At 47.6% G+C, this 128,049-nt stretch overlaps 2 protein-coding genes across 7 annotated transcripts in view; both read right to left on the bottom strand.

The window, feature by feature from the left end:
• Nucleotides 1-17,535: 17,535 nt before the first annotated feature.
• Nucleotides 17,536-95,542, bottom strand: bnipl (BCL2 interacting protein like). Of its 6 annotated transcripts, none has more exons than XM_043683961.2 (10): nucleotides 95,364-95,542; nucleotides 48,970-49,065; nucleotides 45,942-46,012; nucleotides 41,019-41,225; nucleotides 33,145-33,318; nucleotides 30,529-30,631; nucleotides 27,910-28,041; nucleotides 27,077-27,163; nucleotides 24,130-24,228; nucleotides 17,536-20,376 (listed from the first exon to the last, which is right to left on the bottom strand). In XM_043683961.2, exons 1-10 carry the CDS (start codon nucleotides 95,420-95,422, stop codon nucleotides 20,337-20,339), a joined length of 1,068 nt encoding a protein of 355 aa, XP_043539896.1. In that variant the 5' UTR covers nucleotides 95,423-95,542; the 3' UTR covers nucleotides 17,536-20,336. The 6 variants fall into 6 exon arrangements, with proteins under 6 accessions (XP_043539896.1, XP_043539895.1, XP_043539897.1 ...); XM_043683960.2 differs by having other exon boundaries at nucleotides 40,998-41,225; nucleotides 95,364-95,541; XM_043683962.2 differs by lacking the exon at nucleotides 95,364-95,542 and adding an exon at nucleotides 59,815-59,909 and having other exon boundaries at nucleotides 40,998-41,225.
• Nucleotides 95,543-119,084: 23,542 nt separating this feature from the next.
• prune1 (prune exopolyphosphatase 1) overlaps nucleotides 119,085-128,049 on the bottom strand; it is an 18,029-nt gene continuing 9,064 nt past the window's right edge. Inside the window, exons 4-7 of the mRNA XM_087985197.1 lie at nucleotides 127,792-127,950; nucleotides 125,613-125,707; nucleotides 122,710-122,868; nucleotides 119,085-120,115 (exon numbers count right to left, since the gene is read on the bottom strand). Of these exons, the coding sequence (XP_087841323.1) occupies nucleotides 119,678-120,115; nucleotides 122,710-122,868; nucleotides 125,613-125,707; nucleotides 127,792-127,950 (851 nt within the window). The 3' untranslated portion in view covers nucleotides 119,085-119,677. The remainder of the gene's footprint in view (nucleotides 120,116-122,709; nucleotides 122,869-125,612; nucleotides 125,708-127,791; nucleotides 127,951-128,049) is intronic.

Raw genomic sequence — 128,049 nt, 5'->3', positions numbered from 1 at the left:
CAACATTAGCTCCTACTCTGACCATGTGCTTCAGAATTACATCTTTATTCTTTAGTGGGATGTGGACATTAAAACAGGCTGCATTTGTTGCCTGTCCTTAAATGCCTTCATTGTTAGGGCAATGGGTAATTAAGTAACTTGTAGATTAGACTGGATAATCATGGCAGATTTCCCTCCCTAAAGGGCATGGGTGAACTATTTGGGGTTTTACGGAAATTTCTCTCTGAAAGATGTCATAAAATCTCCACATTGTGGAAGCAGGCCATCGAGTACACACCAACCCTCTGAGGAGCAACCCACTCCATCCCTGTAACTGCATTTTCCATGACCTAACCACCTAATCTGCACAGCCCTGGACACCGTGGGCAATTTAGCATAGCCGTCCTAACTTGCACATACTTGGACTGTGGGAGGAAACTGGAGCACCCAGAGGAAACCCACACAGACATGGAGAGAACGTGCACACTCCACACTGTCACCTGGGGTGGAATCAAACCCAGGTCCCTGGCACTGTGAGACAACAGTGCTAACCACTGAACCATTATGCTGCCCAGATCACACTGTTTTGAGGGAAAGTAGGTAGTTCTGGGCCTACGTTCCACCCTGCTGTAGTGGAGATGAAGAATGTTTATTTAGTCATGGGATCTTTGCAAAGTGCAAAATAACTACCACATTTGTGTACATGATAAATGTAGTTGAAAGTAGTTTGTTGATGTGTATATGTGGTAAGGGACTGGTGAAATGCAAGTATTATAACATGTTTTAATGTGGTTTCTTCCTTTAATGAATTGCCACATTCCTAATGACATGACTAACAGTAAGAATTCAATTTGTGAGGAATCACCACACATAGAAGTGCCTCCTTTCTCTTTTCCCCATCTCCCCTGCTCCAGGATAATTTCCAGTATAGCACCAGAGTGAACAGTGTCCTGGTTTCAAATAATTTGCATCAAATGAATTTTCAAAGTACCTTGCAAGCATATTGGGAAATATTCATATTTTTTGGTAAATTAAAGTATGGTTCTCAGTCATAGCGATGATTTCATTTGATTCCTGTTTTGGTGATCTCAACCATAATCAGTAGGTTGGCTTCGGTGATTGAACAAGTTGTTCCTGTTCTTGATTATGTCCAGTGATTAGTCTTTTAAAAAACAGATTTTTTTAATATTCACTCATAGGACTCACATCCTTAGCACTGATGCCTGGCCAGCATTTATTGCTCATCCTTAGTTGCCCTTGAGAAGGTGGTAGTGAGCTGTCTTCTTAAACCACTACAAGTCTTAGAAGTAAAGCACCACTTCCATTTCCTACATGTTTTGACTTGCAAAATGTTGACAAAAAGAAATGAAGGTCACAAAATGAAAGTTAATTGATATTCTATTTAATTCATACAGTGCAGAGAATCTCTCTGTGATACACAGGAGTTAAAAGTCTGCAGGATAATTGTGGTAGCCCAACAAATTTTCCAGTTGATGATGCTGAGGTTAGTGGCCTACTGATCCTGTTGGGAAAATTGAGATAAAGGAAAATCAAGCAGTGAATCATTTAGTGTTCCAGTCAGAGAGAACAGACGCACAGTTTGCACAGCATCACATAAACCAGAACCATTTGAACAAGAGTGCATGATTCTTACGTGTCTTGAGAATACTCCCCTGCATTAGAATTTGTGACTCACTTTGTACCATTGGGGGAAATAAAGGGATTACTGTTTGATTTACTGTACACCTTCTTCCTTGTCTGTACACCTTGTCTGGTCAGCCTCACTATTTTCCTCTGGTGCATTTCTCCCCAGTAAGTTGTTTGTCACAAGAAATTGTCCTAATTTGCATGTATTTTAAAAATCTTCCACTTTGTGCAAAGTCATAGCTCATTAGCCCCTTGGTAACCAAGTAACTGTAACAATGAAGTCCCTGCAATGACTTAAACCTACACTCTGCATTAAAGAACTTTATAAAAATGTTACCAGGATCAGGGAATTGGGAATCGTCTTGACGTCTGTTGCAAAAGTGACTTATTATAAAGTATGTTAAAAATATACAGCACAAAAAAACGGCCATTCAGCCCTATCTGCCTGTGGTGGTGTCAAAGCTTTTAATGAGCTGCTTCCTCTAATTTTCCATTCCTGTCCCATACTGCCCTTGCAGACAGATATCTAATAAAGCTTCATGAGAATTACACAAGGAAAGAATGACAGGCTTGTCCCAAAGCATTTGACAGTTAACGAAGTACTTTTGAAATGTTGAATGTAGGAAACAGCCAATTTTCTCACAGCAAGTACCTGCAAATTACATGATAATCTATGGTGGTTTGAGGGAAAAATATTAGCTCCAGGTCACGACTGAGTATGTCAGTCTTCCTGGTCATACGTGGGATCTTTTACATCCACCTGAGAGAGCAGATGGTATTTGATTTATCTGAAAAATGGCATATCCAACAATGCAGTATCCCTCTGTACTAGCACTGGGAAGTGAGTCTTAAATATAACCTAAAGGTCTGGGTTGGGAACTGATCCCACAGCATAGCTAGAGATCTGTGTAGTACAATACAGAGCAAATTTTTTTTTAAAAATTCCATAAACAATTCTGCAGCTTATTCTTTGAGAAAGCAGCAGACTTGAAGATCATCCAACAGAAATTTTAAGTTATTACAGAAGTTGATTCAGTTACTGAGTCATTGTAGTTAAAAGTACAGACCGGGAAATAAATTTAAAATGCTGAAATTAGCAACAAGGAGGGAAATCAGGTAAACCATATCACCAAGTGGTTACTTGAATAAGTCATTGGCGAGAAGATCTGCCAGAAGTCCTTCCTGTGACCATCCCGCTTATTGTGATGATTTCATTTGATCCCTGGTTTTGGTGACCTTGACCATGATCAGTGGGTTGGCTTCAGTGATTCAACAAGTTCTTCCTGTTCCTGATTTACTGTGCAATGATCTACTTGTCAGGAAAACAATATGAACAGTTTCTGACTGGAACATGTATAAAGCCATTCTGCATTGGATTTGTCCAGATTACAGTAGACTGCATTGTGAGTGGGGAATACTTACAGGTACCTCTCTCTTTCAGACATCATTGAAGAGAATTGCACCAAAACCACGGGTCATAGAATCCCTACAGAATAGAAGCAGGCCATTTGGCCCATCAAGTCAACACCAACCCTCCAAACCCTTATACCAGCCTTCCCCCCCCCCCAAAGATTCTGCTGTAACCTAACTGTCCCTGCAGCCATCCTATATTTGTTTGTTTGGTTCATTATTGCCCAAATATTGCCTTTACACCTTCAAGAATTTTGCTATTGAATTGTTCCTGCTCTCCTAGCAGTCACAGAGGTCACTGTTGTACTGTCCCTGGCTCAACAGTTTTCCATCTTCAATTCTGAGGCAAATCAGTATCTTCTGTCTTGCTCTCTCTCTCGTTCTCTCTAGCTAAATTTCAATTTTAATTTCTAATTCAGACTTCTGTGGGGCTAACTAAAATCAAGGAAATGGCATTTCTTAAACCCTTGAGCAAGATGACCTGCTATTCAGCTGCCCCCGTTTCTGCAAAATGCCTTATACGCTTTTCCAGTTTATTGTACAGGCTGGACTGAAAAGAAGAGTCTTTAATTCACAGGAAGATTATGATGCAGCAGGAAGCCATCCAGCCAGATTTATACAGCATGGAAACAGATCCTTCGATCCAACCAGTCCATTCCATTCTCCCCTCAACCGCCTACACTCCAGGGAAAAAAGTCCCAACCTATCCAGCCATACTTCTACATAACTCAAATGCTCCATTCATAGCAACATCCTGGTAAATCTCTTCCGAACTCTCTCCAGCTTAATAATATCCTCCCTAGTTCAGGTGACCAGAACCCACACAGTACTCTAGAAGTGGCCTCACCAACATCCTGTACAACCTCAACATCACATTCCAACTCTTAAAAGGTCTGAGCAATGATGACAAGCGTGCTAAACGCCTTCTTAGCCACCCTGTCTATATGTGATGCAAACTTCCAAAAACACGTACCTGAACCCTTGGGTCTCTCTGTTCTACAACACTACCCACTTTTAATCAAAAACGTTCTGCCCTTGTTTGTTTTACCAAAATGCAATACCTTGGCCCATCAAGTCCACACCAACCCTCCAAACCCTTATACCACCCCCCCCCTTGCATTTACCCAAATTAAACTACATCTGCCACTCCTCAGCCCATTGACCTAATTAAATGAATATTTTTCATCAGCTTTTACTGTGGAGAAAGAAAGGAAGGCTAGAGAACTCAGAGAAATAAATACTGAAGTTTTGAAAATAGTTCATATTACAGTAAAGGAAGTGCTAGAGGTGTTAGAAAACATAAAGGTGGCTAAATCTCCTGGACTTGATCTAGTCTATCCCAGGACTTTGTGGGAAGTTAGAGAGGAAAGCGCGGGCCGCCTTGGTAGAAATATTTGTATCATCTACAACATCACGACATTTAAACTGCCTGAAATTATGAGTTGATTTGTAGAATGTGATGGTTGTATGTGGCATGCTGGAGAAATAACTGGCAGACAGTACTTTCAAAAGATAAATGACAGGAGGCAAACCAGTGGAATCGCCCCCAAAATTTCTCTGAAAGGCAGAAATTCACCATCTTGCCCTCTCCAACGAAACAAGGGGTTTCTTCCAGCAATGTTTCAAAGAAAATAATTTCAACTGAAGAAGACAACTTCAATGCCAATGGAGTGCGTTTAAAACAAGCCTATCCCAGAGCCTCCACATCTGTGCTGTAACTGCCAGGTAATTTGTTTTCATGCACAAATGATTTGCTACAGGGCAAGCCACTGAAGAAAAGGCCAAGAATATCGAAAACCATTTCATTTTATGATGGTCACACAGTGGTTATGATTACTAACAGTACAAGGAGATTCCAGAGATATGAATTCAAATACTACACAAAAAGATAGAGACAAGCTAGTGGGCGGGATGCACAGGTGGCAGATGGAATCTAATACAGAGAAGTGAGAGAGAATTCATTCTGCTAACATGGTGAGGTCAGTGCAGGAGAGAGAGAGAGAAAGAAACCCACACTGCTAACTGAGACAGGAGTAAACCTGCGCGGTTACTGCCTTTGTTTGAATTTATGTATTGCTGGACATCGAAATGCATCTGGGAAAAGTAACAAACAGTGAAACTCACAACTGACAGAGGTCACAGCAGAGACAGATAAATGAATAGATTTAAGTGGAGTCTGCAGTAGTGAAGAGAGTGGGTTCTTTCTTGATTATATGTTTTATTGAGATATGTCTCTTGATTGATCTTTAAAATATTAGCCATAAGAATTAAGTTAGCGTGGAGCAGTATTTTGTAGAGGAATAAGACGGGGCTATTTTCTGGGTATGCAGATTAGAAGAAGCAAAAATGGCCCTCAGTAGGGTGATTTGCTCTTCTTGTCGGATGTGGGAGTTTAGGGACAGTTTACAAGTTACTGAGGATTATATCTGCAATAAATGCCGTTAGTTGTGAATAGAATGGAATGGTTGGAGTGACAGAGGCAATGAGGAATTTACAAGAGCAAGGGGGTGTGATGGATAGCAGTTATAGGAAGGGAGAAAAGTTGCAGATACAGTCACAAAGATGAGTTAACTTTAGGAAAGTTAAGAGAGGTAAGCAGATAGTGGAGGTCTCTTCTGTGGCTATCCCCATTTCAAACAAGTGTGCTGTTTTGGAAAATGTAGGGGGTGATGGATTCTCAGAGGAATGTAGCACAAACAGCCAAGTTTCTGGTATTGAGACTGGCTCTAATGCAACGAGGGGTACGTCGGGTTCCAAGAGATCGATTGTGTTCGGGGACTCTTCAGTCCAAGGCACAGACAGACTGTGGCCAGCAGTGAAAAATCAGAATGATGTGTTGCTTCCCTGGTGCCAGGATCATGGATGTCTCAGCAAGGGTGCAGAATGTTCTCAAGAGGGAGAGGGCCCAGCAGGAGGTCACTGTACACATTGGAACCAACGACATAGGAAGGGAAAAGGTTGAGATTCTGAAGAGAGAATACAGAGAGGCAGGAATTTAAAGAGGATGTCCTCGAAAGTAGTAATATCTGGATTACTCCTGGTGCTACGAGCTAGTGAGGGTAGGAATAGGAGGACAGGTCAGATGAATGCATGACTGAGGAGCTGGTATATGGGAGAAGGATTCACATTTTTGGATCATTGGAATCTCTTCTGGGGTAAAAGTGACCTGTACCAGAAGGACAGATTGCATCTAAATTGAAAGGGGACTAATATACTGGCAGGGAGATTTGCTAGAGCTGCTCGGGAGGATTTAAGCTAGTAAGGTGGGGGGGAGGAGGAGACAGTGAGGAAAGAGATCAATCTGAGACTGGTAAGCCGAGAAAAAGAAACAAGCCAAACAGTGCAGGCAGGGACAAAGCAGAGAACAAGGTAGGACTGATAAATTAAACTGCATTTATTTCAATGCAAGGAGTTTAACAAGGAAGGCAGATGAACTCAGAGCATGGTTAGGAACATGGGACTGGGTATCATAGCAATTACAGAAATATGGCTCAGGGATGGGCAGGACTGCCAGCTTAATGTTCCAGGATACAAATGCTACAGGAAGGATAAAAAGGGAGGCGAGAGAGGAGGGGGAGTGGCGTTTGTTGAGGGATAGCATTACAGCTGTGCTGAGGGAGGATATTCCTGGAAATACATCCAGGGAACTGAGAAATAAGAAATGGATGATCACCTTATTGGGATTGTATTGTAAATCCCCTAATAGTCAGAGGGATATTGAGAAACAATTTTGTAAGGCAATCTCAGCTATCTGTAAGAATAATAGGGTGGTTATGGTAGGGGACTTTAACTTTCCAAACAAAGACTAGAACTGCCATAGTGTTAAGGTGGTGAGGAATTTGTTAAACATGTACAAGAAAATTTTCTGATTCAGTGTGTAGATGTACCTCCTAGACAAGGTGTAAAACTTGACCTACTCTTGGGAAATAAAGCAGGGCATGTGACTCAGGTATCAGTGGGGGAGCACTGAGGGGCCAGCGACCATAATTCTATTAGTTTTAAAATAGTGATGGAAAAAGATAGACCAGATCTAAAAGTTGACTTTCTAAATTGGAGAAAGGCCAATTTGGACAGTATTAGGCAAGAACTTTCAAAAGTTCTTGCCTAATTCTATCTCAGGCGACCGAATCAACACGGACATCTACTACAAACCTACCGACTCCCACAGCTACCTGGACTACACCTCCTCCCATCCTGCCCCCTGTAAAAACGCCATCCCATTCTCCCAATTCCTTCGTCTCCGCCGCATCTGCTCCCAGGAGGACCAGTTCAAAATACGTACAACACAGATGGCCTCCTTCTTCAAGGACCGCAATTTCCCCCCCGACGTGGTCGACGGTGCCCTCCACCGCATCTCCTCCACTTCCCGCTCCTCCGCCCTTGAGCCCCGCCCCTCCAACCGCCACCAGGACAGAACCCCACTGGTCCTCACCTACCACCCCACCAATCTCCATGTACAGCGCATCATCCACCGTCACTTCCGCCACCTCCAAACAGACCCCAGCACCAAGGATATATTTCCCTCCCCTCCCCTATCAGCTTTCCGTAGAGACCACTCCCTCCGCGACTCCCTTGTCAGATCCACACCCCCCACCGACCCAACCACCACTCCCGGCACCTTCCCTTGCAACCGCAGGAGGTGCAACACTTGCGCCCACACCTCCCCCCTCACTTCTCTCCAAGGCCCCAAGGGAAACTTCCATATCCGCCACAGATTCACCTGCACCTCCACCCACATCATCTACTGCATCCGCTGCAGCCGGTGTGGCCTCCTCTATATTGGGGAGACAGGCCGCCTACTTGCGGAGCGATTCAGAGAGCACCTCTGGGCCACCCGGACGAACCAACCCAACCAACCTGTGGCACAGCATTTCAACTCCCCCTCCCACTCCACCGAGGATATGCAGGTCATTGGACTCATCCACCGCCAAACCACAACAACCCGACGGTCGGAGGAGGAGCGTCTTATCTTCCGACTGGGAACCCTCCAACCGCAGGGGATGAACTTGGACTTCACCAGTTTCTTCATCCCCCCTCCCCCCACCTTGTCTCAGCCGGATCCCTCCAGCCCGGCACCGCCTTCCTGACCTGCAGTCTTCTTCTTGACCTCTCCGCCTCCATCCTACTCCGACCTATCACCCTCACCTTGACCTCTTTCCACCTATCACATTTCCAACTCCCCTCCTCCAAGTCCCTCCTCCCTACCTTTTATCTTCTCCTGCTGAACACTCTCTGCTCATTCCTGAAGAAGGGCCTGTGCCCGAAACGTCGAATCTCCTGTTCCCTGGATGCTGCCTGACCTGCTGTGCTGTTCCAGCAATAAAGTTTCAACTTTGATCTCCAGCATCTGCAGACCTCACTTTCTCCTCGACTTTCAAAAGCTGATTGGGGGCAGATGTTCACAGGTAAAGGGACGGCTGGAAATTGGAAGCCTTCAGAAATGAGATAATGAGAATCCAGAGAAAGTATATTCCTATTAGGGTAAAAGGAAAGGCTGGTAGGTATAGAGAAAGCTGGATGACTAAAGAAATTGAGGGTTTGGTTAAGAAAAAGGAAGCATATGTCAGGTACAGTCAGGATAGATCAAGTGAATCCTTAGAAGTGTATAAAGGCAGTAAGAGTATACTTAAGAGGGAAATCAGGAGGGCAAAAAGGGGACTTGTGATAGCTTTGGCAAATACAGTTAAGGAGAATCCAAAGAGATTAAGAACAGAAGGGTAACTAGGAAGAGAATAGGCCCCCTCAAAGATCAGCAAGGCAGCCGAAGAATATAAGGGAGATACTAAATGAGTATTTTGCATCAGTGTTTACTGTGGAAAAGGACATGGAAGATATAGAATGTAAGGAAATAGATGGAGACATCTTGAAAAATGTCCATATTACAGAGGAGGAAGTGCTGAAGTGCTGGATGTCTTGAAAAGCATAAAGGTGAATAAATCCCCAGTACCTGATCAGAACTCTGTGGGATGCTAGGGAAGTGATTGCTGGGCCTCTTGCTGAGATATTTGTAACATCGATAATCACAGGTGAGGTGCCAGAAGACTGGAGGTTGGTTAACGTGGTGCCACTATTTAAGAAAGGTGGTAAGGACAAGCCAGGGAACTATACACCAGTGAGCCTGACATCGGTGTGGGCAAGTTGTTGGAGGGAATCCTGAGGGACAGGAGGTACATGTATTTGGAAAGGCAAGGACTGATTCAGGATAGTCAACATGGCTTTGTGTGTGGGAAATCATGTCTCTCAAACTTGATTGAGTTTTTTGAAGAAGTAACAAAGAGGACTGATGAGGGTAGAGCAGTAGACGTGATCTATATGGACTTCAGTAAGGTGTTCGATAAAGTTTCCCATTGGGAGACTGGTTAGGAAGGTTAGATCTACAAGGAGAACTAGCCATTTGGATACAGAACTTGCTCAAAGGTAGAAGACAGAGGGTACTGGTGGAAAGTTGTTTTTCAGCCACGACACCTGTGACCAGTGGAGTGCCACAAGAATCGGTGCTGAGTCCACTACTTTTCGTCATTTACATTAATGATTTGAATGGGAGCTTAAGAGGTATAGTTAGTAAGTTTGCAGATAATGCCAAAATTGGAGGTGTAGTGCACACTGAAGAAGGTTACCTTGGATTACAAAGGGATCTTGATCAGATGATCCAATGGGCTGAGGGAAATGGAGTTTAATTTAGATAAATGCGAGGTGCTCCATTTTGGGAAAGCAAATCTTAGTAGGACTTATATACTTAATGGTAAGGCCCTACGGAGTGTTGCTGAACAAAGAGACCTTGGAGTGCAGGTTCATAGTTCCTTGAAAGTAGAGTCGCAGGTAGATAGGACAATGAAGAATGCATTTCCTTAATTGGTCAGAGTATTGAGTACAGGAGTTGGGAGGTCATGCTGCGGCTGTACAGGACATTGGTTAGGACACTTTTGGAATATTGCGTGCAATTCTGGTCTCCTTCCTATCTGAAGGATGTTGTGAAACTTGAAAGGGTTCAGGAAAGATTTACAAGAATGTTGCCAGGGTTGGTGGATTTGAGCTATAGGGAGAGGTTGAATAGGCTGGATCTTCAGAGGTTGAGGGATGACCTTATAGAAGTTTATAAAATCATGAGAGGCATGGATAGGGTAAATAGACAATGTCTTTTCCCTGGGGAGGGGGAGTCCAGAACTAGAGGGCATAGGTTTAGGGTGAGAGGGGAAAGATATAAAAGAGACCTAAGGGGCAATTTTTTCATACAGAAGATAGTCCGTGTGTGGAATGGGCTGCCAGAGGAAGTGGTGGAGGCTAGTACAATTGCAAAGTTTAAAAGACATCTGGTTGGGTATATGAATAGAAAGGGTTTGGAGGGATATGGGCCAGCTGGCTAGATTGGATTGAGATATCTGGTCGGCATGGACAAGTTGGACTGAAGGGTCTGTTTCCGTGCTGTACATCTCTATGATTCCAAGAGCAAGCAGAGGCAATATAAGGTAAAGGATACTATTCTTAGAGGGCTGTAGGAGCTGAAGGACCCAGGGTATTGTGTAGAAATCATTAAAAATGGCAGGACAGATGAAAGATGCAGTCAATAAAAGCACACAAGTTTTAGCAATAGGGGAATAGAGTACAAAAGCAATAAGTAATAAACGCTGTATAAAGCACTGGTTCATCTTCCACTGCAGTATTAGGTCTGGCACTGCTCTTTAGGTAGGATGTGAAGGCTCGAAATAAGGTGCAGAAGAGATTTAAAAGAATGGTTCCTGGGAAAATGGACTCCAGTGATGAAGACAGATCAGAAAAGCTGCATTTCTACTTCAAGAAGAGAAAGCGGAGAGGAGGTTCAAAATCATGAGTGATCTAGACAGAGAGGGAGAAACTGTTTCCATTGTTGGAAGGCTTGAAAACCAGAGGGATATAAGTTTAAGGTGATGAACAAAGAAGCAGCATTGTGAGAAAATATTTTCAGGCAGTCAGTGGTTAAGAAGCAGCAGCATTGTGCAAAATATTTTCAGGCAGCCAGTGGTTAAAAAAGCAACAGCATTGTCGGAAAATACTTTCAGGCAGCAATTGGTTAAGAAGTTGCAGCGTTGTGGGAAAATATTTTCAGGCAGCCAGTGGTTAAGCTGTAGCATTGTGGGAAAATATTCTCAGGCAGCCAGTGGTTAAGAAGCTGCAGCATTGTGGGAGAATATTTTCAGGCAACGCATGCTGAAGATCTGGAATTCACTATGTACAAGTATAGTGGAGGCAGAGGCAATCACAGCTTTCAAAAAATGAATTGGAGCATTATGTGAAAAGAAAAATTTGCAAAAAGACAAGAGAGTGGGACTGAGTTGTTGCTTTACCAGAGAGAAAGCTGGCATAAACATTCCAGCCCAAACAGGCTGTGCTATAACCATTTGTTGACTCGAGAAAAAATGGCTGGACAAACTACTTGGTTTCAAGAAAGTGGCTCAATGCCAACTTCTCAAGGGGCAAATGTCAGGGTGGAGAGGGTAGAGAAGGGGCTATTGAGTTAACAGCAAAGCCCACATCCCTGTGAATGAATTAAAAACCAAATGCCAATGACCAAGGGCGACAATCTGTTCAAGTGTGAGATCAAACTGACTCTTGTATAAAACTGAACTCCACCTCAAAGCAGGATGTGCTGGCTTCAATGGCCTGCCTCCTTCCAATGGGAACCTGGCAAGTTTCTTACCTTGTTGACTATGTCTTCTCCTTTGCGTTTTTCCTCAAGAACATTTTAATTTTCTGATAAAGGGCCTGGACTCCCTTCTGCAACTTACTCCAGTAATGCTTGGAGTTCAAAACGCTCTGATAGGCGATGTCATCAAGCACGCAGTCGTACAGGTTGGACTCTAAGCAGGTGACATTGGTGGAAGCACACTGTCTGTCCTCCTGGCTGCACTGGCAGACCTTATAGTCACAAGGTTCTCTTTGGAAATAGCTAGGCTGGTAGTTCTTGGTATGGAGGATGGCACCCGTCTCCTTGTCCATAATGCCCCGGATTCGCGACATGCTACTATTAAGGCAGTTGCAGTACCAGTCACTCCACTGGGCCCATGTATAAGAAGAGGTGTCTAGCGAGATGACAACAGGCATGTCCATGTGAGGCGTAGTTGTGGTCTCTTGCACTGTAGGACTTTTGCCTGGGACCTTCATGATGGCTTTGCTTCTGGTAAGAATAATGGGAACTGAAGTCTCCGGAATGACAGACATGCGTACCTGCTTGGGCTCAGTCTTTTCCATTTCTGAATAATGTTTGGTTATTATTTCTAAACCATTGTCTAAAACAATCGGGGGTTTGCTGTCTTTTATGCTGGCAATTTTGATTTTGGTTTTGTTGCCGAGTAAAATTGAAGTAGCAGTTTCAGTCCAAGCACCGTTAGCACTGGCGACCACGATCTCGTCCCCACTGCTGAGGACAATGGAAGCAGACGTTGCATTTTCTGAACCCTCAGCATCAGAGATGATGATTTCCGTCTGGCTGCTGCTGTCTGTAGGAGAGCTACTGTTGTTCCCAGTGCTGTCCAAACTAGTGACTATGATCTCATCCCCAGCTACCAAGATGATGGGAACAGCGCTCTCTTTTGCTGTGCTGTCTGAGTTGGCAACAATGATCTCTGCCCCCTTGCCGATGGTGACCGGGGCGGCTGTGGTCTGCCCAGAGTGGCTGGAATCACTGATGGAGATCTGCGAGGAGCCCATCAGGATGATGGGGGAGGAGGAGGTGGAGGTGTGCGCCTGTTTTGCCTGGGTCCTGCTGGCAGATGGGGATGAGCTGGGGCCAGTGAAGGGCCGGAGGCTGGAATGGCTGTCAGATGGGGCAGCAAATGGGACGGCAGTTTGGGCTTTGTTAGCAGACTTGGCAATGTACTGGGCTGCAGACTGTGTGCCATACTGGGTACCAGCTTTGGTTGTATGCTGGGTGGCATGCTGGGCAGCTGGCTGGGTACCAGACTGGGTGATGTGCTGGGCAGCAGGCTGGGTACCAGATTGGTTGCTATGGTGGGCTCTGGACCGGGTGCCTGCCTTGGTGGCGTGCTGGGTTGCAGGCTGGGTGCCAGACCTGGAGGCATGCTGGGCAACAGACTGGGTGCCAGACAAGGTGGCGTGCTGGGCAGTAGGTTGGGTGGCATGCTGGGCAGCAGGTTGGGTTCCAGACTGGGCAGCATGCCGAGTGCCAGACTGAGTGGCATGCTGTGTAGTAGCTTGAATGCCAGACGTGGTGATGGGCTGGGCAGTAGGTTGGGTTGCATGTTGGGTTCCAGACTGGGTGGCGTGCCGGCGGCCAGACTGAGTGGCGTGCTGGGTGGCAGGTTGGGTTCCAGAGGGGGTGGCGCGCTGGGCAGCAGGTTGGGTTCCAGACTGGGTGGCGCGCTGGGCGGCAGATTGGGTTCCAGAGGGGGTGGCGCGCTGGGCGGCAGGTTGGGTTCCAGACTGGGTGGCGTGCTGGGCGGCAGGTTGGGTTCCAGAGGGGGTGGCGGGCTGGGCGGCAGGTTGGGTTCCAGACGGGGTGGCGTGCTGGGTGGCAGGTTGGGTTCCAGACGGGGTGGTGTGCTGGGCGGCAGGTTGGGTTCCAGACTGGGTGGCGTGCTGAGCGGCAGGTTGGGTTCCAGACTGGGTGACGTGCTGGGCGGCAGGTTGGGTTCCAGACTGGGTGGCGTGCTGGGCGGCAGGTTGGGTTCCAGACTGGGTGACGTGCTGGGCGGCAGGTTGGGTTCCAGACTGGGTGGCGTGCTGGGCGGCAGGTTGGGTTCCAGACTGGGTGACGTGCTGGGCGGCAGGTTGGGTTCCAGACTGGGTGGCGTGCTGGGCGGCAGGTTGGGTTCCAGACTGGGTGGCGTGCTGGGCGGCAGGTTGGGTTCCAGACTGGGTGGCGTGCTGGGCGGCAGGTTGGGTTCCAGACTGGGTGGCGTGCTGGGCGGCAGGTTGGGTTCCAGACTGGGTGACGTGCTGGGCGGCAGGTTGGGTTCCAGACTGGGTGGCGTGCTGGGCGGCAGGTTGGGTTCCAGACTGGGTGGCGTGCCGGGTGGCAGGTTGGGTTCCAGACTGGGTGGCGTGCTGGGTGGCAGGTTGGGTGCCAGGCTGAGTGGCCGCTAGAACAATAGACCTGGTACCAGAGTGGGTGGTAGGCTGCTTGCTGGGCCGGTTGTCAATCTGGGCGTTTACAATCTGGGTGGATGGCAAGGCGAGGCGGTTGAGGGCATTCCCCTCACTGGGCACTACTATCAAAATAACACCTCCGGCGACAGCCGGTGCCTTCCCCGGTGCGGCCAAGTGGGCAAGTAGGAAGGTGAGCGCAACAAAGTCCATGGCCACCGCTGTGCTCCCTGGAAAGTGAGATCCAGGAGGACTCTTGACTTCCAGCAACCATCATGGCCGCCATTAGATGGTGGCGCGGTAGAATCCGTTAAAGAGCACGCGAGGAAGGTGGCATTCAAAATGCCCGGGAGCGAGCACATGCGCATCTCCATGGCGACGGCACTATTATGACGTTAGACGGGAGACATTTGACCAATCACAAGCCGTCCCGCCAAAACGCGGGTGGGTGGAACTTGACGCGTGGCTGGGGGCGGCAGCGGCCCCTCGGCGTGGCTCGTTCCATTTTCATCCGGGAGGGGGGATGTGAACAATTTTAAACTTTATCAAAGCGTCGACTTCAGATTAAATCCAAAGGCTTTAGCGCCTTCGAGCGATTTCAGATCGCAAACGGGGCATACGCGTGGATGGGGCTGGTGAAAGTGGAGGTTTTCGTTTCCACTTGCCCACCCGATCACCTCCTTCGCCGATTTGTGGTACTTACCGTGGTTCTTCGTGTTAAATTTGTGATTTATGACCGAGTTATCCTTAATAAATCCAGCAACAAAGGACTGGCGACCAAGTGAAGCATTTTAAATGCAAAAAAAAATCCTCCTTGTATGCAACATAATGACTCGCAGATGTTTCCACTCACCAAAGGGCACCAGGTGAATAACAAATATGGCGCCGGGTGACCAAGGTAAAAAGATTCATGTTTGAATGTTCATTATCACATGGATGACAGTTTTTTGCTCGTTTTTGTTTAAGCTTTTGATTCAAAAATGGATATTGGATCACTGCAGAAATGAGCCCATCTCTTTCCAATCGATGCCATCATTGCAGGCAGAACAAAAGCAGAATGATCCTGAGAGCAGTAAAAAGGTTGATGGGAATTCAATGGAGAAGTCAAGAAGGGTATTGATTGAGTAAATAGTACACGTAATGGACATAACAGTACACAAGGAGGAGCATTCTTCCAAAAAAACACCAGGGCATTGCCATCCTTCAGCATCTCAACGTCTCTGCTAATTAAAGCAGTTACTTGATGGCAACTTGACAAAAATAAGGACATCTATTTACGCACTGCATTTCACAACTCCACCAACTGCGAAACACTTTGCAACTTCCTGAGTTACTTGCAAACCAGAGCCGTGTAGGGAAAGCAACAAGTTCCCACAAACGGCCATTGCATCAGAACCAGCTGATTTTCGTTTTTAAAAGTTGGCTGACAGATAAATATTGGACCCCTGAAAAGAATTTTCCTACTGTTCTTCGGAACAGGATCTTTGGCATCCACTAAATGGGCAGACACAGCTGCAATTTAATGTCTCATGCTGCTGTGGCACTGGGCATGTCAGCCTGGATTACGGGCTCAAGAGTGCCTGCAAAGTTATAGCACTGAACTGTTAGAAATCTAAGTGTGCCCACCTTGAACTGTAAAAACTCAGATGTATGAGATTCTTCCATTCCAAATGTATGTTGCGTCCAGAGATCCCATTTTGTGCTGCTTTAGCTTTACACTAGGCTGATGTGGTTGGAGTGGTACTGATTTTAAGTAATGTATTCCCTCACAGCAATCCTTTTGACTTCAATACAGCTGTAACAGAACTCTTTACAAACAAATGCTCAGAGGTACAAGACACAGTTAAGCCAGCCCCAAATCATATAATAGACTAAACCTGCCGTTTTTAAAATGTATTCCTGGGATATGGGAAATATTGAATGTGCCAACATTCATTACCCATCCCTAAATGCTTGATCAGGTGGTGATGAACTACCTTCTTGAACTATGGAAGTCTCTGTGGTGTAGGGATACCCACAGTACCAGCAGGGACGGAGTTCTAGCATCTTCACCAGTGATAGTGAAAGAAATAGCAAGTTAGGATGATGTGTGGCCTTGTGAGGAACTAGATTTTTCAATGCGTCTGCTGCTGTTGACCTTCTAGGTGGCAGAAGTCAAGATAATTTGGAATGTGCTGTTGGAGGAGGCTTGGTGAGCCACTATGTGCACCGTCATCTACAAGATGCCACTGCACAATGTAAGCATTGTGTATGGGGGGTGGACAGGGGTAACAATGAAGCAGGATGCCTTGTCTCGATGGTGTTCAGCTTCTCAAGGGATTCCTGAGCTATAGCCTTGTAATCAATTGCAGAGTATTCCGTTTCACTCCTGACTTGTGCATGATAACTGACAGACAAACGTGGGGAGTCCGGAGGTGATTACTCACTGCAAAATTCCTAGCCTCGAATCAGGTCATGTAACCAGAGTATTGACAATACTTCTTCAAACATTGTGGCCATCTTCAATGTTGTCAGAACAATGAAAAAAAAATAGTCATTGCTGGAAACATTTGTGTACCAGCTTGCATGCACTTAAGAGTCATAGAGCTTGGAAACAGGCCCTTCCGTCCAATTCATCCATGCTAACCAGATATCCTAAAATAGCCAGCATTTGGCCCAGATCCCTCTAAATCCTTCCGATTCACATACCCATCCAGGTGTGATTTAAATGCTTCCATACACGCACCTGTGTCCTAAGTCCCTTTTAAAGTTTTCCCGTCTCACTTTAAACATATAGCCACTAGTTTTGTACTCCCCCGCCCCAAGGAAAAGACCTTGACTATTTACCCTAACCATGCCCCTCATGGTTTTATAAACCTCTATAAGGTCACCTCTCAGCCTCTGATGCTCCAGGGAAAATAGCCCCAGCCTGTTCAGCTTCTCCCTATAGCTCAAACCCTCCAACCCTGGCAATATCCTTGTAAATCTTTTCTGAATCATTTCAAGTTTCACAACATCCTTCTTATGGCAGGGAGACCAGAATTGCACTCAGTATGTCAAAAGTGCACTGACCAGTAAAAGCAAGCATACCAAACGCCTTCTTTACTGCCCTGTCCACCTGGGTCTTCACTTTCAAAGAACTATTAACCTAGACTTGGCTGTTTGCGGAGCATGCACTTTGACTGTACAATGCTTGAGTGAAAGTTAAAGCACTGAACCTTTGGACTTCTAAGTGTGCCCACCTTGAACTGTAAAAGCCCAGATTTACGAGATTCTCCCATTCCAAATGTAAGTTGCAACCAGGGATCCCATTTGCAATACCTGGTCGGACCATTTTGCTGAATTTAGAATGGATAGGGTGAATAGTCACATACAGGTAGGGAAGACATCTTGCCAATATCATAGGATATTGTCTGAATATCTATGTGACAACACTCTCGATGAAAGATTAATAATTGTGATGTTTATTACTCCAAGTATATTGAAAATCTTTAATTCTGTTGACAGAGAATTTCTAACTCACTAAGACAGTTTTAGAGCAATATAATATTGACATGCAGCTCTTTCTGATCCAGTGCATTCTTAAAATGTGAGAAATACTCTCAATAACAAAATAATGTTTATGTAAAGAAAAGCACAACATACTTTAATGTTCTTAAATATACTTGCTGGTAATGAAGGAAGAACTACACCCAGGAAATACATACATGTAACTCACAAATTGAGTACTAAAAGCTGAGAGAGAATTTCTCACTCAAAATAATCTCCCGCTGCTTGTTTAAAAGAGACTTGGTTTTCAGGTCCATCTATTGGCTTTTCCTGGGTCTTTGGCAGCTTGAGACACTGGACTTGAATGGAGCCAGTGGTAACAGCGATCATCAGGTTGGCCTAGGAGGCTACGAGGCACTGGAATGGTCTCCTGAAAATAAATTTCTCCATCTAAACCGGTCAAAAAGGTATCTTCCAGGTCGCCCCATCTGCAGTACCCCTTGCCCCCTCAAGGGTATGAGACTCAGGATGAGGAAGTGGATGTCTAAGAACTCAGAATTTATGTGGAACAGGCTAATTGGATCAGGAGGTCTCTCATTTTCATTTTTCTTTAAGAGACTCAGGTGCCATTTTCAAAATCAACAAGATAAACAAGTAGTAAAATAAAAATGACAGTGGGGGGGTTACTCAACATAAAACATTCTCCAGATTTTCTAAAAGTATATATTATTTTTACATATAAAATATTAATGGCTTTTTTCCTCCCCCCAAGCCTATCATCTTGTCATAAGCTCTTTTAATAAAGATTTGGGGGTGGGGCCAAGACAGGGCTCAGACTCTCTGCAGATTCTGTTAATGCTACTGCCATAATTAGCAAATGGTGATGGAGCCCTCTGGGATGAGCTAACAACACCACGTCTTCTCTCCCTGCTTCTACCCAGGGACAGAATATCTCCTAAATAAAGACTAACTGAAGATTTGGCAGCAGTTGAGAGAGAGAAAAACAGAGTTAACATTTTGCGTCCAATAGGTCTCTTTGTCAGAGCTGAAGGTGCTGGAAAGTGATGGCTTTTAGGCTAATCAGCTATTTATTATGTTAAATCATTACCTCAAGGTCACAACTTCAGAACTTGAAGACGGTTCTCCATTTTGATTTCATTCTCCACCCATCCCAAGTGTCTTGTTTGGATGAGTTTGTTCTAGGCAGAGCTGACCCATTCTCTGCTATTAACACCTATTCTGCATCTATATCACTTCTCTACCATCGTGAGCAGTCCCTTTGCCTTTTCCTCTGCACACCCCCGTCATCTGTTCTAATTGCTTATCATCCTTTGTAAGTAGCATAAGTACCATCATTTCCCAGCCCCTTCTCCAAACACTTGAAACATTAACTCTGTTTCTTTCTCCACTGAGGCCATCACAGTTGCATTTCTCTAGCGCTTCCTTTTCATTTCATATCACCAGCATCCGCAGCACTTTGCTTGATATTAAGAAAACACTCCCTTCTACTGGCCTGATGCACCCTGTGCTATATGATAGGTAGCTTGCACTCAGACGCCTGGCCCAGGTTGACCGGGTAATAGTGCTGTGTTAAGCATTAGGTGATTGAGTCTCATTAAAATTGGAATGATTAGTGGTTCAACCCCAAAAGAAAGGGAAATATAAATTCTCACAACAAAATATAAAACATATTATTTTGGATATTAATTTAACTTTTTTAATAGAAAGAAAAACCCATATCGCAACTAGTCTCTTGACTCGGGAACAGACTTAATGTAAACCCTCTCCCGCCTCCAACATACAAGTTTCCAATTCAGCGAAACATTAATAGAGTTAACAAATCTTGAACTCGCAACCATCTGGTTTTAGTTCAAATTAGATTGTTTTCCCTTGGCCCAGCACTCCTCAAAACCACTTGAAAGACCGTGAGACAAACACAGAGGAAGGGCATTCACCCTTCACAAGGTAGTACAGCAAAAATAAAAAGCCCTCCACACTCACTCTATCATACTCTGACCCCATCATCCCCAAAGCAGATCCCAGACATTGATCCTAACATCACTTGTAAATGGACCCTTGATAACACTCCCTGGCAACGTCAAGGCTGGTTGACACCACCTATTGCCATTGCTGGTTAGTCAACAATTGGGAAACGGCAGAGAGGGGACACCAAAGGTTGCTGATAAAACTCTCTCTCCTGGACCCTAACTCCCTGCTCTACACATTCTAATTGTCGCTGCCAACATCTTCCTCCAACCATCCCTGGTGACCCACTTTGCACAGATTTGCAGCATGAGTACCACTGCAGGAGTTTTAATTCCCTCCTCATCCACCCTCTGCAAACGAGCTCTTAGCTGGAATCTCGAGCTGGTGATTGCAAACAGAAACCTAGGCCAGTTTTTCATTCTCCTAAACCCCCCTTTCCTGTCCCCCAAAACCCAATGGATCAAACAAACTCAGCACCTGCTGGGAATTGAACCCATCACCCCCCAGTCCTGTATGGTTGAGTCATTAAAGTTCATGTGTCCATTCAGAAGTTTTTCTTTTAAAGGTCCGCCGTTATGAATGTGTCGGAGGGAAATTTACTTCAAAGTTGAATGTCGTCTGCAACACTGGTCTTGAACATCTCTCTGCTGTTCTTATATTTTGTGCACCATGGTCAACTTGCGTTGGCCACTCAAAGAATGTCTCTTCCACATTAGATAGAAAGCAATCCAGCAGAATTCCCCACGCTCACAAAAATAAGAAGATTTCTAGGAGCTTTCTGAATTTCCATTTAACTCTGCATCCAGCCTGTTTTGGGAGAAAGGAAAAGGGTTGTAAGAAAATTCAAGGCCATTGTAACTTGTTTCCCTGATTACAGAACTCCTTAAATCACTTATAAAATTCCTCAATTCACTCAGCAGAATATTCATTGCTTTTGACTAAACATTATTCAGAATACTTGCCACCTGTTGGATAGAATTTGAAAAGTCAATATCTAATTGACATCTGTTCCAAGTATACATAAGTAAATATTAGGGACAGATGACAAAAGCTCAGTCAATGAGGTTGATTTTTAAGGAGCGTTTAAGCAGGGGAGAAAGAAACCCTGAGCTGAGGGTTCCAGGCAGTTGTCATGGGGAGGAGTAAGGGTGGTGTCTCTGATGGTTCAAAGAGCTACGGGAAATTACACAGATAGGGGAGAGGTGTAGGGACTGGAGGTTGAGATTGGGAGGGGACTGAAAGAGGTTACAGAGATAAGGAGTTTCATAGGACTCGGAGGAGAGTAGAGACAGGGAGAGGGGATGAGGAGGAATTTGAAAACAAAGATATGAATTTAAGAAATTGAATCCTTGCTGGAGTCAGGGTCCATTTCAAGCAACAAGGACATGAGACCATGATAATTGGGACTTAGTGTGAAGTTTTAGGTGAGCTTGAATTTTTATAGGAGTGAAAATTGGAGACTGGCCAAAGGAGCTTTGAAAGAGTCAAGTCCCAAGGTAAGAAAGGCATAGATGAAGAGCTGTTGTATCACATTATCTTCATGCATTTATTATTCTGATAATACTTTATTTATACTTCCTTTCTCCCTGTAGATTGTAGAAGTCAATTAGCTGTTATATTTAGTCATTGCCCTTTATACTTGGGATTGGTCTCATCACTTCAACCTTCACCCTCTCTAGTGTACTGACAGTCATAGAAAATTATTATGCAGAAGTACGCCATTTGGTCCATGCTGTGCTGCCCAAGAAAGAGCTATCAGCTTAATCCCACCTTTGGTCTGTCACCCTGTAGTCTGGGTGGGTGATGGCCTATTGGTATTACCGCTGGACTATTAATTCAGAGATCCAGGTAATGTTCTGGGGACTTGAGTTTGAATCTCACCATGGCAGATGGTGGAATTTGAATTCAATAATAATCTGGAAATAAGAGTCAAATGCTGACCATGAAACAATTATCAGGAAAAATCCATCTGGTTCACTAATATCCTTCAGGGAATGAAATCTGCCATCCTTACCTGGTCTGGCCTACATGCGACTCCAGACCCACAGCAATGTGGTTGACTCTTAATTGCAATTGGGCAATAAACATTTGTCCAGCCAGTGACGCCCACATCCATTGAATAAATGCAAAAAAAGGTTACGTCACTGCAAACGCAATTCTGAGTACAGCATGTTTTAAGTTTGAAGAGGGGCTCTGATTCAACCATCTCTTCAGGGAACAAGTTTCAACCTCACCTCCCCACCATTGGGTAAGAAAAATTCTCAACTCACTGAATACTTCCATTAGTTACCTGAAGTCTGTGCCTCTTTCTAGTTTTGACCTTTTCTATCCACTTTAAAGGAACCATAGAGGTTTATTTCCATTATTTAAATCTCTCCTCAGTTCCGAAGGAAGGGACTCCAGCCTATCCAATCCTTCCTCATCACCAAAATTCAGTAATCCTTATAGATCTCAACCCCTTATAAATCTCCACCTTTTCTACTGATATCTCATGCTTGGCAAAAGTGTGGTAACTGGAACTGTACACAATATTGTACTCATGAGTCTATCCTGTGAAGAACATATAACTTATTTATTTTCTTTAGTGGAAGCTATATTTGCATTTTGTATGGAAGGCAGATTTTCCTCCACTGGTGATCATTTTCTTTGACAGATTCTCACTTTGGCCTGTCCTATCTTTGTGCTCCAAATCAATGCTGGTGTCCAGTTTGCTGCCTGTCCTCTCTGAAGGCCTGCAAGGTCGTGCCAGACCCTGTTTGCTCTCTGGCCTGCTGCTGGAGTCACCTGTTGAACCGTAACAGCAAGCAATGTCAGGCCATTTGGCTGTGGTGTGCCTCACAGCTATTCTACGTGCTATCCTCACACCTTGTAAGCATAGATGCAGTAGTTGGGAAGAGGAAACTCTTCTCATCAGTAACCCATTTACACAGAAGACAAACGTATGGGCTGTATCGCTGCTTTGACCAGGAGGGCCATGATTGTACCTTCAACCTTCTCACTGCCTCAGCATAGGGGTGCCAACCCAGTTCTCTTCTCTTGCCATAAGATGCTAGTATGGAAGTCTGGTGAATATGGAATTAGACTGGCAACCTAGAGGTCATGAACACAAATCCTGCCATGACACATTGTGCAACTGAACTGTAAAAAAAAATCTACACTAGCACCAGAAAGCCTAGCAAAATTGATAGAAAACCCTCAGGGTCCCTCACACCCCTAACGCTGCATGACTGATGTGTGACTGCAGTTCCACATTGTATACTTTCATTGCACTGGGAGAGCTGGGTCCTCTCCCAGTCATTCACACATATCAAGAACAAATACAAAAGCTCTTGCAAAGTCAAGTTCTGCCAGTCACAATCCAGTGGTTCACCCACTGAGGAGGTGTGAGGAGAGTCAAGTGGATGCCAGGCTGTTCCACCTTTGGGAATGGAGGCTAATTGAGTCTGTGTGCAAGGATTAGCAGAAAGTCACACTTATTGCAATCCCTGAGGGATGTTAAACGTGCAGAAAACTGGCTAAATCCAAGCAACCCGATGACTGGAGGAAGAACGCCTCATCTTCTGCGTTGGGACCCTTCAACTACACAGCATCAACGTTGACTTCCCATTTTCCTTGTCTCCTCTCCCCCCATCTCATCCCAGATCGAACTCTTCAACTTGGCACCATCCTCTTGAACTGTCCTACCTGTCCATCTTCCTTCCCACCTATCTGCTCCCCCTCCCCCCAACCTATCACCATTACCCCCCACTTGCATCTACCTATCACCTTCCCAGCTACCATCCCCCATCCCCATCCCCCTACCTATCTCTCAGCCCTGTTTCCCCATTCCCCACATTCCTGATGAAGGGCTGATGCTCAAAACATTGAGACTCCTTCTCCTCGGATGCCTGACCTGCTGCGCTTTTCCAGCGCCACACTTTTCAACTCTGGTCTCCAGCATCTGCAGTCTAGACTTTCTTCCAGAGAACTAGTATCAAGGCAAAATGCCTGGATTAGCTTAGTTTTTCAGCATGGATGGGGATCATACCTGGGACCTCCTACAGTCTGCATGATGAGTACAACCAGGACCTCCTGGAGGATATCTCTGCCTGAATCCTAAGATATTCTGTACAAAGATTCTGTTAAAAATGTAGGTACATAAAACAGTACAGCACAAGGACAGGCCCTTCAGACCCTATGTCCATGCCATTCTAAACTAATCCAATCTGCCTAACATAGTCCATGTCGTACTACTCCCTGCCTGTTTATGTGTCTGTCTAAATGCCTGTTAAACTTCACTAACATATACACACATGATTCGGGTGATTACAAAAATTTAAAACGATGGGCCTTTGAGATTTGTGTTTGTGAACTTGTACAAATCACGCAATACAAACTTTCTTCTGATAAACTAATGTTGAAACAACACATTCACCAATTGAAATGTTTTGGTTTTGTCCTGTGCAGTCAGAGATAAACCAACATGATCAAAGCAACAATGCTTTCAGTGTAAATATTAAAAATGCATAAGGAACATAATTGTAAATAAATGGAATGCAATTTCAGCTATACAGTACTTACGTTTTAATGCATTCTGGAATATGTACATGTTGCATGGGAATTAACTGTGAGAGCTCCTGAAGACTATTTACAAACCGAACTTTCCTACTGAATTTTGAACTGCAGAAGAGAAAAAGAGCATTGCATTAGCACCAGCATCAGTCAGTTCAAGAACTAAAGTATGGAACTGGCATAATTGTGGTCCCTCAGTTTAAAATATTAGTCTGGAAATCAATTCCCAACAAATAGAAAACAGAAAGGGAAGATGGAGGGAATGTGAAAGAGAAGGGGGAAGAGGAGACGGGGAGGAATGGAGAGAAAGGTGGAGAGGGGAGGAAACTGGAAAGAAAAAGTACTGAAAAAAGATAGAAGGAGGAAGATAAAAGAGAAATGAAACAATTTGAATTTTTATAGCACCGTTCACAATCTCAGGAGATTGTGTTTCATCACCAATAAAGTCACTGTCGTAAAATTTTTTTTTAATTTCAAAAATATACTTTATTCATATATATTTAATCTATACAATTGGACATGTCATCATTCTGTAAACATTCCATTTCTTTACGTATCGAAACAGGGTAATCATTCATATTCACAGGTTAGTGCGATTACATTGAGCTCAGACGCCAGCGGAGCCCAAATGACTGCGTGGGCCCCCTGTTCTTCGTTAGGCAGGCAGATGTTAGACGGTGGTCTTTCCCCACCGCGCCTTGGCGGCAGCTGCCCCAAGCTTCAGCGCGTCCCTCAACACGTAGTCCTGGACCATGGAATGTGCCAGTCTGCAACACTCAGTCGGGGTCAACTCCTTCAGCTGGAAGATCAACAGGTTTCGGACCACCCAGAGAGCGTCCTTCACCGAGTTGATGATCCTCCAGGCGCAGTTGATGTTCGTCTCGGTGTGCGTCCCGGGGAACAGGCCGTAGAGCACGGAGTCCTGCGTCACGGCGCTGCTCGGGACGAACCTCGACAGACACCACTGCATTCCTCTCCAGACTTCCTCTGCATAGGCACATTCCAGAAGGAGGTGTGTGACAGTCTCGTCCCCCCCGCAGCCGCTTCGAGGGCAGCGTGCGGTGCGGCAGAGAGTCCGGGCGTGCATAAATGATCTCACAGGCAGAGCCCTTCTCACCACCAGCCAAGCCATGTCTTGGTGCTTGTTGGAAAGTTCTGGCGATGAGGCATTCTGCCAAATGGCTTTGACAGTCTGCTCAGGGAACCGCTCGACAGGATCTGCCCTCTCCTTTTCCCGAAGGGTCTCAAGGACACTACGTGCTGACCACTTCCTGATGGACTTGTGGTCAAAGGTGTTTTTCTTGATAAATTTCTCCACGAAGGACAGGTGGTACGGAACGGTCCAACTACTCGGAGCGTTCCGCGGCAGCGAGGCCAGGCCCATCCTTCGCAACACCGGGGACAGGTAGAACCTCAGTACGTAGTGACACTTGGTGTTTGCGTACCGGGGATCCACGCACAGCTTGATGCAGCCACACACAAAGGTGGCCATCAGGGTGAGGGTGGCATTGGGTGTGTTTTTTCCCCCATTGCACCGGTCTTTGTACATTACATCTCTTCGGACCCGGTCCATCTTTGATCTCCACACGAAGTGGAAGATGGCCCGGGTGACTGCGGCGGCACAGGTTCTGGGGATAGGCCAGACCTGTGCCACGTATAACAATACTGAGAGTACCTCACACCTGATGACCAGGTTCTTACCCGCGATGGAGAGCGACCGTTGCTCCCATCTGCCCAGTTTCTGTCTCACCTTCCTGATCCGCTCCTCCCAGGTCTTGGTGCACGCCCCAGCCCCCCCGAACCAAATACCCAGCACCTTCAGGTGGTCAGTCCTGACGGTGAAGGGGATCGAGGATTGGTCGGCCCAGTTCCCGAAGAGCATGGCCTCGCTCTTGCCTCGGTTTACCTTGGCCCCCGAGACCCGTTCGAACTGGTCACAGATGCACATGAGTCTGTGCACGGACAGCGGATCCGAGCAGAAAACGGCGACGTCATCCATGTACAGGGAGGCCTTAACCTGCAGGCCCCCGCTGCCAGGAATAGTCACCCCTTTCAGGCTCGCATCCTTCCTGATGGACTCGGCAAATGGCTCTATGCAACACACAAACAAGGCAGGAGAGAGAGGGCAGCCCTGCCTGACTCCAGATCTGACTGGGAAGCTATCTGATTCCCACCCATTGATTGAGACTGCACTGACAATGTTGGTGTAGAGCAGTCTGATCCAATTAGCGATTCCCTCCCCGAAACCCATTTTGGAGAGGACATCCCTCATATATGTATGCGATATCCTGTCAAAGGCTTTCTCCTGGTCCAGGCTGATGAGGCAGGTGTCCACCCTCCTGTCCTGCACGTAGGCGATCGTATCCCTGAGGAGTGCGAGACTCTCAGCGATCTTCCTGCCCGGTACCGCACAGGTTTGGTCAGGGTGAATCACCGATCCCAGAGCAGACCTGACCCGGTTGGCGATGACCTTTGACAAGATTTTGTAGTCTGTGTTTAACAGTGAGATCGGTCTCCAATTTCTAATTTCTTCCCTCTCCCCCTTCTGCTTGTAGATGAGGGTGATGATGCCCTGTCGTAAAATATGGGACAGCAGCCAACAGTGTATACTCCCATCAAACTCCCTGGAACAGCAAAGGGTTAGAGACTGTTGGAATTTGTCCCATCATCTCACTCAAAAGATGGTGCTTCCAGCAATGCAGCATTCCTTTTGGGATCATTGACTGAGATTTTGGAATGTGTTCCTCAAATTACAAGCAGTTATCAATCTCTAGTTGGCAGGTTCACCAAAGATATTAAAGGGACAGGTGGCAAATGTAGAATTAAGTTACAGATTAGCCACACTTCCATCAAATGACAGACAGGCTTGAGAAGCTCATTAAACCTCCCCCGTGTTTCTGTGGAATAATTAGGAGATGAGCAAGAAAAGATGGGTGGGGTAAAAGGAAGGTTGTACCTTATAAAAGGCCGGGTAATAGCTAATATCACTTTAATGAACCACGATGGATGCACGACAATCAGAGATTTCAAGTTTTTCCGTAACCTGTAGCAACAAAACAAAATAGTAATCAGAACACTGAACTCGACAAGTGTTTATGTTGAGAAATAACGCTTGCTCCCTGTGTTTTTTTCATTTAGAATCCCTGCAATGTGGAAACAGGCCATTTGGTCCAACAAGTCCACACTGACCGTCTGAGCAGCATTCCTTGTAACCCTGCATTTCCAATGAGAAATTTCACCTAACCTACACATCTCTGAACAGTATGGTAAATTTAGCATGGCCAATCCACCCTAACTTGCACATCTTTGGACTGTGGGAGGAAACCGGAGCACCCGATGGAAATCCACACAGTCACGGGGGAGAATGTGCAAATTCCACACAGACAGTCGCCCAAGGGGGGGGGGGGGGGGGGGGGGGGGATCGAACCCAGGTCCCTGGCACTGTGAGGCAGCGGTGCTAACCACTGAGCCACCGTGCCGCCCCGATCCACGGAATGGTGGAGCAGGCTTGAGGGGCCAGTTATTCCTGCTCTTATTTCTTTTGTCCTTAAATGGGACTAGTTCAGTTTAGGATACCTGGTTGGCATGGACAAGTTGGACTGAAGAGTGTTTACATGCTGTATGATTCCATGACTACATGGCCCAAATCCATACCCACCAGCATAGCAATGATTCAGGCAGTCAACCTTCCTTACCATGAATTTCCCTTTCCTAGCAATTTAAAAATAAACTTAATGTTGACTTTCAATTGTTAATTCGTCCTAACAACAGACAGCAGCAGCATCTTACCTCCGGTCAATGGTCTGATAACACTGTTTCAACCAGCTGATTGATGGCACTCTATTGCGAGTTGTGGCACCGTTTAAATACACAATAACATAGTTTTCAGCCACCAGCAATTCCAGAGTTCCAATAACATACCTGTGGGGACAGAACACGACAGTCACATTTCTGTGAAATGGGGTCGATTCATTTTTTGGCACTCAGCTTTTAAGTCACTTACTTAAAAGTCACTACACCAGGTTAACAGTTTTAAATCAATGACAGAAACTGATGCCGCCTGTAAAAGGATCAAGAATGAAAGGGTGCAGATATTTTGCCAATGAAGCAAGTGCGATGCGAGGGAAAAAACTGAGTCGATTTTGACTCAAAACTATTTAGCTGTTCCTTCACAGTCACTGGGTCAACATCCTGGAACTATATTCCTATAAGCTCTGCAGATGTCCTTACATCAGGTGAAGGCAGGTCACCACCACCTTCTCAGGGGCAGTTAGGTATGAGCAATAAATGCTGGCTCAACTATCATAGTGGGACACGGGATTTTAAGCGAGCACATGTTCGAGCTTGAAGAATATTTCTTACATCGGGTGCCAGTTATGCCTCAGTGGGTAGCATCACATCAGAAGGTCTTGCAAACTCACAACCACTTCCATCTAGAAGGGCCAAGGTAGCAGATATGTGTGCCACTCACTGTACTGATTTGAAAATACATCACCGCTCCTTCACTGTTGCTGGGTCAAAATTGCTAGAATCACCTCCCCATTGACATTGCTAGAATTCCCTCCCTAGTGGCACCATAGACTACAGTCAATCAAAAAACCAGCTGACAACCATCTTCGCAAGGGCAATAAATGCTGGTCAGCTAGCAACACCATGTCCCATTAGGGAATAACAAAAAGACATATGCAGTGAAGCATGTGGAGTAAATTGTCCAGCATTAGGTGGTAAAACTTGTAGAATAATCTTTCCACAATACCATAGAAAAATTAAAGCCTGGTATATCTATGAATGCCATGTATTGTATTATTTAGTCTTAATATATAATAAAGTATTTATAAAGAAGCCCAAATTTGAAGACAGTTGTTAATGTTGCCTTCTCCTCAACCAGTCTGTCCTGAGGCTAAACTCCAAGATGTGGGCATAAACATTATTCAGCAATTTTTGATTTGATTTATTATTGTCATATGTATCTAGGTACAGTGCAAAGTTTTGTTTTACATGCAGTACAGCGGATCATAACATACAAAGTGCATAAGGGTAATAGAACAGGGCGAGGAATACAATGTTAAAGCTGGAGAGAAGCTGTAAAAAGCAAGGTCAACATTAAATTTGAAATGTGAGGGGTCTATTCAGAAGTCTGATAACAGTGGCAAAGAAGCTGTTCTTGAACCTGTTGGTACGTGTGTTTAAGCCTTTGTATCTACAGCCCGACAGAAGAGGCTGGAAGAGATTATAGCCAGGATGGGATGGGTCTTTGATGATGTTGGCTGCCTTCCTGAGGCAGTGAGAAATATAGATAGATTCAATGGATGGAAGGTTGGACTGCGTGATGGAATGGGCTATGTTCACAACTCTCTGTAGTTTCTTACAGTCCTGGGCAGAGCAATTGCATACCAAGCCGTGATCCATCCTGATACAATGCTTTCTATGGTGCATCCAGAAAAATTGGTAAGTGTCTTTACGGACGTGCCAAATTTCCTTAGCCTCCTGAGGAAGTAGAGTGGGTTCTAGTCTTTAGGGATTGGAGTCTAAACTCTAGGCCAGCGCTCCTAGTGTGGAACTAAAGGAGTGCTGCACGTCTGAGGTGCTGTCTCTCAGTGGTGTTAAACAAAGGATCCTGGTGTCCTGGCTAATGTTTATTCTCAAATTGACATCACACGTGAATACAAAAGGAGATACGGTTGCTGTCTGGGAACTTTCCGTGTGCAAATTGATTGCCATGTTCCCTACATGGCAGCACGGTGGCTCAGTTGTCGGGGCGGCATGGGTTCAGTGGTTAGCATCGCTGCCTCACAGCGCCAGGGACCCCAGTTTGATTCCAGCCTCGGGTGACTGTCCATGTGGAGTTTGCACAGTCTCCCCTGTTCTGCGTGGGTTTCCTCCAGGTGCTCTGGTTTCCTCCCACTATCCAATGATGTGCAGTTTAGGTAAATTGGCCATGCTAAATTGCCCATTGTGTTCAGGGATGTGTAGGTTGGGTGCATTAGTCAGGAGTAAATGTAGAGTAATAGGGTAGGGAAATGTGTTTGGGTGGGATACTCTTTGGAGGGGTCGGTGTGAACTAACTGGGCCAAAGGTCCTGTTTCCACACTGTAGGGATTCTATGATTCTATAATACGCTACAGTAGTGAGAGCTTTCCAAAAACAAATGCTTCAACAGCTGTGAAACGTTTTGGGACGTCCTGAAACGTCCTTTGTAAAAATCTGTTGTTGAATAAATTGCTTCATAACAGATGGCAACCAAGTGGCAGCCATGAAAGTCTGACCAGCACAACTTGGAATCTAAAATCTTTCTCCTAAGGAATAATGTTCCTCAATTTCCCAAAATAGTGCAGTTAGCCAAACATCACATCAAAGGCACGAAATAGAAGGCTTTTAAAGATCAGGATATACAAAGTAGTTCATTACCTAAAGAGATTTTCCATCACGCTTTCATAATCAGGTAGACTGCTTTCCGGCAAATAGCATGAGGAAAACACAATGATTGCAGTTAAACTCTCCCCAAAGCAACCTGGTAGAAAGAGAGCAAGCATTATTGATCAGGTCAGAGTTTTCATCTTTCCCACCTCTCCACATCTGAGAGATCTTTATAAATTACCAGGTTGGTTGAATTGAAGGTTGCTCTGGATACCAGGGAAGATTTACAAGAACCATCCCGGGATGAAGGGCTTGTTACATGAGGAGCAGTTAGGGATTCTGGGTCTGCACTTGATAGGAGTTTAGAAGCAGTGGGGTGCGTTCTGATTGAATGTTACAGAACACTAAGTGGCCTGTATAGAGTAGACGTGGAGAAGATGTTTTCACTAGAAGGAGACTAGGACCCGTTCACTTTATTACCTATTGTCTCTCCTGCACTTCATCCTATAAGACTTCAAGTTAGAGGCTTTTAAAAATAAAACATGCCATTGCCATGCAGGCAAACATTGCTACACATCCTGGATTGACCTTGACAACTGAAGGGCTTCCTAGGCCCATTTCAAAGGGCAGAAAATGTGTTGCTGGAAAAGCGCAGCAGGTCAGGCAGCATCCAAGGAACAGGAGTATCGACGTTTCGGGCATAAGCCCTTCTTCAGGAAGAAGGGCTTATGCCCGAAACGTCGATTCTCCTGTTCCTTGGATGCTGCCTGACCTGCTGCGCTTTTCCAGCAACACATTTTCAGCTCTGATCTCCAGCATCTGCCGTCCTCACTTTCTCCATTTCAAAGGGCAGTTAAGAATTAACCTCTCTGAGAATCTGCAGTCCCATTCCTGTCCAGATCAGTTCAAGATGGATGATTTTCAAAGGTCGTTAATGAATCAGATGGGTTTCTTTTTTTTTCACAGCAATGATAGATTCATGGTTATCTTCACTGAAACTTGCTTCACATCCAAGATTTATTAACACTTTAAATTCCACCGGTTTCCATGGTGGGATTTGAACTCTTGTCCTCACTCCATTAGCCTAGACTTCACAATTATACTGGTCACAGGCCTCCAATCTGAAAAACAACTCTCCACCACCACCCTCTGTCTTCTACCTTTGAGCCAGTTTTGTATCCAAATGTCTAGATCTCCCTGTATTCTGTGAGATCTAACCTTGCTAATCAGTCTCCAAGGGGAACCTTGTCGAACGCCTTACTGAAGTCCATATAGATCACATCTACCGCTATGCCCTCATCAATCCTCTTTGTTACTTCCTCAAAAACCTCAATCAAGTTTGTGAGACATGATTTCCCACGCACAAAGCCATGTTGACTATCCCTAATCAGTCCTTGCCTTTCCAAATACATGTACATCCTGTCCCTCAGGATTCCCTCCAACAACCTCCCCACCTTCGACGTCAGGCTCACTCGTCCGTACTTCCCTGGCTTGTCCTTACCACCCTTCTTAAACAGTTAGCCAACCTCCAGTCTTCCGGCACCTCACCTGTGACTATCGATGATACAAATATCTTAGCAAGAGGCCCAGCAATCATTTCTATTGCTTCCCATAGAGTTCTAGGGTACACCTGATCAGGTCCTGGGGATTTATCCACCTTTACCCGTTTCAAGACATCCAGCACTTCCTCCTCTGTAATCTGGACATTTTGCAAGATGTCATCATCTATTTCCCTACAGTCTATATCTTCCATATCCTTTTCCACAGCAAATACTGATTTGGTACAATTGCAACATTTAAGAGGCATTTGGATGGGTATATGAATAGAAAGGGTTTGGAGGGATATGGGCTGGGTGCTGTCAGGTGGGTCTAGATTGGGTTGGGATATCTGGTCGGCCTGGACGGGTTGGACCGAAGGGTCTGTTTTCATGCTGTACATCTCTATGACTCCATTCCTCATCCTGCTCTATCCATGTCTCCGAAATGGCCACAACATATTTCGGGAAGGATGTGGAAGCATTGGAAAAGGTGCAGAGGAGATTTACCAGGATGTTGCCTGGTCTGGAGGGAAGGTCTTACGAGGAAAGGCTGAGAACTTGGGTCTGTTCTCATTGGCAAGAAGGTGGCTAAGGGGGGATTTGGTAGAGACGTACAAGATGATCAGAGGATTAGATAGGATAGACAGTGAAAGTCTTTTTCCTAGGATGATGACGTCAGCTTGTACAAGGGAGCATAACTACAAATTGAGGGGTGATAGATTTAAGACAGATGTCGGAGGCAGTTTCTTTACTCAGAGAATGGTGAGGGCGTGGAATGCCCTAACTGCCAATGTAGTCAACTTAGCCACATTAGGGAGATTTAAACAATCCTTAGATAAGCACATGGATGATTTTGGGATAGTGTAGGGGGATGAGCTGAGAATAGTTCACAGGTCAGTGCAACATTGAGGGCCGAAGGGCCTGTTCTGCGTTTTATTGTTCTATGTTCTACTAATCTACTGAAATTATCACTATGTCACCACTTCTCCTCAATCATGCAGCCGCGGTGGTAGGAGCTGAACTCGTGTCTTGGGAACATTACCAAATTAATAGTCAGCCAACACATCGACACATCGGTTTAGACCGGTCAAGAAAATAAACTAACCCACACTCAAACCAGGAGCCTCACCTCCGTGAGAAATGACTGCCTTGTACGGATCTACAACAGCCATGTCCACCCGATATTCCTGCTCTCCGATGTGGAAGACCCGCCATAGCTTTCCGTCTTCCGTCTCCTCGTCCGTCACGTGTCCCTGGAAACTCTCAGTGTCTGACAACGAGCGATACACCCGGGGCAGATCATCTGGCCAGGTTGCGGAAGGGTGGAGAGAAAGTAGCATTTAGGCAGAGAGCATAACAGAACTGGAGTGGTTGTCAACTCCGTTCTGAAAATGGTATGAATGAGCTATTTGGGCTTTTCTTGGCTTGAACCATTCCAAATATATTTTTGACAACTGACAAGAAAAATCATTTACTCCCCCCCTCCCCACTTTTCATGCAACTCCTCCATTAACTAGGACCATTTTAAAAAATGTTGGTGTGGCCAGGAAATTCTGCCTCTGTCTCACTGGGTGGAACTGGAACTGGTTCTTCAAGTTCGAGCTCCTAATCTAAGTTTGTAGTCAATATCTAATCTTCTCTCGGTTTGCTGCTCTCCAAAAGCTAAAAAACAAACCCCACCCCACAAATCCCAGATGAATAAGCTAAAGGGCATTTTCTTTATAATTAATGTTAGTGGAGGAGTGGAAGTGAGGAGTTAGCAAACCGGAGTTTGGAATGAATTGTTTTATCCCCTAGACGAATACAGAATCGTTTTTAAAAATCACAAACTGGTCAATTAAATCTCAAAATGGAGAGAATCAAAGCTAATTTCCAAGTGTGACAAATTTCAGTTAAGATGGAATAGGAAATCATCAGGGGGTTAGATGTTGCTTCTTAGTCAGTAATGGGTGCAAGAATGCTTTTGATTGGTTTGTGCGGCATATAGAACACCAAAATATGTTCATGATTGGCTGTGCATGCAGGGAATCACAGCAGGCACAACGGAAATTGACAACGCAAATCAAGTCACAATCAACAAATCTGCATGAAAGATACGCAGTCAGAGGCTTACCCGTGGCTCATAAAATGGTGTGGCCCCAGAACACTCACTCACTCTGGTGTGCGCGAATGATCATGCATCCATCTCACCAAATCTGTTTCCCCACTCAAACGTCATCCCTTCCCGCACCATCTCTGCTTTGTGTCCAACACTCACGGGCATTTTTTAAAAAAAGAGTCGAGCTTCAATGCTGCTAAAAGGTCAGCAATGAAACCAAATCTCTGCACATGCTCTCTATTTACCAGTTTAATATGGATTGGAATTTGAAACACAGCCCTACATGCCCTCAGCACATCTCAGGTGGAGACAAAAAAACTGCAGATGCTGGAATCCAAGCAGGAGGCTGGAATTATACAGCAAACTAGGCAGCATCAGATAGTGGAGAAGTCAGCATTTCGGCTGTAACCCTTCTTTAGGACTGGGCATAGGTGTAAGGGGAGCTGCAGATAAAGGGGGTGGGGGGTTCATGATGGTGAGATGGGGTTAAGTGAAGACAGGTTGAGTTTGTTTCACTGTGTGGCCAAAGAACTGGAGGGCTAAAGAGGTCAAGGCACTGTGGCAGTGAGAAAGGACTCACTGAGTGCACATCTGAGGGAGGCAAAGAACGTCTTCAAAGGAGGCATCCTTTAAAGAGACTTCACAGTGGTACAAACTTAGTTAGAGAATAAAAAACTGCAGATGCTGGGATCCAAGCAGGCCGCATCAGGAGGTGGAGAAGTCAACGTTTCGAGTGTCACCCTTCTTCAAGACTAGGGGTGGCTGTGAGGGGGAGCTGCAGATACCAGAGCACTTTATAGCCAATGGAGTGCTCCAGTTTGGAGATCCACATATCGTAATACAGGAAACATAGCAATTGATCTTTGCACAGCAAACTCCCACAAGGCAACTCATCAATTTTACTGATAATGGATGGAAGGGATCAATTTTGCTTAGACTCCAGTTAGAACGATGGACATTGTTTGGATACTACCAATTGTTGGGTTGACTCAGAAGAACAGAATTTGGAATCATTTTTCTCGGTTTACGGGATGTGGGCTTCACTGGCTAAAACAGCATCAGCTGCCCTTTGGGAAGGTTGTGAGGCTGCTTTCTTGAATTCTTGCAGCCTAAATGGTATAGAGACTCTCCAAGTTCCATTAGGAAGGGAGGGAGGAGGTCTGAGGATTTTGACCCAGTGACAGTGAAGGAATGACCAATATAGTTCCAAGACAGGATGGTTAGTGTCTCGGAGGGGAACTTGCAGTTACCAGTCTCCACTCTCCTCTTATTTAGCTGCGTTAGTAAGTCACATGTTTTGCAGCTAAAGTTTTTTTGAAATAGATAAAAGCTCACCTCATGTACAGGTAGAGCACACACTGAGCAGGAGCGGACATGGGACTGCTGGGTAAGTGAGGCTTGATATTTGGACGGTTGCTTTATCCAAAACGCTACTCGGGTAGTGTCTCCCACCTGTCCTTCTCTAATCAAATAAAAAGGTTATGTGCACTGGATTGGTAAGGTGACTAGTTCCTTTATTTTTTGTTAGTTTTTCAGTAGTCTCGTTGGGAATTTAGAATAATGGGATGGACGTTAGGGCAGTTGAATGTTCCTCCTGCAGAATGTGGGAGGTAAGGGTCACCAGTAGTGTCCCTGCTGACTGCATCTGTGGGAAGTGCACCCAACTCCAGCTCCTCAAAAACCGCGTTAGAGAACTGGAGCTGGAGCTGGATGAACTTCGGATCATTTGGGAGGTGGAGGAGTTTACTGAGAGGAGTTACAGGGAGGTAGTCACACCTCAGGTAAAAGAAGGTTACCATCAGGGGATGGAAAGGGAACCAGCAAGCAGTGCAGGGAACCCCTGTGGCCGTTCCCCTCAATAACAAGTATACAGTTTTGGATACTACTGGGGGAGGGAAATGACTTACCAGGAGAAAGCAAATGGGCCCAGGTCTCTGGCACAGAGTCAGTCCCTGTTGCTCAGAAGGGAAGGGGAAAGAGGAGCAGAGTCATTGGGGCTTCATTGTTAGAGGGACAGATAGGAGGTTCTGTGGGAACAAAAGAGACTCACAGTTAGTGTGACGCCTCCCAGGGCCAGGGTTCGCGATGTCTCAGTATGTGTTTTCGGGATCCTTTAGGGAGAGGGGAAGCAGCCCCAGGTCGTGCTCCACAACGACATAGGTAGGAAGAGAGATGGGGATTTAAGGCAGAAAGTCAGGGAGCAAGGGTGGAAGCTTAGAGCTAGAAAAAACAGAGTTGTAATCTCTGGTTTGTTGCCCGTGCCACGTGCTAGCGAGGCGAGGAATAGGGAGAGAGAGGAGTTGAACACGTGGTTGCAGGGATGGTGCAGAAGGGAGGGTTTTGGATTCCTGGATAATTGGGGCTCTTTCTGGGTTAGGTGGGATCTCTACAAACAGGACGGTCTTCACCTGAACCAGAGAGGTTCCAATATCCTGGAGTGGAAATTTGCTACTGCTCTTCGGGTGGGTTTAAACTAATACAGCAGGGGGATGGGAACCTAAACTGTAGTTTGAGTATACAGGAGGTTGAGAGTAGTGAGGTCAGAACTAAGGTTTCAAGGTCACAAGAAGGCACTGGCAAGCCAGAAGTTGGTTTGAAGTGTGTCTAATTCAATGCCAGGAGCATCTGGAATAAGGTAGGTGATCTTGCAGCATGGGTTGGTAACTGGGATTTCAATGATGTGGCCATTACGGAGACATGGATAGAGCAGGGACAGGAATGGTTATTGCAGGTTCTGGGATTTAGATGATTCAGTAAGAATAGAGAAAATTGTAAGGGGGGGGGGGGGGGGTACACTCAGTCAAGGACAGTATTACGGTTGCAGAAAGTACATTTGAGGACTCATCTACTGAGGTAGTCTGGGCTGAGATTAGAAACCAAAAAGGAGAGGTCACCCTGTAGGGAGTTTTCTATAAGCCTCTGAATAGTTCCAGAGATGTAGAGGATAGGATAGCAAAGATAATTCTGAGTAGGAGCGAGAGTAACCATGTAATTGTTATAGGGGTCTTTAACTTTCCAAATATTGACTGGGAATACTGTAGTTCAAGTACTTTAGATGGGTCAGTTTTTATCCAATGTGTGCAGGAGGGTTTTCTGAAACAGTACGTAGACAGGCCAACACCGCATTAGATTTGTTACTGGGTAATGAACCTGGACACGTGTTGGATTTGGAGGTAGGTGAGCACTTTGGTGATAGTGTCCACAATTTGGTTATGTTTACTTTAACGATGGAAAAGGACAGGTATATACTGCAGGACAAGAGTTATAGCTGTGGGGAAAGGCAATTATGATGCCATTTGACAAGATTTAGAATGCAAAGGATGGGGAAGGAAACTACAGGGGATGGGCACAATTGAAATGTGGAGCTTATTCAAAGAACAGCCACTGCGGATCCTTGATAAGTATGTACCGGTCAGGCAGGGAGGAAGTTGAGCGCGGGGGCCGTGGTTTACTAAGGAAGTTGAAACTCTTGTCAAGAGGAAGAAGGTGGCTTATGTTAGGATGAGATGTGATGGCTCAGTTAGGGTGCTTAAGAGTTACAAGTTAGCCAGGAAAGACCTAAAGAGAGAGCTCAGAAGAGCCAGGAGGGGACATGAGAAGTCGTTGGCAGATAGGATCAAGGAAAACCCTAAAGCCTTCTATAGGTATATCAGGAATAAAAGAATGCCTAGAGTAAGATTAGGGCCAATCAAGGATAGTAGTGGGATTTATGTGTGGAGTCAGAGGAGATAGGGAAAGCACTAAATGAATACTCTTTGTCAGTATTCACACTAGAAAAAGACAATAATGTCTAGGAGAATACTGAGATATAGGCTGCTAGACTAGGTGGGATTGAGGTTCATGAGGAGGTGTTAGCAATTCTGGAAAGTGTAAAAATAGATAAGACCCCTGGGCAGAATGGGATTTATTCAAGGATTCTCTGGGATGCCAGGGAGGAGATTGGCGAGCCTTTAGCTTTGGTCTTTTTGTCGTCATTGTCTACAGGAATAGTGCCAGAAGACTGAAGGATAGCAAATGTTGTTCCCTTGTTCAAGAAGGGGAGTAGAGACAACACTGGGAATTATAGACCAGTGAGCCTTATTTCGGTTATGGGTAAAGTGTTGGAAAGGGTTATAAGAGATAGGATTTATAATCATCTAGAGAGGAATAAGCTGATAAGGGATAGTCAACCTGGTTTTGTGAAGGGTAGGTCATGGCTCACAAAGGGTTTAGATCAGAGTGGTGCTGGAAAAGCACAGCAAGTCAGGCAGCATCGGAGGAGCAGGAGAATCGACGTTTTGGGCAAAAGCCCTTCATCAGGAATAGCATCTGCAGTTCTCACTTTTGCCCATGCCTCACAAACCTCATAGAGCTCTTTAAGAAGGTGACCAAACAGGTCGATAAGGGTAAAGCGGTTGATTTGGTGTGTATGTTTTTCAGTAAGGCATTTAATAAGGTTCCCCACGGGTAGGCTATTGCACAAAGTACGGAGGCATGGGATTGAGGGTGATTTAACAGTTTGGATCAGAAATTGGCTTGCTGAAAGAAGACAGGCTGACATTGATGGGAAATATCTTGGAGTTCAGTTACTAGTGGTGTACCGCAAGGATCTGTTTTGTGTCCACTGCTGATTGTCATTTTTATAAATGACCTGGATGAAGGCATAGAAGGATGGGTTAGTAAATTTGCGGATGACACTAAGGTCGGTAAAGTAGTGGATGGGGATGAAGGATGTTGTAGGTTACAGAGGGACATAGATAAGCTGCAGAGCTTGGCTGAGAGGTGGCAAATGGAGTTTAATGTAGAAAAGTGTGAGATGATTCACTTTGAAAGGAATGCAGAGTACTGGGCTTATGGTAAAATTCTTGGTAGTGTAGATGAGCAGAGAGCTCTCGGTGTCCATGTACATGGATCCTTGAGAGTTGCCACCCAGGTTGATAAAGTTGTTAAGAAGGCATATGGTGTATTAGCTTTTGTTAGTAGAGGGATTGAGTTTTGGAACCATGAGGTCATGCTGCAGCTGTACAAAACTCTGGTGTGGCCGCACTTGGTGTATTGCGTACTGTTCTGGTCACTGCATTATGGGAAGGACGTGGAAGCTTTGGAAAGGGTTCAGAGGAGATTTACCAGGATATTGCCTGGTATGGAGGGAAGGTCTTTCATGGGAAGGCTGAGGGAACTGAGGCTGTTTTCAGAGAGAAGGTTGAGAGATGACTTAATTGAGACATATAAGATAATCAGAGGGTTAGATAGGTTGGACAGTGAGAGCCTTTTTCCTTGGATGGCGATGGCTAGCACAAGGGGACATAGCTTTAAGTTGAGGGGTGATAGATATAGGACAGATGTCAGAGATAATTTCTTTACTCAGAGAGTTGTAGGGGCATGGAACACCCTGCCAGCAACAGTAGTAGACTTGCCAACTTTAAGGGCATTTAAATGGTGATTGGATAGGCATATGGATGAGAGTGGAATAGTATAGATTAGATGGGCTTCAGATTGGTTTCACACGTAAGGGCAACATCAAGGGCCAAAGGGCCTGTACTGCGCTGTAATATTGTATGTTCTAAAGAGCAGGAGCTGTCGTAGTGTGGGAAATGCAGCAGCCAATTTGTGCACAGCAAGTTCTCATAAACAGCAAGGCGGCAATGGCCCAGATCATCTGTGATTTGGTGTTGTTGAAGATAAATATTGACCAAACAGGGAGAACCTCCACCTCCCGCATCTGATGATCTTCGAGTAGCAGTTGTGGGATGTTTTAAATCTGCCCAAAAGGGGCAAAACCAAGCCTTAGATTCTCATTCTAAAAGATGGCATCATCAGATAATGCTGTGAGGGGAATATTGGCTTATGGGCCTCAGTTTCTTCAGTTAGACTGGAACCTTTTTGACTCTGAGGTGACAGAGCACTGCTTGCTGACCTACAACTAATACGATGGAATACCATAATGCACACAGGAAAGGAGATAGACATGAGGTTTCACAGATATGGCCATATGGAAATGGCCACATACTGTAAGGAGGGTGGGAACGAGAGAGTAAACAGCCCGAAAGGATACGGGTCCAGTCACTTTTATCTTTGCTCATAAGACAATACCGCCATCACTGGTATCAGTCTGGTAAACCTTCAGTGCACTTGCTCTATGGGAGGCATATCCTTCCTTTGGTAAAGAGACAAAACCTGTATATGTGTGATCGCACTGAAGCTCTATCTGATGGCAGTAAAATTTCTTTACACCAGTACTCAAATCCTCTAGTGCTAAAGGCCAGTGCAGGAAGTAGAGTAGATTAACCTACGTCCACCACCAACCTAATTCAATAATGGGTGAACGACATTAGATTTGATTCCCTACCGTATGGAAACAGGTCTGGGTGGGTTACTCTTCAGAGGGTCAGTGTGGACTTGCTGAGCCAAATGGCCTGTTTTCACACTGTAGGGAATCGAATCTAATGCACCTAACACTATGGACACCTTAGCATGACTAATTCACCTGACCTGCACATCTTTGGATTGTGGGAGGAAACCCACACAGACACAGGGAGAATGTGCAAACTCCACACAGACAGTCGCCCGAACCCAGGTCCCTGGCGCCATGAGGCAGCAGCGCTAACCACTAAGCCACCGTGCCGCCAATGTGCGCCAGAGGAAGTAGGGGAGAGGTGAACACTCCGAGGAGCAATGCTGTGCTCCCCTCTGGCAGCCTATGCGCAGGAAAGAGGGGCATTGCTGAGAGTGGAGGGGAAAACCAACCTTCGACCATGAGAGAAATGGGGCTGCCGCAGCTACCAGAGTCACTATCAAGCTAACATGGAGCTAACTCAATGGAGAAAGAGACAGGAAATGAACGGAGACAGTTGTTCAGAGGAGATGATTAAGAGTATTGATTAGAAGTTGATTGGTTTGTTTACCTTCCCACTCAAATTCATTACCATTCTCCGGCAACTCAAATGATTCACTATCTGAAGGAGTATCTAATTCATCTAAATTTAGATCAGAGGAATCCCCTTCTGGTTCATCTGGAGTCCTTTCCTCGGAGCGTGTGGTCTCCCCATCGCCTTCCAGGGTCAAACTGATTGCTGGCGCAAGGAGTCGCTTTTTATGCTTGTTCCCACACAGTTGTAAAGTGTTGGGCGGCACTGAAGGAGAAAGAAAGAGAAATAACTCAGAATCATAGAGATGTACAGCATGGAAACAGACCCTTCGATCCAACTCGTCCATGCTGACCAGATATCCCAACCTAATCTAGTCCCATTTGCAGGCACTTGGCCAATATCCCTCTCAACCCTTCCTATTCACGTCACCATCCAGATGCCTTTTAAATTTGCCACTGTATCAGCCTCCACTACTTCCTCTGGCAGCTCATTCCATATATGCACCACCCTCTACGTGAAAAGGTTGCCTCTTAGGTCCCTTTTACATCTTTTCCCCTCTCACTCAAACCTATGCCCTCTAGTACTGGATGATTTGTCTATTCATCTTATCCATGACCCTCATGATTTTATAAACCTTGAAAAGGTCACCCCTCAGCCTCCGACACTCTAGGGAAAGCAGCCCCAGCCTATTCAACCTCTCCCTGTAGCTCAAATCCTTCAATAGTTTTTTTTTAGTAAAAATTATTGTCTGCTAAGTTGAGAGGAAAGATGATCTCCAGTCAGGCCAGGCTTGTTTTCACTGGGAGCAGACACACCCAAGGGGAGATGTGACTGAGGACTTTAAAAAATCATGACACTTTTAGATCTGGGCTTCCCACACTGCGGGTCCAAGAAGCATGGCAAACTGAAAATTCGGGGGTTGCAAGATCAGAACTCTGCTGTTCTTCCTCTTCTGATTCTTCCTTCTACTCTTCAATAACATAAGAACTCAAGAACTAGGAGCAGGAATAGACAATTATAGTGTCATAGAGTTGTCCAGCACAGAGACAGGCCCTTCGGTTCAACTCGTCCATGCTGACCAGATATCCTAAATTAATCTCATCCCATTTTCCAGGAGGAAACTCAAGAGACCTGGGGATTCAAGGTACATAATTGTTTCAAGTTTGCATCACATATAGGTGGGGTGGTTAAGAAGGCGTTTAGCACATTTGCCTTCATTGATCAGACCTTTGAGTATAAGAGCTGGGACATTATGTTGAGGTTGTACAGGACATTAGTGAGGCCTCTTCTGGAGTACTGTGTCCAGTTCTGGTCTCCCTGTAAATAGGCAGGATACTATTAAGCTGGAGAGCGTTCAGAAGAGATTTACCAGGATGTTGCCACATATGGAGTGTTTGAGTTATAAGGAGAAGGTGGTTAGGTTGGGACCTTTTTCACTGGAGCGCAGAGGGGTGATCCTGTAGAGGTTTTAAAAATCATCAGAAGGTTAGATAAGATAAACGGTAGGTGTCTTTTCTCTCGAGTGGAAGATTTCAAGATTAGGGGACATATTTTTAAGAAGAGAGTTTACAAAGACAGGAGGGGAATTTTTTTTTAAACACAGAGCAGTTCGCCTGTGGAATGAACTGAGGAAGTGGTGAATGTGGTTATAGTTACAATGTTTAAAAGACATTTTGAGTTATAAGGAGACATTTTGATAAGCAATGAATAAGACAGTATTTGGAGGGATATGGGCGAGGAGCAGGCAGGTGGGACTAATTTCATTTGGGATTACGTTTGATTAGATTGGAGTGTGGAACCAATCCACACTGACCCTCTGAAGAGTAACTCACCCAGACTCATTTCCCCTCTGACTAATGCACCTAACACTACAGGCAATTTAGCACGGCTAATTCACCTGACCTGCACATCTTTGGACTGGGGAGGAAACCAGAGCACCCGGAGGAAATCCACACAGACACGGGGAGAATGTGCAAACTCCACACAGTCACCCAAGGTGGGAATTGAACCTGGGACCCTGGTGCTGTGAGGCAGCAGTGCTAACCACTGAGCCACTGTGCTGCCCTATGTGGACTGGTTGGACCGAAGGGTCTGTTCCGTGATTGATGACTCGTTGACTCTAGAAGCAGTTATTATGGGAACATAGAACTTAGGCTGAAGAGATTAAACAGAGCAATCCTGTCTGCCATTCAATAAAATCTGGTTGTGGCTTCATCTCCACTTTCCTCTCTGTCCCTGTCCCATAACTTCCTGGCTGATGTTTGAATCAAGAATATCTCAACCTTGAATATATTCAATGACAGAGCCTTCACTGCTCTCTAGGTAAGAGAATTCCGCAGAGAGAGAACCTCTCCCGCTCACCTTAAAAGCAGGAATTAGGAAACAGGAGTAGATCACTTGGATCCTCAAGCCTGTTCCACCAATCACTAAGATCGTGGCTGATCTGATTACTCCAGGTTCCCACCATTCCTGATAGCATTTCATCCCCTTGCTTATCAACCACTTATCCACTTCTGCCTTCAAAAACATTGTGCTCCCTCTTCAGGAAGAGTTCCAAAAACTCAGAGGGAAAAACTAATTCTCACCTGGTTCTTAGCTTATTCTGAAACTTTTAGATCTGAGCTTCCCACACTGCGGGTCCAAGAAGCATGGCAAACTGAAAATTCAGGGGTTGCAAGATCAGAGATGCATTATCTAATCCTTATCTTAAATGGTCAATCCCTTCCTGTGACATCTGTTTCGAGACTGTCCCACAACGTCTCCTCGTCAAGACTTCTCGGGACCTTAGAATGTTTCACTAACGCCACCTCTCATTCCTGCAAACTACAATGGGTAGTAAAGGATATGGTTTGGAAAGGTACTGCCTGATGCAGAGGTGCACAGAGCTTCAATGGTCACCTCTTAAAAGCAAATTCGATAAGTACTTGAAAGAGGGGGTTAGAATAATGCAATGCTGTAGGGGACAGAAGGGTGTAACGGGACTGTCTGAAATGCTGCACAGTTTCCGTCTCCTTACTTGAGAAAGGATGTACTGGCACTGCAGAGGGTGTAGAGGAGGTTCACTAGGTCGATTCTGGAGTCGAGGGTTGGCTTATGGAGGAGAAGTTGAATAGATTGGGAGTATATTCATTGGAATTTAGAAAAATGTGAAAAAAATCCTTTAGAAGTCTATACAACAATGAAGGGAATAGATAAGATCTAAACAGGGAGGCTGTTTCCCACTGGGGGGTGAAACTAGAATGAGGGGACTTGGCCTCAAAATAAGGAGGGAACAGATTAGCTGAGCTTCTTCACCCAGAGGGTTGGGAATCTGTGGGATTCCCTGCCCAGTGAGGCAGTTGAGGCTACCTCATTGAATATTTTTAAGGCATCGATAGATGGATTTTTGGGGTTATGGTGTATGTGGAGCTGAGTCCACAAAACGATCAGCCATAGTTTTATTGAATGGTGAAGCAGACATGACAGACCAATGGCATATTCCTGCTCCTGTTTATTATGTTCAACTTACTCTTCTAAAAGTATCAACTACATAGCTGAATAGCCTCCTATGTTGTACGATTCTGCCTGTGTCTGCACTGGGAAGTGGGACATTTTTGAGTGGGTTTAAAAATGTCAAGAATTCTTCGCTTCGGAGGGAAAGCTTGATGCAGACTACAGGAGGCCAGTCAAGAGTGAAAAAGGAGCTCAGAATTTCAAGGTATTCAGGTGTTTTCCTGGAACATCAGCAGGAGTTAGTTAGACTGAACGGGCTGTGTAGCGTAAAGCCATGAGCCTTCATTTATCCATGCCTGGAGATCGCACTGCTGATTGATCTCACGTTCTGTTTCTGTCCTCACCTCGTGACATTTTGCTAAATACTCTGTTTTCAAATCACAGTACTTAGCTGTAATTTCGGTCAGACTCTGAGCAGCTGAAAAGGGAAGTGCACAGAGGCACACTGTTACTTCGAAAGGATGAACATTACTGGGCTTCTCCATCATTCCTCAGCGCATTCCTTGCTTGTATTACAGCTGCATCTCATTCGAGTTTCTAGGCCTTACAAAGGAACGACAGAAACCCAGTGGTACAGTGGTCATGTCACTGGACTAGTAATATAACATTCCGACAGGCCATTCGGTCCATCGAGTCTACAAGACCCTCTGAAGAGCATTCCACCACGATCCCACCACCCACCCCATCCTGTCCCTGTATCCTGCATTTTCCATTGCTAACCCTCCCTCACCTGCACATCATTGGACACGATGGGCAATTTAGCATGGCCAACCCACCCTAATCTGCACATCTTCTGGCTGTGGGAGGAAAACAAAGCATCCAGAGAAAACCCACACAGACACAGGGGGATAACGTGCAAACTCCACACAGACAGTCGCCCACGGCTGGAATCGAACTCAGGTCACTTTGTTGCTGCGAGACAGTAGTGCTTACCACTGTGCTGCCCAATAGAGAATCCCAAGTTGATGATCTGGGTAAATGGGTTAGAATCCTGCCATGGCAGATGGTAAAATTTGAATTCAGTACAAATATGGAATTTTTAAAAAAAGCTGATCAATTATCTTTAAAATGAGGGAATCTGCCATCTTTACATGGTCTGGCCTATGTCCTGAACCTATTTTACCTTCTCACAAGGTGCAGTTGAGTCTCAACTGCTCTGTGCCCAATGAGGGATGGACAGTAAATGCCTTCCTAGATCGTGACAATCACATCCCATAAACGAATGAAAGAACAGTTTCTTTAGGTGGGTGTGAAGGGAGGAAATTAGTCTGGTAGCAATGGTCATTGAAGAAGCAGGAGGAGCTAACCATCAGTGGTAGATCCTTGCTGAATAATAAGGCGCTCTCTCTCTCTCTCTCTCTCTCCACACACACACACAGACAGGGACAGAGACACGCATGCACGTACACACACGCATATACAGAGATAGACACAGACAGACACTTATACTGATATTCACACTTTTCCATATACACCCTGTATCATTACCCGGTCTGTTGCCATCTGTATTGGCATTCAGCTCATCCTCTGTCACAGCCTCATTGTCTTCTGGAAGAGGTCTGTAGGTTGGAAAAAAGAATATGCACGGTGGTTACGGTGCATGGAAGGAGTCCATTTGGCCCATTGTGTTTGCGCCAGTTCTTTGACTCAGCATTTCACTCGGTGCTGTTTTCCCACGTTAACCCAGTAACCCTGCACATTCATTCCTTATAAATTCAGACAGTCTATTCCCAATGCTATGATCTATCTATGAAGCTATATTCATACCTGTGACATCCTGCCAGCATTACATTAAATATTTAACCCAGGGGAACACAGCAACAATTACAATCAGTGCACAAAAGTTTGTAGCAGGACAGTGCATGTTTCAATGGAAAGAAGTCTATTTGACTTCACACTAACTGCACAGCAACCCAGAATTTTACTGGAAGCGTCGATTTGTAATTTGACTGATCATAGTCTGATCACAAGACTGATCATAATTCTTGCTATGTATTTTACAACCAGTTTAAAGTTTAACGTTGATAATAGTTAAAAGTTTGATTAGTTGTTTGGGCATGCCAGGCACAGTTACTGGTACCACATTCATCAAGTTTAACTCTTGCCTCTTTGTCCTCAGACTGTAGTACCCCAACTATTGATTGCGTCTCCTGTCAATGCAGCTTCTCGGATAACAGTCTAATTCTCTCTTGGAAAGCTCAATTGAACCTGCCTCCACCACAATCTCTGGCTGTACATTAGAGTCACAGAGATGTACAGCATGGAAACAGACCCTTCGGTTCAATCCATCCATACCAACCAGATATCCCAAGCCAATCTAGTCCCACCTGCCAGCACCCGGCCCATATCCCTCCAAACCCTTCCTATTCATATACCCATCCAAATGCCTTTTAAATGTTGCAATTGTACCAGCCTCCACCACTTCCTCTGGCAGCTCATTCCATACACGTATCACCCTCTGTGTGAAAAGGTTGCCCCTTAGGTCTCTTTTATACCTTTCTCCTCTCACCCTAAACCTATGCCCTCTAGTTCTGGACTCCCACACTCCAGGAAAAAGACTTTGCCTATTTATCCTATCCATGCCCCTCATGCTTTTGTAAACCTCTGTAAGGTCACCCCTCAGGAGAAAGTGAGGACTGCAGATGCTGGAGATCAGAGCTGAAAATGTGTTGCTGGAAAAGCGCAGCAGGTCAGGCAGCATCCAAGGAGCAGGAGAATCGACGTTTCGGGCATGAGCCCTTCTTCAGGAAGACCCCTCAGCCTCCGACGCTCCAGGGAAAACAGCCCCAGCCTGTTCAGCCTCTCCGTGTAGCTCAAATCCTCCAACCCCGGCAACATCCTTGTAAATCTTTTCTGAACCTTTTCAAGTTCCACAACATCTTTCCGATAGGAAGGAGACCGGAATTCTGGACCTTACCAAAAAAGGCACTGTATAAATGCAATCTCTGACTGCATGGAATGGACAAAATACCAGGCATCTGCTTCTTCGCTTGCCCTTTGACCCAGATCATTGAAACTCACTATCTTGGCATTTGACCGTGCAAGAGGATATCTTGTTACATGAATATAGTTCACTGGCCAGCATGGCTTTATCAGTTTGGAGGGTGACTATTTAAAACCAAGAAAGGAAGAGAGCAATTTTATAATTGCTGCTTAAAATCAGGAATCTGCTACTCTCATTCTCCAGTTTCATCTCTACTTAGGAAGAAGGTGAACAAAGTGAAGGGGGTGGAACGGTGGCTCAGTGGTTAGCACTGCTACCTCACAGTGCCAGGGATCCGGGTTTGATTCCCCCCCTTCAGGGGACTGTCTGAGTGGAGTTTGCACATTCTCCCTCCATGTCTGTGTGGGTTTCCTCCGGGTGCTCCCGTTTCCTCCCACAGTCCAAAAATACCCAGGTAAGGGTGGATTGGCCATGCTAAATTGTCCCGTAGTGCCCAGGGATGTGCACGTTAGGGTGGATTGGCCATGCTAAATTGTCCTGTAGTGCCCAGGGATGTGCAGGTTAAGGTGGATTGGCCGTGCTAAATTGTCCCGTAGTGCCCAGGGATGTGCAGGTTAGGGTGGATTGGCCATGCTAAATTGTCCCATAGTGCCCAGGGATGTGCAGGTTAGGGTGGATTGGCCATGCTAAATTGTCCCATAGTGCCCAGGGATGTGCAGGTTAGGGTGGATTGGCCATGCTAAATTCGTCTCATAGTGCCCAGGGATGTGCAGGTTAGGGTGGATTGGCCATGCTAAATTCGTCTCATAGTGCCCAGGGATGTGCAGGTTAGGGTGGATTAGCCATGGGAAATTGTCCCATAGTGCCCAGGGATGTGCAGGTTAGGGTGGATTGGCCATGCTAAATTGTCCCATAGTGCCCAGGGATGTGCAGGTTAGGGTGGATTGGCCATGCTAAATTGTCCCATAGTGTCCAGGGATGTACAGGTTAGGGTGGATTGGCCATGCTAAATTGTCCCGTAGAGTCGGGATGTGGGGGTTAGGTGCATTAGTCAGAGGTAAATATAGGATAATAGGGTAGGGGAATGGGTCTCAGTGGGGTTACTCTTCGGAAGGTCGCTGTGAACCTGTTTCCACACTGTAGGGATTCTATGGAATGACTGCATTAAAAACAAAAATCAAAATTGCTGGAAAAGCTCAGCAGGTCTGGTAGCATCTGTGGACAGAAAAGCAGAGTTAATGTTTTGGATCGAGTGACCTTTCCTCAGAACTGCAGACACACGCCGACTTTATAGAGTCGCAGAGCACGGAAACAGACCCTTCGGTCCAACCAATCCATGCCGACCATATTCCCAAACTAAAAACTGGATGCTGAGCTTTTCTAGCAATCTCTAATTTTGTTCCTGATTTACAGTATCCACAGCTCTCTTGGTTTTTATTTTGATCGTATTAAAGGGATCCGCAACAAGTTAAAACTAAATGCAGAGAAACGAGTCATTCCCTTTGAGAAGAAACTGCATGCCCACCCCCCCACCCCAATCATTGTAGAAACATACAGAAGACATGCTCTTACTTTGGAAATTCCTCATCCTGCCACTCTTCCCGGAGTTCCATATCCTCGATCCTAACGCCTGGAGAGCTTGGATTCTCCAAATGTTCCTTTGGTACGCTGAAACAGTAAAGATGGTCATGAGCCCTGGGTCTGCCAACTATTGGGATAGAGATCGAGACTTTGCAAACTCTGGCGGGGGGAGGGGGGGTGGGGGGGAGTTTATAAAATCGTGAGGGGTATAGATAAGGTGAATGGCAGGTGTCTTTTCCCTAGAGTGGGGGATTTCAATACCACAGGGCATATTTTTAAGGGGAGATTAGATTCCCTACAGTGTGGAAACAGGCCCTTTGGCCCACCAAGTCCACACCGACCCTCCGAAGATTAACCCACCCAGACCCGTTTCCCTCTGACTAATGCACCTAACACAATTTACCACAGCCAATTCATCTGACCTGCACCTGTGGGAGGAAACCAGAGCACCCCGAGGAAACCCACGCAGACACAGGGAGAACATGCAAACTCCACACAGACAGTCGCCCGAGGCTGGAATCAAACCTGGAACCCTGCTGCTGTGAGGCAGCTATGCTAACCACTGAGCCACCGTGCCACCCAGTGTCCAGAGTGGGAAGAAGAGAACGATTTCCAAAAAAGACATGGCGGGCGGGCAACCTCTTTGAAAACAGAAGGTGGTTCGCGTGGAATGAACTTCCTGAGGGAGTGGTTGGTGTGGGTACGCTGACAATAATTAAAAAAACATTTGGATAAGTACATGAATAAAACATATTTGGAAGGATTTGAGTCAATCACAGGCAGGTGGGACCACTTTAGTTTGGGATTACATACGGCATGGACTGGTTGGACCGAAGGGTTTGTTTCCGTGCTGTACGACCCTGGAAGGGTCAGAATGTGTCCATGTGCTCGTGGTGTGTGGTGGTCAGAGGGCATCAGGTTTCAGACTGAGTTAGAACAGCCACATTGCCATCCCTTTTAAATCTCCAACCCACATGGAGGTGGCTCAGTGGTTAGCACTGCTGCCTCACAGCACCAGGGACCTGGGTTCAATTCCAGCCTCGGGCAACAGTCTGTGTGGAGTTTGCACATTCTCCCCCTGTGTCTGCATGGGTTTCCTCCCACAATCCAAAGACCTGCAGGTTAGGTGAAATTGGCCACACTAAATTGCCCACAGTGTTCAGGGATGTGTAGATTAGGTACATTAGTCAGGGATAAATATGGGTTTGGGTGGGATACTTTTGAGAGGGTTGGTGTGGACTTGTTGGGCTGAAGGGCCTATTTCCACACTGTAGGGATTCTAATTCTCACATCTAACAGCTCTGCACCTCCTCCCACACCTTCAGCCTTTTACCGATCTCTCCTCATTGACCCCACAGACCCAGATCTCACAGAAAGGCTGCAACAATGATCACACCTTGAAAACGGGGACAAGGTAAGGAAAGGAGAAAGGTTTGGGAAGTGGTGTGTCAGTGTCTCCCATTACCAACGGCATTGTCAAGGAAGAGGTGCTGACCTTCTGTGAGCTCCTAAAGGCTTCACTGCCCCCAAGTCAGGTGGTGTGGGTTCGACACCCCACACTGGAGACTGGAGCAGAAATTCAAGGCTAATGCTCCAGGCACAATACTGGTGGAACACCACAGTGACCGAAGGTCAGCACTGCACTGTCAGCAGGAAGGAAAAAAAACTGAGGGAGTGGGAGGCATTCAATCTAGACCCATTTGCCACTCTCCCAAACCCTTCCTATTCATGTCCCCATCCAGATGCCTTTTAAATGCTGTAATTGTACCAGCCTCTACCACTTCCTCTGGCATCTCGTTCCATACACGCACCACCCTCTGCGTGAAAATGTTGCCCCTTAGGTGCCTTTTATATCTTTCCCCTCTCACCCTAAACCTATGCCCCTCTAGTTCTGGACTTCTCCACCCCAGGGAAAAGACCTTGTCTATTTACCATATCCATGCCCCTCAGGATCTTATAAACCTCTATAAGGTCACCCCTCAGCCTCTGACGCTCCATCCTCTCCCTGTAGCTTAAATCCTCCAACCTGGGCAACGTCCTTGTAATCTTTTCTGAACCCTTTCAAGTTTCACAACATCTTTCTGACCAAGGTCATTAAAATTCTGCAAGGTCTCAATCGACCTAGAGATGTTTCCACTTTTTTTTAATTAAAAGGAGGGAGAGTAAGGGCCCGTCGAACTATGTGGCCATCAATTTAAGACCATCATGAATAAATCCAATCAGGAATTCAGTAGAATCGTCCTCACCCAGAGGACAATTATGCCGAATCTGCTCCAACAGGGAGTGGTTGAGGCAAACACCAGAACTGCATTGAATGAGAAGCTGGATAAACACGAGGGAAAAAACGAATAGAGGGATAGGATGACGAGGTATAGTAAACATTAACCTGGAGCTGAATGACCTACCAGTTTGACATAATCCCATACATTTCTTCTATATAGCATAAGCACCAATAGACAAGAGATTCCCGACAACACAGCCACACCTGTGTGTGTATGTGAGAGAGACAGAGAGAGAATGAGAGTGTGTGTGTGTGAGAGAGAGACAGAGAGAGAATGAGAGTGTGTGTGTGTGAGAGAGTGTGTGTGTGTGTGTGTGTGTGTGAGTGTGAGAGAGAGAGAGAGAGAGAGAGAGAGAGAGAGAGTGTGTGTGTGTGTATGTTTGTCTTTGTGTGGAGAGCATTTGTTTTCTTAGTAAATGCTGGCTAGTTTAAAAAAATTATCATGCGCTCTTAAACAAACACACAGGCCCAAGCTTATTTACAATGTGCAACAATTAAACTGAAAGCGAGCTGTGAGCGAGAGAGAAAGAGATTTTCCAGTTAACTGCCTCAACATTGATGGAGTATTTCAATTATTTAGCATGTGCAATAAGGCAGGGAGTTTCCAGAAACAGTGAGTACTGGAGCTTAGGATTGAGCTGGGTTTTAAAGTCTTCTGTATTAATTTGAGAAAATTAAAAACCAGTCATTGTGGTCGTCGTTGTGCCTGCCACACTCAATCCGTCTACCTTTGAAGAGAAATAGATTTTTAAACATAAAACTTCTACCATTTGGAAGGACAAGGGCAGCAAATACATGGGAACATCACCACATGCAAATTCTCCTCCAAGACATGTGTCATTCTGACTTGGAATTAAATGGGGTGCTTCTTTGGTACCCCTGGGTCAATATTGATTAGATTAGCTTCCCTACAGTATGGAAACAGGCCCTTTGGGCCAAAAGTCCATACCAACCCTCCAAAGCGTAGCTCACCCAAACCCATTCCCCTACCCTATATTTACCCCTGGCAATTTAGCATGACCAATTCACCCTGACCTGCACATCTTTGTGACTGTGGGAGGAAACCGGAGCACCCGGAGGAAACCCACACAGACACGGGGAGAATGTGCAAACTCCACACAGACTGTTGCCACACAGTCTGGAGTCGAACCTGGGTCCCTGGTATGGTGAGGCAGTAGCGCTAACCACTGAGCCACCATGCCACCCCAAACTGTGGTACTGTCTCCCCAGTAGTACTGTGGATGGTACCTGAACCACACACCAAGGCACCCCCTTCTCAAGGGGCAATGTCCACATCCCCTGAACAAACTTTTTAAAAAGACGGGATTCAGACCCTCCTTGTAAATCGGGGGTTTAAAATGGTTGGGTTCCTTCCACATTCTCCCCATTCTGTGAGTGAAAACGTTTCTCCTGAATTTCCGATTGCATTTACATGTGAAGGTATTCTATTGATGATGACTCCCCCCACCGCCAGAGTTCCGCTCCTCTTGGTGCTGGATCCTCTACTTTTCGTCACTTATATAAATGGTTTGGATGTGAGCATGAGAGATATAGTTAGTAAGTTTGCAGATGTATTCCACGTATGGAGTCAGCTATTACAAGGGGGCATAGCTTTAAATTAAGGGGTGGTAGGTATAGGACAGATGTTAGGGGTAGATTCTTTACTCAGCGAGTCGTGAGTTCATGGAATGCCCTGCCAGTAGCAGTGGTGGACTCTCCCTCTTTATGGGCATTTAAACGGGCATTGGATAGGCATATGGAGGATAGTGGGCTAGTGTAGGTTAGGGGGGCTTGGATCGGCGCAACATCGAGGGCCAAAGGGCCTGTACTGCGTTGTATTTTTCTATGTTCTATGTCACCAAAATTGGAGATGTAGTGGACAGCAAAGAGTGTTACCTCAGATTACAACAGGATCTTGATCAGACTGGCCAATGGGCTAAGAAGAGGCAGATGGAAATAAATTCAGATAAATGTGAGGTGCTGCATTTTGGGAAAGCAAATCTTAGCAGGACTTACATACTTAATGGTAAGGTCCTGGGGAGTGTTGCTGAACAAAGAGACCTTGGAGTGCAGGTTCATAGCTCCTTGAAAATGGAGTCGCTGGTAGATAGGATAGTGAAGAAGGTGTTTGGTATGCTTTCTTTTATTGGTCAGAGTATTGAGTACAGGAGTTGGGAGGTCATGTTGCGGTTGTACAGGACATTGGTTAGGCCGCTGTTGGAATATTGTGTGCAATTCTGGTCTCCTTCCTATTGGAAAGATGTTGTGAAACTTGAAAGGGTTAAGAAAAGATTTTCAAGGATGTTGCCAGGGTTGGAGGGTTTGAGCTACAGGGAGAGGCTGAACAGGCTGGGGCTGTTTTCCCTGGAACACCAGAGGCTGAGGGGTGACCTTATTGAGGATTACAAAATCGTGTGGGGCATGGATAGGATAAATAGACAAGTCTCTTCCCTGGGGTCGGGGAGTCCAGAACTAGAGGGGCATAGGTTTAGGGTGAGAGAGGAAAGATATAAAAGAGACCTCAGGGGCAACTTTTTCACACAGAGGGTGGTACGTGTATGGAATGAGCTGCCAGAGGAAGTGGTGGAGGCTGGTACAATTGCAACATTTAAGAGGCATCTAGATGGGTATATGAATAGGAACGGTTTGGAGGGATATGGGCCAAGTTCTGGCAAGTGGGACGAGATTGGGTTGGGATATCTGGTCGGCATGGACGGTTTGCACCGAAGGGTCTGTTTCCATGCTGTACACCTCTATGACTCTATGTCTGACGGTGCTCACTCAGTATGGTGTTCATGTCATCTGAAGGCTATTTTTAAAAATGAAGGTAGAGCAGAGGATAAGTTCAAGGGCATCAGACAGAGTCAGAGTTGTGCAGCACAGTCACAGACCAACTTGTCCATGCCGACCAGATATCCTAAATTAATCTAGTCCCATTTGCTACCATTTGGGCCATATCCGTCTAAACCTTTCCTACAGTAAGAGTGCAGGTAAGTGAGACTGAGTCCACGAAAAGATCAGCCTTGATCTTATTGAATGGCAGAGCAGGCTCAAAGGGCCGGACTTATGTATTCATATACCCATCTCGATGCCTTTCGAATGTTGCAGTTGTACCAGCCTCCACCACATCCTCTAACAGCTCATTCCACACATGCACCGCCCTCTGCGTGAAAAGTTTGCCCCTTTGGTCTCTTTCAAATCTTCCCCCTCTCACCCTAAACCTATGCCCTCTAGTTTTGGACTATGTTGCCTTGAGGAAAAGTCCTCATCTGTTCACTCTATCCGTGCCCCTCCTGATTTTATAAACCTCTATAAGGTCACTCCCTCAGCCTCCGACGCTCCAGGGAAAACAGCCACAGCCTGTTCAGCTTCTCCCAATAGTTCAATCCCTCCAACCCTGGCAATATCCTTGTAAATATTTTGTGAACCCTTTAAAGTTTCACAACATCCTTCAATACAGTTTCATGAAAGATAAACCATGTTTGACCAAGTTATTGGAGTTCGTTGAGGTGGTAAAGTGCTGTGGATAAAGAGAAACTGGTCGACATACTGTACTTAGATTTCAAGAAGGCATTTAGTAAGGTATCAGGGAAAATAAAAGCCTGTAATATAAGGGGTAGCAAATTGGCAATATAGAATATTGGCCAGCTAACAGAAAACAGGGAGTAGCAATAAATGGTTTTTCTGTTCGTTGAATCACAGAAAACATTTGTGCAAGCATAAATCACAAGAGAACTAGAACAGTAAGTAACAAAGGCAAATGGAATCTTAGCAATTAGAGTCATAGAGATATGTACAGCACGGAAACAGACCCTTCGGTCCAACCTATCCATGCCGACCAGATATCCCAACCCAATCTAGTCCCACCTGCAGCACCCAGCCCATATCCCTCCAAACCCTTCCTATTTATATACCCATCCAAATGTCTTTTAAATGCTGTAATTGTACCAGCCTCCACCACTTCCTCTGGCAGCCCATTCCACACATGCACCACCCAAAGTTGCCCCTTAGATCTCTTTTATATCTTGCCCCTCTCACCCTAAACCCTCTAGTTCTGGACTCCCCCGCCCCAGGGAAATGACTTTGTCTATTTATCCTATCCATGCCCCTCATAATTTTATAAACCTCTATAAGGTCACCACCAGTCTCTGACACTCCAGGGAAAACAGCCCCAGCCTATTCAACCTCTCCCTATAGCTCAAATCCTCCATCCTTGTAAATCTTTTCTGAACCATTTCATGTTTCACAACATCTCTCCGGTAGGAAGGAGTCCAGAATTGTATGCAATATTCCAACAGTGGCCTAACCAATGTCCTGTTCAGCTGCAACATGACCTCCCAACTCCTGTACTCTGACCAATAAAAGAAAGCATACCAAACACCCTCTTCACTATCCTATCTACCTGCGATTCCACTTTCAAGGAGCTATGAACCTGCACTCCAACATCTCTTTGTTCAGCAACTCTCCCTAGGACCTTACCATTAAGTGTGTAAGTCCTGCTAAGGTTTGCTTTCCTAAAATGCAGCACCTCGCATTTATCTAAATTAAACTCCATCACAGCCCATTGGCCCATCTGATCAAGATTCCATTGTAATCTGAAGTAACCTTCTTCACTGTCCACTACACCTCCAATTTTGGTGTTATCTGCAAACTTACTAACTATACTTCTTATGCTCACATCCAAATCATTTATATGAATGATGAAAAGTAGATGACCCAGCACCAATCCTAGTGGCACTCCACTGGTCACACACCTCCAGTCTGAAAATCAACCCTCCACCACCACCCTCTGTCTTCTACCTTTGAGTTAGTTCTGTATCCAAATGGCTAGTTCTCCCTGTGTTCCATGAGATCTAACCTTGCTAACCAGTCTCCCATGGGGAACCTTGTCAAACGCCTTACTGAAGTCCATAGAGTCACGTCAACTGCTTATTGCTCAAGAAATAGAGCATAAAGAGTAGAGATGTTGCTGCAACTGTGCAAGACATTAATGAAATCACACCTGGAGTACTGCTTACATTTTTGATCCCATTACTTGAGGGAATTGTACTGAAGTTGAAACTTTATTGCTGGAACAGCACAGCAGGTCAGGCAGCATCCAGGGAACAGGAGATTCGACGTTTCGGGCACAGGCCCTTCTTCAGGAATGTTCTCCTGTTCCCTGGATGCTGCCTGACCTGCTGTGCTGTTCCAGCAATAAAGTTTCAACTTTGATCTCCAGCATCTGCAGACCTCACTTTCTCCTCGGAATTGTACTGAACACAGTTCAGTCGTTTACTATATCCACCCTAACCTGCATATAAGATGCTAAAGTCAAGAAGATGCAAAGTAGATGTAGAAATGATGTTAAGTAAAAACTGAAAGATTCTGTAAATCAGAAACTAAAACAAACTTGCTGGAGAAGCTCAGCAGGTCTGGCAGCATCTGTGGAGAGAAAGCAGAGTTAACATTTCGGGTTGAGTGACCCTTCCTCAGAACTGAGCGTGATGAAGAGAAATTATTGCTGTCAAAGGGTCATGAATCTGAGAAATTCACTCCCCCAGAGGCATGGTGGATGCTGGGACGGTGAATAAATTTAAAAAGGAATGAGACAGATTTGCAATAAATAATGAGTTGAAGGGTTACGGGAGCAGGCAGGAAAGTAGAGTTGAAGCCGAGATGAGATTGGGCACATTCACATCAAATGGTCGAGCAGGATCGAGGGGCATTGACCAATGAAAGCAAGCATACCAAACACCTTCTTCACTACCCTGTCTACCTGCAACTCCACTTTCAAGGAACTATGAACCATGGTCTCTTTGTTCAGCAATTTACCATAATGTACAAATGTCATGTTCCTCAAGCATGTGTGCCTGGGTTAATATTAAGTTCCAAGGTTAGCAGAGGAGCAGGTTTCAAATAGAGTGCCATGCTTCAAGTGAATGGAGACATGATGGAGTCAGGGAGCTTTACATAATGGATCCCGTGCTATGATGCGATGATATCAGGAGCATATCTCTTTAGGGTATACTGACATCGACATTTCCTCGATTTATTTTTTCTGCTGCACAAATCTGAGAACCAAACTTCATCATCCTCCAAGTTGTGGATATAAAGAGAACATTGACTTTAATGGCGGTTGACAAATCAGTCAATCAACGCCACATTTCATAGAATCCCTATAATGTGGAAGCAGGCCATTCAGCCCATCGGGTCTACTCCCACCCTCTGAAGACCCATAGCCCTGCAAACCTGCATTCCCCATGGCTAATCCACCTAGCCTGCATATCCATGGAACTGTGGGCAATTTCCCATGGCCAATCCACCCTAACCTGCACATCCCTGGGCACTATGGGACAATTTAGCATGGCCAATCCACCCTAACCTGCACATCCCTGGGCACTATGGGACAATTTCCCATGGCCAACCCACCCTAACCTGCACATCCCTGGGCACTATGGGACAATTTCCCATGGCCAACCCACCCTAACCTGCACATCCCTGGGCACTATGGGACAATTTAGCATGGCCAATCCACCCTAACCTGCACATCCCTGGGCACTATGGGACAATTTCCCATGGCCAACCCACCCTAACCTGCACATCTCTGGGCACTATGGGACAATTTCCCATGGCCAACCCACCCTAACCTGCACATCCCTGGGTACTATGGGACAATTTAGCATGGCCAATCCACCCTAACCTGCACATCCCTGGGCACTATGGGACAATTTAGCATGGCCAATCCACCCTAACCTGCACATCCCTGGGCACTATGGGACAATTTAGCATGGCCAATCCACCCTAACCTGCACATCCCTGGGCACTATGGGACAATTTCCCATGGCCAACCCACCCTAACCTACACATCCCTGGGCACTATGGGACAATTTAGCATGGCCAACCCACCCTAACCTGCACATCCCTGGGCACTATGGGACAATTTACCATGGCCAATCCACCCTGACCTGCACATCTTTGGACTGAGAGAGGAAATCAGAGCATCTGGAGGAAACCCACGCAGATACAGGGAGAATGTGCAAACACCAACTGGCGTGACATGCTATTTAAATTAATATAAAATATCAATTTCCCTTATTTCGATGGCAGTTTGCACTTGAGATCTGCCACCCTTCCACATCTCAATGGTCCTGCAATATCTGTATTGAAAGACCAGCAGCAGCACTGCAAATTTAAAGTTGGATAAAACACAGTTTATCTAAAGTACCTGGTTTAGGACTGTCCTGGTCTCCTGGTGAGCAGCAAAGATTGAATGCTTAAATAGCACCTTTCTTGATCCCCAGTATGTCCGAAAACACAATAAGGTGTTTTGAAAGTACAGTGTAGGAAACCAGGCAGGCACAGAAAGATCCCACAGTCATGCATAGTCACCCAGATCACCTTTTTTAAATGCATTGCTCGACAGACAAATATCAGGAGAAAGTGAGGACTGCAGATACTGGAGATCAGAGTGGAGAGTGTGGTGCTGGAAATGTACAGCGGGTCAGGGACAGCATCCGATGAGGAGAATCGACGTTTCGGGCAAGAGCCCTGCTTCAGGAATTGGCCCCACTGCACCGGGGAGAAGTCAGCTGCTCCTCTCTACAACTGTCATGGGATCTCTGACACCCACCTGAGAGAGTGGTGGGGTGAGGGCCTTGGTTTAACAGCGCAGTCAAAACAAAAACGCACCTGCAACAATGTGGCACTCCCTCTGGTGTTAACACTGGGTACGCTGGCATGGATGGGGAGTTGGGAGGTGATGGTGGTGGAGTGGGGTGGTGGGCTTGGTTCTACAGAGCGGACCCTTGAACCCCAGAGTGACATCACTGCCATTTACCGAGGCACAGCTGAGAGACAGAAAGTCAAACAACGAGAAACAAATTTCCCACACTGTAGCGAGCTGAAGGGCGGGGCAAGGCCGGGGAGAAGTAGGGGGAAGCTCAGACCGAGTTAGTCTTTGTGCCGTTTCCCCTTAGATAGGATTCTCTGCTGAAGGGCATGAGGTTTCATGTCCTCGACAGAACGTGTTTTTGCTCGTTACTAGATATCCATACATTCCTGTGGTGGTGACTCAGGAATGCCTGTGAAGAAAGACGCTTGCCTGATTGATGTTTTCAGTAATGTTGGGATTAAGAGAGAGAGAGAGAGAGAAGGAGGAAAGTATTTGAAAAGCAAGAATGGTACTTGAAGAGGAAGGGGGTCAGGGACGGTAGTTTAAACCTTTTGAAAAGTGCCTGAAATTTCAAAACATTCAGGGCTATAGATCAAGCGCTGGAAAGTGGGACAAGGGTAGACTTAAGAGTCTTTTTTTGACTGGATGGGCTGAAGGGTCTCTCTCTCTCTCCTCTGTTTGACTCTGTAGAACACTAGACAGGAACTAACAAACTGGACTAATAAATGCAGCACTATTTAAAATTTACAATATGTTCCTTTATATTTAAAATAAAAACCACCAAGTAACCTGATGCCTTCAATACAATGCCTCACAATTAAAACTGGTCCATCAAAAACCTATAGTAAAGTTACCGTGCACTCAGTCGCTCCACCAGGTGTAGTTTTCAAGCAGCGCTTACCAAGCTTGGGAATTAAGTTATTGTCTGACCCAACAGAGGACAAAACCGTCCAGGCGTCCCAACTTGCTCCTCTCGAACAGAAAAGGCAGCCTCGCGTTATGCTACAGAACAGACTGTAGGCTGTTTACATCACTGCAGCTCACCTGGGGACCTGGGCATGTACTGAACAGCCACACCTAGCAGTCCAGTTCCCCAGGCAACCCGACACACAATTCAGCTTTATCTGCTACTGACTACAAATTAGAAGGCTCGATACTGCAAATTTTAGATTTGGATTAGATTCCCCTACAGTATGGAAATAGGCCCTTTGGCCCAACAAGTCCACACTGACCCTCCAAAGAGTCACCGACCCAGACCCTATGACTAGTGCACCTAACACTATGGGCAATTTAGCATGGCCAATCCACCCTAACCTGCACATCCAGAGAGTGGTGGCTGTGTGGAATGCTCTGCCCCAGAGGGCAGTGGAGGCCCACTCTCTGGATTCATTTAAGAAGGAGTTGGATAGAGCTCTCAAAGATAGTGGATTCAAGGGTTATGGAGATAAGGCAGGAACAGGATACTGATTAGGAATGATCAGCCATGATTATATTGAATGGCGGTGCAGGCTCGAAGGGCTGAATGACCTACTCCTGCACCTATTGTCTATTGTCTATCTTTGGACTGTGGGAGGAAATCTGAGCACCCAGAGGAAATCCACGCAGACACGGGGAGAATGTGCAAACTCCACACAGACAGTCAACCAAGGCTAGAACTGAACCTGGGTCCCTGGCGCTGTGAGGCAGCAGTGCTAACTACTTTTTCACCGTGCTGCCCATCTCTCTCTCTCCCTCCCTCCCGCCCCCTCTCTCTCTCTCTCTCCCTCCCTCCCTCCCCCTCTCTCTCTCTCTCTCCCTCCCTCCCTCCCCCTCTCTCTCTCTCTCTCCCTCCCTCCCTCCCCCTCTCTCTCTCTCTCTCCCTCCCTCCCTCCCCCTCTCTCTCTCTCTCCCCCCCTCCCTCCCCCTCTCTCTCTCCCCCCCTCCCTCCCCCCCTCCCTCCCCCTCTCTCTCTCCCCCCCTCCCTCCCCCTCTCTCTCTCCCCCCCTCCCTCCCCCTCTCTCTCTCCCCCCCTCCCTCCCCCTCTCTCTCTCCCCCCTCCCTCCCCCTCTCTCTCTCCCCCCCTCCCTCCCCCTCTCTCTCTCTCCCCCTCTCCCTCTCTCCCCCTCTCCGTCTCTCTCTCTCTCTCCATCTCCATCTCTCCCCCTCTCCATCTCTGTCCCCATCTCCATCTCAGTCTCTCCGCGCCTCTCTCCGACTCCATCTCTCTTCCCCCTTCTCCGTCTCTGTCTCTCTCCCCCCTCCGTCTGTCTCTCTCCCCCCCCCCCGTCTCTCTCCCCCCCCCGTCTCTCTCCCCCCCTCTCCGTCTCTCTCCCCCCCTCTCCGTCTCTCTCCCCCCCTCTCTCAGTCTCTCTCCCTCTCTCAGTCTCTCTCCCTCTCTCAGTCTCTCTCCCCCTCTCAGTCTCTCTCCCCCTCTCAGTCTCTCCATCTCCGTCTCTCTCCCCCTTTCCCTCTCCCTCCCTCTCTCCGTCTCTCCCCCTCTCCGTCTCTCTCTGGCATCAGTCATAAGGTGCTCACTGAGTAGTAAGAAACAACTTCCTCTAGTGTAGGGGACAGGTTAACATAAAACCTTTGAGCAGTGTGGGGAGAGGGGAGCAGTGTTCAGGGGTGATATCAGGAAACATTTCCCCACACAATGGGGGGGGGGGGGTGGAAATCGGGAAAGTCCCCTTCCATAATGCAAAAGGTTTAGAAGAGGAGTCCTATTGGACTCAAAAGTGTCAACTTTGTTTCTCTCTCCACCGATGCTACCTGACTTGCAGAATTTCTCCAGCCCTGCCTGTTTTGACTCCAAAAAGCTGGAATGAAATGGGTCCGATTAAGAGCAGAGATTGATAGATTTTTTTTGTTGGGTTATGGAACCAAAGTGAGCTGATGGGAGGTTTTTCTTAAATTCATGGTAAGGCCAGTTTTTGTTGGCTGTCCCTAATTACCCAGAGGGCAGTTAAGATTCTGGAGTCACGGGGAAGCTAGACTCAGGAAGGACACACTGGCACTGGAGCGTGTCCACTCACATGGATGATCCCTGGAATGGTCGGCCTAACATACGATGAACGGCTGAGGATCCTCTGATTGTACTCATTAGAGTTTAGAAGGTTGAGGGGAGATCTAATAGAAAATAGGACGCTGGGAAGTTGTTTCCATTAGGCGGGGTGACTCGGACCCGTGGGCACAGCCTGAGAATTAGAGGGTCAATTTAGAACAGAAATGAGGAGAAGTTACACAGAGGGTGGTAGGTGCCTGGAACGCATTGCCAGCAAAGATAGTAGAGGCAGGCTCGGTAGATTCATTTGGACAGGTACATGAATAGGTGGGGAGCAGAGGGATACAGATGCTTAGGAATTGGGCGACAGGTTTAGATAGTATATATGGATCAGCTGTGGCTTGGAGGGCCGAAGGGCCTGTTCCTGGGCTGTAAATTTTCTTTGCTCTTTGTTCTGTGTTAAGTTTCTTCAGCCGGAGAGTGGTGGGCGTGTGGAATACATTGCCACGGAGCGCAGTGGAGGCCAGGACGTTAAATGTCTTCCAGGCAGAGATTGACAAATTCTTGATCTCGGAGGGAATTAAGGGCTACGGGGAGAGTGCGGGTAAGTGGATTTGAAATGCCCATCAGCCATGACTGAATGGCAGAGTGGACCCGATGGGCCGAATGGCCTAACTTCCACTCCTATTTCTTATAGGTAAGGACGGCAGTTTCCTTCCCTAAAGGACATCAGCGAACCGCATAATTTTTTCCCGACAATTGACAATGGATTCACAGTTGTCATTAGACTTTTAATTCCAGATTCTTTATTGAATTTAATTTCCACCATGTGGCATGGGGAGGGTGTTCAGCATTCCACAAACCAATGTTGAGAATGGGAAGAGGAAGGACGAGGATTGTTTAATAGTGAAGCGAAACCCCAGTGTTTTAGAGGATCTGGGAGCAGGTAGGAAGGTACAGGAGCAAAACGCTGCAGAGGTTAAATAGGAAGGTTTTATTTGGATTAAAAGGAACACGCCCTGGGGCCTTAAAATAGAATCACTTCTCAACTGGAGAACTGAAGACAATAAACAGGGTTCCTTCACATCCTTCCAACAATAGGGTGCTGCTTTTGATGTGTGAAAACTGGAGGAGATCACATGTTAATTCACAAAGCGCAACCTTTTACCAACAAGTAAACCCAACCAGTTTTGAGGTGCTGCAAATTTACAAAGCGAAAGGAGCTCACTGTCTCTTTCACAGACCCTTCTCTCCTACCCACTTTAATTTGCGGAGAGTTTACTCACGGGGGTGACCTGTCATGCGCTAACCTGGCCATTAGAAGCCAAGAAAATGAAGGGGTTGATGTGCAACCCTCATCATTCGTTGTACTGTGTTTGTGCATCTGCCCACCTTCCCCCAATGTAAAATTACCTCCTTCGTGACTTCCTGTTTAAGGAGCAGAGTTGTTCCTTTTGCTGCATATTCCCCGTCTTGATCTCAACCTTGGCTAGGTCACCTCCGATTGAGATGGGGATGTGTTCAAGTCGCAGTCCAACGGCCTGAGCTCAAAGTCAAGGCCACGATCCTGGTGCTGGAGGGAACGCTGTATTGACGGATGGTGCCATAATCAGGTATGACATTACAGCAAGGTCCCATTGGTCCCCCTCGATCCTCAAAGAACAATAGTAGGGGACGGTTGGTTGGGAGCTGGGACCAGTGGTTTCTTCCTTGTCTTGATCAACATTTGCTCCTGAGCCAAGGGAATCAACACCTAATTCTGATTCTTGCTGTCTCAAAATTGCTGGTCACAATTCCCATGTTATAACAATCCGATGGGAAGTCACATGCACCAACACTAGCGCCCTTGACCAGGCCAACGTCCCCAGCAGAGGCACTGACACCCCCCCTGCCGATCACCTGCGATGGGCTGGGCACATTGTCCCCGTGACTGACGCAAGACTGCCCGAGCTGATGCGCTACTCACAGATCTGAAACGGCAGGCAAGCCCCAGGTGGTCAGAGGAAGCACTTCAGGGATACACCTCAAGGCCTCACTGGCAAAGTGTGTCATCCCCACAGATGGCCCCAAGACCATCTGAAGTGGAGGAGCAGCATCTGGGAAGGAGTCGAGCACTTGAGACTGGCTGTCAGGAGAGAAGTCAAAGCTAGGCGGAAGGAGGGTGCTGTCACACCAACGCCCCCACCGACCCCTTCCCATGACCACCTTCTGTCCCAAGTATAACAGAGCCTGCACTCGCTGCATCGGTCTGTACAATCACCTACGGTCTCATCCTGACAGTCATCCTCATCTGCCAATGATGGGATGATTACCACAACGACGAGAGAATCATTTTATTGATCGTAAACCACTCTGGGGCCATCCTGACGTTACAAAAAAAAATGGATGTAGGTTTGCTCGCTGAGCTGAAAGGTTCGTTTCCAGACGTTTCATCACCATACTAGGTTAACATCTTCAGTGACCCTCTGGGCTTCATCTGGAGGCCCACTGAAGATGTTACCTAGTCTGGTGACGAAACGTCTGAAAACGAACCTTCCAGCTCAGCGAGCAAGCCGACATCTGGAACCTCAACCTGAGCTACAAATCTTCTCAGGACTCGATGACAAAAAATACAGTTTCTTTTTTGTCCTCTTTTTATCTGCACGTTGGGGAAGTGACGCTTTACATTGCAAATCTCAATTTGCAATTGTTTAAAAAAATGAAAATGTTGTTTACACCTTCAGTGCTCGGCAAAACATCCGTCAATGTCATAACCTCTTCAATGGTGCATGACTCTTAAAGGCTATGGTGCTTTAGACATATACATTTTGGGGCAAATGTTCTGAAAAAACAAAATGGAAGGCAGAGAAACGCACCCAACCAGGCGAAGCCAAACCAGAGGTGATCACATCATAAATATGTTCTGTAATCTGATGAGCATCTGGTTTGACAAGGTTCAACACGTTTACATTCCTTTCAGTCAGGTAAGCCTGAATATGGGTGTGCTCTGGTCAGATTCCAACAAGCTCAGTTCACCTCCAAGGCAGGGGTCCGCCCCTGGGATCAGACCAGGCTCGAAGGCGAGTAATCATTGTACATTGTGCAAACACCGTGCTGAGGCGAAGTCTTGGAGGAAGGGCAATTGGGTAACGTGTGAAGGAACACCCTGCTGATTGGGTCGGCTCTCTAACCTCAAAAAACAACTCGAGCGAACAGCCTGGAGTGTTGACAGCCGAGAAACCACCCTCGTGTCGCATGAGACTTTCCACCACTCACCCATCCCTTACCCACGATCGCCTTCCGCCCCCAAGTGTAACCGAACCTGCGGAAGCCGCTTTGGGCTATCCCGAAACGGACTCGCCCAGAGAGTGGAAGAGAGTCAGCCTTGTCTGCAAGGGTCCACGAGCAAATGATGACTTTCTCCATCCCCATGTTCCCCTCTCTCTGTCTTTATCCAACATCCCCCTTCAATGCATCACTCCGATTCATTTTGACCATTCCCTGTGGGAGCAAGTCTGACATTCTCCAGACGTTTCTCCCGAATCCCCAATTGGAGTTATTCACAGGCTGCCTTATATTGTTGGCAGATTATTCTGGTCTCCCTTCTTATGCTAAAACAGGAGTCTTGGTTCTTTATAAATGGAGAGAAGATAATAAAGTCAAGAACGATATTCAGGTTTGGACATCAAAGTAACGCTAGTGTAAATACTGCTTTACATGTTCCTTATACATAGACCGTAATAGTTAGATTATCTAAGGTCTACTCTGTAACAGAAGTTGCTGGAAAAGCTCAGCAGGTCTGTCAGCACCTGTGAAGAGAAATCAACGTTAACGTTATGGGTCCGGTGACCCTTTTCATCTGCCTTCCTTTAAGCAATCAGTTTTCTTCGCTCGTTCACTCCTCCCTTCCAGAACTGTCACCTTCTATCTTTCATAGTCACTGCACCTGAAATGTTGACTCGGAGAAAGGTCACAGGACCCGAAATGTTAACTCTGATTGCTCTCCACAGATACTGCCAACTTTTCCAACAACCTCGGTTTTTAGTTTCTGATTTGCAACATCTGCAGTTCTTTCGGTTTTTATAAGGTCTAATCTATCTGTGTTCAGACCTACGTGCCCATTTGTATCACGCAACATAGAACCGCCCGCAATGTTGTGCCGAACGTGACACCAAGTTAAACTAAATCCCTCCTGCTTGCCCCAGCTATGCCTGTCTCTTTGTTGGCTACGTAGAACAGTTGATCTTCCGTAATTACACCGGCACCACTCCCCACCTCTTCCTCCGCTACATTGATGACTGCATTGGCGCCACCTCGTGCTCCCGCGAGGAGGTTGAGCAATTCATCAACTTCACCAACACATTCCACCCTGACCTTAAATTTACCTGGACCATCTCTGACACCTCCCTCCACTTTCTGGACCTCTCCATCTCCATTAATGACGACCGACTTGACATTGACATTTTTTACAAACCCACCGACTCCCACAGCTACCTGGATTACACCTCTTCCCACCCTACCTCTTGCAAAAATGCCATCCCGTATTCCCAATTCCTTCACCTCCGCCGAATCTGCTGCCAGGAGGACTAGTTCCACCACAGAACACACCAGATGGCCTCCTTCTTTAGAGACCGCAATTTCCCTTCCCACGTAGTTAAAGATGCCCTCCAACGCATCTCATCCACATCCCACACCTCCGCCCTCAGACCCCACCCCTCCAACCGTAACAAGGACAGAACGCCCCGGGTGCTCACCTTCCACCCTACAAACCTTCGCATAAACCAAATCATCCACCGACATTTCCGCCACCTCCAAAAAGACCCCACCACCAGGGATATATTTCCCTCCCCACCCCTTTCCCCCTTCCGCAAAGACCATTCCCTCCGTGACTACCTGGTCAGGTCCCCGCCTCCCCCTACAACCCACCCTCCCATCCTGGCACTTGCCCCTGCCACCGCAGGAACTGTAAAACCTGCGCCCACACCTCCTCCCTCACCCCTATCCAAGGCCTAAAGGAGCCTTCCACATCCATCAAAGTTTTACTTGCACATCCACTAATATCATTTATTGTATCCGTTGCTCCCGATGCGGTCTCCTCTACATTGGGGAGACTGGGCGCCTCCTAGCAGAGCGCTTTAGGGAACATCTCCGGGACACCCGCACCAATCAACCACACTGCCCCATGGCCCAAACTTTCAACTCCCCCTCCCACTCTGCCGAGGACATGGAGGTCCTGGGCCTCCTTCACCGCCGCTCCCTCACCACCAGACGCCTGAAGGAAGAACGCCTTATCTTCCGCCTCGGGACACTTCAACCCCAGGGCATCAATGTGGACTTCAACAGTTTCCTCATTTACCCTTCCCCCACCTCACCCTAGTTCCAAACTTCCAGCTCAGCACTGTCCCCATGACTTGTCCGACCTGCCTAGTTCCTTTTCCACCTATCCACTCCACCCTCTCCTCCCTGACCTATCACCTTCATCCCCTCCCCACTCACCCATTGTACTCTATGCTACTTTTCCCCACCCTCACCCTCCTCTAGCTTATCTCTCCACACTTCAGGCTCACTGCCTTTATTCCTGATGAAGGGCTTTTGCCCGAAACGTCGATTTCGCTGCTCCTTGGATGCTGCCTGAACTGCTGTGCTCTTCCAGCATCACTAATCCAGAACATGATCCATATCCCTCCACTCCTAGGGCATATTAAAAGCCCCTTCAATGGCCCTATCGTATCTGCTTCCCCACACCCTTGGCAAAGTGTTCCAGGCACCTCTGTCTAAATAAAAAAAACCTGCCCTTCATCTCCTTTGAACTTTCCCCCTCTCACCTTAAATGCATGCCCTCCAGTATTAGACATTTCAACTCTGGGGAAAAGATTCTGACCGTCAACCCTATCTATGCCTTTCATAGTTTTACAGACTTCGATCAAGTCTCCGCTCAGCCTGCAGAGAAAACAACCCGAGTTTGTCCAGCCTCTCCTTATAACTCATACCGTCTAATCCAGATAGATTTACCAAAGTATTATTGCTCTTACCTGCTCTATTCTGTCTTATTCTGTTCTAACCAACTCCACCCACACTGTGCTATTTATACCCAGTGAGGAGCAGCATTATGACATCGTGGCAAGGTTGCCGTTGGGTCCTCAACACCCACCGCAAGAGGAAGCATCTTCCCTACATCAAACCCTTTCATCATTTTAAAACAATAGACAATAGGTGCAGGAGTAGGTCATTCTGCCCTTCGAGCCTGCACCACCATTCAATATGATCATGGCTGATCATCCTTAATCAGTATCCTGTACCTGCCTTATCTCCATAACCCTTGATTCCACTATCCTTGAGAGCTCTATCCAACTCTTTCTTAAATGAATCCAGACGCTGGGCCTCCACTGCCCTCTGGGGCAGAGCATTCCACACACCCACCACTCTCTGGGTGAAGACGTTTCTCCTCATCTCTGTCCTAAATGGTCTACCCCATATTTTTAAGCTGTGTCCTCTGGTTCGGCATTCACCCATCAGCGGAAACATGTTTCCTGCCACCAGAGTGTCCAATCCTTTAATAATCTTATATGTCTCAATCAGATCCCATCTCAGTCTTCTAAACTCAAGGGTATACAAGTCCAGTCATGCTCCAGTCTTTCAGCGTAAGGTAGTCCCGCCATTCCAGGAATTGACCCCGTGAACCTACGCTGCACTCCCTCAATAGCCAGAATGTCTGTCCTCAAATTTGGAGACCAGAACTGCACACAATACTCCAGGTGCGGTCTCACCAGGACACTGAACAGCTGCAGAAGAACCTCTTTGCTTCTATACTCAATCCCTCTTGTTATGAAGGCCAGCATGCTATTAGCTTTCTTCACTACCTGCTATACCTGCATGCTAACTTTCATTGACTGGTGTACAAGAACACCCAGATCTCTTTGTACTGCCCCTTTACCTAAATTGATTCCATTTAGGTAGTAATCTGCCTTCCTGTTCTTGCCACCAAAGTGGATAACCATACATTTATCCACATTAAACTGCACCTGCCATGCATCTGTCCACTCACCTAACCTGTCCAGGTCACCCTGTAATCTAACATCCTCCTCACATTTCACCCTGCCACCCAGCTTAGTATCATCAGCAAATTTGCTAATGTTATTACTAATACCATCTTCTTTATCATTAATATATATTGTTAAAAAGCTGCGGTCCCAGCACTGATCCCTGCAGTACCCCACTGGTCACTGCCTGCCATTCCAAAATGGAGCCGTTTATCACTACTCTTTGTTTCCTGTCAGCCAACCAACTTTTAATCCAAAACACCTTTCAATTTCAAAACACCTCAATCAGGTTCGCTTCTTACTCTCCACTTAACAAGAGGAGAGAGCCGAGTCAACCTTTCCTGACAAAAACCCTTCGGTTCTGGTATCATTCTCATCTGTTTTTTTGGCCCTTGGTACACTTGGAGATGTGATCAAAGAAGACAGAATTGCGCACTATTGCGGGCTAAGCAAGGTTCGTGCAAAATATTGCTGCTTTTCAGTTGTAGGCTGCTGGAATTGGGGCGGCACAGTGGCTCAGTGGTTAGCACTGCTGCCTCATGGTGCCAGGGACCCGAGTTCAATTTCTACCTCGCCCCCCCCCCCCACTATGTCAGCTTGGGTTTCCTCCAGGTGCTTTGGTTTCCTCCCACAGTCCAAAGATGTGCAGGCCAGATGAATTGGCCGTGCTAAATATGTAGGTTAGGGTGGATTGGCTGTGCTAAATTGTCCCGTAGTGCCTAGGGATGTGCAGGTTAGGGTGGATTGGCCATGCTAAATTATCCTGTAGTGTGTAGGGATGTGTAGGTTAGGGTGGCTTGGCCATGCTAAATTGTCCCATTGTGTCCAGGGATGTGTAGGCTAGGTGCATTAGTCAGGGGTAAATATAGGGTAGGGGAATGGGTCTGGGTGGGTTACTCTTCGGAGGGTCATTATGGACTTGTTGGGCCTATTTCCATAGTGTAGGGAATCTAATCTAATCAAAAATGAATAATATAGAACTATTAAAGATAGAGGCTAACAGGTTGGCAAAGGAGGAGTGATTGAACAAAGAAAACTGATAGCCAAAAGGAAAGCAGATGAAATTGATACGAATATTCTTGCTTATTTACATTTTGCAGAGATCTGTTTTTACCAAAAAAAACTCAACGGTGATTTCCTTAACAGGGGTCAACAAGTCTAAGGGAAAAAAAAGAACTAACTGTGGAATTTCCTGATACCTCCCAGCTACAGGAAACTAAAAAAAAATCCAATGACTAATATCTTACACTAGCCAAGCCTGATGTTTTTTTCTTGTAAGCAACTGGATGACGTGGTGCAGAATCCACTGGTACAATTTGCCCATATCAGAGCAGAGAAGGTGAAAAGGGAATTTTGCTGGGGGAGTTTGTAATCACAAATTAAAATAAACTCAGTGTAGTGGCTGGAGGGTCTGTAATCAAAAGACGTACCGAGACTGGAAGATCTGGGGTCACAAGTGGAAAAGTCTTTGAACAGAACAAATGTTACGTGGCTGTACAGGACATTGATGAGGCCACTTTTGGAATGCAGCATTCAATTCTGGTCTCCCTGCTATAGGAAAGATGTTATGAAACTTGAAAGGGTGCAGAAAAGGATGTTGCCAGGGTCGGAGGGTTTGAGCTACAGGGAGAGGCTGAATAGGCTGGGGCTGTTTTCCCTGGAGCGTCTGAGGCTGAGGGGTGACCTTATAGAGGTTTATAAAATCATGAGGGGCATGGATAGGGTAAATAGACAAAGTCTTTCCCCCAGGGTAGTGCAATCCAAAACCAGAGGGCAAAGGTTTAAGGTGAGAGGGGAAAGTTTTAAAAGGGACTGAAAGGGGCAGTTCTTTCACGCAGAGGGTGGTGAATGTATGGAATGAGTTGCCAGAGGAAGTGGTGGAGGCTGGTACAATGACAACATTTAAAAGGCATCTGAATGGGTACATAAATAGGAAGGGTTTGGAAAGATATGGGCCAAGTGCTGGCAAATGGGACTAGATTAATTTAGGATAACTGGTTGGCATGGACTTGGGCTCTGTTTCTGTGCTGTAGGACTCTATGACTCTACAACTTGCAGATAGGCTGCCATTATCTCTCAATCTAAACGTTCAGTACCCGTGCGTTTCTCTCTCACTTCTCCTGACAAAGGAGCAGCACTCCAAACCTGTTGTAAATATAACCTGGCATGGTGGCTCAGTAGTTAGCAATGCAGCCTCACAGCACCAGGGACCCGGGTTCGATTCCAGCCTCGGGCAACTGTCTGTGTGGAGTTTGCACATTCTCCCAGTGTCTGCATGGGTTTCCTCCGGGTGCTCCGGTTTCCTCCCACAATCCAAAGATGTGCAGGGCAGGTGAATTGGCTGTGCTAAATTGCACATCTTTGGACAGTGGGAGCACCTGGAAGAAACCCACGCAGACATGTGGAGAATGTGCCAACTCCACACAGACAGTCGCCCAAGGCTGGAATCGAACCTGGGACTCTGGTGCTGTGAGGCAGCAGTGCTAACCACTGAGTCACCGTGCCACCCTGTGCTGTATGATTCAGTGACTTCCTCCAGATCAGCTGACTCACGAGACTGGCTAGGAGAACCTCCCAAGGGAGGCGGGTGCTGTCATGGTAACTTCTCTGATGGTCATAAAAACCATCTGGTCCACTAACACTGTTTTAGAGAAGGTAGTTGGTTGGCCTTACCCAGTCTGGCCTACACATGACTCCAGACCCACAGCAATGTGGTTGTCTCTTAACTCACCTCTGATGTCCGTAGCAAACCACTCAAATGCTGGACCTGCCGGTGACACCCATGTCCCGTGAAATAATAAACATCCCCACCTTGTAATTGCTACAAACCGAAGTCCCTTGCTGTCCTTTTCTAGACACACTAACTCCTGTTCTCCCGAAACCAGTCTTGTGCCTCCTGTCCAGCAAACCCTCAGTCTTTAAAATGATCAACCTTGTTTTCAGGTCTGTGGACAGTCTCCCCCTGTTTCTGTCTGGCTAACACACCCCACTATCCAACTATCCTTCTTCCATTGGATTTGTGTATCTACATGGAGTAGGCACGAGGTAGTAGGTCGAATCTGAGGAAGCGCTTTGCCGCTGTTGAGGGGTTGAGGGTGTCAGCTCTGAGGGAGCACTGCACCGTCGGCGGTCTGATCGAAAGAAGTGCAGCACCATCAGATGGGTCAGGCTTGAGGGAGTGCTAAACTGTCAGAGGCGCTGCTTTCAGATGAGATAATCAACAATGCATCTGGTCTCTCGGTCATAAAAGGTTCTGTGGTTCTCCAATGAAGTGTAACTGAGAGTGTTCTTCCGGGTGCCCTGCCAATAATTATCCCCCAACTGGCACCTTTGACACTCCTGAAGTCAACTTGCCAGGACACATGTTCAGAGATGCAGGAGCAAATCTCCACAAACTCCCTGTGGACCACATCTGGAGGTTTACACCTCTACTGAGGAGGTTGATCTAGAACCAGACATCCCATCAGCCACTGCCTATCTAGGAACAGAGATCCCAATAGCCACTGCCGATCCAGGAACAGAGATCCCATCAGCCACTGCCGATCCGGGAACAGAGATCCCATCAGCCACTGCTGATCCAGGAACACAGATCCCATCAGCCACTGCCGATCCAAGAACAGAGATCCCATCAGCCACTGCTGATCCAGGAACAGAAATCCCATCAGCCACTGCCGATCCGGGAACAGAGATCCCATCAGCCACTGCCGATCCGGGAACAGAGATCCCATCAGCCACTGCTGATCCAGGAACAGAGATCCCATCAGCCACTGCCAATCCAGGAACAGAGATCCCATCAGCCACTGCCGATCCAGGAACAGAGATCCCATCAGCCACTGCTGATCCAGGAACAGAGATCCCATCAGCCACTGCTGATCCAGGAACAGAGATCCCATCAGCCACTGCCTATCCAGGAACAGAGATCCCATCAGCCACTGCTGATCCATGAACAGAGATCTCATCAGCCACTGCTGATCCAGGAACAGAGATCCCATCAGCCACTGCCTATCCAGGAACAGAGATCCCATCAGCCACTGCTGATCCATGAACAGAGATCTCATCAGCCACTGCTGATCCAGGAACAGAGATCCCATCAGCCACTGCCTATCCAAGAACAGAGATCCCATCAGCCACTGCCTATCCAGGAACAGAGATCCAATCAGTCACTGCTGATCCAGGAACAGAGTTCCCAACAGCCACTGCTGATCCAGGAACAGAGATCCCATCAGCCACTGCTGATCCAGGAACAGAGATCCCATCAGCCACTGCCTAAAAAAACAAATGATCTGGGCCAATTTTGTGGGATCTTACAGTGCAGAAAACAGGCTGCTACATTTCCTGCCATAGAACAGCGGAACATCCTTTTAAAAAGTACCTAATTGGCTGAGGAGTGATATGGCAGCTTCTCTGATTGTGAAATTTGTTAGAGAAACGTAAATTTCTAATCCGCTGCCAGGGCAATGGGGCGGATTGTCTCAATTCTAAGATCCACACAGAGGTAGCACACAACCATTGTACTCGTGGTTCTGTTCATAAGGCCAAAGATTCACTGATACTGCTACAGATTCACTGCCCCTTCTCTGTGCTCCTCGTTCATTGTTCTCAGGGCTGTTATGAAAAACACAGTCATAGAGTTAAAAATCACACAATACCAGGTTACAGTCCAATAGGTTTATTTGGAAGCACTAACTTTTGGAGCGCTACTCCTTCATGGGCGGCACGGTGGCACAGTGGTTAGCACTGCTGCCTCACAGCGCCAGAGACCCGGGTTCAATTCCCGACTCAGGCGACTGTCTGTGTGGAGTTTGCACGTTCTCCCCGTGTCTGCATGGGTTTCCTCCGGGTGCTCCGGTTTCCTCCCACAGTCCAAAGATGTGCAGGTCAGGTGAATTGGCCATGCTAAATTGCCCGTAGTGTTAGGTAAAGGGGTAAATGTAGGGGAATGGGTGGGTTGCGCTTCGGCGGGTCGGTGTGGACTGGTTGGGCCGAAGGGCCTGTTTCCACACTGTAAGTAATCTAATCTAATCTTCATCAGGTGGTTGTGGAGTATAGTAAGACACAGGAATTATTGCAATAGATTATAGTGTGATGCAACTGAAATTATATATTGAAAAAAACTGGATTGTTTGTTAAGTCTCTTATCTTTTAGAATGACCATGTTGGTTTCAGTTCTAACAGAAGAGAGACTTAACAAACAATCCAGGTCTTTTTCAATATATAATTTCAGTTGCATCACACTGTAATCTTTTGCTATAAATTCTGTGTCTTACAATCTTATACTCCAAACCACCTGATGAAGGAGCAGTGCTCCGAAAGCAAGTGTGCTTCCAATTAAACCTGTTGGACTATAACCTGGTGTTGTGTGATTTTTAACCTTGTACACCCCAGTCCAACACCAGCATCTCCAAATCAGTCATAGAGTCATACAGCATGGAAACAGACCCTTGTGTGCAATCAGTCAATGCTGACCATAATTCCAAACTAAACTAGCCCAACCTGCCTGCGCTTGGCCCATATCCCTCCAAACTTTTCCTATTCATAAACTTTTCAATCCACACATCGCTTAAGGTTACCTGTACCTGCATCCATCATTTCCTCTGGCATTTCACTGCACACATGAACCACTCTGTGTAAAACATGTTGCCCCTCATTGTCCTTTTAAAATGTTCTTCTCTGCTTAAATATGCCCCCTAGTTTTGAACTCCCTCCGCTCTAGGGAAAAGATCCTTGTCATTCATCTTATCTACACCCCTCATGATTTTATAAACCTCTAAAAAGTCACTCCTCAATCTTCTAAACGCCAGTGAAAAATATCCCAGCCTATCCAATCTATTTTTATGTTTCAAACCCTCCATTCCCAGCAATATCCAGGTAAATCTTTTCTGAACCCACTCCAGTTTAATAGTATCCTTCCTATAACAGGGTGACCAGAACTGCACACAATAGCGTACAACATCAGTTTCAAATGCTCCTATACTCCCAGCAACCTCCACTCTTGCGCCACCCACCACCACTAACTGACTACACCCTGTACACGCAGGAATCCCAACTGGAATTCAGGATTCTGTTAAAAAAAAGGGCGGATCCCATTTACCGTGTGCGTGCACAGACAATGGGAGAGGAAACACAATTAATCGTGAGAATGTATTTGCATGATTCAAGGAGCACTCCTGAAGTCAACTTGCCAGGAGACATGTTCAGAGATGCAGGGGCAAATCTCCAGAAACTCCATATGGATCATATCTGGAGGTTTACACCTCTACCGAGGAGGTTGATCAAGAACCAGAGATCCCATCAGCCACTGCTGATCCAGGAAAAGAGATCCCATCAGCCACTGCTGATCCAGGAAAAGAGATCCCATCAACCACTGCTGAACCAGGAACAGAGACCCCATCAGCAACTGCCTATCCAGGAAAAGAGATCCCCAACAGCTACTGCTGATCCAGGACCAGGAACAGAGATCCCATCAGCCACTGCTGATCCAAGAACAGAGATCCCATCAGCCACTGCTGATCCAGGAAAAGAGATCCCATCAGCCACTGCCGATCCAGGAACAGAGTTCCCAACAGCCACTGCCGATCCAGGAATAGAGTTCCCATCAACCACTGCCGATCCGGGAACAGAGATCCCATCAGCCACTGCTGATCCAGAAACAGAGATCCCATCAGCCACTGCTGATCCAGGACCAGGAACAGAGATCCCATCAGCCACTGCTGATCCAGGACCAGGACCAGAGATCCCATCAACCACTGCTGATCCAGGAAAAGAGATCCCATCAGCCACTGCTGATCTAGGAACACAGTTCCCAACAGCCACTGCTGATCCAGGAAAAGAGATCCCATCAGCCACTGCCGATCCAGGAACAGAGAAGCCATCAACCACTGCTGATCCGGGAACAGGCATCCCATCAGCCACTGCCTATCCAGGAACAGAGATCCCATCAGCCATTGCCGATCCAGGAACAGAGTTCCCAACAGCCACTGCCGATCCAGGAACAGAGTTCCCAACAGCCACAGCTGATCCGGGAACAGAGATCCCATCAGCAACTGCCTATCCAGGAAAAGAGATCCCAACAGCTACTGCTGATCCAGGACCAGGAACAGAGATCCCATCAGCCACTGCTGATCCAAGAACAGAGATCCCATCAGCCACTGCTGATCCAGGAAAAGAGATCCCATCAGCCACTGCCGATCCAAGAACAGAGATCCCATCAGCCACTGCTGATCCAGGACCAGGAACAGAGATCCCATCAGCCACTGCTGATCCAAGAACAGAGATCCCATCAGCCACTGCTGATCCAGGACCAGGAACAGAGATCCCATCAGCCACTGCTGATCCAGGAACAGAGTTCCCATCAGCCACTGCCGCTCCAGGAACAGAGATCCCATCAGCCACTGCTGATCCAGGAACAGAGATCCCATCAGCCACAGCTGATCCAGGACCAGGAACAGAGATCCCATCAGCCACTGCTGATCCAGGACCAGGACCAGAGATCCCATCAACCACTGCTGATCCAGGAAAAGAGATCCCATCAGCCACTGCTGATCTAGGAACACAGTTCCCAACAGCCACTGCTGATCCAGGAAAAGAGATCCCATCAGCCACTGCCGATCCAGGAACAGAGAAGCCATCAACCACTGCTGATCCGGGAACAGGCATCCCATCAGCCACTGCCTATCCAGGAACAGAGATCCCATCAGCCATTGCCGATCCAGGAACAGAGTTCCCAACAGCCACAGCTGATCCGGGAACAGAGATCCCATCAGCCACTGCCGATCCAGGAACAGAGATCCCATCAGCCACTGCCGATCCAGGAACAGAGATCCCATCAGCCACAGCTGATCCAGGAACAGAGATCCCATCAGCCACAGCTGATCCAGGACCAGGAAAAGAGATCCCATCAGCCACTGCTGATCCAGGAAGAGAGATCCCATCAGCCACAGCTGATCCAGGACCAGGAAAAGAGATCCCATCAGCCACTGCCGATCCAGGACCAGGAACAGAGATCCCATCAGCCACTGCCGATCCAGGAACAGAGATCCCATCAGCCACTGCTGATCCAGGACCAAGAAGAGAGATCCCATCAGCAACAGCTGATCCAGGACCAGGACAAGAGATCCCATCAGCCACTGCCGATCCAGGACCAGGAACAGAGTTCCCATCAGCCACTACCGTTCCAGGAACAGAGATCCCATCAGCCACTGCCGATCCAGGACCAAGAACTGAGATCCCATCAGCCACTGCTGATCCAGGAAAAGAGATCCCATCAGCCACTGCCGATCCAGGAACAGAGTTCCCAACAGCCACTGCCGATCCAGGAATAGAGTTCCCATCAACCACTGCCGATCCGGGAACAGAGATCCCATCAGCCACTGCTGATCCAGAAACAGAGATCCCATCAGCCACTGCTGATCCAGAAACAGAGATCCCATCAGCCACAGCTGATCCAGGAACAGAGATCCCATCAGCCACTGCTGCTCCAGGAACAGAGTTCCCATCAGCCACAGCTGATCCAGGACCAGGAAAAGGGATCCCATCAGCCACTGCCGATCCAGAAACAGAGATCCCATCAGCCACTGCCGATCCAGGAACAGAGATCCCATCAGCCACTGCTGAACCCGGAACAGAGATCCCATCAGCCACTGCTGATCCAGGACCAGGAACAGAGATCCCATCAGCCACTGCTGATCCAGGACCAGGGACAGAGATCCCATCAGCCACTGCTGATCCAGGACCAGGAACAGAGATCCCAACAGCCACTGCTGATCCAGGACCAGGAATAGAGTTCCCATCAGCCACTGCTGATCCAGGACCAGGAACAGAGATCCCATCAGCCACAGCTGATCCAGGACCAGGAACAGAGATCCCATCAGCCACTGCTGATCCAGGAACAGAGATCCCATCATCCACTGCTGATCCAGGGCCAGGAACAGAGATCCCATCAGCCACAGCTGTTCCAGGACCAGGAACAGAGATCCCATCAGCCACAGCTGATCCAGGACCAGGAACAGAGATCCCATCAGCCACAGCTGATCCAGGACCAGGAACACAGTTCCCATTAGCCACTGCTGATCCAGGAACTGAGATCCCATTAGCCACTGCTGATCCAGGAACTGAGATCCCATCAGCCACTGCTGATCCAGTAACAGTGATCCCATCAGTCACTGCTGATCCAGGAACAGAGTTCCCATCAGCCACTGCTGATCCAGGACCAGGAACAGAGATCCCAACAGCCATAGCTGATCCAGGAACAGAGATCCCATCAACCACTGCTGATCCAGGAACAGAGATCCCATCAACCACTGCCGATCCAGGAACAGAGATCCCATCAACCACTGCCGATCCAGGAACAGAGATCCCATCAGCCACAGCTGATCCAGGAACAGAGGTCCCATCAGCCACAGCTGATCCAGGACCAGGACAAGAGATCCCATCAGCCACTGCCGATCCAGAAACAGAGATCCCATCAGCCACTGCCGATCCAGGAACAGAGATCCCATCAGCCACTGCTGATCTGGGAACAGAGATCCCATCAGCCACTGCTGATCCAGGAACAGAGATCCCATCAGCCACTGCTGATCCAGGAACAGAGATCCCATCAGCCACTGCCGATCCAGGAACAGAGAAGCCATCAACCACTGCTGATCCGGGAACAGGCATCCCATCAGCCACTGCCTATCCAGGAACAGAGATCCCATCAGCCATTGCCGATCCAGGAACAGAGTTCCCAACAGCCACTGCCGATCCAGGAACAGAGTTCCCAACAGCCACAGCTGATCCGGGAACAGAGATCCCATCAGCAACTGCCTATCCAGGAAAAGAGATCCCAACAGCTACTGCTGATCCAGGACCAGGAACAGAGATCCCATCAGCCACTGCTGATCCAAGAACAGAGATCCCATCAGCCACTGCTGATCCAGGAAAAGAGATCCCATCAGCCACTGCCGATCCAAGAACAGAGATCCCATCAGCCACTGCTGATCCAGGACCAGGAACAGAGATCCCATCAGCCACTGCTGATCCAAGAACAGAGATCCCATCAGCCACTGCTGATCCAGGACCAGGAACAGAGATCCCATCAGCCACTGCTGATCCAGGAACAGAGTTCCCATCAGCCACTGCCGCTCCAGGAACAGAGATCCCATCAGCCACTGCTGATCCAGGAACAGAGATCCCATCAGCCACAGCTGATCCAGGACCAGGAACAGAGATCCCATCAGCCACTGCTGATCCAGGACCAGGACCAGAGATCCCATCAACCACTGCTGATCCAGGAAAAGAGATCCCATCAGCCACTGCTGATCTAGGAACACAGTTCCCAACAGCCACTGCTGATCCAGGAAAAGAGATCCCATCAGCCACTGCCGATCCAGGAACAGAGAAGCCATCAACCACTGCTGATCCGGGAACAGGCATCCCATCAGCCACTGCCTATCCAGGAACAGAGATCCCATCAGCCATTGCCGATCCAGGAACAGAGTTCCCAACAGCCACAGCTGATCCGGGAACAGAGATCCCATCAGCCACTGCCGATCCAGGAACAGAGATCCCATCAGCCACTGCCGATCCAGGAACAGAGATCCCATCAGCCACAGCTGATCCAGGAACAGAGATCCCATCAGCCACAGCTGATCCAGGACCAGGAAAAGAGATCCCATCAGCCACTGCTGATCCAGGAAGAGAGATCCCATCAGCCACAGCTGATCCAGGACCAGGAAAAGAGATCCCATCAGCCACTGCCGATCCAGGACCAGGAACAGAGATCCCATCAGCCACTGCCGATCCAGGAACAGAGATCCCATCAGCCACTGCTGATCCAGGACCAAGAAGAGAGATCCCATCAGCCACTGCTGATCCAGAAACAGAGATCCCATCAGCCACTGCTGATCCAGGACCAGGAACAGAGATCCCATCAGCCACTGCTGATCCAGGACCAGGACCAGAGATCCCATCAACCACTGCTGATCCAGGAAAAGAGATCCCATCAGCCACTGCTGATCTAGGAACACAGTTCCCAACAGCCACTGCTGATCCAGGAAAAGAGATCCCATCAGCCACTGCCGATCCAGGAACAGAGAAGCCATCAACCACTGCTGATCCGGGAACAGGCATCCCATCAGCCACTGCCTATCCAGGAACAGAGATCCCATCAGCCATTGCCGATCCAGGAACAGAGTTCCCAACAGCCACTGCCGATCCAGGAACAGAGTTCCCAACAGCCACAGCTGATCCGGGAACAGAGATCCCATCAGCAACTGCCTATCCAGGAAAAGAGATCCCAACAGCTACTGCTGATCCAGGACCAGGAACAGAGATCCCATCAGCCACTGCTGATCCAAGAACAGAGATCCCATCAGCCACTGCTGATCCAGGAAAAGAGATCCCATCAGCCACTGCCGATCCAAGAACAGAGATCCCATCAGCCACTGCTGATCCAGGACCAGGAACAGAGATCCCATCAGCCACTGCCGATCCAAGAACAGAGATCCCATCAGCCACTGCTGATCCAGGACCAGGAACAGAGATCCCATCAGCCACTGCTGATCCAGGAACAGAGTTCCCATCAGCCACTGCCGCTCCAGGAACAGAGATCCCATCAGCCACTGCTGATCCAGGAACAGAGATCCCATCAGCCACAGCTGATCCAGGACCAGGAACAGAGATCCCATCAGCCACTGCTGATCCAGGACCAGGACCAGAGATCCCATCAACCACTGCTGATCCAGGAAAAGAGATCCCATCAGCCACTGCTGATCTAGGAACACAGTTCCCAACAGCCACTGCTGATCCAGGAAAAGAGATCCCATCAGCCACTGCCGATCCAGGAACAGAGAAGCCATCAACCACTGCTGATCCGGGAACAGGCATCCCATCAGCCACTGCCTATCTAGGAACAGAGATCCCATCAGCCATTGCCGATCCAGGAACAGAGTTCCCAACAGCCACAGCTGATCCGGGAACAGAGATCCCATCAGCCACTGCCGATCCAGGAACAGAGATCCCATCAGCCACTGCCGATCCAGGAACAGAGATCCCATCAGCCACAGCTGATCCAGGAACAGAGATCCCATCAGCCACAGCTGATCCAGGACCAGGAAAAGAGATCCCATCAGCCACTGCTGATCCAGGAAGAGAGATCCCATCAGCCACAGCTGATCCAGGACCAGGAAAAGAGATCCCATCAGCCACTGCCGATCCAGGACCAGGAACAGAGATCCCATCAGCCACTGCCGATCCAGGAACAGAGATCCCATCAGCCACTGCTGATCCAGGACCAAGAAGAGAGATCCCATCAGCAACAGCTGATCCAGGACCAGGACAAGAGATCCCATCAGCCACTGCCGATCCAGGACCAGGAACAGAGTTCCCATCAGCCACTACCGTTCCAGGAACAGAGATCCCATCAGCCACTGCCGATCCAGGACCAAGAACTGAGATCCCATCAGCCACTGCTGATCCAGGAAAAGAGATCCCATCAGCCACTGCCGATCCAGGAACAGAGTTCCCAACAGCCACTGCCGATCCAGGAATCGAGTTCCCATCAACCACTGCCGATCCGGGAACAGAGATCCCATCAGCCACTGCTGATCCAGAAACAGAGATCCCATCAGCCACTGCTGATCCAGAAACAGAGATCCCATCAGCCACAGCTGATCCAGGAACAGAGATCCCATCAGCCACTGCTGCTCCAGGAACAGAGTTCCCATCAGCCACAGCTGATCCAGGACCAGGAAAAGGGATCCCATCAGCCACTGCCGATCCAGAAACAGAGATCCCATCAGCCACTGCCGATCCAGGAACAGAGATCCCATCAGCCACTGCTGAACCCGGAACAGAGATCCCATCAGCCACTGCTGATCCAGGACCAGGAACAGAGATCCCATCAGCCACTGCTGATCCAGGACCAGGGACAGAGATCCCATCAGCCACTGCTGATCCAGGACCAGGAACAGAGATCCCAACAGCCACTGCTGATCCAGGACCAGGAATAGAGTTCCCATCAGCCACTGCTGATCCAGGACCAGGAACAGAGATCCCATCAGCCACAGCTGATCCAGGACCAGGAACAGAGATCCCATCAGCCACTGCTGATCCAGGAACAGAGATCCCATCATCCACTGCTGATCCAGGGCCAGGAACAGAGATCCCATCAGCCACAGCTGTTCCAGGACCAGGAACAGAGATCCCATCAGCCACAGCTGATCCAGGACCAGGAACAGAGATCCCATCAGCCACAGCTGATCCAGGACCAGGAACACAGTTCCCATTAGCCACTGCTGATCCAGGAACTGAGATCCCATTAGCCACTGCTGATCCAGGAACTGAGATCCCATCAGCCACTGCTGATCCAGTAACAGTGATCCCATCAGTCACTGCTGATCCAGGAACAGAGTTCCCATCAGCCACTGCTGATCCAGGACCAGGAACAGAGATCCCAACAGCCATAGCTGATCCAGGAACAGAGATCCCATCAACCACTGCTGATCCAGGAACAGAGATCCCATCAACCACTGCCGATCCAGGAACAGAGATCCCATCAACCACTGCCGATCCAGGAACAGAGATCCCATCAACCACAGCTGATCCAGGAACAGAGGTCCCATCAGCCACAGCTGATCCAGGACCAGGACAAGAGATCCCATCAGCCACTGCCGATCCAGAAACAGAGATCCCATCAGCCACTGCCGATCCAGGAACAGAGATCCCATCAGCCACTGCTGATCTGGGAACAGAGATCCCATCAGCCACTGCTGATCCAGGAACAGAGATCCCATCAGCCACAGCTGATCCAGAACCAGGAAAAGAGATCCCATCAGCTACTGCTGATCCAGGACCAAGAACAGAGATCCCATCACCCACAGCTGATCCAGGACCAGGAACAGAGATCCCATCAGCCACTGCTGATCCAGGACCGGGTACACAGTTCCCATCAGCCACTGCTGATCCAGGACCAGGAACAGAGTTCCCATCAGCCACTGCTGATCCAGGATCAGGAACAGAGATCCCATCAGCCACAGCTGATCCAGGACCAGGAACAGAGATCCCATCAGCCACAGCTGATCCAGGACCAGGAACAGAGATCCCATCATCCACTGCCGATCCAGGAACACAGTTCCCATCAGCCACAGCTGATCCAGGACCAGGAACAGAGATCCCATCAGCCACTGCTGATCCAGGACCAGGAACAGAGATCCCAACAGCCACTGCTGATCCAGGACCAGGAACAGAGTTCCCATCAGCCACTGCTGATCCAGGACCAGGAACAGAGATCCCATCAGCCACAGCTGTTCCAGGACCAGGAACAGAGATCCCATCATCCACTGCTGATCCAGGGCTAGGAACAGAGATCCCATCAGCTACAGCTGATCCAGGACCAGGAACACAGTTCCCATCAGCCACTGCTGATCCAGGAACTGAGATCCCATCAACCACTGCTGATCCAGGAACAGAGATCCCATCAGTCACTGCTGATCCAGGAACAGAGTTCCCATCAGCCACTGCTGATCCAGGAACAGAGATCCCATCAACCACTGCTGATCCAGGAACAGAGATCCCATCAACCACTGCTGATCCAGGAACAGAGATCCCATCAGCCACAGCTGATCCAGGAACAGAGATCCCATCAGCCACTGCCAATCCAGGAACAGAGATCCCATCCGCCACTGCTGATCCAGACCAGGAACCAAGTATAGGTTCAACAGCTGAAATTGCTGGGAAAGCTCAGCAGGTCTGGCAGCATCTGTGGAGAAAAATCAGAGTTAACATTTCAGGTTGAGTGACCCTTCTTCAGACCTCATTATTGGTTGCAACCTATCCCATCAACACCCCTTGATAGACTCTGACAAATGGGTCACTAGACTCGAAATGATAACTGTTTCTCTCTCCACTGATGCTGCCAGGCCTGCTGAGTTTCTCCAGCACTCTCTATTCTTGTTTCAGATTTCCAACATCTGTTGTTTGTTGTTTTAATCCATTTCTATAGCGCCCCAATGTTGGAAAACACTACAAGGTGCTTCACAGGAGTGAAACTTGTAAGGGTTCAGAAAGGTTTTACAAGGATGTTGCCGGGGTTACAGGATTTGAGCTATAGGGAGAGGTTGAATAGGCTGGGGCCGTTTTCCCTGGAGTGTGGGAGGCTGAGGGGTGACCTTATAGGGGTTTATAAAATCATGAGGTGCATGGATAGGATAAATAGACAAAGTCTCTTCCCTCGGGTGGGGGAGTCCAGAACTAGAGGCATAGGTTTAGGGTGAGAGGGGAAAGCTATAAAAGAGACTTGGGGGCAGCTTTTTCATACAGAAGGTGGTATGTGTATGGAATGAGCTGCCAGAGGAAGTGGTGGAGGCTAGTACAATGGCGATATTTAAAAGACATCTGGATTTGGAAGGGTTTGGACGGATATGGGCCGGATGCTGGCAGGTGGGACTAGATTGGGTTGGGATATCTGGTCAACATGGATGAGTTGGACCAAAGGGTCTGTTTCCGTGCTGTACATCTCTGTGACTCTATGACTTAACCTTTTGACACAAAGTTACACAAAATAAAGATGTTAGGACAAGCTTACTGCAAGAGATACATCTTCAAGGGAAGAAGATGATGAAGTGGTAATATCGTGGGCTTCATAATCTAATGTTCTGGGGACACAGATTCGAAACCCAAAATGACACATGGTGAAATTTGAGTTCAATATATATCACATATTCACGTATAGATACATAATCCTGCTAAAAGGAATCAGTAAATTGCTCTCCCAGTCTTTCCCTATGTCCATCATACCCTATGTCTTTTTAAATCCCTGTCTGTGCCTGTAGGGAAATGTTTAAAAGCGGGTGCAGTACTAATATAACCTTTAAAGTTTTGTTACAACTCTGGGGACAATAGGGCGTGTTGTCCACCGTGCTGCCCCAGTGAGACACCCTAATATCAATGTGAAAAGAGATGAGAAAGTTAAAATTGAGACAAAGCCAGACCAAGAGTCAGTGTAGATCAGTGAATATGGGGAGACAATGGATGAATAGGATTTGGGATGTGGGGAAGATTGTTTTCGATGAGTTTACACACAGTTGTACAACATGGAAACAGACCCTTCAGTCCAACTCTATGCCAACCAAATATCCTAAATCTCATCTCATTTGCCAGCATTTGGTTCATATCCCACTAAACCCTTCCTATTCATGTCCCCATCCAGATATCTTTTAATGTTATAATTTTGCCAGCCTTCACCACTTCCTCTGGCAGATCATTCCATACATGCACCAACTTCTGTGTGAAAAAGTTGCCCCCTTGGTCACTTTTGTATCTTTCCCCTCTCACCTTAAACCTATGCCCTCTAGTTTTGAACTCCCCTACCCTGGGAAAAAGACCTTGGCTACTCATCCTATCCATGCCCCTCATGATTAGATAAACCTCTATAAGGTCACCCCTCAGCCTCCGACACTCCAGGGAAAATAGCCTCAGCCTATTCAGGTTCCCCCTGTAGATCAAACCCTCCAACCCTGGCAACATCTTTTCTGCAGCTTTTCAAGTTTAACACCATCTTTCCTCCAACGGGAGACCAGAATTGAACGCAGTATTCACAAAAGTGGCCTAACCAACGTCCTGTACATCTGCAACAGACCCTCCCAATTCCTATACTCAACCAATAAAGGAAAGCAGACCAAATGCCTTCCTGTCTACCTGTGACTCCACCTTCAAGGTGGAGTTGATGATGAAGGGTAGGAGGCCAGACCAGATGAACATGGAATAGCTGAGATGGGAGATAACAGAAGCACAGATTAGAATTTCAACAGTATTTTGGGACGGGGTAAGATGCTGACAGGTAACATTACAGACACATGCACAATCTTCTTGAATGCCTCACTCCAATGGCTACATACTTGCTGAATGAGCATGCTAGAGAAAGGAACACTTTCTCATATCAGACTCTTGCTACAATTAGAATCACAGAGTTATCCAGCACGGAAACAGACCCTTTGGCCCAACCAGTCCATGCCGACCATAATCCCCAAACTAAACTAGTCCCACCAGCCTGCTCTTGGCCCATATCCCTCCAAACCTTTCCTATTCATGTATTTATCCAAATGTCTTTTAAACATGCACTCACATCCAACACTTTCTCTGCAAGCTCATTCCACACATGAACCACTCCCTGTGTTAAAAAAAAAAGTTGCCCCTCATGTCTTTTTTAAATCATTTTCCTCTCACCTTAAAAACACGGCGCCCAAGTCTTGGAATCCCCCGCCCTAGAGGAAAAGACACCCGCTATTCAGCTTCTCTAAATCACTCATTATTTTATAAACCTCCTACGCTCCAGTGAAAAAGATCCCCGCCTCCTCTTATAAGTCAAACTCACCGTTCCCTCCCGGCAACATCCTGGTAAAACTCTTGTGATTATGAATCTCGCGTACACAGCTTTGATGAGACCCCATCTGGTACTCCCTCAGCGTTGGACCCTCCAATCCTCTGAAGACAGGATAGGTGCAGGGAGAGATATTCCCAGTGCTGGAATGGGGGGGGAAGGAGTCTATAACCAGAGGGTCAAAGTTGAAGGATACAAGGTAGGACTGAGATGGGGAGAAATGTCTTCACCTGGACAGCATTCGCTACATCCGAACGCAGCTGAGACCAAATCATTGCATTATTTCAGGAAGGACTTGGATTCAGCAGGTGGGATTAAGGGATTGAAGGATATGGGAGACAAGCAGCAACAGGCTACTGAGTTGGATGATCAGCCATGATCATAGTGAATGCTGAAGCAGATTTAAAGGCGTGCGTGACCTACACTTGCTCCAATTTTCTACGTTTCTATATGCCCTGGTCACTAGCATCATAAACAATCCAAACGTCTGCTAGAGAGAAATAAATAGTTAGAAGATGGTTAAAAGGAGCAGTAGGAGCCATTAAAGAACAAAATTGAAAACTATCGCAGAGTCAAAGACTGTGGCTGAGTTGTTAAACCATCAATTTTCAACTGTTTTCACTACTCAAGTTATGGTTGAGAGATTGAATGGGCGCAAAGATTAAAATGAAAACTTGTAGAAAGGTTAGAATCCCTACAGTGTAGAAGCAGGCCATTCGGCCCATCAAGTGCACATTGACCCTCCAAAGTCATCCCACTCAGATCCATTCCCCCTACCCTATACCTCCCGGTAACCCTGCATTTCCCATGGCTAAGCCATCTAGCCTGCACATCCCTGAGCAATTTAACGTGGCCGAATAAACCCTAACCTGCACATCTTTGAGCTGTGGATGGATTGCACTGAGGAACCCACGCGCAGACACAGTGGGAGAATGCACAAACTCCACACAGATGGTTGCCTGAGAGTGGAATCGAACCAGGCATTGAGAGGCAGCGGTGCTAACCCTGAGGCACCATGCCACTCCTGAAGGTCACCAAGAACCAGTGAGATGCATCTGAGGTGTGCGAAGGATTCAAATTGCAGAGAAAGCGTCTGCCATGTTCAAATCCTCCTTGGAGCATCAGTCGTGCCTCAGGACTGGAGAATTGCACACGTACACCCGCGATCAAAACAACAAATAATGTAAGGGAAAATGCGGCAATGAGGCCAGTCGGCTTAACTTCATGATTGGAAAACTGGGAGAAAGGATATTCCAGGACATAATTCACTCAGACAAAATGTGGAATCTGGAACTTCCTCCCTAACAGCAGTGTGGACCATCACTGCAGCTCAGCATCACCTCCCCCAGGGCAGAGAGGGACAGGGAGCAGTGTGGACCATCCCTGCAGCTCAGCATCACCTCCCCCAGGGCAGTGAAGGACAGGGAGCAGTGTGGACCATCACTGCAGCTCAGCATCACCTCCCCCAGGGCAGTGAGGGACAGGGAGCAGTGTGGACCATCCCTGCAGCTCAGCATCACCTCCCCCAGGGCAGTGAGGGACAGGGAGCAGTGTGGACCATCCCTGCAGCTCAGCATCACCTCCCCCAGGGCAATGAGGGACAGGGAGCAGTGTGGACCATCACTGCAGCTCAGCATCACCTCCCCCAGGGCAGAGAGGGACAGGGAGCAGTGTGGACCATCCCTGCAGCTCAGCATCACCTCCCCCAGGGCAGTGAAGGACAGGGAGCAGTGTGGACCATCACTGCAGCTCAGCATCACCTCCCCCAGGGCAGTGAGGGACAGGGAGCAGTGTGGACCATCCCTGCAGCTCAGCATCACCTCCCCCAGGGCAGTGAGGGACAGGGAGCAGTGTGGACCATCACTGCAGCTCAGCATCACCTCCCCCAGGGCAGTGAGGGACAGGGAGCAGTGTGGACCATCACTGCAGCTCAGCATCACCTCCCCCAGGGCAGAAAGGGATAGGGAGCAGTGTGGACCATCACTACAGCTCAGCATCACCTCCCCCAGGGCAGTGAGGGACAGGGAGCAGTGTGGACCATCCCTGCAGCTCAGCATCACCTCCCCCAGGGCAGTGAGGGACAGGGAGCAGTGTGGACCATCCCTGCAGCTCAGCATCACCTCCTCCAGGGCAGTGAGGGACAGGGAGCAGTGTGGACCATCCCTGCAGCTCAGCATCACCTCCTCCAGGGCAGTGAGGGACAGGGAGCAGTGTGGACCATCCCTGCAGCTCAGCATCACCTCCTCCAGGGCAGTGAGAGACAGGGAGCAGTGTGGACCATCCCTGCAGCTCAGCATCACCTCCCCCAGGGCAGTGAGGGACAGGGAGCAATGTGGACCATCACTACAGCTCAGTATCACCTCCTCCAGGGCAGTGAGGGACAGGGAGCAGTGTGGACCATCACTGCAGCTCAGCATCACCTCCTCCAGGGCAGAAAGGGACAGGGAGCAGTGTGGACCATCACTGCAGCTCAGCATCACCTCCTCCAGGGCAGTGAGGGACAGGGAGCAGTGTGGACCATCCCTGCAGCTCAGCATCACCTCCTCCAGGGCAGTGAGGGACAGGGAGCAGTGTGGACCATCACTGCAGCTCAGCATCACCTCCTCCAGGGCAGAAAGAGACAGGGAGCAGTGTGGACCATCACTGCAGCTCAGCATCACCTCCTCCAGGGCAGAAAGGGACAGGGAGCAGTGTGGACCATCACTGCAGCTCAGCATCACCTCTTCCAGGGTAGGGAGGGACAGGGAGCAGTGTGGACCATCACTGCAGCTCAGCATCACCTCCCCCAGGACACAGTCAGTGACATCCACAATCCTTCAATAATTAGGCAGAAAATCGAGCAAAGCCAGTTGGATCTCAAAGGCAAAATTTGTTTCACCGAACTGGATTGTGTTTCTTCTTTGATGAGGCAACAGACTGCGTTGGTGTATATATGGACTTCCAAATTGCTTCTGGTAAAGCGACACACATTAGGCTGATCTACCAAATGCCACCGTAGGTATTTACCTGATTGTCAGGAAACAAGAGTGCTGGTGAATGGTTGCCTTTTACACCAAAAGGGGGTGGGAACCGACAGAGGGTTGTACCCTGACCAATCCCTTTTATCCTCATTGGATGACAAGGCCAGAATTGACCACATTATCCTACTCAGATGCAGCAGGTAATTACGAAGGGAAGTGAAATATTGTCCTTCGTTGCTAGAGAGAAGGAGTTTAAAAACAGGGAGGTTATGCTGCAGCTGTACAGGGTGCTGGTAAGGCCACACCTGGGAGTAACTGTGTACAGTTTTGGTCTGCTTTCTTCAGAAAGGACCCACTGGCATTGGAGGAGGGTGGGGGGGGGGGGGGGGGGGCACAGAGGAGATTCACTCAGGTTGATTCCAGAGTTGAGGGGTTTGGCTTATGAGGAGAGATTGAGTCGGCTGGGACTCACTGGAATTTAGATGAATGAGGGGGCATCTAATAAAATGATGAAGGGCCTGGATAAGTATCAAAGCAGGGAGGTTGTTCCCACTGGAGGGTGAAACTAGAACGGTGGGGGGGGTACCCTCAAAATAATAGGGCGGGGGGGGGAGCAGATTTAGGGCTGAGCTGAGAGGAACCTCTTCGCCCAGAAGGTTGGGAATCTGTGGGAATCCCCGCCCAGTTGAGGCTACCTCATTGAATGGTTTGAAGGCAAACATAGATTTTTGAATAATAAAGTAACCTTGGTGAGTGCAGGCGGAGCTGGGTCCGTAAAAAGCAACCATTCACCAGCACTCTTGTTTCCTGACAATCAGCCATGATCTTATTGAATGGTGGTGCAGGCTCGATGGGCCAAATGGCCTACTCTTGCTGCTGTTTCTTACATTCTTATTGTAGAGGGAGGTTCAGACTCAACCACATTGATGTGGGTCTGAGATCACATATAGGCCAGACTGAGTAAGGACAGTAGATTCCTTCCCCCAGGGATATTAGTAAACAAGATACGGTTTTATAATAATCAATGATCATTTTCACAGTCACTTTCACTGAGATTAGCTTTCAATTCCAGGTCTATTAAAAGAATCACAGAATCCTTACAGTGTGGAAACAGGCCATTTGGCCCAACAAGTCCACACCAACCCTCCAAAGAGTAACCCACCCCGGCCCATTCCCCTAGATTTCTCCTGACTAATGCACCTAACCTACACATTCCTGGACACTATGGGACAATTTAGCATGGCCAATCCACCCTAACCTGCACATCCATCCCTGGGCACTATGGAACAATTTAGCATGGCCAATCCACCCTAACCAACACATCCCTGGGCACTACGGGACAATTTAGCATGGCCAATCCACCCTAACCTGCACATCCCTGGGCACTATGGGACAATTTAGCATGGCCAATCCACCCTAACCAACACATCCCTGGGCACTACGGGACAATTTAGCATGGCCAATCCACCCTAACCAGAACATCTTTGAACTGTGGGAGGAAACCCACACAGACACATGTGCAAACTCCACACAGATAGTCGCCCGAGGCTGGAATCGAACCCAGCTCCCTGGCACCGTGAGGCAGCAGTGCTAACCACTGAGCCACCGTGCCACCCATGAATTTAAGTTCAACCAGCTGCCATTTGAATCCTTGAGCCCAAAGTCTATTGACATTCCTTCAACACCAACGTTTCCCATCTTGATGCATGTTCATGTCCTAGACCTGAAGGTGATAGGCATAATCACAGCGTTTGTGGTCGGTAATGAAATTTTAAGTATGCATACTGTGAGGATAGCAATAAGACTTCAAGAGGAAATGGTGGAGTGATATCAAGTAAGAGATTTTAAAAATTTGCTCCACGAACATGGCAGTCCCTGGCTAGGTCAGCATTTATAACCAAGCCAATTCTAAAGGGGATTATATATGCACCAAGTGGTTGAAGATATCAGGGCAAGATGAGAAAGCAGCTAATAAAACATTTGGAACCCAGGGCTTCATAAATAAAATCAACTAGAATATTACATCCAGCTCTGGGCACTGCACTTTCAAACTTGTGAAGGTGTTAGACAAGGGTGAAGGGTGAAGAACATCATACAGCACGGAAACAGACCCTTTGATGCAGCCAGACCATAATTCCAAACCATACTAGTCCCACCTGCCTAATCTTGGCCCATATAGAGTCACAGAGATGTACAGCATGGAAACACACCCTTCGGTCCAACCTGTCCATGCTGACACATATCCCAACCCAATCTAGTCCCGCCTGCCAGCATCTGGCTCATATCCCTCCAAACCCTTCCTATTCATATACTCATCCAGATGCCTTTTAAATGTTGTAATTGTACCAGCCTCCACCACTTCCTCTGGCAGCTCATTCCATACACGTACCACCCTCTGTGTGAAAAACGTTCCGCCACAGATCTCTTTTGTAGCTTTTCCGCTCTCACCCTAAACCACATCCTCTAGTTCTGGACTCCCCCATCCCATGGAAAAGATCTTGTCTATTTATCCTATCCATGCCCCTCATGATTGTATAAACCTCTATAAGGTCACCCCTCAGCCTCCGATGGTCCAGGGAAAACAGCCCCAGCCTGTTCAGCCTCTAGGAGAAAGTAAAGACTGCAGATGCTGGAGACCAGAGTCAGGAGTGTGGTGCTGGAAAAGCACAGCTGGTCAGGCAGCATTCGAGGAGCAGGAGAATCGACATTTCAGGCATAAGCCCTTTATCCTCTCCCTATAGCTCAAATCCTCCAACCCTGGCAACATCCTTGTAAATCTTTTCTGAACCCTTTCAAGTTTCACAACATCCTTCCGATAGGAAGGAGACCAGAATTGCAATATTCCAACAATGGCCTCACCAACGTCCTGTACAGCCACAACATGATCTCCCAACTCCTGTACTCAATACTCTGACCAATAAAAGAAAGCATACCAAACGCCTTCTTCACTATCTTATCACCTGCGACTCCACTTTCAAGGAGCTATGAACCTGCACTCCAAAGTCTCTTTGTTCAGCAACACTCCCTAGGACCTTATCATTAAGTGTATATGTCCTGCTAAGATTTGCTTTCCCAAAATGCAGCACCTCGCATTTATCTGAATTAAACTCCATCTGCCACTTCTCAGCCCATTGGCCCATCTAGTCAAGACCCTGTTGTAATCGGAGGTAACCCTCTTTGCTGTCCACTAACCTTGCTAATCAGTCTCCCATGGGGAACCTTGTCGAACGTCTTACTGAAGTCCATATAGATCACATCTACCGCTCTGCCCTCATCAATCGTCTTTATTATTTCTTCAAAAAACTCAATCGAATTTGTGAGACATGATTTCCCATGCACAAAGCCATGTTGACTATCCCTAATCAGTCCTTGCCTTTCCAAATACACGTACATCCTGTCCCTCAGGATTCCCTCCAACAACTTGCCCACCACCGATGTCAGGCTCACTGTTCTATAGTTCCCTGGCTTGTCCTTACCGCCCTTCTTAAACAGTGGCACCACGTTTGCCAACCTCCAGTCTTCCAGCACCTCACCTGTGACTATCGATGATACAAATATCTCAACAAGAGGCCCAACAATCACTTCTCTAGCTTCCCACAGAGTTCTAGGGTACACCTGATCAGGTCCTGGGGATTTATCCACCTTGATGCGTTTCAAGACATCCAGCACTTCCTCCTCTGCAATCTGGACATTTTGCAAGATGTCACCATCTATTTCCCTACAGTCTATATCTTCCATATCCTTTTCCACAATAAATACTGATGCAAAATACTCATTTAGTATCCCCCCTCCATTTTCTGCGGCTCCACACAAAGGCCACATTGCTGATCTTTGAGGGGTCCTATTCTCTCTCTAGTTACCCTTTTGTTCTTAATGTATTTGTAAAAAATCCGTTTGGATTTTCCTTAATTCTATTTGCCAAAGCTATCTCATGTCCCTTATCTAATTTTTTTTATACTGTATACCCGCATCCATTACTTTCTTTGGACATTCATTCCATAACCACTTGGTGTAAAATAAAATTGCTTTTTATAAAAATCTTTTTCCTCTCATCTTAAAAAATGCCCCCGAGTCTGGTGCCCCCCCCCCCCCAACCCGAGGGAAAAGATACCTATCGTTCACCTTATGTTTACCTCTCATGATTTTATAAATCACTATAAGGTCACCCCTCAACCCCCCCCCCCCACGCTACCATGAAAGAAGTCCCCGCCTATCCAGCCTTTCCCTATAACTCAAACCCTTCATTCCCAGCAACATCCTGGTAAATCTCTTCTGAACCCTCTCCAGCTTAATAATATCCTTCCTATTCACAGGTATATGGATAGACTGGAGTTGATGAGACTGTAGAGAAGGGGGTTGATACGAGATTTGATACTAATCGTAAGGAATGTGGACAGAGTGGAGAGCGAGAAGCAATTCCCCAGTGGGTGGAAGAACCAAGAACGAGAGGAGACCGCTTTCAGGTCATCAACAGAAGAAGCAAAGCCGAGACCCAGGAAGGTTTGTAACGCAGTGAGTGGTTAGAATCTGGAGACTTACCGGCTGAGAGTGTGGTCGAGGCCGGTTCAGCCAAAACTTTCAGAAGAAAGTTGGATAATGAACCAAGAGAAGGCCCCTAGGGAAAAAGCAGGGGGAGCTAACACAGCCAGTTCAGGCTGAGTGGCCTACTCCTGAACATAAGCAGCCTCTAGATAGGACTAATTTTCAGAAACCTGCCTACTCTCAGCCAGCCTTCAAACACCCGTGGGTGGCACAGTGACTCAGTGGTTAGCACTGTTGCCTCACAGCACCAGGGTCCCAGGTTCGATTCCAGCCTTGGGTGACTGTCTGTGTGGAGTTTGCATGTACTCCCTGTGTCTGCTTGGGTTTCCTCCGGGTTGTGCAAGATGTGCAGGTTAGGGTGAATTGGCCATGCTAAATTGTCCCATAGTGTTTGGTGCGTTAGTCAGAGGGAAATGGGTCTGCGTGGGTTACTCTTCGGAGGGTCGGTGTGCACTTGTTGGGCTGAAGGGCCTGTTTCCACACTGTAGGGAACCTAATCACTCAATGGCATAACCTCTCAGGGTAAGGTGAGAGGGAAATCTGATGATCGACCATTTCATGAAAGAAATAGGAGCCATTCAGCATCTCAAGTCTGCTCCACCACTCCAGCTCTGACGCCTTTTCCCATCTCTTCCCCCCCCCCCACCAACTCTCGATTCCCCTCCCCGTCAATCTGAGACCTGTCTTTTTCAGCCTCCCCTGCACTGGGTTGAGGGGAAACAATTCCACAGACTCTCAACTGCTCTTCAGAGAGAAGAAATTCCTCCTCACTCCCACCCTCTGCCAGTGCTAGCACTAAAGAGGTACCACCCCATCTCTCGGGTGGTCTGAGACACTGTCAGGTGGGGTGGGGAGGGGGGCAAATCATCCCACAGCCACTATTTTGCTGGAATCCATTGTCCCCTCTGCCCAGAATCCTGGGTCAATATTTATATTGCATACTATTACCATTTTTAAAGAAAAGCATCTGTTCCTTAACCATGAGCTTGTAAAATCCATGAGCTGACCCATCCTATCTCCCAGGCAACTTCTCAAATAAAAGTCTTCTCTTCATGGATGCTGTCTGACCTGCTGTGATCTCCAGCATTTTTTTTTCCCTTAGTTGTTTTCAGTTCCAGAATAAGTAGCTACCTAAATTATTTGCCAACCTGAGGTAGGGGGAAGGTGTGCACAGAAATCCAATCATGGTCTGTTCTGTCAAACTGACAGAAACGGGGTCAAAAACGAGGAGGAATTTCTCCTCAGAGGATCAGCTGAGAGGTTGAGATCAAAGATACACAACAGTGCAGGACATCCAGTCAGCAAAGGACATTATGGGGAAATAAGTCGTAGCGCCAGATATCTTCGACATTAAAGAATCAATAATTTGTTTTGCAATGGCACATGACAATGTTTTTACAAGAAAATTTGCATCTTCTTTAATCTTGTGTAAGTTTGAATCTACACATTGAAAAGTTAAAAGTTGATAGCGGTGCAGCTCGGGGTCGTGATCTAGGAATGGGGGGATAAACAAGACCCCTCCTGCAGCCCAACCTTGAGTTTCAAAGTTATAATAAATGAAAAGAGGAGCCCCTCTTTCTCCTTATCACTCACCTCCCATCCTGTTCCTCTTGGTCAGCTTTCTCGCCAGTGTTGTTGTCCTGTGAACTCATGTGTTCCCCCAAAACTTTTCCAGCTTCCTTGGGGAAGGATGTTCAGGAAAAGTTGCAAACTTTTTCTCTTTACCCCCACTCGTCCTTAGATTGCCTTCTCTCTCTCTCTCTCTCTGCCTATGTTTTTTTAATCTCTCTCCACCTCTTCCTCTTCCCCTTCCCCTCCCACCCCCGGTGACGAGAGAGCAGTATGTGAAATCAAGCTGTTAGCAACATCCTTTTTTTTCATTGACCAACGCGTCTGGCGATAGAGAGGGAGGGAGCCTGACAGACAGACAGCAGCTGTGGCTGGGTCCTAGTGCCGCCCAGGGTTCCACAACAGATTCAGACAGCTCTCAAACTTTGTTAACTGAGCTGTTAACATGAGTTGTTAACTGTGCTCTCGTCCACCACTCCCTCAGTAAGTTCATTCCACACCTGTGTAAAAAAAAACTAGCCTCCCTCATGCCCTTTTAAAATTTTTATCCTCACATCTTAAAAATGTGACCCCGAGTCTTGAAATCCTCCCACTCTAAGGAAAAGACAACTTCATTCTGAAATTGAAATTATTGGCCTCAACGATTGTGGTAAGAACACTTTTGTTTCACGAACACCCCTGGAGGGTAGGAGTGTCATACTGGTATTTGTCATGCTGAATACCAGATAGAGTCCTTACAGTGTGAAATCAGGCCATTTGGCCCATTGAGTCCACACCTGAACATTGAGAAAGCATTCCATCCCACCCAATCCCTGTATTTCCCGAGCCTGCACATCCCTGGACACTATATGGACAATCCACCCTAACCTGCATATCTTTGGACTGTGGGAGGAAACCAGAGCTCCCAGAGGAAACCCACACAGACACAGGGGGAGAACGTGCAAACTCCACACGGACAGTCGCCCGAGGCTGGAATCGAACCTCTGTCCCTGGCGCTGTGAGGCAGCCATGCTAACTGCTGAGCCACCCTCGATAAATCATCAGGAAAACCTCCTCCTTGCTTTGCCAATGCCCATGTCAGGAGGAAAATCTGCTGCCTGTTCCTGTTCTAGCCTATAGGTGAATCCAGCCCCCACAACAATGTGGCGTTGACTCTTCCCTGCTCCCCCAGGAAATGGTGACTGAGTGATCTCAAGGCTGGGTGTTTCAAAATTGCAGATAGATGAGAAGGAAAGTGAGGGAGGAGTTACAGCACGACACTGTGGTAACACATTGACTGATAAGATGAGCCATTTAGAATTAAGAAGAACCAAGCAGAGCATCTCCTCGTTTGCAGATCTTTACCTTAAATTGGTCCCATTATTTGCAAATTTTGTTGTGACAGAACCCATCTGGCTCACTATTGCCCTTTAGGGAAGGAAATCTGCCATCTTTACCCAGTCTGGTCCTACATGTGACTCCAGACCTAACTGTGCTCTGAAATGGATGGAGCAAGGGATTCAGTTCAGTGTTGACCTTGCCAATGATATATACATTCCATGAAAGAATAAGGGTAAATACATATTTTTTAAGTGAGAACTTACAGAAGTGGCTTTCTCTGTAATGGTAACCCTTCCTTCCTCAAGAACCTTCTATAATTTAACCACATCTCTGACTGATCCACAAGTAACACTATCACCTCCAAGCCTGAGTCACAGAGTCGTACAGCATGGAAACAGACCCTTCGGTCCAACTCGTCCATGCCGACCGGATATCCTAACCTAATCTAGTCCCATTTGTCAGCACTTTGGCCATATCCCTCTAAACGGGGCGAAAGTGAGGACTGCAGATGCTGGAGATCAGAGTCAAGATTAGAGTGGTGCTAGAAAAGCACAGCAGGTCAGGCAGCATCCGAAGAGCAGGAAAATCAACGTTTTGGGCAAAAGCCCTTCATCATATCCCTCTAAACTCTTCCTATTCATATATCCATCCAGATGCCTTTTGAATGTTGTCATTGTACCAGCCTCCACCACTTCCTCTGGCAGCTCATTCCATACACGCACCACCCTCAGAGTGAAAATGTTGCCCTTCAGGTCCCTTTCAAATCTTGCCCCTCTCACCTTAACCTTATGCCCTCTAGTTTTGGACTCCCCCACCCTAGGAAAAAGACATTGGCAATTCACCCTATCCATGCCCCTCCATAAAGTCTCTGACCCCTCCAGGGAAAATATGCCCAGTCTATTCAGCCTCTCCCAAAAGCTCAAACACTCCTGCCCTGGCAATGTCTCCTTATAAATCTTTCCTTTCAAGTTTTCCAACATCTTTTCTGGAAGATGTTGGTGTTGTGGTAATGTCACTGGATTACCAAGTGAGGTGTCCAGGCTCATGCTCTAGAGACACAGGTTCAAAACCTGTCAGGACACCAGTTGGTGGAATTTAAATTCAACTAATAAAATCTGCAACCTGAAGCTAGCTTTAGTGACGGTGACTAACCAACCATCATTGATTGTCCTAAACACCCGTCCAGTTCACTCATGCCGTTTAGGGAAAGAAGCTGATCTGGCCTACATGTGAGTCTAGCCCCACAGCGATATGGTTGCAATGGCCCAATCAAGAACACAAAACTCAAGGACAATTAGCGAATATGGCCAAAAAGAGATACGTGTTGCCAACCCGTCTCATCTTGCATCTTCAGGACAGATGCAAGAATACCAAATTTCAACGGCTCGGACTGATTTATACTACTGGAGGAAAAGGTCTTTGATTGGTTGACAAATTGACTCTGATTAACCGAATCACAGAATTACTATGTAGAGTAGAATTCCTACAACGTGGAAACAGGCCATTTGGCCCGACAAGTCCACACTGACCTCCTGAAGAGCATCACACCCTCTACCCTCTCCCTGTAACCCTGTATTTCCCATGGCTAATCCACCTGATTTACACATCCCTGAACACTGTATGGGCAATTTAGCAAGGCCAATCCACCTTAACCTGCACATCTTTAGAGTGTGGGAGGAAACCGGAACAACTGAAGGAAACCCACGCAGACACTGGGAGAATGTGCAAATTCCACACAGACAGTCGCCCGAGGCTGGAATCAAACCCAGGTACTGTGAGGCAGCACTGCTAATGACTGAGTCACCGATACAGAAGGAGGTCAAAGATCAAGCAATAGAGTCCCCCAACCTCAGAGAAGGTGCAAAATTTGAACATACCATTTTTTTGTTTACAGAGAATGGTATGAATGTAGTTCAGTTCCAGCGGGTGTAAATGAGTCAGGATGTGAGCTGGACGAATTATGTCCAATTAGCGTTGCTTTAGCGCAGTCAGGATTGTGCAATGATTGTTGTCCAATCGCAGAAGCGAACTTAAAAGTTTTGCAAGTGGGGCTGGCCAAGTTCGGCATGCAATTAACTTGGCACAAGCAACGTGTCTGGTTTATTCTACCAATTGTTGGGCTGTACAGACCAACACTACACCACTCCTGAAATTCATAGACGGATGCCCCATAGTTTGGCTTGATGGGAAAAGGAAAAATAATCTTAAAAGGGACCTTTGTGTCAGCAATAATGCGGTCATATAACATTATGGCACAGTTGGAGGCCATTTGGTCAACCCCACCTATACTAGCTCACAAGATCAATTTGTCCCCTGTTCCCAATTGCCATTTTCTTCTCAGGTGTTCATTCAATTCCCTCTTTCCAAAATTCCGATTGAATCTGCTTCCACCGACCCTTCAGGCAGCACATTCATGATCACCTTCTGTGCCAGAAAATAAAATCTCCTTCCTCGAAATCTCTCTCTTGGCCCTCACTACATCAACACCAACTGCGACAACTCTCCTAATAACTGGAGCGTCGGAGATCGAGGGGTGACCCGATAGAGGCTTACAAAATCATGAGGGGCACGGATAGAGTGAATAGCCAAGGTCCTTTCTCTAGGTGTGGGGGAGCTCAAAAACTCAAGGTGAGAGGAGAAAGATTGATAAGGGACCCGAGGGGTGGCTTCATCATGGAGAGGGTGTGGACTGAACTGCCCGACTAAGTGGTGGGTGTGGGTTCAGTTACAACATTTCAGAGAGATCTGGACAGGTACATGAAAGCTTTTTCACACAGATGCTGGTTCGTGCGTGGAATGAACTGCCAGAGGAAGTGGTAGACACAGGTACAGTTCTGACACTTACCAGACATTTGGATAGGTGCGTGAATAGGGAAGTTTTGGAGGACTGTGCGCCAAATGCAGAAGTTGCGTTTGGGAGATTTGCTCAGCACGGACTAGTTGGACTGAATGGTCTGTTTCTGTACTGTATGACTCTTGAAATCCCTTCTTCCCCACTGTGTAAGTTTGTAATCAGAACGTGATTGGCAAGTCCTATATTTACATCCCTTGTTTCTATCTGTGGTTCAGGGTGTGTGGGGTGATGTAACTCAGGAAAAATTCCACGCAGTCTGTTTTTGGTTTCCTTTCGGGCCTACAGTGATCCCTTGGCCCGCCTCCTGTCTCCTGCTCAGCGGCAGCAGTTCTGTGAATGGAACTCTCATCATCACTCCTTATCCACAGCGTCGTCGTCATCATCGCTCGCACCCTGTCACCCCATCCCCAGAGACTGGCCTGGGAAAGCAGAAGGTGTGTGCAATTGGGGGAATAAAACAGGAAGAAAAAAAACAAGAAATACGTGCCATAAAAGCAGTGTGATGAAGGTTCACCAAACTAATTCCTGGGATTAGCCAGACCCAAGGGTGGATTCAATGGATCAGGGCTACATTTGTGTTCATAGAATCCCTACAGTGCGGAACCAGGCCATTTGGCCCAACAAGTCCCTCCAAAGAGTAACCCACCCAGATCCATCCCCGTACCCCATTACTCTACATGTACCCCTGACTAATGCACGTAACCTACAGATCCCTGGACACTACGGGTTAATTTAACACAGACAATCCATCCTAACCTGCACATCCCAGGGCACTATGGGACAATTTAGCATGGCCAATCCACCCTAACCTGCACATCCCTGGGCACTATGGGACAGTTTAGCATGGCCAATCCACCCTAACCTGCACATCCCTGGGCACTATGGGACAATTTAGCATGGCCAATCCACCCTAACCTGCAGATCCCTGGGCACTATGGGACAATTTAGCAGGGTCAACCCACCCTGACTTGCACATCCCTGGGCACTACGGGACAATGTAGCATGGCCAATCCACCCAAACCTGCACATCCCTGGATACTATGGGACAATTTAGCATGGCCAATCCACACAAACTGCACATCCCTAGGCACTATGGGACAATTTAGCATGGCCAATCCACCCTAACCTGCACATCCCTGGACACTATGGAACAATTTAGCATGGCCAATCCACCCTAACCTGCACATCCCTGGGCACTATGGGACAATTTAGCATGGCCAATCCACCCTAACCTGCACATCCCTGGACACTATGGGACAATTTAGCACGGCCAATCCACACTAACCTGCACATCCCTGGGCACTATGGGATAATTTAGCATGGCCAATCCACCCTAACCTGCACATCCCTGGGCACTATGGGACAATTTAGCGTGGCCAATCCACCCTAACCTGCACATCCCTGGGCACTACGGAACAATTTACCACGGCCAATCCACCCTAACCTGCACATCTTTGGATTGTGGGAGGAAACCGGAGGAAACCCATGCAGACACAGGGAGAACATGCAAACTCCACACAGACAGTCGCTCCAAGGTTGGAATCATATCCAGGTCCCTGTTGGCTGTGAGGCAGCGGCGCTAACCAGCTGAGCCACTGGTTCTCCCTAACCCCCACATTCTGTGGGGTTTAGAAGCTTGAGACCTGATCTCACTCAAACATGCACAATTCTTAAAGGATAGATACAGGTAGGACCTTTCCCTTGCCCAGTGGGAGGTGAGGCAAGCAGGTGGGGTCTAGAACCAGAGGGCAGTCTTATGTCTGATAGTTAGAGTGCCCCTTAAAGCGACATGTTCAAGTTATCACTGAACGGTATGTGACTTCTCTCAATTCCCATCATGCCACTTGCAGCATGACACGCTGGAGAAAACACACTACAGTTTGTAACTGAATTGTTTTTTACTAGCCCAGGTGCAGCTTTTTGTAAGGTATGTGAGTACTGGGAATTGTAAAACACCAATGTGATTTGATTTATTATTGTCACACGCACCGGGATACGGTGAAAAGTATTGTTTTGCCTGCTAACCAGACAAATCTTACAGAAGTAAGTTAGGGTGATAGAACAGGATGCAGTGTTACAGCGACAGAGAAGGTGCAGAGAACTCCAGTATATGAGAGGTCTTTTCATGAGCCTGGTAGTAGCGGGGAAGAAGCTGTTCTTGAATCTGTTGGTAGGTTCTAGATGTAGGTTTGCTCGCTGAGCTGGAAGGTTCATTTTCATCAAGAACCTCAACCTGAGCTACAAATCTTCTCAAAACCCGCTGTTGGTGTTTTCAAAGTTCTGTATAAGACTCCGGTGCGGCCGCATCTGGAGTATTGTGTTCAGTTTTGGTCGCCATACTATAGGAAGGATGTGGAGGCACTGGAACGGGTGCAGAGGAGGTTTACCAGGATGTTGCCTGGTGTGGTAGAAAGATCGTATGAGGAAAGGCTGAGGCACTTGGGGTTGTTTTCATTGGAGAAAAGAAGGTTTAGGGGTGACTTGATAGAGGTGTACAAGATGATTAGGGGTTTAGATAGGGTCGACAGTGAGAATCTTTTTCCACGTATGGAGTCAGCTATTACAAGGGGGCATAGCTTTAAATTAAGGGGGGGTAGGTATAGGACAGATGTTAGGGGTAGGTTCTTTACTCAGCGAGTCGTGAGTTCATGGAATGCCTTGCCAGTAGCAGTGGTGGACTCTCCCTCATTATGGGTATTTAAGCGGGCATTGGATAGGCATATGGAGGATAGTGGGCTAGTGTAGGTTAGGTGGGCTTGGATCGGCGCAACATCGAGGGCCGAAGGGCCTGTACTGCGCTGTATTCTTCTATGTTCTATGTTCTATGTATCTTCTTCCCAACTGGAGGAGAGTATAATGGGATGGGATGGGTCTTTAATCACATATATTGCTTTTTTCATGCAGTGGGAAGTATAGATGGAGTCAATGGATGGAAGGCAGAATCTTTCAGTGCTATGTTACCCACATTGAGTTCATGTAGGAGTTAACATAAGTATCATCAATCGAGTACAGATACCTTGCTGAAGGTCATAAGCCCATCATTGTATCCACACCAGCAAGTGAGGGCAGATCAGATTAGATCAGACACAGTCTCAGAATAAGTCTCTGGCTCCCAGCATCTGCTGTCCTTACTGTCTCCACAGTCTCAGAATAAGAGGCTAGGCCAATTTAGTACTGTTTGAGGAGGAATTTTCTTCACTCAGAGAACGGTTGGAACACTCCAATGAGCTGTGGAAACTCTGTCATCGAGTACGATTGCAACTGAGTCTGCACACAGGTTCCGTTCTGCTCGCAAGTCAGAACACAATGCAAGACAAGATGAAATTACAGAAAATGTTCAAATGTTGGATAGAACATTGAACAGTACAGCACAGGAACGGACCCTTCAGCCCATGATGCTGCATCGACCATGACGCCAAATGTGCTACTTAGACATTATAAAGCTCTGGTTAGGGCCCATTTAGAATACTGTGTCCGAGTTTGGGCCCCACACCTCAGGAAGGACATACTGGCACTGGAGCGTGTCCAGTGGAGATTCACATAGATGATCCCTGGAATGGTAGGCCTAACATACGATGAACGGCTGAGGATCCTGGGATAGTATTCATTAGAGTTTAGAAGATTGAGGGGAGATCTAAGAGAAACTTACAAGGTAATGCATGGCTTAGAAAGGGTAGACGCTGGGAAATTGTTTCCATCAGACGGGGAGACTAGGACCCGTGGGCACAGCCTTAGAATTAGAGGGTCAGTTTAGAACGGAAATGAGGAGATATTTCTTCAGGCAGAGAGCGGTGGGCCTGTGGAATTCATTGCCACGGAGCGCAGTGGAGGCCAAGACGTTAAATGTCTTCAAGGCAGAGGTTGATAAATTCTCGGTCTCACAAGAAATTAAGGGATACGGGTAAGTGGAGTTGAAATGTCCATCAGCCATAATTGAGTGGTGGAGTGGACTTGATGGGCTGAATGACCTTACTTCCACCCCTATGTCTTATGGTCTTATAAATTAAATGCATCCCTTCTGCTGCCCTTGGCCCATATCCCTCCATTCCTTGCATACTTACGTGCTTATCTATAGGCCCCTATCATATCTGCTACCACCACCATCCCTGGCAGTGCATGCTTATCACTCTCTGTGTAAAAAGACATGCCCATTCACATCTCCTTTGAACTTCCCCCTCTCACTTGATATTCCCCCTGGTATTAGACTTCTCAACTCTGAGAAAAGATTCTGACCGTCAACCCTAACTACGCCTCTCATCATTTTAAAGACTTCTGTCAGGTCTCCCCTCAGCCTCCGCCACTCCATAGAAGACAAACCAAGTTTTTCTAGCCTCCTCTTACAGCTCATACCCTCTAATTCAGGCAGCATCCTGGTAAACCTCTTCCATACCCTCTCCAAAGTCTGCACATTATTCCTGTCATGTGGTGCCCGGGATATTTAAAGTAACGCCTTTGTGTGAGATTACATTCATAAGTACAAGCATTCATAAGTCAGACGTTTCTAACTTGGGGACCTCCTGTGGTAAAAAACATTGAGGGATATGGGGAGAATGCAGATCCTACAGTCGTACAGAGGTACATCATGGAAACAGACCCTTCAGTCCAATTTCTCCGTGCCGACCAGATATCCCAACCCAATCTAGTCCCACCTGCCAACACCCAGCCCATATCCCTCCAAACCCTTCCTATTCATATACCCATCCAGATGCCTTTTAAATGTTGCAATTGTACCAGTCTCCACCATTTCCTCTGGCAGCTCATTCCATACATGCACTACCCTCTGGAATAGCATGGAGATAGCAAATCAGTTCTACTCTAGAATGGCTGAGTAGGCTCGAGGGACTGAAAGGCCTCATCCTGATCCTCCTTAACATATAAATGCAGATTCAGCCTTACAAACCCATGGGGTGGCACGATGGCTCATTGGTTAGCATCGTTGCATCACGGCTCCAGGGATCCAGGTTCAGTTCCAGCCTCGGGTGATTCTCTGTGTGGAGTTTGCACATTGTCCCCCCCGTGTCTGCGTGGGTTTCCTCCCACAGTCCAAAGATGTGCAGGTTAGATGAATTGGCCACGCTAAATTGTCCAAAGTGTTCAGGGATGTGTAAGTTTGGTGCATTAGTCAGCTTGTAAATATAAGGTAGGGGAATGGCTCTGGGTCTGGGTCTGGGTGGGTTACTCTCCAGAGAGTCGGCATGGACCTGTTGGGCTGAAGGGCCTGTTTCCACACTGTAGGAATTCTATGATTCTCTGAAACCTGCTCTGCCATTCTGTAGGATCAGGATTTTAGTCTCAACTCTACACTCCTGCATCCTCTCAATAATCTCTCAACCCCTTGGATAATAAAAAAAGCTACCTCTGCCTTAAAAAAATTGAAGGTTCTTTAACCCACTGCCTTTTGAGGAGGGGAATTCGAAAGACTGTTATAAATTCTAAAGACTTTATAGGTGAGCGCATTAAGTATAGGAGTTGGGAGGTCATGTTGCGGCTGTACTGGACATTGGTTGAGCCACTTTTGGAATATTGTGTTCAATTCTGGTCTCCCTGCTATAGGAAGGATGTTGTGAAACTAGAAAGGGTGCAGAAAAGATTTACAAGGGTGTTGGAGGGTTTGAGCTACACAGAGAGGCTGAATAGGCCGGGGTTGTTTTTCTTGGAACATTTGAGGCTGAGGCGTTACTTTATACAGGTTTATAAAATCATGAGGGGCGTGGATAAGATGAATAGACAAGGTCTTTTCCCTGGGAGAAAGTGAGGACTGCAGATGCTGGAGACCAGAGTTGAAAAATGTGGTGCTGGAAAAACACAGCAGGCCTTTTCCCTGGGGTGGGGGAGTCCAGAACTAGAGGGCATAGGTTTAAGATGAGAGGGGAATGATTTGGAAGGGGCTCAAAGGACAACTTTTTCACACAAAGGGTGGTGTATGGAATGAGCTGCCAGAGGAAGTGGTGGAGGCTGGTACAATGACAATATCTAAAAGGCATCTGGATGGGTACATGAATAGGAAAGGTTTAGAGGGATATGGGCCAAATGCTGGCAAATGGGACTAGATTAATTTAGGATATCTGGTCAGTATGGATGAGTTGGACCAAATGGTCTGTTTCCATGCTGTACAGCTGTATGACTCTAAATGTTCTTTCCAGTATTCCTCATATTCCCAACCATTGATCAACAGACCCAGGTTAAGACATGGTTAAGAGAATGGGCATTGGCACTTTGCCATTCACCCGCAGTCAGCTCCCTGGAACAGCAGCACACGGTGCCCACAGCTGTAGAGGCATTCAACAACGGTTTGATACAGTCTTCTTAAATTCCCCGGCGTCTTGGTTGCGGGCAATTAACTCCAACCAAAACATCATCAGAAGACAGACAACCCAATTATTGTGACGTTATCATTTATGGGAAGAGGGCTTTGGGCAAATTGGCTGCCTCACTTCCCGCACTGCGACTGTGGTTACTAGGTGCAGAGCCGCAGAAGGAACCTCCCAGGGGGGAGATCAGAAATGTCTCAGGGATCTCCCACCTGACTCCCTGGGGACCAGCCAGAAAAGGCAAAGGAGAGTGATAGGACAGATTGAGGGCACTGTCAATAAAGTGTATGAGTTTTATGGAAAGAAGAGTCTAAAAGCAAGACAGTTACAATAAATGGGTATAAAACCTTAAGGTTTAACTGGGTCCAGTTTATAGAATCCCTACGGCAGGCCATTCAGCCCATCAAGTCCACACCAGCTCTCCAAAGAACATTACGGCTGCTAACTCTCAGCCACTCTATCCCAATCACCCCTACTTCTAACCCACTTCTCCTGCACGCTCCCGACAATTTAGTTTGGCCAATCCACCCTACACATCTTGGACTGTGGGTGGGAAACCAGAACGCTAGGACAGAACCCGTGCAGACAACAGGGGAGAACACATGCAAACCCTGCGCGGCCAGTTGCCCAAGGCTGGAATTGAACCCGGGTACCTGGTGCTCTGGGGCAGCAGTGCTAATCACCGAGCCACTGTGTACACAAAACGTCATGAACAGGGTGAAGACTTGAGAGAAGATTGAAGAAGCTGTGGCTGTTCTTGAAGAGATTTGATTGATGATTCCATAACTGATTAAAAATATGTCTTGGCCATGAATGTACTTAAATACACAGCGATAAAGAATTCCACAGATTCGGTACCCTCCAAGAGAAATGCTCACACCAAATGTAATTATTAATGGGCATGAATCACTGCATTTCTTAAGAGAATGTTCACTTTTATTTTTATAATTTTTTTCCTCAGAATTTCTACTCAAAAATCTGTGCCTAGGTACCTTTGTTTTTACCAGAGATGATGCAGTAATTGGCAACTTGTAAACCTTTCACTGTATTCCTGTGAGTACGTGTGACAATAAAGCTAATTCAATACAATTAAAACTCTGAAACTTAGTGAAAATGCAGCAACTGGTTAAGATCCAGAGTGCAGAGTGTGTGGGGCTGAGGATTCATTATCTGAAGGAGGACATAAAATTGCAGGGGTACGGGGGTCGCAGAGAACAGGGGAGTGACATGAGGTGAATTGCTCTGACAGAGAGCCAGCACAGACAGGATGGACTGAATGGCCTGCTTCAGTGCTGTAACTATTCCTAAAGCCATGTAGCTGAATAAGTGAGGGCCGTTTTCCCTGGAGCGGCGGAGGCTGAGGGGTGACCTTACAGAGGTTTATAAAATCATGAGGGGCATGGACAGGATAAATAGACAAGGTCTTCCCTGGGGTGGGTGAGTCCAGAACTAGAGGGGCATAGGTTTAGGTTGAGAGGGGAAATATATAAAGAGACCTAAGGGGACAACCGTTTCACAAAGAGGGTGGTGCGTGTATGGAATGAGCTGCCAGAGGAAATGGTGGTGTCTGTTACAATGACAACATTTAAAAGGCATCTGGATGGGGACATGAATAGGAAGGGTTTGGAGGGATATGGGCCAAATGCTGGCAAATGGGACTCGATTAATTTAGGATATCTGGTTGGCATAGACGAGTTGGACTGAAGGGTCTGTTTCCGTGCTGTACATCTCTGTGACTCTATAAATGGGAAGGATTGAGAGGGATATGGACCAAGTGCTGGCAAATGTGACTAGATTAGGTTCGGATATCTGGTCGGCATGGATGAGTTGGACCAAAAGGTCTGTTTCCATGCTGTGACTCTGTGAACCTGTGACTCTATGACTCTGACTCTATGACTCGATGAGTCTGTGACAGTTTCACAGCAAAATGGCAGCAGTGACGTCTCCTCAAAACAAAAGTGAAATGCATTGCTTGCTGCCTAGTGTTTCAGTCACCACCTTCAGGGTTGTGTAGACACCACTGTGAATTTAATTCTTTCTGTTCATTTTCTTGTTCTTGAGCAAGGTTTTGAAGGGCTAGCAGTCATAGTGGAATGGAACAAATGGAGGTTGTGTTCGATTCCACCCTCGGGCGACAGTCTGTGTGGAGTTTGCACATTCTCCCCGCGTGTCTGCGTGGGTTTCCTCCGGGTGCTCCAGTTTCCTCCCACCGTCCGAAGATGAACAGGTTGGAATGGATTGGCTATGCTGAATGGCCCGTAGCGTCCAGGGATTGAATTAGAACCCCTAATTTTTTAAAAATTGAAATCCCTAAAATGTGGAAACAGGTCTTTCGGCCCAACAAGTCCATACTGACCCTCCGAAGAGTATCCCACCCAGACCCACACCCCTATATTTACCCCTGACTCGTTCACCTAACCTATACATCCCTGAACTCTATGGGCAATTCACCACGGCCAATTCATCTAACTGGCACATCTTTGGATTGTGGGAGGAAACCGGAGCATCCAGAGGAAACCCAGGCAGACACGGGGAGAATGTGCAAACTCCACACAGATTCCGAAGCAGGAATCGAATCTGAGTCCCTGGTGCTATGAGGGCAGCAGTGCTAACCACTGAGCCATACTGGTTAGGGTGGGTTGGCCATGCTAAGTTACCCATAGTGCCCTGGTATGTGTAGATTAGGGTGGATTGGCCATGGGAAATTCTCCCATAGTGTCCAGGGATGTGCAGGTTAGGGTGGATTGGCCATGCTAAATTGTCCCATAGTGTCCAGGGATGTGCAGGTTAGGGTGGATTGGCCATGCTAAATTGTCCTGTAGTGTCCATGGATGTGCAGGTTAGGGTGGATTGGCCATGCTAAATTGTCCCATAGTGTCCAGGGATGTGCAGGTTAGGGTGGATTGGCCAAGCTAAATTGTCCTGTAGTGTCCATGGATGTGCAGGTTAGGATGGATTGGCCGTGCTAAATTGCCCCATAGTGTCCAGGGAAGTGCAGGTTAGGGTGGATTGGCCATGGGAACTGCAGGGTTATGGGGATAGAGTCTGGGTGGGATGCTGTTCGCATGGTTGATGTGGACTCAATGGGCTGAATGGTCTGAATTCCACACAGTAGGGATTCTATAATTCACTGAATGTGTTTGAGAAACAACTGGGTAGATGTTGAAAGCACCAAGCGATATGGGGAGAGCCTGGAGGGACAACGTTGAGGTAAAAATCAGCCACTGAACGGCTTATTGGATTGACTGTTCTGCCCCTGTTATTTGTTTCTAACATCGAATGCTGATTTGGGCTGGAAAGGGGAGAGGGGTAAGGTGGGGGTGGGGGAATCTCTGCCCCTGGCATCACTCACTGCCCATCTCGTGACAGAGTGAGGAAGGAGGAAAAATTAAGCTCCGCGCTAAGTGCCAGAAGATTCTTGGCCCTGTTTTTCCGCTGCACACAAGCAACAGCTTCCTGAGTTTGATTCCTCGGGGCTGGCGTGCACTCTTCCCGTTTGGCAATCTCCCACCAGTCTATAAGCCAAGCTCAAACTCCGAAGGGAGGTACCCCTTGGTTCTGGCTGGCTTGGATCATGGAGAAGGCTGCCCTCTGCTGGGCTGGTTGGGTCTAAAGAATTCTTGTTGGAGACAGATGCCCAGGGGCTCGATGTACAGCACGCAAACAGACCCTTCGGTCCAACTCGTCCATGCCGTCCAGATATCCCAACCTAATCTAGTCCCATTTGCCAGCACTTGGCCCATATCCTTCTAAACCCTTCCTATTCATGTACCCATTGTATAGTCGTGTTGAGGCTGTACAGGCAGTTGGCGAGACCTCTTCTAGAATATCATATCCAGCTCTGGTCGCTCTGTTACAGGAAGGAGATTATTAAACCGGAGAGCGTTTTGCAGAGGACGTCGGTACGAGTGGAGGCTTTGGATTATGGGGAGAGGCTGGGAATTTTTTTCATTGGAGCATAGGAAGTTGAGAGGTGACTTAAAGAGGTTTATAAAATCACCAGGGGCATAGATAAGGTGAAGAGCAAAGGTCTTTTCCCTAGGGTGGAGGATTTCAAGATCAGGGGGCATATTTTTAAGGCGAGGGGAGAAAGGTTTAAAAAAAGGACATGAGGGACAATCTTTGTTTTTACATAGAGAGTGGTTCGGTGATGGGAAATGCCCATCAGCCATGATAGAATGGCAGAGTGGGCTCGATGGGCCGAATGGCCTTACTTCCACTCTTATGTCTTATGGTTCGTGTGTGGAATGAATGTCCAGAGGAAATGGTTCGGTGGGGGGGGGTACAGTTACAACGTTTAAAAGACATAAGTACATGAATAACAACTGTCTGGAGGGATATGGGCCAATCGCAGGCAGGTGGGACGAGTTTAGTTTGGTCGACACAGACTGAGGGTTCTGGTTCCATGCTGAATTACTGTATGCTTCAGTCAACCCCAAGTTTTGGAGGTGAGCCAATCATGGCAGCACAGTGGATTTACACACTGTCTGTTTTCAGTGATGTGAAATATTATCACCGGGACAGGAGGGGGAAATCCTCCTTTCTCTTTAGTGTAGGGGCCAGGGGATCTTTACATCTCTAACTCCCAGCTGGCGCGATGGCTCAGTGGTTAGCACTGCTGCCTCACAGCATCAGGGAACTGGGTTCGATTCCAGCCTCGGGGTGACCGTCTGCGGGGAGTTTGCACATTCTCCCCGTGTCTGCATGGGTTTCCTCCTGCAATCTAAAGATGTGCAGGTTAGGTTGGATTGGCTGTGATAAAACTGCTCGTGGTGTGCAGGCCAGATGGGTTGACCAGGAGAAATGCAGGGTCGTTGGAGTGCGATGCTCCTTGGAGACTTGGCAAGGGCTTGAATGGCCTGTTCCCTCACTGTGGGCATTCTGCATGAAAAAGGGCAAGCAAGGCTTGGATTTGATACTCCATCTGACAGTGCAGTACTCCCTCACATCAGGCACTGGCAGGGTCAGATCCCTGTAGCTAGGCCTTAAACAATGGTCGCTGCTCTGAAATCCCTCCCGAGTCACCCTCATCGAAGCTAACTGCAAGTCCATAAAACTGTTAGACAGGAAGTTCAGTGAGCACAAAGGTGTACCTTGCCTTTGTCCCACACCTGCATTTATTGCCCAGTTTACACCCTAGTTCCAGTCTCTCTCTCGTCGTTCTTCTGTGCCAGGGATGACACAAGCAAGCGAGCCAAGTCGTTACAACAAGAGGAAAGACTTTGATCTCGAATAGCACCTTTAGCTTGGCAGATGGCCCGATAAGCTTCACAGGAGTCCGTCAACAAAAACATATCGACACAGAACCACCTGAAAAAGATCTGAGTGACTCGAAGCTTGGTTTGTAAGGAGCAACTTAGAGAGGGAGAGAAACTGGGAAGGATTTTAATGAATTCAGGTCCTAGGCAGCTTAAGGTGTGCAAAAGCTCTAAGTCGCCCTCCTCGAATTCCAGTTTCTCACAGCTGATTTTAACCAGTCCAGCAACACTGGTCGAATTAGATCAGATTCCCTACAGTGTGGAAACAGGCCCTTTGGCCCAACCAGTCCACATCGACCCTCCAAAGAGTTACCCACCCAGACCCATTTCCCTCTGACGAATGCGCCTAACGCTACGGGCAATTTAGCACGGCCAATTCACCCTGACCTGCACATCTTTGGACTGCGGGAGGAAACCAGAGCACCCGGAGGAAACCCACGCAGGCATTGGGAGAATGTGCAAACTCCACACAGAGGCTGGAATTGAACTTGGGAACCTAGTTAAAGGCCAGCCACGTTGATAAAGGACTAGTGTCACACATAGACATGTTTGATTCCCTAATTCATAGTTCTTTGAAAGTAGAGTCACAGGTAGACAGGATAGTGAAGAAAGCATTTAGTATGCTTGCCTTTGTTGGTCAGAGTATTGAGTATAGGGGTTGGGATGTTATGCTGCGGCTGTACAGGACATTGGTTTGGACACTTATGAAATGGTGCCTACAGTTCTGGTCTCCCTGCTGTAGGAAGGATATTGTATAACTTGAAGGGGCTCAGAAAAGGTTTACAAGGATGTTGCCAGAGTTGGGCTTTAGGGAGAGGCTGGTGCTGTTTTCCCTGGAGTATCCGAGGCCGATAGGTGACCTTGTAAAGGTTTATAAAATCATGAGGGACATGGACAGCGTAAGTAGACAAGGCCCTTTTTTATTCCTGGAGATCAGAGGCGAGAGTGTGTTGCTGGGAAAGCACAACAGGGTCAGGCAGCAGCCGAGGAGCAGGAAAATTGACGTTTCCGGCCTTCATTCCTGATGAAGAGCTCTGGCCCAGAACGTTGATCTTCCTGCTCCTTGGATGTTGCCTGATCTGCTGTGCTTTTCCAGCAACACACTCTCAAGGTCTCTTTTCTCCCCAGAGTAGGGGAGAGGGGGAAGATTTAAAAGGGGCCTAAGGGGCCTCTGGATTATTCTTCCAGTGACATTGTCAGTATTTCACCGTCTCCCCATCAACAAAATTACTCCCAATCAACACAGGGTTCGATCCCAGCCTCGGGGGCGGGGTTTGCACATTCTCCCCGTGTCTGCGTGGGTTTCCTCCGGGTGCTCCGGTTTCCTCCCACAGTCCAAAGATGTGCAGGTCAGGTGAATTGGCCGTGCTAAATTGCCCAAAGTGTTCAGGGATGTGTAGGTTAGGTGCATTAGTCAGTTGTAAATATAGAGTAGGGGAATGGGTCTGGGACTGGGTGGGTTATTCTCCGGAGAGTCGGTGTGGATTTATTGGGCTAAAGGGCCTGTTTCCACGCTGTAAAAGCCTATGAATCTATGAAGCACAGGAAATATCATTTCGCTGGAGGCGGTTCAGAGAAGGTGCACTGGATTAATTCCAGGCTTGTTTGTCTTGAGGACACAGCAAGCAATTTAGGTGCACACTGGCTCAGGTTTTGAAGAATGAAGGTCGCTCAGTGGTTAGCACTGTTGCCTCCACAGCGTCAGAGACCCAGGTTCGATTCCAGCCCTGGGCAACTGTCCCGGGTGGAGTTTGCATGTTCTCCCTGTGTCCGTGCGGACTTCCTTGGTCCAAAGATGCCCAAGTTAGGGTAGATTGTCTATGCTTAGTTACTCCCATAGTATCAACAATAGGTGGGTTAGCCATGGGAAATGTGGGGTTATAGGGATGCTATTCGGAGGGTTGGTGTGGACTTAATGGGCCAAATGGCCTCATTCCACACAGGAAAGGGTTCCATGATCTCAAATGGGGTATACAAGATGCTAAAGGAGATTGACACACTAGATATAACGTGATGGCTCCTCCTCGTGAGGTAATCTAGAACGAGAGGCCACAGGTTTGGGCTCAGGGCCGGTGGATTCAAAACAAGGAGGAATTACACAGACTGGAGCTGTTTTCCCTGGAGCGTCGGAGGCCGAGGGGTGACCTTATAGAGGTTCACAAAATTACGAGGGGCATGGATAGGGTAAATAGGCAAAGTCTTTTCCCAGGGGTCTTGGAGGCCAGAACTAGAGAGCATAGGTTTAGGGTGAGAGGGGAAAGATATAAAAGGGACCTTAGGGGCAACTTTTTCACGCAGAGGATGGTACATGTATGGAACGAGCTGCCAGAGGAAGTGGTGGAGGCTGGTACAATTGCAACATTTAAAAAGCATTTGGATGGGTATATGAACGGGAAGGGTTTGGTGGGCAACGGGCCGGGTGCTGGCAGGTGGGACTAGATTGGGTTGGGATATCTGGTCGGCCTGGACGGGTTGGACCGAAGGGTCTGTTTTCATGCTGTACATCTCTATGACTTGTCTCAAAGTGTTGTGGAATTTACTAAACCAGAGGGCAGGTGACACCAAATCAATCAAAGGCGATTGAATCAGTAACAGGTTGAAGGTTATAGGGAACAGGCAGCAAAGTGTTGAGAGGAGATCAGCCATAATCGTAATAAAAGGACAGAATGGGCTCAGAGGGCTGAATGGCATCTTGCAGCTCCTAGTTCTAATGTCGTTCTTACAAAGCACAAGGTCGCGAGATCTGACCGAGTCGAAGAACAAAGCTGTAAAGAGATGATAGCTGACAGGATGTTTTGTACAATTAATTGGTTTTAATTATTGTAAAAAATCAGAACAATTTTAATCCTAATGCCTTCATTTTTTGCCACATCTGTTCCCAAGGCCTACACCAGATCCCAAAGGCTCCATTAGACTTCCCTCTTCCTGATGTACCAACCCCCAAACCCCCTTCTGCACTTCCCCATCCCCAACGCCTCAAAGACAGACATGGCGAGGATTGAAATCAGAGCAGGGCACCATAATTCAGTTCCACCGCGTGTGCGACCTGAAAGACAGGCCGCCAGACCCTGCTGAAAAAAAAATCACTCTCCTTCTGAGATTTATGTCCTCTACTGTAATTATGGCAAGATTAAAACACCATAAAACCACAAGGAGAGATAAACATCACCTACAATGCAACCAATCATGCCCAGATTGTGTCAACATGTCCACTTCAGTCATCTTGTAGAATTCCTTGTAAATGAACACCAGATCCTCTCTCAACAAACCTGTAGTCGTTGATAATTAACAATAATCCAATCTGTTGACACTGTCCTCAGTTAAACATTAATATTTGATTAGTTTCTCCTCTTTAGCTTAGCTTGCATGTCACCACTAACCAGTTTTGACAGGGACTCGAGTTTGCACTGCATTTTTTTTTTGCAAACTCTGCTTTAAAACTAATGTACTTTTGGAGTGTAAAGATAAAAGTCACCATAGTCCTACCAGACCATTAGAGAGACTTCTTTCTCATTTGAGAGACGACTGGTGGTTTAATCAGAGGGTCAGCGCTCCCGTAGGCAAAAAGTGAAGAGGTTGAGATGGAGAATCCTTCCTGGTAATCTCAGGGAGAACTGAACCCACACCATTGGCATCACAAACCCGTGCCCAGCCAACCCACATACTTTCTGGTACATCGTCACTGTTGTAATGTGGCAGCCCATTTAAACACAGCAAGAACCCTCAGCACGACGGTGGGCAGATTTGGTTTCTCTACCAAGTGGTTGGGGTACACATTTTGGGACCCAGGATTACACTGCTGTGTGGAAGATCCGCATACAACTTACTGACTTCTGCTGTTGGAACCTGAGGTCTGTGCAGTAGAGGGAACGTTGCCTGGGACATCAGAGAGGAACTTTTTTTCTGCTCTTCAAAATATCGGGTGTGGGAGAGAAGGGGCAGCGTCCCCAGGTGGTCTCACCTAAGATGTTGCAGACACTCCACGTCAGTTTCAATACTGTGCTCATCTCTGGTTGTGGATACTGGACCCATAGCCTTGTGGCTTGGGGTGACAGACAGAGGGTGTGTTACTGACTGAGCCCTGGCCAAATTAATAATCAGGGTCAGTTATTAAAATCGCTGGCTCTCACAAACACACATGAACATAGGTTAGACGTAGACTTGCACGCTAGTTGCTTGTGTTTCTATTTGGCCTGGGATCAGGAAACATTTGAAACCACCTTAATATATCTGACAATATAACAGAATCTGAAACAAGTAAATGTTGAAATAGCCAGGACCAATAGTGCAATGTCTGGGGCCCCTGAAACAGTGAATCCCGCAAACATTGATCTATACTTTGTTAGACATGCAATGCACACTTCATTTAGTGGCTGGTTATCCTGCAATAGCTGATTTCTCCCTAAGAAAGCCAACCATCACACCCCAGCTACCAGCTCCAGAGTCTGTGGGTGATGTATACATTTTGATATCACGCATAAAGTTCTGGTTTCTTGAGTAATGACATATTGGTTTTGCTGTCTCCCTGAAGGAACTAAATTAACTTGCAAGTATTTCTGTAGCCATGGTGATTTTGTTTTGAGAGAGCTAGTTTTTGAAACTAGATTAACCTAACTTCTTAGTAAGGGGTTAGTCTAGTCCCAGATGAGAAATGTTTGCGTTAAAATGTCACAGACGCTGAGTATGCTTGAAATCATGGTGAATGAAAGCTCTCGGAAGATGTTAACAAATTTTCCAGAGTTAAGTTTAAGTCTGTCGAGGTATTTTAAAACAATTCTTTTTTCTTTCTCTGAAGCAAGTCATTTGGAATACTGTGTTCATATATGGTCTCTCTTTTAGCAAAGATGTTGTTAAACTTGAAAGGGTTCAGAAAAGATTTACAAGGATATTGAAAAGTTTGAGCTATAAGGAGAGGCTGAATAGACTGGGGTTTTGCAGTATCAGATGCTGAGGGGTGACCTTATTGAGGTTTACAAAATTGTGAGGGGCATGGAAAGAGTGAATAGCCAAGGTCTTTTTCCCCAGGGTAAGGGAGCCCTAAACTAGAGGACATGGGTATGAAGTGAGAGGGCAAAAATTTAAAAGGGACCTAAAGGGACAACTTTTTCACACAGAGGGTGATGCGTGTATGGAATGAGCTGCCAGAGGAAGTGGTGGAGGCTGGTACAATGACAACATTTAAAAGACATGTGGATGGGTATATGAATAGGAAGGGTTTAGAGGGCCAAATGGGACTAGATTTGGTTAGGATATCTGGATGAGTTGGACGGAAGGGACTGTTTCGGTGCTGTACATTTCTATGACTCTACCATACACGGGGTAATTTTTAGTACTTTGCACAGAATGTTTTGGAATCGGTAAAGGAGTGTTTTGGGATTAAGCTTTTATCGTGTATTTAAACACTTTTAAAAAGTTTGGTGTTATACATGGATCAATTGGTGTTCTGTTTTATCTGCACTTATTTTGACTAGTAAACTTTTGCTTTATCGTTAAAACAAAAATCAGCAACATTTTGTGTTTCTGTCGCAGTGAGAGACTGCCATATTCAAACCAAAACTAGATTAGTCAAGCCAGATTTGAGTCTGGGATCTGACTTACCCAGTAATAACATTAACTAGGCTCATAACAATCACAATTGAAATTAGTCAGTCAGTCAGTAACGAATTGAATCAGGGACTCAGGAGGAACCAGAAAATAGCAGATGAGACCGAGTGATTCAAGGAGTGGACAGATATGCTTTGGAGAGGGTGGAGAGGTTTACTGGGATGTTGCCTGGTTTGGAGGGCTTTTAATTACGAGGGTGGGTTAAATAAACGGTTTTCACTGGAAAGACAGAGGTTGAGGGGTGACCCGACAGAGGCCAACAAAATGATAAGAGAGGCATAGATAGGGTTGGTAGTTTCTCCCCCACCCCCCAAGGTGGAAAGGTCAGCTACAAGAAAGCACAGGTTCAAGGTGAGGGGGGAGTTCAGGGGACAAGTATGGGGAAAATATTTTCTCACACACACACACACACACACACACACACAGTGATGGGGGCCTGAAATGCGCTACTAGTGGAGGTGGCGGAAGTGCATATGTCAGCAACGTTTAACGTGAACATGAGACGAGCAGAGGGATAGATTTCATGGATGGCCAATAAGGAGCAAGTTTAAATAAGGACAAGGACCGGCGCAAGCTCGACGGGCCTGGTCTTGTCCTGTATTGGATTGAGAACTTGAAGGAGCAGGTCGGCACGTGAGAGAGAAGGGAATTAAAGGGAGTTTGGTGAGGCCTCTAGTCCAAATCAGTTCTGGTGGCCCAGTTATCTCAGGAAGGTGGACAGGGTTCAGAAGAGATTTACCAGGATGTTGTCAGGAATGGAAGGGTTTCAGCTATGGGGAAGAGGCTGGATGGGCTGGGACATTTTTCACCAGAGTGTAGGAGGTTGAGAGGTGACCTGATGGACGTTTATAAGGGGTATAGAGAGTTAATGGTTGATGTCTTTTCCCTGGGTTGGGGGATTTCCAGACTCTGGGATGGATATTGTTTAGGATGAGAGGAGAGAGATCTAGAAAAGACACAAGACAATGTTTTATTTTACACAGAGGATGATCGGCATGGACTGTACGGGCCAAAGGGTCTGTTTCCGTGCTGACGGGTGGGGATCAATAATCGGAGAGAGGTTTGGCAGGAGGCTTATTGTGCAGCAGACAAACCGCCACGAAGCAGAACTGCCTGTATCGAGTACCAGGGAGTGCCATATAATTCTGCAACACACAAGTACCCATGGTATGGAGAAAGAGAAAGGCAAGGGATTGGAGGGCAGGATGGAGTTAAGGGTTGAGGGAAGGGATTGAAGGAAGTGGTGGGGGGGGGGGGGATGGATGGGGGAAGAGAGAGAAGAGAAGGGGGTGGGGAAAACAGGACAACTGCCTGGGTCCTCCATTCTCCTCCACTCCTTCCCTTCTGACGTTGTGTGTGAAGGGGAGGTGGAGAATACACTGAAGATGTTCGACTGAGGAATTCAGAGATCACCGTAGAAGAGGTGCGTCAGATGCGGGGAGATCAAACAGACATTCTCTGGCCCGGGATGGTGTACCCGAACGCAGATACAAACTCCCTAACCCTGAAAATACCAATGGTTCTATTTTACAATCATCTCCCCACCACCCCCACCCGCCCAGACGCATTTTGCGCTCAAACACCGCGCCAGAAATTTCAATCAATCACGTTTCCACCGACGCACGTAAGCCCGGTCAATCTTTTTTCCATTTTTGGCTTCGGAAACACGAAGGAGAACCTGTCGACGTCTCCGGGAGGTGGAAGGCTGCTGTCTGAGGCGTCTCAACCCGGCCGCAGAGCGTTCATTCGCGGACCCCACCTCCCGCTCATTTGGACCGGTCTGATCTCACTGCGTCTCACCACCAGGGGAGGGGTTTAGGGAAAGCCATTCCACTGGGCCCTTCCCGGATGGAACGTACAGTTGGTTCTGATATAACCGCCCCGGTGCGACCCCGCGTTATAAGAAAATCGCATCATCGCACCACCATTTACGCCAACCGCGATCCAGCCGGCGTAAGGGAAGGAACGTTTCGCTTCTAGACAGTCGAAATTTTTCAGTCGCCAACTCACGTTGAAGAAACGGGCGTTATAGCAAAACCGACGAATCTCTAACGGCCCTCTGTGCTCAGGTGGAGGGACCCCCCCCCCCACCCCCAAGCCAGGTGCAGAGCCGCTGAATGCTGGCCATTGCCCCCTGCAACTTCATTTGCCCCGGACCCACGCTCCCCGCCCTCGTCTCTCCTTAACCACTGCTGCCTCACGGCACCAGGGACCATTGGGACCAGACCACAAGCCTCCGAAGATCATCCGTCCCTGGCACCGTGGAGCAGTAGCGCCAACCACTGAGCCATCGTCTCGCCCAAATCGGCTCATTTTTAGAAACTTGGGGAAAGAAAATAGGGATAGGAGGCCATTTGGCACCTCCAGGCCTAGGCAGAGTTAGAACACCCCCCCCCCCCCAAGAGAACATCCCACTCTATCAACTCCACATTTACCGAGAGTTAACCCAACACGCCCTGGGGGCAATTTAGCACGGCCAATCCACCTAACCTGCACGTCTTTGGACTGTGGGGAGGAAACCGGATGCCCCGCTGAAAGGAGGAAGAGACTGAAGGACCTCCTCCTGTGGATGTTGGTGTCAGGATGCCAAGCAACAGGACAGCAGAGGAAGACGCCATTAGCCCCATTGTGCCTTTGAACCTTCAACATCCGCACCCCCCCCCCTGCCCACCCCAATTATTATACCCTGCCACAAAATCACGCCATGGTCACATTTTCTCCAGAAGATTGACACGCAGTAGCAGTAGGTGGGAAAAGCGAGGATAGGTGGGAAAGAAGGAAGTGGGGGGGGGGGGGAATACCAGGTGTTAAGTCAAGGAAAGTGTCTCCTTGCCTAGAAGGGAGGCAAAAGTTCATCGAGGGCAGGAGCCTGGGCAAGACTCCAGCTAGTTTCAAACCTGCCTCTTTCCCCACTGTCGAGTCAACTCCTCTCCCATTGACAACCTCGACTGTGAAAACCAGAATCTCCATCCCACCTCTGCAGTTCCGGGCCTAGCTGTCGCTGGAATCCACCGCAGGGGCCTCGGCGGCCATTTTGTCGAACCGCTCCAAGATGGCCTCCTGCGAGAGTTTGGGCAGCCCCCCGTCCAGAGGGCAGCCCTCCACCAGGCTGTTCATAGGAGTGGGGGGTAGGCAGACCTCTTCATCATGGACAGCCTCCTCCCCATCCCCATCCTCCTCCTCCTCCTCCTCCTCCTCCTCCTGGCCCCCCCTTGGGGCCCGCAAGCCGGTTAGCCACCCTCGGCAGATGACCGCGGAGTCTGACCGGCCGGCCTCCCGAGCCTTCAGAAAGTCCCCGACGACCGGCAGCACCTTCTTGCGAGAGGCCTGCCCATTTCCCTGGTGGTAGGCCGCGATTTCCGAATCTGGGCTGTCCATTGGCGTCAACTGTAGCGAAGGGGTCTCTGACTCCTCCAATGCCCGACTCACCTACAATCACAGAATGAGGGAGACTCAGAGGGGAACAATCCATCCCGTAGTTACAGACCAAACCAGAGACCCCCTTCCCCCTACCAAAGTAGCATAAGGAGATAGCCTAAGTTTAAATAAATATAAAAGTGCAAGCGTTAAGTTGCTGCGGTTCGAATAGGGTTTATAGGCTCCGGCCTGAAACGTCAATCTTTCCTGCTCCTCGGATGCTGCCTGACCTGCTGTACTTTTCCAGCAACACACACACACACACACACACACCTTTAATCAAATAGGCTTTATCCAAAAATCAGGGAGGCGATGACTGAGTGGTATTATCCCTGGACTGTTAATCCAGAGACCCAGGTAACGCCCTGGGTTCAAATCCTGCCACAGCAATTAGTGCAATTTGAACTCAGTAACATCTGGAAGAAAGGGTCTAAATGATGACAGTGAGGTCCATTGTCGATTCCCGAACGTCCTTTAGGGAAGAAAGCTGCCATCCTTACCTGGTCTGGCCTACATGCGACTCCAGACTATAGTTAACTCTCAAGTGCCCTCTGGGCAATGAGAGAGTGACAATAAATACTGGCCCAGCCAGCATCACCCTCATCCCGTGAATGAATTTTACAAAAACACAACGCCGTGAAAGAAGGGGAAGGACTGGCATAGTTTTACTTTATTTTTTATTGTACAAGTTCACACCAACCACGTTCCCAAACTCATTTAACATAGGAGCAAATTACTGCAGATGCTGGAATCTACACTGAAAACAAAAAACGCTGGAAATTACAGCAGGTCCTGTACAAACAGGATTTGAACCCAGGGCGTTATCTGGGTCTCTGGATTAACAGTCCAGGGATAATACCACTCGGTCATTGTCTCCCTGATTTTTGGATAAAGTCTATTTGATTACAGCATCAGTGGAGAGTTCTCCCACAGTCCTTCCTGGGGTTTGATGGTCCCGTCTCTGAACCCCCCCCCCCCCCACACCCTGGCAGTGCCTACGGAGCAGGGTTATGCACGTCCCGAACAGGGCTCCCTTCCCTGCTGAAACAGCTCTCGTACGGGGTACGGATAAAGGCCAGGAGTCTGTCTTCCGCTCGTCAGGACAATAGCAAGAATTCCAAATCTCGCCCGCTCACGACAAGAATGCCAGATTTCACCCGCTCACAACAAGGTGCGAGGTGCGCTGACTCGGTCACTCCCCAGAGAGTGGACGACCAATCCCTGACATCTTAACTCCTGCTGGAGTCAATTGTCATATCCATGCTGAAACTTGGCATTCTTGCATTGGTCCTGATGAGTGAAAGAGGAACAGGTAATGGTAACACAGGCCTGCCCCTCTCTCCCCTAAAAAGGATTGAGGGGGAAGGGGTGACCTTAGAGAGGTTTATAAAATCCTAAGGGGCATAGATCGGGTGAATAGCTAAGGTCTTTTTCCTCCCAGGGTAGGGGAGTCCAAAGCTATAGGGCTTAGGTTTAAGGTGAGAGGGGAAAGATTTACAAGGGACAACTTTTTCACACAGAAGGTGGTACATGTATAGAACGAGCTGCCAGAGGAGGTGGTGGAGGCTGGTACAATGACAGCATTTAAAAGGCATCCGGATGGGGACATGAATAGGAAGGGTTTGGAGGGATATGGGACAAGTGCTGACAAATGGGTGTGGATGAATTGAGGATCTATGGTTGGCGCAGATGGGTTGGATTCAACATCAGCTCTGGATGAGGCTGGGACTTTTCTCACTGGCGTGTAGGAGGTGGAGGGGTGACCTTATAGAGATTTATAAAATCATGAGGGGCATGGATGAGGTGAATGGCAGACGTCCTTTCCCTAGGGTGGGGAATTCCAAGATTAGGGGGATCGTTTTTAAGGTGAGAGGGGAGAGAGATTTAAGACAGACACGAGGGGCAATTTTTTTTAAAAAACACAGAGTGGTCCGTGTGTGGAACGAACGTCCAGCGAAAGTGGTGGATGTTGGGACAGTTACAACATTTAAAAGACATTTGGATAATATGTGAACGGGAAAGGTTTGGAGGGATATTTAGTTTAGTTTGGGGATTATGGTCAGCACGGACTGGTTGGGCCGAAGAGTCTATTTCCGTGCTGCAGGACTCTATGATTGGTCAGGTCGCTGCTCTGAGGAAGGAACTGGTGAATAGCTGTCACCCAGTTTGTTAAATTGAACAACTTGGGAACCAACACTCCCTGTGCTTTTGACAGCCTTTCTGTAAATTCCTCTGGCATCCACCCATTGAAAGGTGTGAGGCCCCAATCAATCTCTACCCAAGAACCTTGCAAAACCCTTTCATTTTCAAACACACAGCTCCGTAACTTACTGGAGTTACATCCACTTGGAGAATGACCAAGAATCAATTCTCGTGACGCAAATTGAACGTGACTCCTCCCAGTAACTGAGACTACCGTTTGTTGTAAAATACCCGTCTGGTTCGCTAACGTCCTCCAGGGAAGGAAATCCGCCATCCTTCCCCAGTCTGGCCTACACACGATTCCAGACCCACAACAGCGTGGACAGCGCTTAACCTCCCTCCAAGACTCTTACCCCCAGGGCCCGACCCAGACCAAATCCGTCACTTAGCCCCTCAGAACCTACCGATTCTCTCAAGTCACAGTGCGGGCTGTAGACTGCCAATTGGCGGAAAGGTTGGCTCCCTTGGATGAAGGAGATCGTCATGACAACCAGAACACCGTAGCCCCCGCCCCGACAAAATTTCTCGAGCCCCTCCTTCAGGCCGGGTCGGGCCAGTAAATCCTGCAAAGGGGAGCAAGGTTCAGAGGTCAATGCCATTTGTTAAAAACGACACGTCGAAACGATGCCACTTCACAGGAACATTGGCGGGACAGGCCGGAGGCCTGTGAGCTCAGTGGGGCAAATCAATAGGGACAGGCTGAATAGGCTGGGGCTGTTTTCCCTGGAGCATCAGAGGCTGAGGAGTGGACGTTATAGAAGTTTAAAAAACCCTGAGGGGCAAGGGTAGGGTAAATAGACAAGACCTTTTCCCTGAGGTGGGGGTGCCCAGAACTAGAGGGGCGTAGGTTTAGGGTGAGTGAGTGAAGATTTAAAAGGGACCTGAGGGGCAACGTTTTCACACAGACAGTGCTGTGTGTATGGAATTAGCTGCTGGAGGAAGTGTGGAGGCTGGTACAATGACAACATTTAAAAGGCATCTGGATGGGTACACGAGTAGGAAGGGTTGGGAGGGATATGGGCCAAGTGCTGGCAAAGGGGACTAGATTAGTTTGGTCGGCATGGACAAGTTGGACTGAAGGGACTGTTTCCGGGCTGTACATCTCTACGACTCGAACTGTGCTGTGCATCACGACTGGACCCCCTTACGCCAACTCTCGCTCTCCAGGAGGTGGCTTCTCAGGCAATACTCACGTTCAAGGCCCATTTCTGGAAGATGGCAACAGGGAGGGGCCTAGGGACAGAGAAGAGGCCATTCTGCTCCTCTAGCCTGTTCCGGCTTCCAACTGAATCGTGGCTGACCTGAAAACCAACACTGTGTGTCCCTCCTCAATATTCCTCTTTCCCGACTGAAATCTGGAGTTTTGAAATTTTCCAATGGGCTCCCAATGTCTACAGCCATTTTTAAAAGAGGATTAACTGGTGGGAATCCTAGATTTTGACTTCCTCTTGTGGGAATAAGTGCTTCCCAACATCCTGGTAAATGGTGTGGCTCAGATTGGAGTCCTTGTTCTGTACCCAGAGCGGTGGTCAGAGAATTCCGACAGCGCAGACACAGACCATTCAGCCCGTTGAGTCTGCATCGACCCTCGTGACCTGCACCTCAGCCAGATCCACCCCTCATCCTCACAACCCCGTATTTCCTGTTTCCACCCCCCACCCAGCACACACACACACACACACACACACACACACACACACACACACACACACAGTTCAGCGCAGCCAATCCACCGAATGGCACATTGAGTTATAGAGATGTACAGTACCGAAACAGGCATCTTCGGTCCAACTCGTCCATGCCGACCAGATATCCCAACCCAATCTAGTCCATGGCCCTCATGATGTTTTAAAAACCTCTATAAGGTCACCCCTCAGCCCCCGATGCTCCAGGGAAAACAGCCCCAGCCTGTTCAGCCTCTCCCTATAGCTCAAACCCTCCAACATCCTTGTAAATCTTTTCTGAACTCTTTCAAGTTTCACAACATCCTTCAAATAGGAAGGAGATCAGAACTTGCACGCAATATTCCGACAGTGGCCTAATCAATGTCCTGTACATCTTAGGGCTGTGGGAGCACCAGGGAAAAAACCCATGCAGACACGGGGAGAACGCAAAATCAGACAGTCACCCAAGACTGGAATTGAACCTGGGTCCCCGGCACCGTGAGGTAGCAGCGCTAATCCCTCAGCCACCGTGCTGCTCCATGCATTGTCTGTGAACCGTATCTGCAAACACCTGAGCTGGCTACCCAGTCTGAGGGGAATTAGCATTACACAACAAATGCTGGACTTGCCAGCGATGACAATGTGGGCAGCACGGTGGCGCAGTGGTTAGCACTGCTGCCTCACAGCGCCAGAGACCCGGGTTCAATTCCCGCCTCAGGCGACTGACTGTGTGGAGTTTGCACGTTCTCCCCGTGTCTGCGTGGGTTTCCTCCGGGTGCTCCAGTTTCCTCCCACAGTCCAAAGATGTGCAGGTCAGGTGAATTGGCCATGCTAAATTGCCCATAGTGTTAGGTAAGGGGTAAATGTAGGGGTATGGGTGGGTTGCGCTTCGGCGGGTCGGTGTGGACTTGTTGGGCCGAAGGGCCTGTTTCCACACTGTAATGTAATCAATAACCAAGTTACAAACTGGATAAAGTAGTTGAGACGGCAAATAGGATAGTTGTCTTTATCAGGCAAAGCACTGTGCACAAGAATGAGGCGGTTATGATGGAGCTGTATTTCTGGTCACCATACTATAAGGAGGGTATGATTGTACTGGAGAGTGAGATTCGTAGAGTTAGAGATGTACAGCACAGAAACAGATCCTTTGGCCCAACCCATCCATGCCGACCAGATATCCTAAATGACCGTAGTCCCCCTTGCCAGCACTTGGCCCATATCCCTCCAAACCATTCCTATTCATGTCCCCATCCAGATGCCTTTTAAATGTTGTCATTGTACCAGCCTCCACCACTTCCTCTGGTAGCTCATTCCATACACGCACCAGCCTGTGTGTGAAAAAGTTGCCCCTCAGGTCGCTTTTAAATCTTGTACTCGTGCCTTGAACCTTCTTTACTGTCCACGATATCATTGATTCCCTTCAACTGTCTGTAAAACGCAAACAGATTATGGTTGCTGCTTTCACGGGTTGCTTTGACCATCAGGTAATCTTACTGCGTTGGTCAAAACTCGATCTAGTATAGCTCGCTTTCTCCCCGGTTGGTCCCACAAAATGTCGGTCTAAGGTGAGGGCTTGGTGATGGGTGAAACGCTGTTTTTTTTTTGTGACTGATGGAGGGGAGTTCGATTCGTTAAACTCCTACCTCTAATCTCAGGTAGACAGCGCTGATGGCCAAAAGGATATCCTCTCCAGACAAGACCTTCAGGTCCTTCCTCAGCATCTGCTCAATAGTCAGCCCTGGAGAGAACAGAACACTTTGTACCAATGGGACGATTGTAGACTCTCAGCTACTCTCTCCCCACCCCCACCCTCCTCTAGCTTATCTCTCCACGCTTCAGGCTCTCTGCCTTTATTCCTGATGAAGGGCTTTTGCCCGAAACGTTGATTTTGCCTGTCCTCGGATGCTGCCTGAATTGCTGTGCTCTTCCAGCACCACTGATCCAGAATCTCTCAGCATATCGACCAGTGGTGCCTCACTGGGCAATCTCTCTCTCTCTCTCTCTCATCTCCCAGAGATGGAAGCTTTCAGGTATCAGTCCACCCGCCCCACTACAGAGGCAACTAAACAAAAAGTGCAAGTGAACATTCATGGATTTAATTCCTTTTGCTCTCTCGCTCAGTCGCTGGTGGACTTTAACAAGGAGCTATTTTGATCACAGGCCAGTTGGCCAAGTGTCAAACCAGAAAACCTTACACTCTTTTTCATAGAATCCCTACTGTGTGGAAGCTGGCCCTTCAGCCCATCAAGTTTATACAGCCCCTCTGAAGAGCATCGCACCCAGACCCACATCCCCTACAACCCTACATTTTCCCACAGCCAGTCCACCCTAACCTACACATCTCTGGGCACTATGGGACAATTTAGCACGGCCAATCCACCCTAACCTGCACATCCCTGGGCACTATGGGACAATTTCCCATGGCCAATCCACCCAAACCTGCACATCCCTGGGCACAATGGGACAATTTAACATGGTCAATCCACCCTAACCTGCACATCCCTGGGCACTAGGGGACAATTTAGCATGGCCAATCCACCCTAACCTGCACATCCCTGGGCACTATGGGACAATTTAGCACGGCCAATCCACCCTAACCTGCACATCCCTGGGCACTATGGGACAATTTCCCATGGCCAATCCACCCTGACCTGCACATCCCTGGGCACTATGGGACAATTTAGCATGGCCAATCCACCCAACCCTGCACATCCCTGGGCACAATGGGACAATTTAACATGGTCAATCCACCCTAACCTGCACATCCCTGGGCACTAGGGGACAATTTAGCATGGCCAATCCACCCTAACCTGCACATCCCTGAGCACTAGGGGACAATTTAGCATGGCCAATCCACCCTAACCTGCACATCCCTGAGCACTAGGGGACAATTTAGCATGTCCAAACCACCCTAACCTGCACATCCCTGGGCACTATGGGACAATTTCCCATGGCCAATCCACCCTAACCTGCACATCCCTGGGCACTATGGGACAATTTCCCATGGCCAATCCACCCTAACCTGCACATCCCTGAGCATTAGGGGACAATTTCCCATGGCCAATCCACCCTAACCTGCACATCCCTGGGCACTATGGGACAATTTCCCATGGCCAATCCACCCTAACCTGCACATCCCTGAGCACTATGGGACAATTTCCCATGGCCAATCCACCCTAACCTGCACATCCCTGGGCACTATGGGACAATTTCCCATGGCCAATCCACCCTAACCTGCACATCCCTGGGCACTATGGGACAATTTCCCATGGCCAACCCACCCTCGCCTCCACATTTTTGAATGCCACGTGCGTCTGCCTTCTACATACGAGCTTGCTCTTTAGATGCTCCAAGTATTTCATCAAATACATGGTGGCAGTTCACCCCCCACCATCTCAAGGGGCAATTAGGGACGGGGCAATAAATGCTGGGCCCACAAAATGAATTTTAAATAAAAACACAAGGCCACTGTTACAAGAGTGGAACTTTTTCCTTGGGGACTAGAGCTAACATATCATTTTGCCCCACATTCATACGAGGAGGTAACTGCTGTGCATTGCGAACCTCCTGTGCATGAGTTGGCTGCACCCTCCGTAACACTACGCCAGCATCGTGCTGCGGTCTCAGTGGATTCTGTGCTGGGGACAGTCAAAAGGTTAACCTCCTGGCTTGAGATAGCACCCTGGCCCCTTGAACCACGGTCAACATAAAGTGACAGGCTTCACACGTGACCCGGCCTGGTCCCCAATATTATTTCCCCCTCGTTTCCTTCCTCTCCCCCCGCCCCCCCCCCAAACCCCCACTGCGGGAAGAAGCCATTACCGCTGACATCGAACTTGGCTTTCTGCAGCGTATCAAACACGACAGCCCTGGGCGGGAGGTCGCTAAACCTCGATTCCAAGGCGGTGACGTATTCTGTGTCCTTTGGTGTCACTTTCCCGGCTTCGGGCGCCATGTTAATGCAGTCCAGAAGAATGGTACCTGTGACAGATAAAGACAGGAGCGAGTCAGACCTTCCCCTTACAATACCAAAGGATTACCCCCACACTATTTCCAAGCCCTCGCCTCTCTCCCGGCACT

Source organism: Chiloscyllium plagiosum, unplaced genomic scaffold, assembly GCF_037043375.1.
Source record: "Chiloscyllium plagiosum isolate Xiang-an unplaced genomic scaffold, Cpla_swu_hap1 HiC_scaffold_50, whole genome shotgun sequence".
Classification (NCBI taxonomy): Eukaryota; Metazoa; Chordata; class Chondrichthyes; order Orectolobiformes; family Hemiscylliidae; genus Chiloscyllium; species Chiloscyllium plagiosum.
The sequence above is the reverse complement of the archived record's forward strand: the minus strand, read 5'-3'. Positions and strand labels throughout refer to the sequence as shown.

What these genes read in the sequence shown, in the direction of transcription:
- bnipl (XM_043683960.2), bottom strand. Translation starts at nt 95,422, where the DNA reads ATGAGTTCACAGGACAACAACACTGGCGAGAAAGCTGACCAAGAGGAA. An exon ending in CAGGATGAGGAATTTCCAAA is followed by an intron (nt 46,013 to 48,969) that starts GTAAGAGCATGT and finishes TCCAACCTACAG; the next exon opens with ACCTCTTCCAGAAGACAATG. An exon ending in TAATGAATTTGAGTGGGAAG is followed by an intron (nt 33,319 to 40,997) that starts GTAAACAAACCA and finishes CAACCTGGCCAG; the next exon opens with ATGATCTGCCCCGGGTGTAT.